The sequence below is a fragment of the Mustelus asterias genome, chromosome 1, assembly GCF_964213995.1.
Source record: "Mustelus asterias chromosome 1, sMusAst1.hap1.1, whole genome shotgun sequence".
Lineage (NCBI taxonomy): Eukaryota > Metazoa > Chordata > Chondrichthyes > Carcharhiniformes > Triakidae > Mustelus > Mustelus asterias.
This window is the reverse complement of record NC_135801.1, coordinates 164,884,405-165,025,080: the sequence shown is the minus strand read 5'-3', so window position 1 is coordinate 165,025,080 and position 140,676 is coordinate 164,884,405. Positions and strand designations below refer to the sequence as shown.

Here is a 140,676-nt window from a genome sequence, read left to right as displayed (position 1 = left end):
ACCGAATATAAGCTTGCACTGTTGGCGTCTTGGCATATCTAAAGCCTTTGTGCATTTTTTGGCTTGAATGCAGACCCTGTGTACACTTGAATCAGTTGACACGTTAATAGCCCTAATAGGTTTTTTTTTGACAATTTAAACCAATTTACCTTACAAGTTTTTTTTTCTTTATCCGCAAGGATTCTAGATCACCTTTGCTGGCTGCAGATCTTGCAGTCAAGTCTCTAACTACAACGTGACAAGCTTGCCTGCAACATCGGGAGCTGGGGCAGGTGATAGAGGAACTTCTGAGATCTCCTGCAACCCTATAAAGTGTATTGCATACCTGATGGATTCACAATCCATATTTGGAAAGTAGAAATTTCTGACCAAAGTTGTGCCTTACTGTTATAGTGTTAGGCCTCTTGACGAGTATCTTTTTCTCCTCTATGGTTTTAAAGGGGCATTGTTATTACGGGCAGAAGAACCTGAAAAGTTGTGCGGCATTTTATTTGTGGGAAGAAGATGACACAATAAATCTCAGCATAATTGGTATCACCATGTCATAATTTTGTTTTGCAAGCAAATGAAAAAGAAGTTTATCTCTTTTCATGAAGATGGTGGCCTTTTTAAAACTAAATTTGACCTACGTTAGAAAGTGGTTTCCAGCTCAGGAGATCTACCTAAAAGTGGCCTCAAGTTTTAGCTATATTTTATTACGAATGTAGGCCTGCAAAAAGGGTACAATTGCTTCGGAATTTAAAAAAATCTTGATAATGCACTGTATTAATAAAACTTATATTTGAAAATAGTGACAGAAATGAATGTCTTGCACAGTACTGTAACTCCTGCATAATACAGAATTTCAATGTACATTTTTATAAATAGAATATATCAATGTGATTCAAAATATGTGAAATGGAAGTAAAGCTTTGGTGTTTATTTTTTAAAAGTATACATGTTCCTAAGTTATCCCAGATTTATTGGGATATTACGGATTATGGTTGTAAATATCTCTAAAAATGAATAAAGATCATTTTTTCAATACTATTGTATTCTGTACTATTTTTAGGGAGAAACAGAATTACACAGAATCACAGAATACTACAGTGCAGAAGAAGCCCTTCGGCCCATCGAGTCTGCACCGATGCATGAAATGCCCTGGCCTGCCCACCTAATTCCACTTGCCAGCACTGGGCTCATAGTCTTGAATGTTATGGCGTGCCAAGTGTTCATCAGGTACTTTTTAAAGGATGTGAGGCATCCTGCCTCCACCACCCTCCCATTCCAGACCGTCACCACCCTCTGAGTAAAAAGGTTTTTTCTCAAATCCCCCCTAAACCTCCCACCCCTCACTTTTAACTTGTGTTTCCTCGTAACTGACCCTTCAACTAAGGAGAACAGCTGCTCCCTATCCATCCTGTCAATGCCCCTCAGAATCTTGAACACCTCAATCAGGTTGCCCCTCAGTTTTCTCTGCTCCAACGAAAACAACCCAAGCCTATCCGACCTCTCTTCATAACTTAAATGATCCATCCCAGGCAGCATCCTGGTGAATCTCCTCTGCACTCCCTCCAGTGCATTCATGTCCTCCCTATATTGTAACATGGTTACTGGAAGGCTTGTGGGCGGAACCAGTTTCCAGCACAATTTTTTCAAAACTAAAGCACAAGATTACAGAAACTTTATTTCTCTTGGATGTAAGTTTCACTTGCAATACCCTGATATTTTGCACAGGTTGGCCAATTTCAAGCTAATTGTGCTGAAAAATTAAAGCACAACTGAGCAGAAACACTATAATGAAAATTTGCTATTGCAAATTTTAAATAAATACATAATTCAGATGTTTTTATATTGCTACTGTTGCTCTGAAATTCATCTTGCCAAGTAAATATATTCAATTTTTTTTGCAATGAAAAAAGCCACATTTTTTTTAACTTGTGAGCCCAATCAACTTATGATTGAGATGCTCTGTGGCCATTGACATCATTGACCAAAATGATGACTGGAGGATGTATAATGAAGGTTGAGAAGTGGTTGTGAACTAAAATGGAATTTCAGAACAAAATGTTTTGGATCAAAAATTAACAATGCTTCCTATTAGTAAATAGAAAATAAATCTTAGAATTATATACAATGCTTTTTCAAGTATCTCATACATACGTCAAAATTATTTTGAAGTGCTGTGACAATTTTTATGCAGACAATTACATTCAAAAAAATAACGAACACTTTTACGACCAGGACATAATTAAAAATATTGTAATCATTCATTCTAACTATTTAGGTCTTTATTAAAAGTTGTAATGAGAAGTACATGGAATAAATGAACTAAGAACAGGAATGCAATCATAAGTGCTAATAGAACCATAGAACCGTAGACAATTACAGCTCAGAAACAGGCCTTTTGGCCCTTCTTGTCTGTGCCGAACCATTTTTTCCCGAGTCCCACTGACCTGCACTTGGACCATATCCCTCCACACCCCTCTCATCCATGAACCCGTCCAAGTTTTTCTTAAATGTTAAAAGTGACCCCGCATTTACCACTTTATCCGGCAGCTCATTCCACACTCCCACCACTCTCTGCGTGAAGAAGCTCCCCCTAATATTCCCTTTAAACTTTTCTCCTTTCACCCTTAACCCATGCCCTCTGGTTTTTTTCTCCCCTAGCCTCAGCGGAAAAAGCCTGCTCGTGTTCACTCTATCTATACCCATCAAAGTCTTATACGCCTCTATCAAATCTCCCCTCAATCTTCTACGCTCTAGGGAATAAAGTCCCAACGTATTCAATCTCTCTCTGTAACTCAGCTTCTCAAGTCCCGGCAACATCCTTGTGAACCTTCTCTGCACTCTTTCAACCTTATTTACATCCTTCCTGTAACTAGGTGACCAAAACTGTACACAATACTCCAAATTCAGCCTCACCAATGCCTTATATAACCTTACCATAACACTCCAACTTTTATACTCGATACTCTGATTTATAAAGGCCAATGTACCAAAGGCACTCTTTACGACCCTATCCACCTGTGACGTCACTTTTAGGGAATTCTGTACCTGTATTCCCAGATCCCTCTGTTCAACTGCACTCTTCAGAGTCCTACCATTTACCCTGTACGTTCTACTTTGGTTTGTCCTTCCAATGTGCAATATCTCACACTTGTCTGCGTTAAATTCCATTTGCCATTTTTCAGCCCATTTTTCTAGTTGGTCCAAATCCCTCTGCAAGCTTTGAAAAACTTCCTCACTGTCCACTACACCTCCAATCTTTGTATCATCAGCAAACTTGCTGATCCAATTTACCACATTATCAACCAGATCATTGATATAGATGACAAACAACAATGGACCCAACACCGATCCCTGCGGCACACCACTAGTCGCAGGCCTCCACTCAGAGAAGCAATCCTCCACAACCACTCTCTGGCTTCTTCCATTGATGTGGAGATGCCGGCGTTGGACTGGGGTGAACACAGTAAGAAGTCTCACAACACCAGGTTAAAGTCCAACAGGTTTATTTGGTAGCAAATACCATAAGCTTTCGGAGCACTGCTCCTTCGTCAGATGGAGTGGAAATGTGCTCTCAAACAGTGCAAACAGACAAAATCAAGTTGCAGAATACTGATTAGAATGCGAATCCTACAGCCAGCCAGGTCTTAAAGGTACAGACAATGTGGGTGGAGGGAACATTAAACACAAGTTAAAGAGATGTGTATTGTCTCCAGACAGAACAGCTAGTGAGATTCTGCAAGCCCAGGCGGCAAGCTGTGGGGGTTACTGATAATGTGACATAAATCCAACATCCCGGTTTAGGCCGTCCTCATGTGTGCGGAACTTGGCTGTCAGTTTCTGCTCAGCGACTCTGCGCTGTCGTGTGTCGTGAAGGCCGCCTTGGAGAACGCTTACCTGAAGATCCAAGGCTGAATGCCCGTGACTGCTGAAGTGCTCCCCCACAGGAAGAGAACAGTCTTGCCTGGTGATTATCGAGCGGTGTTCATTCATCCGTTGTCGTAGCGTCTGCATGGTTTCCCCAACGTACCATGCCTCGGGACATCCTTTCCTGCAGCGTATCAGGTAGACAATGTTGGCCGGGTTGCAAGAGTAGGTACCGTGTACCTGGTAGATGGTGTTCTCACGTGAGATGATGGCATCCGTGTCGATGATCTGGCACGTCTTGCAGAGGTTGCTGTGGCAGGTTTGTGTGGTGTCGTGGTCACTGTTCTCCTGAAGGCTGGGTAGTTTGCTGCGGACAATGATCTGTTTGAGGTTGCGTGGTTGTTTGAAGGCAAGAAGTGGGGGTGTGGGGATGGCCTTGGCGAGATGTTCGTCTTCATCAATGACATGTTGAAGGCTCCGGAGGAGATGCCGTAGCTTCTCCGCTCCGGGGAAGTACTGGACGACAAAGGGTACTCTGTCCACCGTGTCCCGTGTTTATCTTCTGAGGAGGTCGGTGCGGTTTTTCGCTGTGGCGCATCGGAACTGTTGATCGATGAGTCGAGCGCCATATCCTGTTCTTATGAGGGCATCTTTCAGCGTCTGGAGGTGTCTGTTGCGATCCTCCTCATCCGAGCAGATCCTGTGTATTCGGAGGGCTTGTCCATAGGGGATGGCTTCTTTAACATGTTTAGGGTGGAAGCTGGAGAAGTGGAGCATCATGAGGTTATCCGTGGGCTTGCGGTACAGTGAGGTGCTGAGGTGACCGTCCTTAATGGAGATGCGTGTGTCCAAGAATGCAACCGATTCCGGAGAGTAGTCCATGGTGAGTCTGATGGTGGGATGGAACTTGTTGATGTCATCACATAGTTGTTTCAGTGATTGCTCACCATGACTCCAAAGGAAGAAAATATCATCGATGTATCTAGTGTATATCATCGGTTGAAGGTCCTGTGCGGTGAAGAAGTCTTGTTCGAACCTGTGCATGAAGATGTTGGCATATTGAGGTGCGAATTTGGTCCCCATGGCTGTTCCGTGTGTCTGGATGAAGAACTGGTTATTGAAGGTGAAGATATTGTGGTCCAGGATGAAGCGGATGAGTTGTAAAATTGCATCTGGAAACTGGCAGTTGACAGCATTGAGTACTGAGGCCGTTGCAGCAATGCCATCATCGTGGGGGATGCTGGTGTAGAGTGCCAAGACATCCATTGTGACGAGGAGTGCTCCTGGTTCAACTGGACGGTCACCTCAGCACCTCACTGTACCGCAAGCCCACGGATAACCTCATGATGCTCCACTTCTCCAGCTTCCACCCTAAACACGTTAAAGAAGCCATCCCCTATGGACAAGCCCTCCGAATACACAGGATCTGCTCGGATGAGGAGGATCGCAACAGACACCTCCAGACGCTGAAAGATGCCCTCATAAGAACAGGATATGGCGCTCGACTCATCGATCAACAGTTCCGACGCGCCACAGCGAAAAACCGCACCGACCTCCTCAGAAGATAAACACGGGACACGGTGGACAGAGTACCCTTTGTCGTCCAGTACTTCCCCGGAGCGGAGAAGCTACGGCATCTCCTCCGGAGCCTTCAACATGTCATTGATGAATACGAACATCTCGCCAAGGCCATTCCCACACTCCCACTTCTTGCCTTCAAACAACCACGCAACCTCAAACAGATCATTGTCCGCAGCAAACTACCCAGCCTTCAGGAGAACAGTGACCACGACACCACACAACCCTGCCACAGCAACCTCTGCAAGACGTGCCAGATCATCGACACGGATGCCATCATCTCACGTGAGAACACCATCTACCAGGTACACGGTACCTACTCTTGCAACCCGGCCAACATTGTCTACCTGATACGCTGCAGGAAAGGATGTCCCGAGGCATGGTACGTTGGGGAAACCATGCAGACGCTACGACAACGGATGAATGAACACCGCTCGATAATCACCAGGCAAGACTGTTCTCTTCCTGTGGGGGAGCACTTCAGCAGTCACGGGCATTCAGCCTTGGATCTTCAGGTAAGCGTTCTCCAAGGCGGCCTTCACAACACACGACAGCGCAGAGTCGCTGAGCAGAAACTGATAGCCAAGTTCCGCACACATGAGGACGGCCTAAACCGGGATGTTGGATTTATGTTACATTATCAGTAACCCCCACAGCTTGCCGCCTGGGCTTGCAGAATCTCACTAGCTGTTCTGTCTGGAGACAATACACATCTCTTTAACCTGTGTTTAATGTTCCCTCCACCCACATTGTCTATACCTTTAAGACCTGGCTGGCTGTAGGATTCGCATTCTAATCAGTATCCTGCAACTTGATTTTGTCTGTTTGCACTGTTTGAGAGCACATTTCCACTCCATCTGACGAAGGAGCAGTGCTCCGAAAGCTTATGGTATTTGCTACCAAATAAACCTGTTGGACTTTAACCTGGTGTTGTGAGACTTCTTACTGTGTTCTTCCATTGAGCCATCTAATCCAATTTACTACCTCCCCATGTATACCTAGTGACTGAACCTTCCTAACTAACCTCCCATGAGGGACCTTGTCAAAGGCCTTGCTGAGATCCAGGTAGACAACATCCACCGCCTTCCCTTCATACACTTTCCTGGTAACCTCCTCGAAAAACTCTAATAGATTGGTCAAACATGACCTACCACGCACAAAGCCATGTTGACTCTCCCTAATAAGTCCCTGTCTATCCAAATATTTGTAGATCCTATCCCTTATCACACCTTCCAATAACTTGCCCACCACCGACGTCAAACTTACTGGCCTATAATTTCCTGGATTTCTTTTGGAACCTTTTTTTAAACAATGGAACAACATGAGCCACCCTCCAATCATCCGGCACCTCCCCCGTGAATACTGACATTTTAAATATGTCTGCCAGGGCCCCTGCAAGTTCAACACTAGCTTCCCTCAAGGTCCGTGGGAATACCCTGTCCGGTCCTGGGGATTTATCCACTCTGATTTGCCTCAAGACAGCAAGCACCTCCTCCCCTTTAATCTGTAAAGGTTCCATGACCTCCCTACCTGTTTGCCCTATTTCCGTAGACTCCATGCCCGTTTCCTCAGTAAATACAGATGCAAAAAAAAAATTTAGTATCTCCCCCATCTCTTTTGGTTCCATACACGGTCTACCACTCTGGTCTTCAAGAGGACCAATTTTATCCCTCACTATCCTTTTGCTCCTAACATACCTATAGAAGCTCTTTGGATTTTCCTTCACTCTGTCTGCCAAAGCAACCTTATGTCTTCTTTTAGCCCTCCTGATTTCCCTCTTAAGTAGCTTCTTGCACTTTTTATACTCCTCGAGCATCTGATCTGTTCCTTGCTGCCTGTACATTTCATACAACTCTCTCTTCCTCTTAATCAGTGTTACAATCTCCCTCGACAACCAAGGTTCCTTATTCCTATTTACTTTGCCTTTAATCCTGGCAGGAACATACAAACTCTGCACTCTCACAATTTCTCCTTTGAAGGCCTCCCACTTTCCATTTACATCCTTACCAGAGAACAGCCTGTGCCAATCCACACTTCCCAGATCCCTTCTCCTTTCATCAAATTTGGCCTTCTTCCAGTTCAGAACTTCAACCCGAGGACCAGATCTATCCTTATCCATGATCAGGTTGAAACTAATGGCATTATGATCACTGGATCCAAAGTGTTCCCTCACACTCACATCCATCACCTGCCCTAACTCATTTCCCAATAGGAGATCCAATATCGCATCCTCTCTAGTTGGCACCTCTATATACTGATGTAGAAAATTCTCCTGAACACATTTTACAAACTCTACCCCGTCTAAACCTTTAACAGTATGGGAGTCCCAATCTATATGTGGAAAATTAAAATCCCCTACTATCACAACTTTGTGTTTCTTGCAGTTGTCAGCTATCTCTCCGCTGATTTGCTCCTCCAATTCTCGCTGACTATTGGGTGGTCTATAATACAAGCCCATTAATGTGGTCATACCTTTCCTGTTTCTCAGCTCCACCCATAGGGCCTCTGTAGACAAGCTCCCTAATCTATCCTGCCTGAGTACCGCTGTAACATTTTCCCTGACCAACAATGCCACCCCCCCCACCTTTTATCCCTCTGCCTCTATCCCGCCTGAAACATTGGAACCCTGGAACATTGAGCTGCCAGTCCTGCCCCTCCTGTAGCCAAGTTTCACTAATGGCTATAATGTCATATTTCCATGTGTCTATTCACGCCTTCAGCTCATCTGCCTTCCCCACAATACTCCTGGCATTGAAATAGACACACCTCAAAAGATTATTTCCACCACACTCTACCCTTCCATTTGTGATTTTGCTTGAACTAACCTGTTTTTTTACCCCTGCTTCACTATCTGCTCTGGCATTCTGGTTCCCATCCCCCTGCAAATCTAGTTTAAACGCTCCCCAATAACACTAGCAAATCTCCCTGCAAGTATATTGGTCCCCTTGTAGTTTAGGTGTAACCCGTCTCTCTTGTACAGGTCCCACCTGCCCTAAAAGAGGTCCCAATGATCCAAGAATTGGAAACCCTGCCCCCTGCACCAGTTCCTCAGCCATGTGTTCATCCGCCCAAGCATCCTACTCCTGCCCTCACTGGCATGTGGCTCAGGTAGCAATCCTGAGATTACTACCCTCGGGGTCCTGCTTTTTAACTTCCTTCCAAGCGCTTTGTACTCACTCTTTAGGACCTCTTCACTCTTCCTTCCTACGTCATTTGTATCGATGTGTACCACGACATCTGGCTGATCACCTTCCCACTTTAGAATGCTGTGCACGCGATCAGAGACATCGCTGACCTTGGCACCTGGGAGACAACAAACCATGCGGGAGTCTCTGTCCCGACCACAGAACCTCCTGTCCGTACCTCTGACCATTGAGTCCCCTATCACTACTGCTCTCCTCTTCTTCATCCCACCCTTTTGCGCTGTAGAACCAGACTCAGTATCAGCGTTCCGGCTGTCGCAGCTTGTCCCAGGTAAAGCATCTCCCACAACAGTATCCAATTCAGTATACCTGTTGTGGAGGGGTATGGCCACAGGGGAATATTCTGGCCAGAACATGATTTCTGTTTTCTACTTTATGAAATGTTCAAAGCCAATCTAGAAATGTGCATCCCATTTTGAAATAACTTTGTCTATATCCAAGAAATAAATGGTGATGTTATTCACTTTTTACAAGTCATTCATCTGTTTACAATTGTATATTCACTGGAAGAGTGTTCTTTTCAGTCCATAAGACCATAAGACATAGGAGCAGGATTAGGCCACTCGGCCCATCGGGCCTGCTCCGCCATTCAATCATGGCTGATATTTTTCTCATCCCCATTCTCCTGTCTTTTCCCCATAACCTCTGATCTCCTTATTAATCAAGAACCTATCTATCTCTGTCTTAAAGACGCTCAATGACCTGGCCTCCGCAGCATTCTGTGGCAAAGAGTTCACCACTCTCTGGCTGAAGAAATTCCTCCTCATCTCTGTTTTAAAGGATCATCTCTTTAGTCTGAGTTGTGCCCTCTGGTTCTGGATTTTCCTACTAGTGGAAACATCCTCTCCACGTCCACCTATCCAGGCCACACAGTATCCTGTCAGTTTCAATAAGATCCCCCCTCATCCTTCTAAACTCCAATGAGTACAGACCCAGAGTCATCAACTGTTCCTCATACGACAAGTTCTTCATTCCAGGGATCATTCTTGTGAACCTCTTCTGGACCCTTTCCAAGGCCAGCACATCCTTCCTTAGATACGGGGCTCAAAGCTGCTCACAATACTCCAAATGTGGTCTGACCAGAGCCTTATACAGCCTCAGAAGTACATCCCTGCTCTTGTATTCTAGCCCTCTCGACATGAATGCTAACATTGCATTTGCCTTCCTAACTGCTGACTGAACCTGCATGTTAACCTTAAGAGAATCTTGAACAAGGACTCCCAAGTCCCTTTATGCTTCTGATTCCTAAGCATTTTCCCATTTAGAAAATAGTCTGTGCCTCCATTCCTCCTTCCAAAGTGCATAACCTCACACTTTTCCACATTGTATTCTTTGCCCACTCTCCTAGCCTGTCCAAGTCCTTCTGCAGCCACCCTGCTTCCTCAATACTACCTGTCCCTCGACCTGTCAGCTAATTTATAGTACATTTATATGACAATCCCACAGCAAAGCTGAATTGCATCATAAATTGTTTGCAGTTTACACATTTGTGACCATTGACAAGAACAGGTTTGATTAATCTGTATTCTATCAAGAAATGCAATAAACCAAAGGCAAGGGGCTCACTAGTTGTTGTCCAGGACTCTTGTGGTTGTTCCTTTAGTTTGTGTACGTTTTAGGAAAGGGTCTATCTTGAAGGGACAATCCTTGGAGTCTCTTCCCAACCCTAACATTCCCCGTTGTAGCTATTCCTATGGTTTTATTCCTCCATTTCTTACACCTTTAAGTCCAATAGTGATTTCCAAGAACTACACTTGTATCTAACAGCATACAGGGAAAAACAAATTTACTCCTTGAGAACCCAGCCGCGTTTAAAAAAGGAAGATCCATCAAAACGCAGAAGCCTAAATCACCTTGGAATTTGCATTTATAACACATTCAAGATTACCTACTCCTTTACCTTAAAATGATCATTCATAAATAATAGAATTTTTCATGCAAACTGAAACCTGTTTTTTTGGAAATGAAACAAGATTTTAATTAGTAGAAAATGTAATTTTAATAAAAGAACCATGATTAATCTCTAGTCCACCGTCTCAGGCTTAAATTTCAGATAGTAATTAGAGTGAATGTTTAGTACTTTAAAATAGTTCTATATCTTCCAAAAGTTAAATGTTTATGTTAGTGCTTTTTTTCCTGTTGCAAACAATATTGTTGCATTGATTTGCAGACTGTGACCTCCAGAAGTAATGAGCTGGAAGTGCCAGCTTACTCCAAAATAAACTGGACACATTATTTTCCTAAAATGTGGCACACAGAAGGAATTAGAGAGAATGCAGAAAAGATTCACGAGAATGGTTCTGGGGTGAGAAGTTTCAGTTAAGTAAATAGATTGGATAAGTTGGAACTCTTCCCTGGAAAAGAGAAGGTTGGGATGAGATTTGATGGAGATATTCATGAGGGGTCTAGAAGGAGTACATAGGGAAATACTGTTCCCACTGGTATAAGGATTGAGAAGGAGAGAGCACAGATTCAAGGTAATTGGCAAAATAAGAATGGAGACATGAGGAGAAACCTTTTCATACAGTGGTTAAAATCTGGAATGTGATGCCTGATGGAGACAGGTTCCATGGAGGCATTCACATTTCTGCCTCTCTTCAGTGTCGAAGAAGTCATATAGGACTCAAAATGTTAACTGTTTCTCTCTCCACAGACGCTGCCAGACCTGCTGAGATTTTCCAGCACTTGCTAATGTAATTTCAAATCTCCAGCATCTGCAGTATTTTGCTTTCATTCAAGATGATCTTGCTCCACATCCTATCGGTAACTGCAACACTTTATTCTGCATCCTCTGCTTTCCTTCTTCCCTATGGACTCTACAAACGGAATGTTTTGTCTGTACAGCACACAAAAGACAACACTTTACACTGTATCCCAATACATGTGACAATAATAAATCAAAAGAAAGAATTGGATTGTTAGCTGAAAAGGAAGTATGTGCAGAGTCTGGGGGGAGAAGGCAGACCAGAAAGGGGAAAAGAAATTAAAGTTGGAAAATGACAGATACTGTTCCAAAGTGGAATTCCGTTTTAAGGTTTCTAAGAGCAATCTGGACCAGTACCAATAATTTGCCAAGTTTTACTATGTTCTTTTTACCTTCTGAGGGCATTGGGGGGGCGGGGGGGTGGGGGGAGGTGGGGTGGTTAGCTGAGTTTCTGGATTAATAGTCTAGCGATAATACCACTAGGCCATTGCCTCCACAGTGGACACCATCTTCCTGGCTCTACACTCAACCCTGAAACACCTAGATAACAAAGGCACTTTGCACTATGTCAGACTCCTATTTATTGAACACAGCTCAGCCTTCACCACCGTTATTCCTACAAAACTCATCTCCAAACTCCATGGCCTGGGGCTTGGTTCCTCCCTCTGCGACTGGATCCTGAACATCCTAACCCACAGACTGCAATCAGTATGGATGGGCAAAAACACCTCCTCCATGACCATCCTCAACACTGGTGCCCCACAAGGCCGTGTCCTCAGCTCCTTACTATACTCCTTATACACCTATGATGTGCGGCCAAATTCCCCTCCAACTCGATTTTCAAGTTTGCTGATGACATCACCATAGTGGGTTGGATCTCAAACAATGTTTTGTCACTTTAACAATTAACACAATAGTGAGGAAGGATCATTGAATCCCTATAGTACAGAAGGAGGCCATTCATAAGGTTAAATCTCACGGGATCTAGGGTGAGGTATCTAAATGGATACAAAATTGGCTTCTTGACAGAATAAGGAGTCTAACAACACCAGGTTAAAGTCCAACAGGTTTATTTGGTAGCAAACACCACGAGTTATACTGTGTTTACCCCAGTCCAACATCGGCATCTCCACTTCTTGACAGAAGCCAGAGGGTGGTTGTAGAGGGTTGTTTTTCAAACTGGAGGCCTGTGACCAGCGGTGCACCTGAGGGATCAGTGCTGGGCCCATTGTTATTTGTCATTTATATTAATGATTTGGATGAGAATTTAGGAGGCATGGTTAGTAAGTTTGCAGATGACACCAAGATTGGTGGCGTAGTGGATAGTGAAGAAAGTTATCTCCGATTGCAACAGGATCTTGATCAATTAGGCCAGTGGGCTGACGAATGGCAGATGGAGTTTAATTTAGACAAATGCGAGGTGATGCATTTTGGTAGATCGAAGCAGGGCAGGACTTACTCAGTTAATGGAAGGGCGTTGGGGAGAGTTACAGAACAAAGAGATCTAGGGGTACATGTTCATAGCTCCTTGAAAGTGGAGTCATAGGTGGACAGAGTGGTGAAGAAGGCATTCAGCATGCTTGGTTTCATTGGTCAGAACATTGAATACAGGAGTTGGGACATCTTGCTGAAGTTGTACAAGACATTGGTAAGGCCACACTTGGAATACTGTGTACAGTTCTGGTCACCCTATTATAGAAAGGATATCATTAAACTAGAAAGAGTGCAGAAAAGATTTACTAGGATGCTACCGGGACTTGATGGTTTGAGTTAAAAGAGAGGCCGAATAGACTGGGACTTTCTTCTCTGAAGCTTAGAAGGCTGAGAGGTGATCTTATAAAGGTCTATAAAATAATGAGGGGCATAGATCAGCCAGATAGTCAATATCTTTTCCCAAAGGTAGGGGAGTCTAAAATTAGAGGGCATAGGTTTAAGGTGAGAGGGGAGAGGTACAAAAGTGTCCAGAGGGGCAATTTTTTCACACAGAGGGTGATGAGTGTCTAGAACAAGCTGCCAGAAGTAGTAGTAGAGGCGGGTACAATTTTGTCTTTTAAAAAGCATTTAGACAGTTACATGGGTATGATGGGTATAGAGGGAAATGGGGCAAATGTGGGCAATTGGGATGAGCTTAGGGGTTTTAAAAAAAAGGTGGTATGGACTAGTTGGGCCGAAGGGCCTGTTTCCATGCTGTAAACCTCTATGACTCTATGACTCTATGAGTCTGTACCAACCACAATCCCACCTAAGCCCCATTTCCGTAACCCACATTTACCCTGCTAATCCCCCTGATGTGGAGATGCCGGCGTTGGACTGGGGTGAACACAGTAAGAAGTCTCACAACACCAGGTTAAAGTCCAACAGGTTTATTTGGTAGCAAATACCATAAGCTTTCGGAGCACTGCTCCTTCGTCAGATGGAGTGGAAATGTGCTCTCAAACAGTGCAAACAGACAAAATCAAGTTGCAGGATACTGATTAGAATGCGAATCCTACAGCCAGCCAGGTCTTAAAGGTACAGACAATGTGGGTGGAGGGAACATTAAACACAGGTTAAAGAGATGTGTATTGTCTCCAGACAGAACAGCTAGTGAGATTCTGCAAGCCCAGGCGGCAAGCTGTGGGGGTTACTGATAATGTGACATAAATCCAACATCCCGGTTTAGGCTGTCCTCATGTGTGCGGAACTTGGCTATCAGTTTCTGCTCAGCAACTCTGCGCTGTCGTGTGCTTGTGAAGGCCGCCTTGGAGAACGCTTACCTGAAGATCCAAGGCTGAATGCCTGTGACTGAATCATAGAATCATAGAAACCCTACAGTGCAGGAGGAGGCCATTCGGCCCATCGAGTCTGCACCGACCACAATCCCACCCTACCCCCACATATTTACCCGCTAATCTACACATCTCAGGACTTTAAGAGGCAATTTTTAACCTGGCCAATCAACCTAACCCGCACATCTTTGGACTGTGGGAGGAAACCGGAGCACCCGGAGGAAACCCACGCAGACACGAGGAGAATGTGCAAACTCCACACAGACAGTGACCCGAGCCGGGAATCGAACCCGGGACCCTGGAGCTGTGAAGCAGCAGTGCTAACCACTGTGCTACCGTGCCGCCATATAAGACAGTCACTATCAAATCCAATAGGAATTCAGGAGAAACCTCTTTAGCCAGAGAATGGTTAGAATAGAGTAGACCATAGAATTCCTACAATGCAGAAGGAGGCCATTCGGCCCATCGAGTCTGCACCGACCACAATCCCACCCAGACCCTATTCCCATAACCCCACACATTTACCCTGCGAATTCTCCGACACTAGGGTCAATTTAGCAAGGCCAATCAACCTATCCCGCACATCTTTGGACTGTGGGAGGAAACCAGAGCACTCGGAGGAAACCCACGCAGACACAGGGAGAATGTACAAACGCCACACAGACAGTGACCCGAGGCTGGAATTGAACTCGGGTCCCTGGCACTGTGAGGCAGCAGTGCTAACCACTGTGCCACCGTGCTGCCCCACTGCTGAAGTGCTCCCCCACAGGAAGAGAACAGTCTTGCCTGGTGATTGTCGAGCGGTGTTCATTCATCCGTTGTCTTAGCGTCTGCATGGTTTCCCCAATGTACCATGCCTCGGGACATCCTTTCCTGCAGCGTATCAGGTAGACAACGTTGGCCAAGTTGCAAGAGTTGGTACCGTGTACCTGGTAGATGGTATTCTCACGTCAGATGATGGCATCCGTGTCGATGATCCGGCACATCTTGCAGAGGTTGCTGTGGCATGGTTGTGTGGTGTCGTGGTCACTGTTCTCCTGAAGGCTGGGTAGTTTGCTGCGGACAATGATCTGTTTGAGGTTGCGTGGTTGTTTGAAGGCAAGAAGTGGGGGTGTGGGGATGGCCTTGGCGAGATGTTCGTCTACATCAATGACATGTTGAAGGCTCCGGAGGAGATGCCGTAGCTTCTCCGCTCCGGGGAAGTACTGGATGACGAAGGGTACTCTGTCCACCGTGTCCCGCGTTTGTCTTCTGAGGAGGTCGGTGCGGTTTTTCGCTGTGGCGCGTCGGAACTGTTGATCGATGAGTCGAGCGCCATATCCTGACATATCCCTGCCATATCCCCTGACGCAAGGGTCAGCAAGGATATTAGCTCTAACAACATGGAGTCTGTATGGGTAGAGTTGAGAAATACCAAGGGGCAAACAACATTAGTGGGTGTCATATATAGACCCCCAAACTGCATTGGGGATGTTGGGAATGGCATTAAACACAAAATTAGAGATGCATGTGACAAGGGAATATCGGTGATCATGGGTGATTTTAATCTGCATATAGATTGGGCAAATCAAATTAGCCACAATGCCGAGGAGGAGGAATTTCTAGAGTGTATATGGGATGATTTTCTTGACCAATCTGTGGAGGAACCAACTAGAGAGCAGGCCATTTTAGACTGGGTACTGTGTAATGAGAAAGGAATCATTGCCAATCTAGTTGTACAAGACCCCTTGGGGATGAGGGGCCATAACATGGTAGAATTTTTATCAAGACGGAGAGTGAAGTAGTTGATTCGGAGACTAGGGTGCTGAATCTTAATAAAGGAAACTATGAGGATATGAGACGTTTATTGGCCTTGATGGATTGGGGAGAGTTACTTAAAGGGATGACAGTGAATAGACAATGGCAAACATTCAAGGAACGCACGGGGGAACTGCAGCAACTGTTTATTCCTGTCCGGCACAAAAGCAAAATGGTAAGAGGGCCAATCCAGGGCTTACAAAGGAAATTAGAGAGAATATCCGATCTAAGGAAGAAGCATACAGATTGGCATTACAGATCTCTTTATATATTAACGATCTAGATGACGGGACTGGGAGCATTCTGGCCAAGTTTGCCGATGATACAAAGATAGGTGGAGGGGCAGGTAGTATTGAGGAGGTGGGGAGGCTGCAGAAAGATTTAGACAGTTTAGGAGAGTGGTCCAAGAAGTGGCTGATGAAATTCAACGTGGGCAAGTGCGAGGTCGTACACTTTGGAAAAAAGAATAGAGGCATGGACTATTTTCTAAACGGTGACAAAATTCATAATGCTAAAGTGCAAAGGGACTTGGGAGTCCTAGTCCAGGATTCTCTAAAGGTAAACTTGCAGGTTGAGTCCGTAATTAAGAAAGCAAATGTAATGTTGTCATTTATCTCAAGAGGCTTGGAATACAAAAGCAGGGATGTACTTCTGAGGCTTTATAAAGCACTGGTTAGGCCCCATTTGGAGTACTGTGAGCAATTTTGGGCCCCACACCTCAGGAAGGACATACTGGCACTGGAGCGGGTCCAGCGGAGATTCACACGGATGATCCCAGGAATGGTAGGCCTGACATACGATGAACGTCTGAGGATCGTGGGATTATATTCATTGGAGTTTAGGAGGTTGAGGGGAGATCTGATAGAAACTTACAAGATAATGAACGGCTTAGATAGGATGGACGTAGGGAAGTTGTTTCCATTAACAGGGGAGACTAGGACGCGGGGGCACAGCCTTAGAATAAAAGGGAGTCACTTTAGAACAGAGATGAGGAGAAATTTCTTCAGCCAGAGAGTGGTGGGTCTGTGGAATTCATTGCCACAGAGGGCTGTGGAGGCCGAGACGTTGAGCGTCTTCAAGACAGAAATTGATAAATTCTTGATTTCTCGAGGAATTAAGGGCTATGGGGAGAGAGCGGGTAAATGGAGTTGAAATCAACCATGATTGAATGGTGGAGTGGACTCGATGGGCCGAATGGCCTTACTTCCGCTCCTATGTCTTATGGTCTTATGGTCTTATGGCCAAGAAAAATAATAGGTCTGAGGATTGGGAGCAGTTTAGAATTCAGCAAAGAAGGACCAAGGGATTGAGTAAGAAGGGAAAAATACAGTATGAAAGTAAGCTTGCAGGGAACATAAAGACTGACACTAAGAGTTTCTATAGATATGTGACGAGAAAGAGATTGGTGAAGACAAATGTAGGGCCCTACAGACAGAAATGGGGGAATGTATAATAGGGGAGAAAGAAATGGCCGAGCAACTGAATACATACTTTAGTTCTGTCTTCACAAAAGAGGACACAAATCAAATGCCAGAAATTGATTTGTCATTGATAGGAGCTTTAGAGACATGGTCACACCCAAGGCGCAGGCAGATAGATGGGTGACTGCTAGAAGGGGCAGGCAGTCAGTGCAGGAATCCCCTGTGGTTGTCCCCCTCTCTAACAAGTATACCATTTTGGGTGATGGCCTATCAGGGGATAACAACAGCAGCAGCCAGAGCAGTGGCACGATGGCTGGCTCTGTTATTAAGCAGGGAGGGACAAAGAGCACTAGAGCAATAGTTATAGGGGACTCTATAGTTAGGGGTGCAGATAGGCACTTCTGTGGATGTGAAAGAGACTCCAGGATGGTATGTTGCCTCCCTGGTGCCAGGGCCCAGGATGTCCCTGAATGGACAGAAAGCATTCTGAAGGGAGAGGGTGAACAGCCGGAGGCCGTGGTATATATCGGTACTAACGACATAGGTAGGAAGAGTGATGAGGTCCTGCAGCAGCAGTTTAGGGAGTTAGGTAGAAAGTTAAAAAGCAGGACCTCTAAGGTTGTAATCTCAGGATTACTCCCTGTGCCACGTGCCAGTGAGGTTAGAAATAGGAAGATAGTGCAGCTCAACACGTGGCTAAACAGCTGGTATAGGAGAGAGGGTTTCAGATATCTGGACCATTGAGATCTCTTCCGGGGCAGGTGAGACCTGTACAAGAAAGACGGGTTGCATCTAAACTGGAAGGGCATAAATATTCTGGCTGGGAGGTTTGCTAGTGTCACACGGGAGGATCTAAACTAGTTTGGCAGGGGGATGGGAACCAAAGCAAAGATGATTTAACTGAAGGGGAACCAGAGAGTAGGGCCCGTAAGACTCAGAGGAACAGCAGGCAGGGTGTGATTGCTAATCAAAGAGGGTCTGGTGGACTGAAGTGCATTTGTTTCAATGTGAGAAGTGTAACAGGTAAGGCAGATGAACTTAGAGCTTGGATTAGTTCTTGGAACTACGATGTTGTTGCTATTACAGAGACTTGTTTAAGGGAAGGACAGGATTGGCAGCTTACCGTCCCAGGATACAGATGTTTCAGGTGGGATAGAGGGGAATGTAAAAGGGGTGGGGGAGTTGCACTACTGGTTAAGGAGAATATCACAGCAGGAGGACATCTCGCAGGGCTCATACAGTGAGGCAACATTGGTAGAGCTCAGGAATAGGAAGGGCGTAATCACAATGTTGGGGGTTTACTATAGGCCGCCCAACTGCCAGCAGGAGATGAAGGAACAGATATGCAGGCAGATTTTGGCAAGGTGTAAAAGTAACAGGGTGATGGGAGATTTTAACATCCCCTATATTGACTGGGACTCACTTAGTGCTAAGGGCGTGGATAGGGCAGAGTTTGTAAGGAGCATCCAGGAGGGCTTCTTGAAACAGTATGTAGATAGTCCAACCAGGGAAGGAGACATATTGGACCTGGTATTGGGGAATGAGCGCGGCCAGGTGGTCAATGTTTCAGTAAGGGAGCAGTTCGGGAGCAGTGACCACAATTCAGTAAGCTTTATGGTACTGATGGATAAAGATAGGTGTAGTTCTCAAGTTAAGGTGCTAAATTGGGGGAAGGCTAATTACAACAGGAACTGAAGAATGTAAATTGGAGCAGATGTTTGAGGGCAAATCAACATCTGGCATGTGGGAGGCTTTCAAGTGTAAGTTGATAGGGATTCAGGACCGGCACATTCCTGTGAGGATGAAAGATAAGTGTGGGAAGCTTTGGGAACCTTGGTTAACGAGAGATATTGTGAGCCTAGTCATTTAAGAAGGGTAGGTGTAATTTAAGAAGGGTAGCAGGGATAACCCGGGTAATTAGAGGCCAGTGGTAGGGAAGTTGTTGGAGAGGATTCTTAGAGACAGGATGTATGCGCATTTAGAACAGAACAATCTCATTAGTGACAGACAGCATGGTTTTGTAAGAGGGGGGTCGTGCCTTACAAATTTGGTGGAGTTTTTTGAGGAAGTGACAAAAACGGTTGACGAAGGAAGGGCCGTGGATGTCATCTATGTGGATTTCAGTAAGGCATTTGACAAAGTCCCTCATGGCAGGTTGGTTAAGAAGGTTAAGGCTCGTGGGATACAAGGAGAGGTGGCTAGATGGGTAGAAAACTGGCTTGGCCACAGGAGACAGAGGGTAGCAGTCGAAGGGTCTTTTTCCGGCTGGAGGTCTGTGACCAGTGGTGTTCTGCAGGGCTCTGTACTGGGACCTCTGCTATTTGTGATATATATAAATGATTTGGAAGAAGGTGTAACTGGTGTTATCAGCAAGTTTGCGGATGACACGGAGATGGCTGGACTTGCGGATAGCGATGAACATTGTCCGATAATACAGCAGGATATAAATAGGCTGGAAAATTGGGCGGAGAAATGGCAGATGGAATTTAATCCAGATAAATGCGAAGTGATGCATTTTGGAAGAACTAATGTAGGGGGGAGTTATACAATAAATGGCAGAGCCATCAAGAGTATAGAAACACAGAGGGACCTGGGTGTGCAAGTCCACAAATCCTTGAAGGTGGCAGCACAGGTGGAGAAGGTGGTGAAGAAGGCATATGGTATGCTTGCCTTTATAGGACGGGGTATAGAGTATAAAAGCTGGAGTCTGATGTTGCAGCTGTATAGAACGCTGGTTAGGCCACATTTGGAGTACTGCATCCAGTTTTGGTCGCCGGACTACCAGAAGGACGTGGAGGCTTTAGAGAGAGTGCAGAGAAGGTTTACCAGGATGTTGCCTGGTATGGAGGGTCTTAGCTATGAGGAGAGATTGGGTAAACTGGGCTTGTTCTCCCTGGAAAGACGGAGAATGAGGGGAGACCTAATAGAGGTGTACAAAATTATGAAGGGTATAGATAGGGTGAACGGTGGAAAGCTTTTTCCCAGGTCGGAGGTGACGATCACGAGGGGTCATGGGCTCAAGGTGAGAGGGGCGAGGAATAACTCAGATATCAGAGGGACGTTTTTTACACAGAGAGTGGTGGGGGCCTGGAATGCACTGCCAAGTAGGGTGGTGGAGGCAGATACGCTGGCATCATTTAAGACTTACCTGGATAGTCACATGAGCAGTCTGGGAATGGAGGGATACAAACGAATGGTCTAGTTGGACCAATGAGCGGCACAGGCTTGGAGGGCCGAAGGGCCTGTTTCCTGTGCTGTACTGTTCTTTGTTCTTTGTTCAAAGAGAAAAACGAAGCATTTGTCAAGGCTAGGAGGCTGGGAACACACAAAGCAAGTGTGGAATACAAGGAAAGTAGAAAGAAAACTTAAGCAAGGAGTAAGAAGGGCTAAAAGGGTCATGAAAAATCATTGGCCAGCAGGATTAAGGAAAATCCCAAGGCTTTTTATACATACATAAAGAGCAAGAGGGTAGCCAGGGAGAGGGTTGGCCCACTCAAGGACAGAGGAGGGAATCAATGCGTGGAGCCAAAGGAAATGGACGAGGTATTAAATGAGTACTTTGCGTCAGTATTTACCAAAGTGAAGGACTTGATAGATGATGAATCGGGGGAAGGATGTGTAGATAGTTTGAGTCATGTTGAGATCAAAAAGGAGGAGGTATTGGGGTTCTTGAGAAACATTAAGGTAGACAAGTCCCCAGGGCCTGATGGGATATACCCTAGAATACGGAGAGAGGCAAGGGAGGAAATTGCTGGGGCCTTGAGAGAAACCTTTGTATCCTCACTGGCTACAGGGGAGGTCACAGTAAGAAGTTTAACAACACCAGGTTAAAGTCCAACAGGTTTATTTGGTAGCAAAAGCCACACAAGCTTTCGGAGCTGCAAGCCCCTTCTTCAGGTGAGTGGGAATTCTGTTCACAAACAGAGCATATAAAGACACAAACTCAATTTACATGAATAATGGTTGGAATGCGAATACTTACAACTAATCAAGTCTTTAAGAAACAAAACAACATGAGTGGAGAGAGCATCAAGACAGGCTAAAAAGATGTGTATTGTCTCCAGACAAGACAGCCAGTGAAACTCTGTGGGGGTTACAAATAGTGGGACATGAACCCAATATCCCGGTTGAGGCCGTCCTCGTGTGTGCGGAACTTGGCTATCAGTTTCTGCTCAGCGACTCTGCGCCGTCGTGTGTCACGAAGGCCGCCTTGGAGAACGCTTACCCGAATATCAGAGGCCGAATGCCCGTGACTGCTGAAGTGCTCCCCAACAGGAAGAGAACAGTCTTGCCTGGTGATTGTCGAGCGGTGTTCATTCATCCGTTGTTGCAGCGTCTGCATAGTTTCCCCAATGTACCATGCCTCGGGACATCCTTTCTTGCAGCGTATCAGGTAGACAACGTTGGCCGAGTTGCAAGAGTATGTACCGTGTACCTGGTGGATGGTGTTCTCACGTGAGATGATGGCATCTGTGTCGATGATCCGGCACGTCTTGCAGAGGTTGCTGTGGCAGGGTTGTGTGGTGTCATGGTCACTGTTCTCCTGAAGGCTGGGTAGTTTGCTGCGGACAATGGTCTGTTTGAGGTTGTGCGGTTGTTTGAAGGCAAGAAGTGGGGGTGTGGGGATGGCCTTGGCGAGATGTTCGTCTTCATCAATGACATGTTGAAGGCTCCGGAGGAGATGCCGTAGCTTCTCCGCTCCGGGGAAGTACTGGACAACGAAGGGTACTCTGTCCACTGTGTCCCGTGTTTGTCTTCTGAGGAGGTCGGTGCGGTTTTTCGCTGTGGCGCGTTGGAACTGTTGATCAATGAGTTGAGCGCCATATCCTGTTCTTATGAGGGCATCTTTCAGCGTCTGGAGGTGTCTGTTGCGATCCTCCTCATCCGAGCAGATCCTATGTATACGGAGGGCTTGTCCGTAGGGGATGGCTTCTTTAACGTGTTTAGGGTGGAAGCTGGAGAAGTGGAGCATCGTGAGCTTATCCGTGGGCTTGCGGTACAGTGAGGTGCTGAGGTGACCGTCCTTAATGGAGATGCGTGTGTCCAAGAATGCAACCGATTCCGGAGGGTAGTCTATGGTGAGTCTGATGGTGGGATGGAACTTGTTGATGTCATCATAGAGTTGTTTCAGTGATTGTTCACCATGAGTCCAAAGAAAGAAAATGTCATCGATGTATCTAGTGTATAGCATCGGTTGAAGGTCCCGTGCTGTGAAGAAGTCTTGTTCGAACCTGTGCATGAAGATGTTGGCATATTGATGTGCGAATTTGGTCCCCATGGCTGTTCCGTGTGTCTGGATGAAGAACTGGTTGTTGAAGGTGAAGATATTGTGGTCCAGGATGCAAAGAAGTGTACCGACAACTAAACAACGAGGAACACTACAGACAGTTACCTGCAGATCCGACCAAAGAACACACCCGTCAACTCAATACTCTGATCAAGACCTTTGATCCGGACCTTCAGAACACCCTCCGTGCTCTCATCCCACGTACTCCCCGCGTTGGAGATCTCTACTGCCTCCCGAAGATACACAAGGCAAACACACCCGGCCGTCCCATCGTATCGGGCAATGGGACCCTGTGCGAGAACCTCTCCGGCTATGTCGAGGGCATCCTGAAACCCATTGTACAAAGATCTCCCAGCTTTTGTCGCGACACGATGGACGTCCTACAGAAACTCGGCACACATGGAGCAGTTGAACCAGGAGCGCTCCTCGTCACAATGGATGTCTCGGCACTCTACACCAGCATCCCCCATGATGATGGCATTGCTGCAACGGCCTCAGTGCTCAGCGCCAACAACTGCCAGTTTCCAGATGCAATTTTACATCTCATCCGCTTCATCCTGGACCACAATATCTTCACCTTCAACAACCAGTTCTTCATCCAGACACACGGAACAGCCATGGGGACCAAATTCGCACCTCAATATGCCAACATCTTCATGCACAGGTTCGAACAAGACTTCTTCACAGCACGGGACCTTCAACTGATGCTATACACTAGATACATCGATGACATTTTCTTCCTTTGGACTCATGGTGAACAATCACTGAAACAACTCTATGATGACATCAACAAGTTCCATCCCACCATCAGACTCACCATAGACTACTCTCCGGAATCGGTTGCATTCTTGGACACACGCATCTCCATTAAGGACGGTCACCTCAGCACCTCACTGTACCGCAAGCCCACGGATAACCTCACGATGCTCCACTTCTCCAGCTTCCACCCTAAACACGTTAAAGAAGCCATCCCCTACGGACAAGCCCTCCGTATACACAGGATCTGTTCGGATGAGGAGGATCGCAACAGACACCTCCAGACGCTGAAAGATGCCCTCATAAGAACAGGATATGGCGCTCGACTCATTGATCAACAGTTCCAACGCGCCACAGCGAAAATCCGCACCAACCTCCTCAGAAGACAAACCCGGGACACAGTGGACAGAGTACCCTTCGTAGTCCAGTACTTCCCCGGAGTGGAGAAGCTACGGCATCTCCTCCGGAGCCTTCAACATGTCATTGATGAAGACGAACATCTCGCCAAGGCCATCCCCACACCCCCACTTCTTGCCTTCAAACAACCGCACAACCTCAAACAGACCATTGTCCACAGCAAACTACCCAGCCTTCAGGAGAACAGTGACCATGACACCACACAACCCTGCCACAGCAACCTCTGCAAGACGTGCCGGATCATCGACACAGATGCCATCATCTCACGTGAGAACACCATCCACCAGGTACACGGTACGTACTCTTGCAACTTGGCCAACGTTGTCTACCTGATACGCTGCAAGAAAGGATGTCCCGAGGCATGGTACATTGGGGAAACTATGCAGACGCTGCAACAACGGATGAATGAACACCGCTCGACAATCACCAGGCAAGACTGTTCTCTTCCTGTTGGGGAGCACTTCAGCGGTCACGGGCATTCGGCCTCTGATATTCGGGTAAGCGTTCTCCAAGGCGGCCTTCGTGACACACGACGGCGCAGAGTCGCTGAGCAGAAACTGATAGCCAAGTTCCGCACACACGAGGACGGCCTCAACCGGGATATTGGGTTCATGTCCCACTATTTGTAACCCCCACAGAGTTTCACTGGCTGTCTTGTCTGGAGATAATACACATCTTTTTAGCCTGTCTTGATGCTCTCTCCACTCATGTTGTTTTGTTTCTTAAAGACTTGATTAGTTGTAAGTATTCGCATTCCAACCATTATTCATGTAAATTGAGTTTGTGTCTTTATATGCTCTGTTTGTGAACAGAATTCCCACTCATCTGAAGAAGGGGCTTGCAGCTCTGAAAGCTTGTGTGGCTTTTGCTACCAGATAAACCTGTTGGACTTTAACCTGGTGTTGTTAAACTTCTTACTGTGTTTACCCCAGTCCAACGCTGGCATCTCCACATCATGACTACAGGGGAGGTCCCAGAGGGTTGGCGAATAGTCAATATTGTTCCTTTGTTTAAGAAGGGTAGCAAGAATAATCCAGGTAATTACAGGCTGGTCAGCCTTACATCAGTGGTAGGGAAATTATTGGGCAGGATTCTTCGAGACAGGATTTACTCCCACTTGGAAATAAGTGGACATTTTAACGAGAGGCAACATGGTTTTGTGAAGGGGAGGTCGTGTCTCACAAATTTGATCGCGTTTTTCGAGGAAGTGACGAAGATGATTGATGAGGATAGAGCAGTGGATGTTGTCTGCATGGACTTCAGTAAGGCCTTTGACAAGGTCCCTCATGGCAGACTGGTGCAGAAGGTGAAGTCGCATGGGATCAGAAATGAGCTGGCAAGGTGGACACAGAACTGGCTCGGTCATAGAAGACAGAGGGTAGCAGTGGAAGGGTGCGTTTCTGAATGGAGGGCTGTTACAAGTGGCGTTCCTCAGGGATCAGTGCTGGGACATTTGCTGTTTGTAATATATATAAATGATTTGGAGGAAAATGTAACTGGTTTGATCAGTAAGTTTGCGGATGTCACAAAGGTTGGTGGATTTGCGGGTAGCGATGAGGACCATCAGAGAATACAGCAGGATATAGATCGGTTCAGACTTGGGTGGAGATATGGCAGTTGGAGTTTAATCTGGACAAATGTGAGGTAATGCATTTTGGATGCATTATAGAGGAAATATGCAGTAAATGACCGAACCCTTAAGACTATCGATTGGCAGAGAGATCTGGGTGTACAGGTACACAGGTCACTGAAAGTGGCAACACAGGTAGAGAAGGTAGTCAAGAAGGCATACGGCATGCTTGCCTTAATCGGCTGGGGCATTGAGTTTAAAAATTGGCAAATCATGTTGCAGCTTTATAGAACCTTAGTTAGGCCGCAATTGGAATATAGTGTTCAATTCTGGTCACCACACTACCAGAAGGATGTGGAGGCTTTGGAGAAGGTACAGAAAAGATTTATCAGGATGTTGCCTAGCATTGAGGGCATTAGCTATGAGGAGAGGTTGGAGAAACTTGGTTTGTTCTCACTGGAACGACAGAGGTTGAGGGGCGATCTGATTATGCCCCTCATAATGTACAAGATTATGAGATGTATGGACAGAGTGGATAGTCAGAAGCTTTTTCCCTGGGTGGAAGAGTCAATTACTAGGGGGCATAGGTTTAAGTTGCGAGGGGCAAGGTTTAAAGGAGATGGACGAGGCAAGTTGTTTACACAGAGGGTGGTGGGCGCCTGGAGCTCACTGCCGGGGGAGGTAGTTGAAGCAGATACGATAGTGACTTTTAAAGGACATCTTGACAAATACATGAATAAGATGGGAATAGAGGGATATGGTCCCTGGAAGAGTAGGGGGCTTTAGTTCAGTCGGGCAGCATGGTCGGTGCAGGCTTGGAGGGCTGAACGGCCTGTTCCTGTGCTGTAATTTTGTTTGTTCTAAATGTTGGAGAATGCAAGATTTAGTGAAAGGGAAGAACTGAGGGAGCTCAATATTAGTAGAGAAATGGTGCTGGGAAAATTGATGGGATTGAAGGCGAATAAATCCCCAGGGCCTGATAATCTACACCCCAGAATACTTAAGGAAGTGGCTCTAGAAATAGTGGATGCATTGGTGGCTATCTTCCAGGATTCTATAGATTCTGGAACAGTCTCTGCAGATTGGAAGGTAGCGAATGTCACTCCAATATTCAAAAAGGGAGGTAGAGAGAAAACAGGGAATTATAGACCAGTAAGCTTAACATCGATAGTGGAGAAAATTCTCGAATCCATTATCCAGGACGTTATAGTGGAGCATTTAGAAAGCAGTGGCAGGATCAGACAGAATCAGCATGGATTTATGAAAGGGAAATCATGCTTGACAAATCTGTTGGGAATTCTTTGAAGATGTAACTAGTAGAGTTGATAAGGGAGAACCAGTCGATGGGATATATTTGGACTTTCAGAAAGTGTTTGACAAAGTCCCGCACAAGTGATTATCGAGCAAGATTAAAGCTCATGGGATTGGGGAAAGTGTATTGAGATGGATAGAAAACTGGTTGGCAGAGAGGAAACAAAGAGCAGGAATCAATGGGTGCTTTTCAAATTGGCAGGCAGTAACTAATGGGGTGCCACAGGGTTCGGTGCTGGGACCCCAGCTATTCACAATATATATTAATGATTTGGATGAGGGAACAAAATGTAACATCTCAAAGTTTGCAGATGATACCAAGTTGGGTAGGAGGATGTGTCATTGACTTCAGTAAGTGTAGTGGAGGACATGCCCCTGTCTACATCAATGGGGATGAAGTGGAAATGGTCGAGAGTTTCAAGTTTTTAGCTGTCCAGATCACAACAGCCTGCCCTGGTACCTCCATGCTGACACTGTCGTTAAAAATGCCCACCAATGCCTCTACCTTCTCAGGAGGGTGAGGAAATTTGGCATGTCCACTACGACTCTCACCAACTTTTACAGATGCACCATCGAAAGCAATCTTTCTGGTTGTATCACAGCTTGGTATGGCTCCTGCTCTGTCCAAGACTGCAAAGAACTACAAAAGGGCATGAACGAAGCCCAGTCCATCATGCAAACCAGCCTCCCATCCATTGATCTGTCTACACTTCCCTCTGCCCTCAGAAAAGCAGCCAGCATAATCAAGGATCCCATGCGCCCTGGACATACTCTCTTCCACCTTCTTCCGTCAGGAAAAAGATCCAAGGACACGTACCAACCGACTGAAGAACAGCTACTTTCCTGCTGCCATCAGACTTTTTTAAATGGACCAACCTAGTATTAAGTTGATCTTTCTTCAGTCTACACCCCAGCTATGACTATAAGACTACATTCTGCACTCCTTCCCTTCTCTCGGTACGGTATGTTTGAATGTATAGCGCAAGAAACAATACTTTTCACTAACATGTGTGACAATAATAGATAAAATCAAATTCCTTTGGAGAAGCAGCTCTGTTGTGAATGGGCTGAATGGCCTCCTCCTGCGCTGTAACTGCCCCTCCCCCCTGGTAGGGGCCCGATGCTCTCCCTCTGTGCCGTCATCGCCCTGTCGCGCGCTCTGCCTTTCTCCAATTCCCGTTGGACGCGGGCGGCTGTCAATCAGCAATAATTAGTGGGCGTTTAACGGACGTCAGCGACTCGCGCGAGCCGGAGCTGAGGCGGCGGTTGGGCAGCGAGCGGCATTCTGACTGGGGCAGGGAGGACAGGGTACCGGGCATCCTGGTAAGCTATCCCCGGGCGATATTCACATAAACTTCTGGTGTGGATCGCCAACTGGTGCTGGGGGGGTAAATCCCAATCTTAAGCGGATGGGGAGTGAGTGGAGAGGGGCTCCCGAGGATGGAGTCTGCCTGCTGGAAGGTGCTGTCCTCTCCTCTCTGCCGCTTCTGGTGCTGAAGGTGGCGACTGGGCCGGCGGGGGGCGGGGGGGGGAGAGAGCCAGATCATTTCTGGGTCTACCAGTGCTAGCAGTATTTTATCGTTGTAACGTTGGTGTTTAATTCACTCTCACTTCTCTTCCGGCATTGCCCAGCTCGAAAAAAGTTCTAGACCTTCCCTCTGACTGGATTTCCCCACTGCCTCTCTCTCTGTCCACCTATGTTCATCTTCACTGATTTCCACCCCCCCCCCCCCCCCTCCAATCTCCAGTTTGATTGAAACTTGTCCCCCTCAGCCATTGTCTCGGGCTCTCTGACCCTTTCCACGTAGATTTCAAATGAAATCCCACCCTTCATGCTTCGAATCATAGCAACATAGAAAGTAGAAGCAGGAGTAGGCAATGATTATCAACTTCTCAAGATAATTTGATGTTCTTGTTGCTTCCATTTCAAATGCAGTGTGCCGCTATATACAGCTCCAGCTCTCTTATTTCAGAGCTGTCCTGGGTCTGTAGTTCCAGTTCATCCTTGGCTCCACCTGCTGCTTTTCCTCATCAGGTGCTTTCGCACTTCAAGTGTCAAAGGTTGCTAGCTTCAACAAAAGTTGGATAGCAACCCTCCTCTGGATTCTTTACTTTGCTCTGACTCCTTCCCTTCTTAGAATTTCAGCTTGTGCTATTATTAGTTTCTGCTGTTGACTTGTTAACCCTGATTAATCCTTTGTGAAGGAAGGTTTGGCTTTGTCACCTTATACATCCACCTCCATGATTTCTCACGCTTGGCATGATGCTGAGCTTTCCTTTTTTTAGTTTTGTGCTCAGAAGTTTTCGTTTTCCCACCCTCTGCCCAGCAAACCCCTCTCAATTTGTGTGCCACCTGGGCTCCTCCATCTTGCCTTTTATCCCACCTCAATCTTTTCCCTGAGAACTGTTGGCATGGCAATGCCCATCTTCACTTCTCTACTCCCTACACTTGCTCTAACCAGTCTCCCTTTGAACTTGCTGCAATCAATTCTTTTCAGGTCCAGTCCCAACATATGATGAAAGGTCAGTGACCTGAAATGTTGGTTGTACTTCTTTCTGCACAGATCTGCCTGCCCTGGATTTTCCAGGTTTTTCTGTGTTTAATTCAAGAGTCCCAGCATCTGCAGTGTTTTGCTTTTGTGTTGTTAATAAACATGCTGACAAGGGTGATGCTGTTGTAGTTTGGTAAACTGACCTTGCAGAGGCTGGATGCCAATTTTCTAATATCTCCTGTCTCCACCATCACTGAACATCAAGACATTGTTTCCCAGACTGAGTGGGATTTGTTGGCTGCACTCACCCTGAAACCGGAAAATCCTGTCTGAGATCAACAGATCTTTCCATGGTCTGCCCTCCCCTCGCCCACGACAATTTCATAGTGGGCGGAATGGGAAAATTCTCCCCATTGTTTCCAAGACTGTCTCTGACCACACCTCATCTTTGGCGATCTTCCCCCTAAACCTCCAACCTCATAGTTGCCCGCACCTCGAACAACCTCCTCCTACCTTATTCCGAAGATGCAGGCACCAAACTGCCCTGGTAGACCTGATGTCTCAGCATGTTTTTGCCTCACAGAATTTTCTTTTGATCCCAGGTCTATTTTTATCCTCCCTTGGCTCATCTATATCTATGACTCAGCTGACATCCTTGGCCACTTCAACAATTTCCAACTTTCTGTTCCTAATTTTCTCCTTTTACATCATGGATATCAAATTGCTCAACATCTTCATTCACCCCACCAGGACAGCCTGAGGGTTCTCTGAATGGAGGATCAACTAGTGCCCATCCACTATCATCTCTTCTACCTGAGTGAACTGTTCTCCCATTGAATAACAGTAACTTCATTCCAATGTTAATCTAAGCCTACTTGTGACACCAATGAAATACATTTTAAACTTTAAGACTTTAACTTCACTCACTTTCTCCAAGTGAGGAAGTTGTTTTGATAAAATTGGGACTGCCTATTTTGTGAACTATGTGAAACATTATTGCAATATCCTCCTCACCTCATTGATGAATGTATCAGTGCTGCTGTCTGCTCTCATCCCAAAACAGAACATTTAACCAACTTTGTAACAATTTTCATTCTGTTCTGAAGATGCCACCTTCCCTACCTGTGTTTCTTAGATGTCTTTGTTCCTCAACTGAGGATTTTCCCTGTGGTTGAGAAGATCCCCCCCCCCCCCCAAAGGCCATTTCCTAAATTTTCCATTTTTTGCACTTGACTCTCACTCCTTCCCCTTCCCTACCAAGGACCATGATGGCTCCCCCTTGTCCTTGCTGTCCATACCACTAGCCTTCACATTCAACAGATTGTCCTCTGCCATTTCTACTACCTTCATTGTGATGCCATCACCAATATACCTCCCCCATGTCAAATGTCAGTGTTTTCCTTGGTCCACTGCTTAATCATTCCAATGCCCACTTCCTTCCCACTGCACCTTTCCATGCAATTGCAGGAGATGCATCATTTGCCTTTTTACCTTCTGTCTTCCTATCATTCAGGGCCCCCAACACCCCTTCCAGCTGAAACCGTTGTTTCAATTCAATGTACTGTACTTCGTAGTTAAGAGGCAATGTCGTCCACATTGTGGAGACCAAGTGCAAATTGGGCGACTGCATTGCAGAATGCGCCAGTTCAGTCTGCAAGCTTGACCTTGAGCTTCTAGTCACTTGTCATTTAATTCTTTGCCTAACTCCTACTCTGACCCCTCTGCTCTACACATTCCCACCTGAACATTGAGCTCAGCAATTTTAGCTCATAACCACTGTCCTGTTTTTTTCCACAGTAAGAAGTTTAACAACACCAGGTTTATTTGGTAGCAAAAGCCACAAGCTTTCGGAGCGCTGCTCCTTCGTCAGGTGAGTGTTTTTTCCAGACAGAGCCATGGCTGCTGTCCCCACTTGCAAATCTTCTGGATCCATCCATTTATTTCTTTACTTATCCCATAACCATCGTGCCTTTTGATCTTTAACCTGACCTGCCTTTTGCTTTCTCTCTCAGCCGTCCCTTTTGTTCTCTTTCCTCATCCCACCCAAACCTATTTCCTTTACCAATGTACTTGCTTAAAACCTGTTACATTTCTGGCTTGATCCGGTTCTGTTGAAACGTTGTTAACCTGACACACAAACTCTGTCTCTCGCTTGACAAATACTGCCTGACCTGAGTATTTCCAGCATTTTCTGTTTTTATTTTTGTTTTCAGTTATTTATTCCACATCAGTTTAATTTTCTGGAAGATGCTCCACTTTATATAAATGCTTGAGCCCTATGTGGAATCAGTAACCTTGATTCCCATGGCAGCTGTTTTTACCGTTTGCATTTTAATTCTGCTTAAGCTGAAGTAAGACAACTGATCTAGTGATTGCAGGGAGAGGATTTTCAGTGTCCATCCTGGCAATGATGGATCGCCAAGTAGGTCTGAGGAACTATTTTTCTGAAAGCATTGAATAGAAATGTAAGACTTCTAGCATTGGGTGGTAAGCAGAAAGACAGGTTAAAACATTTAAGTCCAAAAGAGAAAATGGTGGAAAATCTCAGGTCTGGCAGCGTCTGTCAGGAGAGAAAAGAGTTGACGTTTCAAGTCCAGATGACCCTTTGTCTTTTGGACTTGAAACATCAGCTCTTTTTTTCTCTCCTTTTATAGATACCGCCAGACCTGCTAAGATTCTCCAGCATTTTCGCTTTTGGTTTCAGATTCCAGCATCTGCAGTAATTTGCTTTTAAAACAATTTACATAGAATGTGAGAGAGAGAAGGATATTGAGAGACATGAATGAACGGAATCTCATAATTTTATAACTGGAGTTATACTACACTAAATATAAATGATAAGTCTGTGACATTCAGCTTGGCTTTCTTTCTCTGTGGAACCTCAGTTTGCTCTATCACCTTCAGGTACTGCTCTTTCTGTGCTGTGTTGATGCAAAGCCAAATCTGCTTTACAGTTGTCTCTGTAGTGAGATTGTTGCTCATGTGTGTGTCTTCTCCAGTAGCACATACATTAAACGGATCTACGCAAGTTTCTACAGGTAGTCCAATAACTATTGTAAAGCCTTCTAGCCTGTTAAATTACTGCAACATATATTAAATGGGGCTATGCTGCTGTTATCCAAATTCTGTATCAACTTCTTAAGTTCTTGTGCTCTCTCAAATGCTCACTGAATTGCGATTTTGGAGTCGCACTCATAGTTGGAAGGCTATCTGTTTGAAATATTGTGCATCACAAACCAACTCTATTTTTCTTTTGTAAAATAGCTACAAAAATTGATTCAATAGTATCGCCTCATTACTTGACAAATTCTGTTTCCCTCTTTTAACTGATTTTTCCCCACCTTATCAACATTGTTTTGCAACTTTCTTTGGTCTTAGTAATTTTGGTATCATTGCTAATTTCAACAGCACTTCCTCTAGACTTGTAGGTAGTGGGTGGGGGTAACTCCAGAACTGAACATTGGAGCACTAGTGCCATCTCCTGTATTCTCCCTTCTCACCAATTTTTAACCCAGTTTTCTAACCTTCCCCTAATTCCATAGCCATTAGCCTTCTCCAGTATTCTTTCCCCTCCAGTTCCTCACATACATGCTGTGCCTTGGTGACATTGTATGAATGATGTGGAGATGCCGGCGTTGGACTGGGGTAAACACAGTAAGAAGTCTCTCAACACCATGTTAAAGTCCAGCAGGTTTATTTGGTAGCAAAAGCCACTAGCTTTCGGAGCACTTGCTGCTCCTTTGTCAGGTGCGTCTTGTGAGACTTCTTACTGACATTGTATGAAAGCATGACATGTATGTTAATGGCACCCAGTTGTACCTTATCCACGACTCTTTTTTTGATCACTCCTCTGCTTCTGTGTTGTTGAGCTGTTGGTTCTATTCCAGACACACATCTGGATAACTTAGTCCTAGATTGTTTATAAAAATGTTAGAGAGACCCCAAAACAGAACTCTGGAATCTGACTGATCAGGCTACTGTATCATTATTCTCTGTGTTCACAAAGAGCAGTGAGATGAATGACTAGCTAATTCGCTTTATGGTGTTGGATGGAAGATATTTGCATGTCAGGACACTTGACAGCACTGAATCTTTTATGCTCACTTGAACAAGTTGACACAATCTGAATTTAGTTTCTCATCTGAAATCAACATTTCCAGTAATGCAATAACCTATCATCCCCTTGCTTTACCAAGAATCTATTCACCTTTGCCTTAAGAAATTCAAAGACTCAGTTTCCACCACCTTTCAGGAAGAGTTCCAAAGACTCAAGCCCCTCCGATAGAAAAAAAAGTTGCCTCTTTTCTATTTAAAATGGACGACCCTTTATTTTTAAACAGTGGTTCTGAGTTCTAGATTCTCCCACAAGAGGGAACATCCTTTCCAAATCCAGCCTGTCAAGACTACTCAGGATTTTGTATGTTTCAAACAAGTTGCCTCTTACCTTTTCTAAACTCCAGTGGATACAAGCTTAACCTGTCCAACCTTTCCTCATAAAACAACTCACCCATTCTAGGTATTAGTCTGGTAAACGTTCTCTGAATTGTTTCCAACAAATTTACATCCTTCTTTGTGGGGAGGCAGTAGCACAGTGCAATTATCACTGGACTAACAAACCAGAGACCCATGGTAATGCTCTGGGGACTTGAGTTCGAATCACACCATGGCAGGTGGTGAAATTTGAATTCAATAAAAATCTGGAATTAAAAATCTAATGATGACCATTAAACGATTGTCATAAAAGCCTATCTGGTTCACTAATGTCCTTCAGGGAAAGGAATCTGCCATCCTTGCCTGGTCTGGCCTACATGTGACTCCAGATCCACAGCAATATGGTTGACCTCCGAATGTCCTCTGTGGGCAATTGGGGATGGGCAATAAATCCTGGCCCAACCAGCAATACCCACATCCGTTAAAATAAGGTGACCCAAACCAGTGGTGGGCAACCTGCAGCCCCAGGGCCACCTACGGCCTATCTAAGTTCTGAGTGTGACCCACGAGATATTTTGTTGACCATTGCCTGTGAACATGCTGCTGATTTCCATCTGCGTAGTTTATTTTCTTACTGGTATGACTAAAACAATATGCATGTGAAGTGAGGCACGTGCTGACTGCACACAACACAGACTCTGAGAGCCGTGCACACCCTCTGCTTCCACTTATTTTGTTAATTTGTTTTTGCCATTTGAAGTTGATAGTTCTATTAATATATACATCATCATTTTCTAGAACTTATGAAATATTCGGCACATTTAATGTATTTAATCTTATTCATGGGGTCATGGTTTGTGAACATGCCCTGATTTCAATCTTGCGGCCCACTCACTACCCTAGGTTGCCCATCGCTGCTGTACACAGTATTCCAGATGTGGTCTCACTAGTGCTCTGTATAACTGAAGCATAACCTCTACTTTTTTTATTCAATTCCCATCACAATAAGTGATATTCTATCAACTTTTCTAATCACTTTTTGTACCTACATAGCCTTTTGTGATTCGTGCATGAGGGTACCCAGATCCCTCTACACCTCCATGCTCTGCAATCTCTCACCATTTAGATAATATGCAGAAAAGAATGTTATTACTGCACCAAATTGATACTGGTTTTTGAGGTGCAAACATTTGCAAAACATAGTGTTGTATTGAACCATTCACCACAATCAGAGTTGGCTAGTGGTGGACACTATTGCATACTGGTTAGTCTATTATACTAGGACAGATTGTGCAGAAGCTAAAAACAAGGAAGGTGAGTAAATGAGTGAAAAATGTTCTTCCTGATTTTTGAAAAGATAATTCATAAAGTATTACATTACAAGAATTCCTTTAAGCAAACAAGAGTTCAAATGCCAAGGAGAATATTTATTGCATCCAGTAATTTAATAATGTTTCAAATGTTGGTAGCCTTGAAATAATTTAATGATATTATGTATCTGCACTAGTGTTAACTAACACCATATTCTGTGTAAGCTAGTCCTCTGGCTCAATTATTTTTGATGTGGAGATGCCGGCGTTGGACTGGGGTAAGCACAGTAAGAAGTCTCACAACACCAGGTTAAAGTCCAACAGGTTTATTTGGTAGCAAATACCATAAGCTTTCGGAGCAGAGCTCCTTCGTCAGATGGAGTGGATATCTGTTCTCAAACAGGGCACAGACACAGAAATCAAATTACAGAATTCTGTAATTTGATTTCTGTGTCTGTGCCCTGTTTGAGAACAGATATCCACTCCATCTGACGAAGGAGCTCTGCTCCGAAAGCTTATGGTATTTGCTACCAAATAAACCTGTTGGACTTTAACCTGGTGTTGTGAGACTTCTTACTGTCAATTATTTTTAACAGAACTGATTTTAATATTGTAACTGATACTTTCTGAAAGGATTTAACTATTACAAGGATGTTGCCTGGATTGGGTGGCATGCCTTATGAGGATAGGTTGAGGGAGCTCGGTCTTTTCTCCTTGGAGAGACGAAGGATGAGAGGTGACCTGATAGAGGTGTACAAGATGTTGAGAGGTATAGATCGGGTGGATTCTCAGAGGTTTTTTTCCAGGGCTGAAATGGTTGTTACGAAAGGACACAGGTTTAAGGTGCTGGGAAGTAGGTACAGAGGAGATGTCAGGGGTAAGTTTTTCACTGAGGGTGGTGGGTGAGTGGAATCAGCTGCCGTCAGTGGTGGTGGAGGCAAACTCGATAGGGTCTTTTAAGAGACTTCTAGATGAGTACATGGGACTTAATAGGATTGAGGGTTATAGGTAAGCCTATATATAAGCCTAGGTGGGTAGGGACATGACTGGCGCAACTTGTGGGCCGAAGGGCTGTTTGTGCTGTAGTTTTTCTATGTTCTACTCTTGTTATAAACTTAAAGGCTATTTATTTTAATGTCTTCTCTACTACAATATCTGTTAGTTTGTTGGTTTCGTAATGTATGGGGAGGTGGTGGCACAGCGATATTTTCACTGGACGAGTAATCCAGAGACCCAGGATTCAAATCCCACCACTGAATTCAATAAAAATCTGGAATTAAAATTCTAATGAATACCATGAAATCATCGTTAATTGTTTTAAAAACCAATCTGCCATCCTACATATGACTCCAGATGCACAGCAATATGGCTGCCTGTTAAGTGCCCTCTGAAATGGCCTAGCAGGGAACTCAGTTCAAGGGCAGGGAGGGATGGGCAATAAATCTGGCCAAGCCAGAGATGCCCGTATCCCATGAGTGAATAAAAGAAATGCTTTTAGTCTCTATTGCCCCTCTTTATCCCTTCTGTGCAAACACTTATCTGTATTAAATTTCACCTGCCACTTGTCTGGTTTTTTTTTGTCAACTGTGCAACAGACATCTATTTACTCTATCATAGAAATCCTAGAACCCGTACAGTGCAGAAGGAGGCCATTCGACCCATCGAGTCTGCACCGACCACAATCCCACCCAGGCCCTACCCCCACATATTTACCCACTAACCTCTCTAACCTATGCATCTGAGGACTCTAAGGGGCAACTTTTTTTAACCTGGCCAATCAACCTAACCTGCACATCTTTGGACTGTGGGAGGAAACCGGAGCACCCGGAGGAAACCCACGCAGACACGAGGAGAATGTGCAAATTCCACACAGACAGTGACCCAAGCCGGGAATCAAACCCAGGTCCCTGGAGCTGTGAAGCAGCAGTGCTAACCACTGTGCTACCATGCCGCCTCTAGTGGAAGGAATTGCACTCATGCAAATTCAGTAATGCATATCAGGTTTATCTGTCACACACCATTTAATCTTGCCTCTCGTGGGGCTTTGGCAAAGGGCAAGCCAAGCCGTGAGGTATTTCTTCCAACCTCTCTTCAGGATGTTAGTTGGATCTTTCTCTGTTCTCTCCTTTCAACTATTCATTTTGTTCTGTTGCCAATCAAGTTAACACCTTGGCCAGTAAAATCCTTTTCAGTTGGGCATTCCAAAGTGGCTTCAGTGAAGTGTATAAATAATAATGAATCAGAGTTTGTAATGGTGGCACAGTAGTTAGCACGGCTGCCGCACAGTAGTTGGCACGGCTGCGTCACAGTGCCAGAGACCTGGGTTCGATTCCTGGCTTGGGTCACTGTCTGTGTGGAGTCTGCACGTTCTCCCCGTGTCTGCGTAGGTTTCCTCCAGGTGCTCTGGTTTCCTCCCACAGTCTGAAAGACATGCTGGTTAGGTGCATTGGCCATGCTAAATTCTTCCTCTGTGTACCAGAACAGGTGCTGGAGTGTGGCGACTAAGGGATTTTCACAGTAACTTCAGTGCAGTGTGTTAATGTAAGCCTGTTTGATTTATTGTCACATGTATTAGTATACAGTGAAAAGTATTGTTTCTTGCATGCTATACAGACAAAGCATACCGTTCAAAGAAAAGGAAAGGAGAGGGTGTAGAATGTCGTGTTACAGTCATAGCTAGGGTGCAGAGAAAGTTCAACTTAGTGCATGGTAGGTCCGTTCAAAAGTCTGATGGCAGCAGAGAAGAAACTGTTCTCGAGTCGGTTGGTATGTAACTTCAGACTTTTGTATCTTCTTCCCAATGGAAGAAGGTGGAAGAGAATATGTCCGGGGTGCATGGGGTCCTTAATTATGCTGGCTGCTTTGAAAAACAACTCTCTACAACCAGCCTCTGTCTTCTGTCATCCAGCCAATTTTGTATCTGAATGGCTACCTCACCCTGGATCCCATGAGATTTAACCTTGTGCAACAACCTACCATGCAGTACCTTGTCAAAGGCCTTGCTAAAGTTCATGTAGACAATGTCGACTGTACTGCTCTCATCTACCACCTTGGTTACCCCTTCGAAAAACTCAATCAAATTCATGAGACATGATTTTCCACTCACCAAGCCATGCTGACTGTCCCTAACCAGTGCTTGAAACTTCAGCCATTGAAACTTCCTGAAAGGTTTTGAATTGTAACATGCTTTATGAAAGCGTTTGTTTTAATTTTGTAAAACATAATGCTCAAGTGTTGAAAAACTGGTGTGGTGATTTCCCTGAAAAACTGCATCCTCTCATTTATTTGTTTGCATATTACCACAGCTGGCATAAGCACAATATTAAATCAGAGGTGCTTCATCAGTGTGACAGCTTAAATAAACTTTGTAAGAGTATCTTATTGCCCATCCAGAGTTGCTTGACTGGTTTGTATTTTTTTTGTTGAAAGAAGTACTATTGCTGACTTTACCAAAAGAAAGGGAAAAGGTAAGAGTGAGCAATTCAAACAAATGGGTGTCAGGGCATTTTATAGCCTTGTTGCTTTTACCCTTATCTGCAGTTAGTGCTACTCAAAGCAATTAAGAATGACCTTTCAGTATTTGTCAAACATTTCTATCTGTTCTGCTTTCAGTGCTGATTCCAGCTTTTGCTGCTCGTGATGCATGCAATTTTCTGACTGCTGCCAGTGACATTTGCACATAAGTCTATGGGTAATAGAAATCCTCTCAAAATGTGCAAAATGAGTCAAAGAATCAAAATGCAGTATTCTGTTCTCCTGATTTTCAGTTTTGATTCAAATTTGTGTGGTTTCATGCCATTAACGGAACAATTCAGACCTTCAGTTTCTGTCAAGGAAATTGGTTAATTGATTTGGACTTTGGTAGGAGTAATTGTGTCAGTGGACCTGAATTGGATCCTACTTAAAAGAAACATTGAAGTCTTGCATTTGAGAATATATATTTCATTTTTTTAAATCTTAAGTTCCTGCAAGATTGCAAATGAGTTGAAACCAAATGGGTGAGATCAGACTTGCAGGATGATGAGGTTGAGGGCAGCTGCTGCTTCATCCCGTTTTGCTTTTCTTTTAAAAGAAACTTCCCCTCATAGCGTGCATTCCTCTATTCTGTGTATCTTATTACTGGACTGAACATGAACAAAAACTGAGAAAACATGGAATTCCACATGCAGAAATCCCATAAAAACATAGAAAATAGTAGCAGGAGTAGGCCATTCGGCCCTTCGAGTTTTCTCCGCCATTCGTTTTGATCATAACTGATCATCAAATTCAATATCCTGATCATGCCCCCCCCCCCCCCCCCCCATTTTCCTTTGATCCCTTTAGCCCCAAGAGCTTGAGATGTTTAAAATTTATATAACATCCAGTCGAAAACAATCGCTGAGGAGCACTGAGCTCATGGGTTATATGTGGAGATGTGAAAATCAATTGTAACCAACTCACAACTCAATAATCAAAGGTGTAAGAAATTCTGCCTCTTCTAGAGACAGAGGAAAGGCTAGTGTAAACATTGGTGAATGTACTGGGAGATGAAATGAGTAAAACTTTGGTTATCTTTTCTATAAATTTTACTTTTGGGATGGATTGGGATTCAGTAATGGTGGCTCAAAGGAATTGGAACTGTTTTCAAGAATGTGATTTAACCTTTATTTTGAGATGGTGAACAAAGTGTTTAATTTAAATTTTACATTTTCTGAGAAGGATGGCATGTTTTTGCACCTTATCACTTGAATGTGAATCATCTAACTTACTGTTCTTGAGTCGGTCAATACGAGTCAGAGGTTTACAGCATGGAAACAGACCCTTCAGCCCAACTTGCCCATGCTACCCTTTTTTTTTTTTAAACCCCAAACTATTCCCAATTGCCTGCATTTGGCCCATATCCCTCTATACCCATCTTACCCATGTAACTGCCTAAATGCTTTTTAAAAGACAAAATTGTACCCGCCTCTGCTACTACCTCTGGCAGCTTGTTCCGGACGCTCACCACCCTCTGTCTGAGAAAATTGCCTCTCTGGACACTTTTGTATCTCTCCCCTCTCACCTTAAACCCATGCCCTCTAGTTTTAGACTCCCCTATCTTTGGGAAAAGATATTGACTATCTAGCTGATCTATGCCCCTCATTATTTTGTAGACCTCTACAAGATCACCCCAAAGCCTTCTACGCACCAGAGAAAAAAGTCCCAGCCTCTCCTTCTAACTCAAACCATCAAGTCCTGGTAGCATCCTAGTAAATCTCTTCTGCACTCTTTCTAGTTTAATATCCTTTCTATAATAGGATGACCAGAACTGTACACAGTATTCCAAGTGTGGCCTTACCAATGTCTTATGCAACTTCAACAAGACGTCCCAACTCCTATATTCAATATTCTGACCAATGAAACCAAGCATGCTGAATGCCCTTTTCACCACTCTGTCCACCTGTGACTCCACTTTCAATGAGCTATGAACATGTACCCCTAGATCTCTTTGTTCTGTAACTCTCCCCAATGCCCTACCATTAACTGAGCAAGTCCTGCCCTGGTTCAGTCTAACAAAATACATACCCTCGCATTTATCTAAATTAAACTCCATCTGCCATTTGTCAGCTGTAGTTGACAATGTTCATTTACTCTTTATCTCTGCCCCAACTTGAGCTCAAGTATTCTCTTTGTTCAATCTGACACTTGGAAACCAGCAGTCTCAAGAACAAAGAACAATACAGCACAGGAACAGGCCCTTCGGCCCTCCAAGCCCGCGCCGCTCCCTGGTCCAAACTAGACCATTCTTTTGTATCCCTCCATTCCCACTCCGTTCATATGGCTGTCTAGATAAGTCTTAAACGTTCCCAGTGTGTCAATGGTCATTGGTCAATTGATCAAGATCCCAATCTGAGATAACCTTCTTCACTGTCCACTATGCCACCAATCTTGATGTCATCTGCAAACTTACTAACCATGCCTCCTATGCTCATCCAAATCATTAATATAAATGACAAATAACAGTGTCCTCAGACTTTCGTATTTTTTCTCGACCGAAGATGGTGGAAGAGAATATGTCTGGGATGCGTGGGGTCTTTAATTATGCTGGCTACTTTTCCGAGGCAGTGGGGACTGTAGACAGAGTCAATGGATGGGAGGCTGGTTTGCATGATGGACTGGGCTTCGTTCATGACCCTTTGTAGTTTCCTGCCATCTTGGATAGAGTGGGAGCCATACCACGTGGTGATGCAACCAAAAAGAATGCTTTCTATGGATCATATGTAAAAGTTGGTGAGGGTCGTAGTGGACATACCAAATTTCCTTAGTCTTCAGAGAGTAGAGGCATTGGTGGGCTTTCTTAACTGTAGCATCCGCATGGAGGGATCAGGACAGGTTGGCGATCTGGACACCTAAAAACTTGAAGCTTTCGACCATTTCTATTTCGTCCTCATTGATGTAGACAGGGGCATGCCCTTCACTATGCTTCCTGAAGTCAATGACTGCCTCCTTCATTTTGTTGACATTGAGGGAGAGATTATTGTCGTTGCACCAGTTCACCAGATTCTCTATCCCTTTCCTGTTCTGAGTCTTGTCATTGTTTGAGATCCAACCCACAACGGTGGTGTCATCAGCAAACTTGAAAATCGTGCGCATGTGCGGGTGGGTGCGCGTGCTGTGGCAACTCGCCGATCATTGCCACTGCTTGAGGATGTGGCCCATTCTAACCTGTGTAGTGAATGCATAAGCATTAGACTTTGTCCTGCCCCTCCCTGATGAAGCTTTAATTGTGATGTGGAAATGACCCCAGTCCGAAGATTTAACTGCCAGCAGCTGCATCACCTTAGAGAACTTACTGCTCTGTCATTTTGCTGTTGGAAAAATCTCTTTTTTTAAAAAGATTTTCTTCAGTATTGAAGAGTTTGAACACTAAAATAAGAAGGTCATGCAATTTGGCATTGAAATTTGGGATATAAACACAAATAAATATTTAACTAGGCTTCAGTGAGCACTGCTGTTATACAATGACCAAGTATATTACAACATGAATGGGAGTGGTTTGTTCTGAGTGAATGGATGGTTATTGAACTATGATACATTAAACATTCAGGAAGTTGAACCTGTCTGGATCATTGACTTTTATTGTCTGCTATTAGTCCTGCAACCTTCATTTTAAGCTCTAGTGCAATCTGGATGACCAGTTATTAATTTTACTTTCTGCTAACCACGAGCAATTAGTTATATTGAATTTCCATAAATAATTCAGATTGTAATTTTGAGTTTCATTAAAAATATGAACTTGGTCCTATTCATTTTGCTATCCTGCTGCACCAAATGAAACTTCAATGTGTGATTTTAAAATATATTAGTGATTATATTAATCATGGTAAACTCCTGGCAAAATCAGTTGATTTCTGCAAGTACACATGAACAGTGTGAATGGGGGTACCTCTCCATGTTTGTTTGTGCTTTCAAACCTGGTACATCTTCATGGGAATGATTTGTCAAGTGATATTGATGGAGGAGAAAGGGACAACAACATTATCTTCACTTTCAATTATCTTTTGCATTGCTGTTCAGAGGCATTTGCCAAAGTCTGGAGGTGAATTATTCACTATTTGTTATTCAATTTCATTGAAATTGCAAGGCATGGAAAGTAGAACCGTTCTTACCCCTGAAAAAGCTTTGTCATTTTTAACAAAATGACAATGATAAATGTTAGATTGTTGGATTCAGAGAATACAAATCATGATGTAAATTCTATCAGACCTTCTTGAAACTTTTTCAAATCCTACTTACCATTTGACCAATGTGCAGGAACTTTGTTTTCTGAAATGATTTTTAAAAGAACCTTGCTCTTTTACTGCTCCATGCTGGAATGTGTTGTTTTGCTTGCATTGCCAAAAGGGGAAATTTGGAATCAAGTCTTTCTATTCAGCTTTTGAATCCAATTTCTTAGTTGGGCTTAAACCCACATACAAATGTTACTGACTTGTATTACTAAAATGGCTAACATGGTTCACTTTAACTCCTGCAGACGGGATATTAAAGATGTTATCACGATTTAATTTGGCGGTGAGACCATGTGTGCATATGTGCCGTTGTGTCCACACAAAGGAAAAGGGAAAACCACTGATGCTGAGTCCCAGAACAAATAAGGTATTTTTTTTTAAATGTGAACATATTGTTTTCCTTGTATTACAGGACACCACCAGAATTTCCTGTACCTAATGACCAGAAATATGCATTTTTTTTCTGTATTGTACATACTAGAATGAAAGGAACAGAAAATGCTACTAGTATTTAATCTACACAACAGATTAGGCAGTATCAATACTTCAAATCAATGGCCTTCCATCAGAATGTTTGCTTTTGTTCTCTCACCACACCCTTCCAGGTGTAAATTTGCATAGTGACAAGAAAATTCATTAGAGGTTGTAAAGGTTTCTCATTTTGCCATTGCCTGTACTACTACATGTACATCTAAGAAAAAAAGGTGCTGTTTTGCTGCATCAACTACTTGCATTTATTTAGCACCCAGTAATAAATTTGAAGATGCACCTCTGGAATGGAGGAATAAACTGATGCCTAAGGAAGACTGAACAAAAGCTTTGTCTAAGAAGTGGATTTTGAGGAAGGTTTTAAAGGGGCAGATGATGGTAGAGAGCTGGTAGGGTTTGGGGAAGGAATTTCAGTGACCAGATTTTGGATATCTGAATGTATGGTTGACAGTGGGAGGGACAATGCACAAGAGATTGCAGTCTGTTCTGGACATCCACTGACCCTGCAAAATCACAAATTTTGCAGCACATTAGGCCATGTATTCCATGGTGCCGATGCTAAATTTCCTGAAGGGTTTAATTCCATTCCTCTCCTGTTTACCTTTCATTTTAAGACATCATGCATTCTACTTTCATCAGTATCCGATGAAGAGTTTTGTGTCCTAATAGCCCTCAATATTTTTAATTTCCTTTTTTTTTTCATTCATGCTAATGTTGGATTATAACTTCTAGTTATTAACCATGTGCAGAAATAACTTGCATGTTATTTGAAGTAGGACTGTATCCTCTTTCTAGAAAATGTGTTCCATGAAATCTCCCAGCTTATTTTTATGGCTTCCTGGGCAAGAAGATAGGCAAAATGTTTCATCTGCTGTGAAATTACTGATAGACCTAATGTAGTGAAATATTCCTATGATCTGAACATAGCCCCTCTCATACTGTGGTGCAAATCTAAAAAGTAGAGATAATATTATGATGAGTTGTTGCAGCACAAAGCATATTTTTTCATTTTATTCAACTTTTTTAAGTCTAAAAGGAGGAAAGTCACATTTGATCCACTTTTTTTTAACCCCATATTGCACAATTAACTGAAGTAAGACTACTTATGCATTTTAGATAAATGTGGGAAAACAACAATCCTAATTAAAAATGCTTATCTCAAGCCTGAATTGTAACCAATGATATATATCTGATATGATTGTGGTGGAAAACTATTCAGTGTTTAATCTCTACTTTTAACCTTGTTGTGGCAAAGACATTTTTTTGGAGACTTTATGAATTAATCGGTGAAAGCGATAAGATAAGAGAAAGTTAAATATAATCTTCAATTTGTATTAAATATTAGGAACAAAGGAGTACTTTGAATAAATTAGTAGGAAAGGCTTTTGAGGTTCAATGTATTTCTTGAGAGAAAAGGGTTGAAATGATGGAAAATTTCAGTGTTGATTTTATTTTTTTTAAAACTGATTTTCTGCTCCTCCGAGTTCTTATTAAACCGCAATGAATTTGTGCCAGATGTTCAGGCAATGATTATTGTATCTACCATAGAATCTAAAGTCAAAGTGTGTATATAATGTAGCCTTGTATGCAATTTACAATATACTAATTGTCATGGTTGAGACATTTTTCATTATAATCTTTCCAGGGCATGGCATTCACATTGCAGGAACGACAGATTCTTGGCCTGCATGGTCTTCTACCTCCTAAAGTAGAAACTCAAGATATTCAAGCCTGGCGCTTTAAGAACCACATAGAAAAAGTGCATGATCCTCTAATGAAGTAAGAGCAGTTTCCTTTATTATGCATTGAATAGTAGAACTAAAAGAAGATAATTGGCTAGATCCTGTGGCTGTGAAAGCAGTCATGAACAACTGTGCATTTTTTAATAATGACTTGTTATATGTCAGATTAAGAACAATTGTGGTATTATCATAGTTGGATGAAAGTCAAGCCATTATATTTAGGATAGAAAGTCAAGCACCTGCCTTGCCTGTTTAAAAATATTTGCTTGAAATTAATTGATAGCTTGCTGAAGATTTGTGCATTGACTTAGATAGTTGAAAAGAGTTGGCAGCAGCTGCTCCAGCTGTGAGCAGATGGCATGCTGTTCTTCCGGATTTATCTAATGTTCTGGTGGCATAAATAACATCGGTACCGGCCAAACAGCAGCTATTTTTAGATGGTAACCTTTGCTGGAAATATTTCTACCTCCTATAATAGTACACTGAATACATTTGAGAATAAAATAAAGACAGTTGTGCAGAAATAAACTTGTTATCCATTGATATGTTTTCAGTGAAGTATAACTTTATACTAGTTACTTCTGTGGAAATGAACAAAGTATATATGGCTGGATGCAGTTCTGTGGCATAGATTTGCACTGTTTTATCGCTACAAAATAAGTTCATCTACCTGACTCTACTTGGTGCAGGCCATGGGACTTTAATACATTATCAGATCTCCCTTCTGGCAAAGCTTTGGGCTATGATGAAGGGTCATCCAGACTCCAAACATTGGGCAGAATTTTACCGGTATGTCCGCCCGAGGTTCGTATGATCCCGCCTGAGGCCAACGGAGAATGCAGTTCTCCGAGCCTCGCCCACCCCTGGAATCGGGGCAGGCGTGCTGGTAAAATTCCGGCCATTGTCTCTATTCTCCCTCCACAGATTCTGTTAGATCTGCTGGGATTTTTCAGCATTTTCTGTTTGTGTTTCAGATTCTAGCATCCCCAGTATTTTGCCTTCATATTGAAGTTCCTAATGGGTTAATATTAACCTCCATTCCGGTGGCCATGTGAAGCAATATTTAGAAAGTGTTTCATTTTAAAGTATTTTTCTTTTTCTATAAGCAGTGCAATCAATTCTGTTTTATTGGCCATTTTTAATGCTTCTCCATGGGGATCTTTTTAAGTTAGCTTTTTTTTAATATTAACTCTTCTGACCTGACCTGAGTCCCTTTTAGACTTTATTTCTCGTCTTACAGGTCAAATTTCTAAGCTGCATTTTGCCAGAAGTTTGACCTGGCAATGGGGCATCTGAGATCTTGATAAATCACAGAACCAACAGTTCTCCTTAATCAGTGAGATTTAAGGATTGGAAAAAGAACTAAGAATACCAGAGAAGCAAACTGGGTGAATTAGATTTAAATCAGGTACACAGTGAGAAATGGAGAAGAAAACAAAGATTGGATTGGGAGAGAAAAGTAAGGAATTTTTTAAAAAAACAACCACTTGTGGTTGAGATTCCACAATTTTAATTTTTCCCTTTATTTGGTGTGGTTGATGAGCGTTGCAAGAAAGAAAATATTATCACTAAAAAGGTGCATTTTGTTGTTAAGTACTGGCCTTAACATTCCAGGGCTTGCCTGTGGGCATGAGGGAGAAATAAAAAGAGTATGCTGGTGGGATGGGAGGAAGCTTGCGTGGCACATAAATGCCGACATAGAGCATTGGGCTGAATGAACTGTTTTTGAACTATATTTGTGGTGTATTGAGCTTGTTGGGCAATTTTCTGTTTGACCCTTCTCAATGGAGTTCTTTTGGAGTTCTCTAAAAGTGCCTTTATGAATTTATGTAATTTTTGCAATTTAATAAAAATTTGAAAATCACTTTTTGTCTTGAGTCTGTAAAATCTGAGCAGTGCAAAACATATCCAAATTCCAGTTTCATCACTCCAATGTCTTTTGTGCCTGCTTAGTTTAATTTGAACATTCAGCTTTTATTGTGGTACCAAAATCAACACCAAAGATTTTCTGAATGGACATCAACACACTATTAACAAGCTATTGGGCAATCTCTAGTTGCCCTTGTGGTAAACAACCTTCTTGAACTGCTGCACTCCTGGAGAAAGTACTTCTCCAGTGCTGTTAGGCAGGGAGTTACAGGATTTTGACCCAGTGACAGTAAATGAAAACAATGCTGTTTTATTATACTCCAGTCCCAGACTTATAAACCTAAACCTTTGCTCTACAGTTTAAAATGCATTGGAAATTATAGAAGGACAAAATTCCTTAATCTGCAACTTAAGACCATAAGATAAGAGAGAGGAGCAGAATTAGGTTATTCTGCTCCACCATTCAATCATTGCTGATATAATTCTCATCCCCATTCTCCTGCCTTCTGCCTGTAATACTTGATCCCCTTTATGGGTCAGCAACCTATTTATCTCTGCTTTAAAAATACTCAATGACCTGGCCTCCACAGCCCTCTATGGCAATAAGTTCCATAGCTTCATCACCCTCTGGCTGAAGAAATTCTTCCTCATCTCAGTTTTAAAAGAGCGTCCCTTCATTCTGAGGTTGTTCCCTCGAGTTCTAGTCTCTCCCACTAGTAGAAACATCCTCTCCACTTTCACTCTATCTAGTCCTCTCAGTATTCTGTAAGTTTCAATTAGATCCCCCCTCATCCTTCTAAACTCGAGTATAGGCCCAGACTCCTCAACCATTCCTCATATGACAAACCCTTCATTCCTGGGATCATTCATGTGAACCTCCTCTGGACCCCATCCAAGACCAGCACATCCTTCCTTGGGTATGGAGCCCAAAACTGCTCACAATATTCCAAATGAGGTCTGATCAGAGCCTTATACAGTTTCAACAGCATATCCCTGCTTTTGTATTCTAGCCCTCTAGAAATGAATGCTAACATTGAATTTGCCTTCCTAACTGCCAACTGAACTTGCATGTTAACCTGAAGAGAGTCCTGAACCAGGACTCCCAAGTTCCTTTGTGCTTCAGATTTTCAAAGCCTTTCCCCATTTTAGAAAATAGTCTATGCCTCCTCTTCCTTCCGAAGTGCCCAACCTCACACTTTCCTACATTGTATTCCATCTGCCAGTTCTTTGCCCACTCTCCTAGCCTGTCCAAGTCATTCTGCAGCCTCCCCACTTTCTCAACACTACCTGTCCCTCTACATATCTTTGTATCATCTGCAAACTTAGCAATCATGCTCTCAGTTCCATCTTCCAGATCATTAATGTATATAGTGAAAAGTTGTGGTCCCAACACTGACCCCTTGTGGAACACCACTAGTCACTGGATGCCATCCTGAAAAGGAACCCCTTATCCCCACTCTCTGCCTTCTGTCTGTCAGCCAATCTTCTATCCATGCCAGTACCTTGCCTCTAACACCATTGGCTCTCAGTTTATTTAGCAGCGTCCTGTAAGGCACCTTGTCAAAGGCTTTCTAGAAATCCAAATAAATCATGTCCACTGGTTCTCCTTTGTCTAATTTCTTCGTTGCCTCCTCAAAGAATTCTAGCAGATTTGTCGGACATGACCTCCCTTTGACAAAGCCGTGCTGACTCCGCCCTATTTTACCATGCATTTCCAAGTACTCTGCAATTTCATCCTTAATAATAGACTCCAAGGTCTTACCCATGACCGAGGTCAGGCTAACTGGCCTATAATTTCCCATCTTCCGCTTCCCTCCCTTCTTAAACAGGGGTGTTACATTAGCCCTTTTCCAGTCCTCTGGGACCTTTCCTGACTCCAGTGATTCCTGAAAGATCACCACCAATGCCTCCACAACCTCCTTGGCTAACTCTTTCAGAACCTTGGGATGTAGTCTATTCGGTCTGGGTGATTTAACCATCTTCAGACCTTGCAGCTTCCCTAGCACCTTCTCTGTGATGGCCACTGCATTTATCTCTGCTGCTTGACTCTCTTGAAGTTCTGGCATGTTACTGGTGTCTTCCACTGTGAAGACTGATAGTTTGTTATGGGAGTTTGTGTACTTCAGATTTGTAGGGTTGTCATTATTCACGTTTTGGTTTCGACCCTGATTGTCAGTTGAGTGGCAGATGTCTTTGATTAGTAAAAACCTCTTGAGTTATTCTGAACTCAAAGCTTACAAATAGTTGTTTTCTAGGGGAAATAGGGAGGAAATGGAGCAAGTTGAAATTGCCTACTTTTTATTCATTGCAATTATTCTAAGGCCCACAAAATGCTAAAGAAAAATATCTTCATGTCAATGATCTTGTAGAATTTTGCTGTCATTCATTCTGTTCTCTTACAGATATGTTTATGTGATGGGAATACAGGAAAGGAATGAAAAGTTATTCTACAGGATTCTGCTTGACAACATTGAAGAATTGTTGCCAATTGTTTACACCCCAACAGTAGGCTTGGCCTGCTTACGGTATGGACACATTTTTAGGAGGCCAAGGTAAGTCAAAAGCTCACCCTTCACCACTTCTACAGCATCATGTAGAGTATTGCATCCTAATTTTTGAATTTAATCTTGATGGCTATTGCTAATAGGAGAGGGATTTAGTGTATTCTTATTTTTACATTGTAACATGAATGCAGCTCTAGTCATAAGCATGATCAGTATCTCTATAATCTTGTGCTACAAAATACATTCTTTTCGAGGCCATGTTTCTGACTTGGAAAGTAGATGGAATTTATAGATCTTTGATTTGCAGAGAAAATTATTATTGGGGCAAAAGGAAAGTATATACAGAAATAGGAATTAAATTTACTGAAACATACAAAATAGAAGCAGAAGTGGGTCATTTGGTCCTTCAAACCTGCTTTGCCATTCATTATGATCATGGTTTGATCCTATTCATATCCTAATCCTGCCTTCCCCTATCTCCTTTGATCTCTTTAGTCTCAAGAACTATATCTAATTTCTTCTTGAAATCACACATGTTCAATTACTTTCTGTGGTAGTGTATTCCACAGATTCACCACTCTGGGTGAATAAATTTCTCCTCCCCTCAGTCCTAAAGAGTTTACCTGTTATCCTCAAACTATGACCCCTAGTTCTGGACTCCCCTGTTGGGGACATTCTTCCTGAATCTACCCTGTCTAATCCTGTTAGAATTTTATAAGTTTCTATGAGATCCCCTTTCATTGTTCTAAACTCCAATAAATATAATCCTAGTTGACTTAGTCACCCCTTATATGACAAACCCACCATCCTGCAATCAGCCTGGTAAACCTTCGCTGCACTCCCTCTATAGCAAGGACATCCTCCTTCAGATAAGGACACCATAACTGCCCACAATATTCCAGGTATGGCCTCATCAATACCCTTTGCAATTGCAGCAAAGCATCCCTATTCCTATACTCATCCTTTCGCTATGAAGGCCAACATACCATTTGTCTCCTTTACTGCCTGCTATACTTGCACACTTGCTTTCAGTGACTGATGTACAACACCAAGGTCTGAGTATCCATCTCTCTCAGTTTACACCCTTCAAATAATAATCTGCCTTCCTATTATTGCTACTGAAGTAGATAACCTCACATTTATCCACATTATACAAAAAATTCCTAAAATGCGTGCAGGATTTCTTCCTCAAGTAATGTTTCTATGTTCACAAGAGGAGAGACATTGCTAGATTAAAGTTTTAATAGTTTGTTTATTTTTAATTAGTGTCACAAGTAGGCTTATATTAACACTAATGAAGTTACTGTGAAAATCCTCTAGTTTCCACACTCCGGCGCCTGTTTGGGTGCGCTGAGGGCGAATTTAGTACGGCCAATGCACCTAACCAGCACGTCTTTCGGACTGTGGGAGGGAACCAGAGCACCTGGAGGAAATTCATGCAGGTATAGGGAGAACGTGCAGACTCCACACAGGCAGTGACCGAAGCTGGGAATCGAACCCGAGTCCCTGGCACTGAGGCAGCAGTGCTAGGCACTATGCCACCGTGCCATCCCATGATAATGAGTAACAGGGGCGGTACGGTAGCACAGTGGTTAGCACTGCTGCTTCACAGCTCTAGGGACCTGGGTTCGATTCCCGGCTTGGGTCACTGTCTGTGTGGAGTTTGCACATTCTCCTCGTGTCTGCATGGGTTTCCTCTGGGTGCTCCGGTTTCCTCCCACAGTCCAAAGATGTGCAGGTTAGGTTGATTAGCCAGGTTAAAAATTGCCCCTTAGAGTCCTGAGATGCGTAGGTTAGAGGGATTAGTGGGTAAATATGTGGGGGTAGGGCCTGGGTGGAATTGTGGTCGGTGCAGACTCGATGGGCCGAATGGCCTCCTTCTGCACTGTAGGGTTTCTATGATTCTATGAGAATAGATCTAGTAGTTGAATTATATGTAGGTGCGCACCTCAGGAGGGGTAATCCTTGTTAATAGCAACCTTGGTTGACTAACTTTTTCTTCATCTTTTTCCTGTCTTGAATCCTATTACAGCCCTTCCATTTGTTTGATATGTGCAGGTTAGGTGAATTGGCCATGCTACATTGCCTCTTAGTGTTCAAATATGTGTCAGTTAGGTGGATTGGCCATAGTAAGTTTGTGTGGGGTTACAGGGATAGGGTGGAAGGGAGAGCTTTGGGTGGATTGCACTTTTGGAGAGTAGGTGCAAACTTAATGGGCAAGGTGGCCTTTCTTTGCACTGTAGGGATTCTATGATACTTGTCCACCTACCTCTTGCTCAAAACCTCTAGCTTTTCTCAGTTCTGATGAAAGGACATGTGTCTGAATGTTAACTCTGTTTCTGATCTACACGGATACTGCCGAACCTGCTGAGTTTTTTTTCCAGCAAACCAGTGGTTTGATCAAAAATTAAAATAGCCGTGAGAATGTAACTAACTATTATAATACTGACTCCTGATACCACTCATAAGAGTAGGACTTTTGCAACTCGAGCCTGCTCCTCCGTTCAATAAAGTTGTGGCCTTAGCTCCCCTTTTCTGTCGGCTCCCCATTACCCTTGACTCCTTTTGATCTAGCCGTGTCGATCAAATTTCTGTCCTAGCTCAGTCAGGAATATGTTCAATGGCCTGGTCTCTATTGCTTTCTGGGGTAGGGAATTCCAATAATTAATGATCCTCTGCGGGAAGAAATTCCTCCTCATGCCTGCCTTAAATGGGAGACCCCTTATTCTGAAACTGCCTTCTAGTTCTCAATCTTCCCCATGAGGGAAATGCTCTTAACATCTATCCTGTCGAGCCCTCTCAGAATCCTGTATATTTCAATAAGATCACCTTTTTATTCTTTAATGAGAAAAGACCCAACTTACTTAACCTTTCCTCCCAAGACAGGCCCTGCATCCCAGCAATCAACTGAGTGAATCCTCTCTGAACTGCCTCCGATGTAAGAACAGCAAAACTGGGTGTGGTCTCACCTATGCCCCATACAGTTGTAGCAAAACTTTTGTACTCCCATGTCCCTTGCTGTGTAGGCCAATATTGTGTATGACTTCCTAATTACTTGCTATACAGGGTATCTGCATGCTAATGTTTTTGTGACTCATGTAGGTAAACTTCCATATCCCTCTAACCCAGCATTCTGCAGTTTGCCTCTATTTAAATAATATTCTGCTCTTCTGTTTTTTCCACCAAGTTGGATAACCTTCATTTCTCCATATTGCCCTGCTCACTCCAAAGGTGCACAGCTACATTTGAATATGAATAATAATGAATTAAATTTGTAGATGATGAAAGGTAAGAGGTTGTGGAACTGGAGGCATAAAATTACAGAGAGCTATTAAATTGAGCGGGCTAAGCTGAGGCAAATGCATTTCAATGTAGGTAAATATGAGGTCATCCACTTTAGACATAAAAAGGATAGGGCAGATACTTGTAAATGGTCAAAATCTAGAAATCATCTGGAGGATGAGAATGCAAGAGGGTAGATGTCATGCCTCAGCTATACAAAGACCTGGTTGGACCACAAGCAGAGTGCTGAGCTATTCTGGGCACTGCATTTTACTCCCTCCAAGACCCATTCTTTCAGTGTAAATTTATAAGAATTGCATCTTATTTTTTTATGGGATGTGGGTGTTTCTGGTTATGCCAACATTTATTGCAAGAGAAACCAAAACTGTTCCCTGTTAGTCTGCACTATGAATAATTTGAAGATATGGATATAAGAAGCACAGTGGTTAGCACTGCTGCCTCACAGCGTCAGGGACCCAGATTCGATTCCTGGCTTGGGTCACTGTCTGTGTGGAATTTGCACGTTCTCGCCGTGTCTGTGTGGTTTTCCTCTGGGTGCTCTGGTTTCCTCCCACAGTCTGAAAGATGTGCTGGTTAGGTGCATTGAACAGGCGAATGGGGGAATTTCACAGTAACTTCATTGCAGTGTGAATGTCAGTCTTACTTGTGGCTAATAAAATAAACTTTAACTTTAGATTTTTTGGTGCATTGAAATGCATACTTGTTGGCTAATAAAGCTGAGTCTATTCCAATGTTTAAACTATATTAAGTACTTGAGTGAGAAATAAAATGTGGCGACTTTTGATTAAATTCCAATAATGTGGAATTAGCACAATTGTAGATATTAAGTGACCAAAATATGTTCATTTTTCTTTTGCATTGCAACAGAGGTTTATTTATTTCCATCTTGGACAAAGGTCATATTAGATCGATTATTGACAACTGGCCAGATTCGGATGTAAAGGTAAAGTATAAATTGTGCATTTTAAGAATAGAGTTGGTATTGAGCCTGGTGCATTTTGATTTTACGCAATATGGTAACATTTCTACATGAGATCAGTTGAAGTTCATTATTGGGCAGTTAACCCAGTTGAGAGAATTGGATGTTTCCATAAATATTAGCCTGTGCTACCTAAACTCCAGAATTGCTTCCAGTCCCTTTTTCCTTCCTGGTTCCCCAGTACTTCAAACTCTTTTTCGGCAGCATTAATGGTGACCTTCTGAATAAATCTAAATTGTTATGGAGTTACATAAATGAGGACATTTAAATCCAGAAATGTTGGCCGCAGTTCATGTTCTAACAAGGATAAACTTTTCTCGTCTTGCCCAAGCTGATTTTGATACAATCAGCACAGAGTTTGCAAGTTGAGGGTTACCCATGAAAAATATCATAGTATGATAGGGGAAGGTAAAAAAGGATTAGGTTCTTCAATTTGGCAGAGAATGGAGTCAGTGGCAGGGCTCGAGGGCTTTTGTTCTTCCCAGTGTTAATCTGGAGGAATACAAGAGTTTAACCAGCAGGAGTAGATGAAATGGCTGTGCTACTTTCCCACCTAATCCCCATATCCGATGATTCCCTTGGAGTCCAAGCATCTATCAACTTCAGACTGAATATTTTATTTATTTGTGTCACAAGTATGCTTACATTAATGTAAGCAATGAAGTTACTGTGAAAATCCACTAGTCGCCACACTCCAGCACCTGTTCAAGTACACAGAGAATTTAGCATGGCCAATCCACCTAACCTGCACATCTTTGGACTATGGGAGGAAACCGGAGCGCCTGAAGGAAACCCATATAGATATGTGGAGAATGTGCAAACTCCACACAGTCACCCAAGCTGGGAATTGAACCTGGGTCCCTGGTACTGTTAAACATAGAAACATAGAAAACTAGAGCACAAAACAGGCCCTTCGGCCCCACAAGTTGTGCCGAACATATCCCGACCTTTTAGGCCTAAGCAGCAGTGCTAACCACTGTGCTGCCCCTTATACTTGGTGGCTGAACATTCATAGCCCCCGTGGTAGAGAATTGCAAATATTCACAAACCTCTGGGTGAATGAAGTAATTTCTCCTCATCTCCGCTGTTGTGACCACTCACTTAATCTATCAGTATCATTAGTGCACCTAGATATATATGGGTGGCACAGTGGTTCGCAATGCTGCCGCAGTGCCAGGGACCCGGGTTTGATTCCCGGATTGGGCTGTCTGAATGGAGTTTGCACATTCTCCCCGGGTCTGTGTGGGTTTCCTCCAGGTGCTCAGGTTTCCTCCCACAGTCCAAAGATGTGTGGGTTAGGTGGATTAGCCATGCTAAATTGCCCCTTTGTGTCAGGGGGGCTAGCTAGGGTAAATTCATGGGGTTATGGGGAAAGGGCTTTAGTGTGATTGTGGTCAGTGCAGACTTGCTGGGCCGAATGGTCTCCTTCTGCACTGTAAGGATTCTATGATTTGGTCCCCTCATGCTAGTCATTCCTATAGATTGTAAATAGATGTGCCCTTGCTCTGATCCTTGCAATATCCTTCAATCTGAAAATGACTTGTTTATTCCTAATTTCTATTTTCTGTCATTTCACCAACTCTGTCATTACTCATATGTAACTCTCCCTTCCAAACCCATCTTGTCCCATCACTTGCTATCTGGTACCTTATCAAATGTATTTTGAAAGTCCAAATAAGCTTCATCTACTCCTTCCTCATTCCTCTTTATCAGCCCAATTGGTTTTATTCTCAAAAATGTCTAATCAATTTGCCCTTTCAGAGGGCAAAGCCATATTGACTCTGCCTAATCATGATTGTTTTTAGTGCTGCGTTATCACATCCTCAGTAATGGGTTTCTGCATTTTCCTAACAACTGATTCAGGAACTTGAGGCTTTGTTAGAAGAGAGGCAGTGAAGTGCATGAGAGATGGACAGAGAAATAGTAATATGTGAAAGCTAGTCGTAAATGATGCTGAGGGAAAGGGGTGGGGATGGCAAGATTAGATCCTTGATGGAAGTAGGCCGAGATGGTGTCTTCCAAAATGGTGTAAGGAGTTGCAGGAGAGATTGGTATGTAAGATGACAATGCTTTCCAAGACGTGGGTGATGGGGAGCTTGGGTAGCTGGGCTGTCAGGAGATGACATAGTATTTTGAGGAATGGGATGCTTTGAAGGGGAGGGGAAACATGCCTTAAGACAGGGAAGTATTTAAATATCAGGATAAGGACTTGAAGAAAGTATATCACGTGGACAAGATTAACTTGGAGAGGAGATATGGAGATGCTCAAAAGAGGTGGCTCTGTAACAATGAGTCTGGGGATGGGGTAGGGGAGTGATTATGGGCTTAATGGCACAGAGAATAGTGAAAGGTCTCTCTTGGCAAGTCTAAGCCCCTAGCACTGGTTGAAGTACAGTAGTTAATGGACAGCTGAAAGCAAAATTGCTGAGTACTGAGGCTCTTGAGGTGCTGCTTCGTATAGGTTAAGTTTCTTTTCCAAGGGCAGATGGCTTGAAGGGAGCTTGGGGATATGGGTGACAATTCAGAAATGTCTATTAGTCTTAACAAGCAGAGGAATAGAGAGGCCATGGGAGCTGGCATGATCGAGGGATGGCTGTAAATCAGAGTAGAATAATTTGTATGGAGGAAGTTGGAGGGTTGTGGGTTTGGCAGAGAGAGGAGAGTGAGCCATGGTAAAGATGCAGAGGATGAGAAGTCATAGTGCAGTGACCAATTAAAGAAATGAGAGAAGGATACAGTATCTTGGGGACAAAGTTGAGGTGGTAGATGAGGATTTTAAGTCGAGAGGGGTAGAGCTGTTCAGATCCCATGGGGAATGTGATTGCCACTATATGCTATGTTATAAAGGATGTAATAACAGAACATTTAGAAATAACGTAAAATAATCGAGCCGAGTCAGTATGGCTTCATGAAGAGGAAATTGTGCCTGACAAATTTATTAGAATTCTTTGAGGTGGTAACAAGCACAATACATAAAGAACAACCATTTGATATAATATGCTTGAATTTTCAAGAAGCATTTGATAAGGTACCACTCGGGCTACTTAAGAGCCCATGGTGTTGTGGGTAGTATATTAGCATGGATAGAGGATTGGCTAACTAATAAACGATAGAGTTGGAATAAGAGGGGCATTTTCAGGATTCCAGCCTGGAACTAGTAGAATGCCACAGGGATCAGTGCTGGGGTCACAATTATTTATAATGTATGTTAATGTGTACCCGAGCAGGTGTTGGAGTGTGGGACTAGGGGATTTTCACAGTAAGTTCATTGCAGTGCTAATGTAAGCCTACCTCTGACACTAATAAATGAACTAATTATTTGAATGAGGGAAGTGAATATTGCCAAGTTTGCGGATGCCACAAAAATAGGTGTGAAGGCAAGTGGTGAGGATGACACAAAAGGGATATGGACAGATTAAGTGAGTGGACAAAAACTTGGCAGATGGAATATAACGTAGGAAAATGTGAAGTAATGCAGTTTGGTAGGAAGAATAAAGGAGCTGATTATTATTTAAATGGAGAAAGACTGCAGAAAGCTGCAGCACAGAGGGATTTGGGGCATACATCACAAAAAGCTAACATACAAATTCAATGGGTCATGGGGAAGGCAAATGGTATGTTGGCAAATCTTGCTAAAACTAAACGAGGCACGAGTTAGACCACATCTGGAATACTGCAAGTAGTTTTGGTCCCCTTATCCAAGGAATGGTATACTGGCATTGGAGGCAGTCCAGAGAAGGTTCACCTCGGTTGATCTTGGATATGGAGGGTTTTTTATTATGAAGAGAAGTTGAGTATGTTGGGCCTGTACTTATTGAAGTTTAGAAGAATGAGGCAACCTTATTGAGACATAGGATTCTGGGGGAGTTTGACAGGATAGATGCAGAGAGGTTGTTTCCCTTGTGGGATAGTCTAGGTCTAGATGGCATAATCTCAGAGTGAAGGGTCACCCATTTAAGATGAGGAGGAATTCCTTTTTGAGGGTGGTGAATCTGGAATTCTTTACCAGAGGTTGGGTCATTAAGTATGTTCAAGACAGATTTTTAATCCATAAGGGAATTGAGGGTCATGGGAATAAGACAGGAAAGTGGATTTGAGGATTATATCAGATCAGTCATAATATCATTGAATGGTGGAGCAGACCTAATGATCTGAATGGTTAAGTCTGCTCTGTCTTACTGCCTTATCTGATCTGGGAGTTGTTGATGTTTGAATCATTCCTCAATTTCAGAAAACTAAAATCTGAGTAAACTGGGGCTGTACTCATTGGAATTCAGAAGAATGAGGGGAGATCTTATAGAAACATATGAGATCATGAAGGGAATAGATAAGATAGAAGGAGGGAAGTTGTTTCCACTGGCGGGTGAAACTAGAACAGCCTCAAAATAAGGGAAAGCAGATTTAGGACTGAGTTGAGGGGAAACTTCTTCATACAAAGGGTTGTGAATCTGTGGAATTCCCTGCCCAGTGAAGCAGTTGAGGCTACCTCATTGAATGTTTTTAAGGCAAGGATAGATAAATTTTTGAGTAAAGGAATTAAAGGTTATGGTGAACGGGTGGGTAAGTGGAGCTGAGTCCACAAAAAGATCAGCCATGATCTTATTGAATGGCGGAGCAGGCTCGAGGGGCCAGATGGCCTACTCCTGCTCCTAGTTCTTGTGTTCTTATGTAAATGTATCTTAAATTTTCTAATCTGTGCAATGGGAAGAGAATTGGATAATTTGTTTAAATTCTTTCGTTACTGTTAATCCAAGTGCTACATTCTTGTAGAATAGCTAAGTACTTTTGCCTCAAGTGCACTTGGAATGTTTAACCTGATTTATTTTAGTAAATGCACTACAGGTACACAAAAATAGGGAAGATGAAATAGTTTCAGCTCACATAGTAATATAGTTTTTTAAATGTGAGAATACTTTGATTTTAAAGCATGTTGAATGGCTTGTTAGATTAGTAACTCATCATAATTTTATTTCTCATTTTAGGCTGTAGTTGTAACAGATGGAGAACGAATCTTGGGACTTGGAGATCTGGGGGTTTATGGGATGGGAATACCTGTGGGAAAGCTGTGCCTATATACAACATGTGCTGGAATTGATCCCCATACGTGCCTTCCTGTTTGTATCGATGTGGGTACTGACAATGAGGTAATTGCATGAACTAATCCAACTCTGCATTAATGGGATAATCAAATTTTAAGCATATCCACCCTATTTAAAAATACTTTGGATTTTTATTAAATACAGGTTTTCAACCCAAAATGATAGGTGTGTGTGTGTTGGGAGGGATTAAGCTTTCATGTTTTTAAGTCACTAGCTTGAGCCATCAGCCCAAGATCTGATGGGTGATATCTTCTTCAAACTAATTTTTTTTTGTTGTGTTTATATCATTTATTCTGAATATTGTGCAATATATTTTCAGTTATCTTTTCACTTTCTTGTAAATCAATGGGAGAGATGAGGCCACTGATTAGTATCCAGAGGGTCAGGCGAATGTTCTGTGGACATGGGTTCAAATCCCACAATGGCAGCTTGTGGAATTTAAATTCAATTAATAAAGCTAGTAATGGTGACTATGACAACTATCATCGATTGTTTTATTTGATTTATTATTGTCACATATTGGGATACAATGAGAAGTATTGTTCTTGCGCACTGTACAGACAAAACATACTCTTCATAGAGTACATAGGGGAGAAGGAAAAAAGAGGGTGCAGAATGTAGTGTTATAGTTGCAGATAGGGTGAAGAGAAAGATCAGCTAAATATATGATAGGACCATTCAAAAGTCTGTGGCAGCAGATACACTAGAGACAGATACACTAATGTTACAGTTGTAAAAATCCATCTGGTTCACTCATGTCCTTTGATTGAGGGAAATCTGCTATCCTATATTGGTTCGGCTTTGACTCCAGATCCACAGCAATGTAGTTGACTCTATCTGCCGTCTGTGCCCTAGGAAGCCACTGAGTTCAAGGGATCAGGAATGGGCAACAAATGGTGGTCTAGCTAATGACTCCCACATTCCATGAAAGAATGAAAAAAAATTGTTCCACTGATTTCTTTTTAATTCTTTCATGGGACATGGGCATCGCTGACTGGCCAGCATTTATTGCACATCTCCAGTTGCCCGAGTGCGGTTGAGAGTCAGCCATATTGTTGTGGCTCTGGAATCACATGTAGGCCAGACCAGGTAAGGACTGCCAATTTCCTTCCCTACAGGACATGAGTAAACCAGATGGGTTATTCTGACAATTGACAGTGGTTTCATGGTCCCCGTTAGGTTCTTAATTCCAGATTTTATTTTTAATTGAATTCAAATTTCACCATCTGCGATGGTGGGATTTGAACCCGTGTCCCCAGGGAATTGCTGAGTTTCTGCATTAATAGACTAGTAATAATATCATTAGGCCGTCTCCTCCCTTGGATAATCCTTAAAATGCATTTAAAATGTTTATTTGTCCATTAGATGGTTTACTTTATTCAACGTTTTTATAAGCAAATTGAAATAATAGCCTACTAGCCTACCGAAATCTTATCTGATTTCTTTCATTGTTTGAAATCATGTGATTGACTTCCATGCTGTTGTTGTTATAAGACTTCAAAGGGGATGGTTTCAGAACAAAGATGCATTAATATTCAAGTTTTCTATTTTTTAAATCTTTACAGTTCAGATTGTCTTTACAAGAGTACAAGAATTAGTAGCAAGAGCAGATTACATGGCTCATTGACCCAGCTCCGCCGTTCAATCCGAACATTGCTGATCTTGGATTCCTTTACATTGCATAATGATCCTTCAAGTCCTGTTAAACACTTTACTAGTCACAAAATCAAACAAGAAAAAGGAGGCAGTTCAGCTTGGTGTCTGTGTTGGTTCTTTGAAAGAGCTATCCAGTTAGTCTTGCACTTTGGGCCCTTTCCCATATGCATTTTCCTGTTAATTATATTTACTTATCTAAAGTACTTTGAGCGTAAGAACATAAGAAATAGGAGCAGGAGTAGGCCATCTAGCCCCTCGAGCCTGTCCCGCCATTCAATAAGATCATGGCTGATCTGAAGTGAATCAGTTCCATTTACCCGCCTGCTCCCCATAACCCTTAATTCACTTACCGATCAGAAATCCATCTATCCGTGACTTAAACATATTCAACGAGGTAGCCTCCACCACCTCAGTGGGCAGATAATTCCAGAGATTCACCACCCTCCGAGAAGAAGTTCCTGCTCAACTCTGTCCTAAACTGACCCCCCTTTTATTTTGAGGCTGTGTCCTCTAGTTCTGGTTTCCTTTCTAAGTGGAAAGAATCTCTCCACTTTTACCCTATCCAGCCCCTTCGTTATCTTATATGCCTCTATAAGATCACCCCTCAGCCTTCTAAACTCCGACGAGTACAAACCTAATCTACTTAATCTCTCCTCATAATCTACACCCCTCATCTCCAGTATCAACCTGGTGAACCTTCTCTGCACTCCCTCCAAGGCCAATATATCCTTTCACAAGTAAGGGGACCAAATCTGCACACAGTATTCCAGCTGCGGCCTCACCAATGCCTTGTACAGATGCAGCAAGACTTCTCTGCTTTTATATTCTATCCCCCTCGCGATAAATGCCAACATCCCATTTGCCTTCTTGATCACCTGTTGTACTTGCAGACTGAGTTTTTGCGACTCATGCACAAGGACCACCAGGTCCGTTTGCACAGTAGCATGTTGTAATTTTTTTCCATTTAAATAATCCAATTTGCTATTATTTCTTCCAAAGTGAATAACCTCGCATTTGCCAACGTTATACTCCATCTGCCAGATCCTCGTCCACTCACTCAGCCTATTCAAATCTCTCTGCAGACCTTCCGCTTCCTCCACGCAATTCACTTTCCCACTTATCTTTGTGTCGTCAGCAAACTTTGTTACCCTACGCTCAGTCCCCTCCTCCAGATCATCTATGTAAATAGTAAACAGTTGAGGCCCCAGCACCGATCCCTGCGGCACACCACTAGTCACCATCTGCCAACCAGAAAAGCACCATTTATTCCAACTCTCTGCTTCCTGTTGGATAGCCAATCCCCAATCCACGCTAACACCCTACCCCCAACTCCGTGTGCCCCAATCTTCTGCAGCAACCTTTTGTGAGGCACCTTATCGAATGCCTTTTGGAAATCCAAAAACACCACATCTACTGGTTCCCCTCCGTCGACCGCACTAGTCACATCTTCATAAAAATCCAGTAAGTTCGTCAAACACGACTTTCCTCTCATGAATCCATGCTGCATCTGCTTGATCGAACCATTCTTATCCAGATGGCCTGCTATTTCTTCTTTAATGATGGATTCCAGCATTTTCCCAACTACAGACGTTAAGCTAACTGGCCTGTAGTTACCCACCTTTTGTCTACTTTTTTAAACAGCAGCATAACAGTAGCCGTTTTCCAATCAGCTGGCACTACCCCAGAGTCCAGTGAATTTTGATAAATAACCACTAACGCATCCACTATTATCTCTGACATTTCTTTCAGTACCCTGCGATGCATTCCATCCGGGCCCATGAAACACCATCTTCCCCCCCGCCCCCCCAAAAAAACAGGGCTGGTAATGGAATGAGTTTATTGTCACATCTATTGTGATACAGTGAAAAGTATTGTTTCTTGCACGCTATACAGACAAAATGTATCCTTCATAGAATACATAGGGGAGAAGGAAAGGATGCAGGATATAGTGTTACAGACATAGCTAGGGTGTGGAGAAAAAGTACAGTTTTAAATGCATAGAATTAGAGGGTATGCTGGGGCAGCTCACAAGAAGTCTCCTCGCTCCGGCTTCTTTTTGTTGTTGGGTGTTAAAAGAGAAAAAAGGTAGGGAAAAAATGAAAGATGGTGGGTGTGATCTTACTGGTTCACCATGCTGGTCAACCGGCGTGACAAGCCGGAAAGATAGGGCAAGAGGTGAAAAATCAAGTTCACGCCCAGTTTCATGCCTCTCGCCATCTTGCTGGCACTGTTTTGTTAGAATGTAACCGGTGACAACTTTGTATTGGATGTAATGTAACCAGTGGTAACAAGATGAGGGTCAGCTGACCCAGTAAACCATGGAACCAATTACAGAATGATGTAATAGTCAGCTGACTAGCTGATTCACTATAAATAAGAACCTGTGTAGAATTGTGGGGAGCTTGGAGTGGCCCAGGGCGAGGCCCCAAGTTTGGAGTAATGGTGTTTCTTTATTAAACCCTTTCTTTGATAAGTTGGAGTAGGTTTTGTTATATTTTCATTATCTGCATTTGAAGAAACATGTTTTGCAGGTGAAATCAGCTTTGCACCCTTTGATTTCAATATTAATGACATGATTAACATGTCATTAATGAGCCCCAGATGCTATTGTCAGGGCTCAGTTACCTTAACCCCCTTCGCCGGTTGAGATCCCCACCAATGGGGACCAGACATGATGGCCTCGCCAGTGGGACCAGAGACCATTCAGGCCGTCGGATGTTTGGGAGCAGCAGCTGTTATGCTGCTGTTATGCTGCTGCCAATAAAAGATGAAAGTTGATCAGCATTTATAAGGACAAAATGGTGCGATGGCGAAATTGGGAGCTTATTGATTTTGATGTCCACTTGTGTCTGTATTAGTTCACTTGTTCACTTTGCAATTTAGCTTGCTTGTGTCTGCCATTTTTAATTTATTGATTCAATTGTAGCCAGTACTTTTAATTTACTACTGTGCTGCAGTATTTGAGTTCTTTTCAGCTTTGTTAGTGAGTCATGATGCATTTTATTGTTGCTTTGCTCCTGTGTTTCTGCTCGATTGGTTTGGTGTCAAAAATGCACATTCTTTTTCTAATTAAGTTGCTACTAATAAACTGGTGGAAATGTTTGAATATATGGTCATCACAAACAGTTTCAATATAACAGGCGTAACTCCTATGGTTGATACACACATGGGCTTCTTTTGACCACTAAGCCTGTTAACCTTGATGTCAACTGGGATCTGTTTCATTTCTTTCAAATATATAACCTCTCTGGAAAACAGTATGATAAAATTCTATGTGGGTATGTATTTATGTCTTCATGAGTATATCTCTTTCTTTGTTTCATATTGTGCATGTGCCTCTCTTGCTCTGTCTCATTGGCATTCTGTTTCATAATCTAAGCTGTGGGAAATGGGGACTGAATTCTGTTTGCAGAGGATGGCATTTCTCAGTTTGTTCTGAGTGGGAGTAATGTTTGTTAGGGTTTAAATACTTACATTTTTAAAGACCACGTGCCATTGGAGCTCCATAAAGTATAAAACTTGCTTAGGAGTGTTTCTTTTTAGTTTTTCAAAATGGTATTTTTTCTTTTTGTAGATGCTATTGAAAGACCCCTTTTATATGGGTCTTTACCAGAAGAGAGACCGTTCACACCAATACGACGAACTTCTTGATGAGTTTATGGAAGCAGTTGTATCCAAGTTAGTAAGCCTACTTTCTGACTGTCGAGACTTATAGAACATAGAACATTACAGCGCAGTACAGGTCCTTCGGCCCTCAATGTTGCGCCGACCAGTGGAACCAATCTAAAGCCCCTCTAATCTGCACTATTCCAATATTATCCATATGTTTATCCAATAACCATTTGAATGCTCTTAACGTTGACGAGTCCACTACTGCTGCAGGCAGGGCATTCCACGCCCTTATTACTCTCTGAGTAAAGAACCTACCTCTAACATCTGTCCTATATCTCTCACCCCTCAATTTAAAGCTATGTCCCCTTGTGCTAGCCATCACCATCCGAGGAAAAAGGCTCTCACTATCCACCCTATCTAATCCTCTGATCATCTTGTATGCCTCTATTAAGTCACCTCTTAACCTTCTTCTCTCTAACGAAAACAACCTCAAGCCCCTCAGCCTTTCCTCATACGATTTTCCCACCATACCAGGCAACATCCTGGTAAATCTCCTCTGCACCCTTTCCAACACTTCCACATCTTTCCTATAATACGGCGACCAGAACTGTACGCAAGTGCGGCCGCACCAGAGTTTTGTACAGTTGCAGCATGACCTCCTGGCTCCGAAACTCAATCCCTCTACCAATAAAAGCTAACACACCGTACGCCTTCTTAACAACCCTATCAACCTGGGTGCCAACTTTCAGGGATCTATGCACATGGACACCCAGATCCCTCTGTTCATCCACACTACCAAGTATCTTACCATTAGCCCAGTACTCTGTATTCCTGTTACTCCTTCCAAGGTGAATCACCTCACACTTTTCCGCATTAAACTCCATTTGCCACCCCTCAGCCCAGCTCTGCAGCTTATCTATGTCCCTCTGTAACCTGCCACTTCCCTCCGCACTGTCTACAACTCCACCGACTTTAGTGTCATCTGCAAATTTACTAATCCATCCTTCCACGCCCTCATCCAAGTCATTAATAAAAATGACAAACAGCAGTGGCCCCAAAACGGATCCTTGCGGTACACCACTAGTAACTGAACTCCAGGATGAATATTTCCCATCAACCACCACCCTCTGTTTTCTTACAGCTATCCAATTCCTGATCCAAACCACTAAATCATCCTCAATCCCATGTGTCCGTATTTTCTGCAAAAGCTTACCATGGGCAACCTTATCAAACGCTTTGCTGAAATCCATATACACCACATCAACCGCTTTACCCTCATCCACCTCTTTGGTCACCTTCTCAAAGAACTCCATAAGGTTTGTGAGGCACGACCTATCCTTCACAAAACCGTGCTGACTATCCCTAATCAAATTATTCCTTTCTAGGTGATTATAAATCCTATCTCTTATAATCCTTTCCAGAAGTAAGGCTCACTGGTCTATAATTACCAGGGTTGTCCCTACTCCCCTTCTTGAACAAGGGGACAACATTTGCTATCCTCCAGTCTTCTGGCACCGTTCCTGTAGACAATGACGACACAAAGATCAAAGCCAAAGGCTCTGCAATCTCCTCTCTAGCCTCCCAGAGAATCCTAGGATAAATCCCATCCAGCCCAGAGGACTTATCTATTTTTACCCTTTCCAGAATTGCTAACACCTCCTCCTTATGAACATCAATCCCATCCAGTCCAACAGCCTGCATCTCAGTACTCCCCTCGACAACACTGTCCCTCTCCAGTGTGAATACCGACAAAAAATATTCATTTAGTGCCTCTCCTATCTCTTCAGACTCCACGCACAACTTCCCACTACTGTCCTTGACTGGCCCTAATCTTACCCTAGTCATTCTTTTACTCCTGACATACCTATAGAAAGCTTTAGGGTTTTCCTTGATCCTACCTGCCAAAGACTTCTCATGTTCCCTCCTGGCTCTTAACTCTTTCTTTAGGTCCTTCCTGGCTAACTTGTAACTTTCAAGTGCCCGAACTGAGCCTTCACATCTCATCTTAACATAAGTCTCCTTCTTCCTCTTCACAAGAGACTCAACCTCCTTAGTAAACCACGGTTCCCTCACACGTCTGCTTCCTCCCTGCCTGACAGGTACATATTTATCAAGGACGCGTAGTAGCTGTTCCTTGAACAAGCTCCACATTACAATTGTGCCCATTCCCTGCAGTTTCCTTCCCCAACCTATGCCAGCTAAATCTCGCCTAATCGCATCATAATTTCCTTTCCCCCAGCTATAACTCTTGCCCTTTGGTATATACCTATCCTTTTCCATTGCTAAGGTAAATGTAATCGAATTGTGGTCACTGTCACCAAAGTGCTCACTTGCCTCCAAATCTAACACCCGGCCTGGTTCATTACCCAGTACCAAATCCAATGTGGCCTCGCTTCTTGTTGGTCTATCAACATACTGTGTCAGGAAGCCTTCCTGCACACATTGGACAAATACCGACCCATCTAAAGTACTCGAACTATCGCTTTTCCAGTCAATATTTGCAAAGTTAAAGTCCCCCAGTACAACTACCCTGTTACTTTCGCTCCTATCCAGAATCATCTTTGCAATCCTTTCCTTTACATCTCTGGAACTTTTCGGATGTCTATTAAAAAAAACTCCCAACAGGGTGACCTCTCCTTTCCTGTTTCTAACCTCAGCCCAAACTACCTCAGCCCAAACTACCTCAGTAGACGAGTCCTCATCAAATGTCCTTTCTGCCACCGTAATACTGTCCTTGACTAACAATGCCACACCTCCCCCTCTTTTACCACCTTCCCTGCACTTACTGAAACATCTAAACCCCGGAACCTGCAACAACCATTCCTGTCCCTGCTCTATCCATGTCTCCGAGATGGCCACAACATCGAAATCCCAGGTACCAACCCATGCTGCAAGCTCACCCACCTTATTCCGGATGCTCCTGGTGTTGAAGTATACACACTTCAAACCGCCTTCCTGCCTGCCAGTACACTCCTGCGACTCTGAAACCTCATCCATGACCTGACTACTCTCAACCTCCTGTACACCGGAGCTACAATTCAGGTACCCACCCCCCTGCTGAATTAGTTTAAACCCTCCCGAAGAGCATTAGCAAATCCTCCCCCCCTCCCCCCCCAAGATATTGGTACCCCTCTGGTTCAAGTGCAGACCATCCTGTTTGTAGAGGTCCCACCTACCCCAGAAAGAGCCCCAATTGTCCAGGTATCTGAATCCCTCCCTCCTGCACCATCCCTGTAACCACGTGTTCAACTGCTCTCTCTCCCTATTCCTCTCCTCACTATCATGTGGCACGGGTAACAAACCCGAGATAACAACTTTGTTTGTTCTAGCCCTAAGCTTCCACCCTAACTCCCTGAATTTCTGCCTTGCATCCCCATCCCTTTTCCTACCTATGTCTTGAGTGCCTATGTGAACCACAACTTGGGGCTGGTCCCCCTCCCCCTTAAGGATTTCGAAAACACGATCCGAGACATCATGGACTCTGGCTCCTGGGAGGCAACACACCAACCACGAGTCTCTCTCGTTCCCGCAGAATCTCCTCTCCGTCCCTTTAACTATGGAGTCCCCAATGACTAATCCTCTACTCCCCCCCCCCCCCCCCCCCCCCCTTCCCTTCTGAGCCACAAGGACAGACTCTGAGCCAGTGACCTGTACACCATGGCTTACCCCTGCTAAGTCGTCCCCCCCTAACAGCATCCAAAAGTGTACTATCCCCAATTTCTACTACATTTTTTGTTTCTCCCCCCACTTGGATGGCTCCCTGTACCTTGGTGCTGTGGTCAGTTTGCTCATCCTCCCTTTCCCTACCCTTCTGAGCTGCCGGGCCGGACTCTGTGCCAGAGGCACGGCCACTGTTGCTTCCCCCAGGTAGGCTGCTCCCCCAACAGTACTTAAACAGGAGTACTTATTTTTAAGGGGCACAGCCACTGTGGGAGGGTGAGCACCGCACTGTGGGAGTCGGTGCTGAGGGTACTCTCTAGACCTGACCTTTTCCCTTCCCCTTCCTAACCGTGACCCACTTGTCTGTCTCCCGTGGCCCCAGTGTGACCACCTGCCTGTAACTCCTATCTATCACCTCCTCATTCTCCCTAACCAGACGAAGGTAATTGAGCTGCAGTTCCAGTTCCCCAATGCGGTCCCTTAGGAGCTGCAGCTCGACGCACCTGGTGCAGATATGGACGTCCGGGCGGCTAGCTGACTCCAGGACCTCCCACATCCGACACTGAGAACAACAAACTGGCCTCACAATCATAATTCCCCCTTTCTTCCAATGAGACAGGAAAAGCTGTCTAAACCTACCCCACCTCTGCCTGTTTACGCCGAAGCCCGATGAGCCAAAGCCCGTTAGCTCTCACTCTGCTTCCCACTCACTCCACTGTCCGCTCCCGTGCTGCCCGCTCAAAAGTGCGGCCTGCTTTTTAACCCTCCAAAAAACCTTCCCAGGCTTCTCCTGGGCCTACTTCCTGTTTTGGAAAAATAAAACCTCCGATTTTTAACACAAATTTAACTGAAAAATAAATCAATCAAATGCAGAAACTTAGCTTCACAAAAAGTAAAACTGCATTTTCCTCTTGCGTGCTCTCATCAAGCTTTATCTGTAGGGGCAAAAAAGCCTTTGTTAGCAGTTATCTGTAGTCCATGGTAGCATCCATTGAATCCTTACAGTGCAGAGGAGGCCATTCAGCCCATCAAGTCTGCACTGACCACAATCCCACCTGGGCCCTATCCCTGTAATCCCGTGTATTTACCCTTCTAATCCCCTGACGCTAAGGGGCAATTTAGCATGGCCAATCCACCTAACCACATCTTTCAGACTGTGGGAGGAAACCCACGCAGATACAGGAAGAACATGCAAACTCCACACACAGTCACCTAAGGCCGGAATTGAACCCGGGCCCCTAGTGCTTTGAGGCAACAGTGCTAACCACTATGCCACCGTGCTGCCCCGTACAATGATAGGCATTTAGTGTTAAATGTAATGGTATTTCTTGGATGCCAAGCTAGGCATGTGCTTTGGTCCAGCTAGCAGTAACAATGTAAAGCCACAGGGGTTTCAGCACAAGTGTGAGTTGTGATCACAGGATATCAACATTGTCCCAAACATCGCTAATTTCATGCTATAAACAAAATTTGTCTTGTGATTTTCCTAAATTATAAAACAAACCCAAACACCTAATTATCAGCTTATTGAAAATTGCATGCTTGTTTCCATTGTATCTGTGTTCATTGCATATTGCTACTAAGCTGTATTGCATGCACAATGCTGAGTCAACTGCATATAAACCTACCAAGGGCCCACCAGTAGATTTGTTTTGAGGGTCTTCCCTCCTTTATCCCCATCAGTACCCACTTCCCCTGCAAAAAAACAGTTGGCTAGTGATCTGTTGGTTTTAATTTTCCAAAATTGCCTAGATTTGCAGAAGGTCCCATTACACTGGAAAATAGCTAATAAGAACTAGGAACAGGAGTTGGTCCCTCGAGCCTGCTCTGTCATTCATTAAGGCTGATCTTTTTGTGGACTCAGCTCCACTTACCCGCCTGCTCACCTGCCCGCTCACCACTCTTTCTTCACCCAAAGAGTGTTGAGCCTGTGGAATTCATTATCACAGGAAGTAGTTGATGTGAAAGCATTGAATGTATTCAAGAGGTGGCTAGATATAGCACTTGAGGTGAACGGGATCAAAAGTTATGGGGAGAAAGCAGGATTAGGTTATTGAATTGAATGGCGGAGCAGGCCTGAAGGGCCAAATGGCCCCTTCCTGCTCCCATCCTCCATGATGCTATGAGTAAACATAGTTTTGAGAAAGAAAAAGCATATTTTGCCAATTTATTAGAGTTCTTTGAGGTAATGTGCTGGATAAAGGGGAACTGGTGGATGTGCTGAACTTCGATTTTCAAGAAGATGTTTGATAGGGTGTTAAATCAAAGGTTCTTGTGGAAAATAAAAGCTCAAGCTGTAGGGGTACCACATTGGCATGAATAGAAGATTGGCTCACTAACAAGAGAGAATTGGCATAAACAGGTCATTTTCTGGTTGACAAGATGTAACGAGGGATGTGCCACAGGGATCAGTATTGGGGCTTCAACCTCTTCCAATTTTTATAAATTATTTTGAAGAGACCATAGAACCATAGAAAATTACAGCTCAGAAACAGGCCTTTTGGCCCTTCTTGTCTGTGCCGAACCATTTTTTGCCTAATCCCACTGACCTGCACTTGGACCATATCCCTCCACACCTCCCTCATCCATGAACCCGTCCAAGTTTTTCTTAAATGTTAAAAGTGACCCCGCATTTACCACTTTATCCGGCAGCTCATTCCACACTCCCACCACTCTCTGCGTGAAGAAGCCCCCCCCTAATATTCCCTTTAAACTTTTCTCCTTTCACCCTGAACCCATGCCCTCTGGTTTTTTTCTCCCCTAGCCTCAGCGGAAAAAGCCTGCTTGCATTCACTCTATCTATACCCATCAAAATCTTATACACCTCTATCAAATCTCCCCTAAATCTTCTACGCTCCAGGGAATAAAGTCCCAACCTATTCAATCTCTCTCTGTAACTCAGCTTCTCAAGTCCCGGCAACATCCTTGTGAACCTTCTCTGCACTCTTTCAACCTTATTTACATCCTTCCTGTAACTAGGTGACCAAAACTGTACACAATACTCCAAATTCGGCCTCACCAATGCCTTATATAACCTTACCATAACACTCCAACTTTTATACTCGATACTCCGATTTATAAAGGCCAATGTACCAAAGGCACTCTTTACGACCCTATCCACCTGTGACGTCACTTTTAGGGAATTCTGTACCTGTATTCCCAGATCCCTCTGTTCAACTGCACTCTTCAGAGTCCTACCATTTACCCTGTACGTTCTACTTTGGTTTGTCCTTCCAATGTGCAATATCTCTCACTTGCCTGCGTTAAATTCCATTGGCCATTTTTCAGCCCATTTTTCTAGTTGGTCCAAATCCCTCTGCAAGCTTTGAAAACCTTCCTCACTGTCCACTACATCTCCAATCTTTGTATCATCAGCAAACTTGCTGATCCAATTTACCACATTATCATCCAGATCATTGATATAGATGACAAACAACAATGGACCCAACACCGATCCCTGCGGCACACCACTAGTCACAGGCCTCCACTCAAAGAAACAATCCTCCACAACCACTCTCTGGCTTCTTCCATTGAGCCAGTGTCTAATCCAATTTACTACCTCCCCATGTATACCCAGCGACTGAACCTTCCTAACTAACCTCCCATGAGGAACCTTGTCAAAGGCCTTGCTGAAATCCAGGTAGACAACATCCACCGCCTTCCCTTCATCCACTTTCCTGGTAACCTCCTCGAAAAACTCTAATAGTTTGGTCAAACATGACCTACCACGCACAAAGCCATGTTGACTCTCCCTAATAAGTCCCTGTCTATCCAAATATTTGTAGATCCTATCCCTTATCACACCTTCCAATAACTTGCCCACCACCGACATCAAACTTACTGGCCTATAATTTCCCGGATTTCTTTTGGAACCTTTTTTTAAACAACGGAACAACATGAGCCACCCTCCAATCATCCGGCACCTCCCCCGTGAATACTGACATTTTAAATATGTCTGCCAGGGCCCCTGCAAGTTCAACACTAGCTTCCCTCAAGGTCCGTGGGAATACCCTGTCTGGTCCTGGGGATTTATCCACTCTGATTTGCCTCAAGACAGCGAGCTCCTCCTCCCCTTTAATCTGTAAAGGTTCCATGACCTCCCTACCTGTTTGCCCTATTTCCGTAGACTCCATGCCCGTTTCCTCAGTAAATACAGATGCAAAAAAACCATTTAGTATCTCCCCCATCTCTTTTGGTTCCATACACAGTCTCCCACTCTGGTCTTCAAGAGGACCAATTTTATCCCTCACTTATCCTTTTGCTCCTAACATACCTATAGAAGCTCTTTGGATTTTCCTTCACTCTGTCTGCCAAAGCAACCTCATGTCTTCTTTTAGCCCTCCTGATTTCCCTCTTAAGTAGCTTCTTGCACTTTTTATACTCCTCGAGCATCTGATCTGTTCCTTGCTGCCTGTACATTTCATACAACTCTCTCTTCCTCTTAATCAGTGTTACAATCTCCCTCGACAACCAAGGTTCCTTATTCCTATTTACTTTGCCTTTAATTCTGACAGGAACATACAAACTCTGCACTCTCAAAATTTCTCCTTTGAAGGCCTCCCACTTTCCATTTACATCCTTACCAGAGAACAGCCTGTGCCAATCCACACTTCCCAGATCCCTTCTCATTTCATCAAATTTGGCCTTTTTCCAGTTCAGAACTTCAACCCGAGGACCAGATCTATCCTTATCCATGATCAGGTTGAAACTAATGGCATTATGATCACTGGATCCAAAGTGTTCCCTCACACTCACATCCATCACCTGCCCTAACTCATTTCCCAATAGGAGATCCAATATCGCATCCTCTCTAGTTGGCACCTCTATATACTGATGTAGAAAATTCTCCTGAACACATTTTACAAACTCTACCCCGTCTAAACCTTTAACAGTATGGGAGTCCCAATCTATATGTGGAAAATTAAAATCCCCTACTATCACAACTTTGTGTTTCTTGCAGTTGTCAGCTATCTCTCCGCTGATTTGCTCCTCCAATTCTCGCTGACTATTGGGTGGTCTATAATACAACCCCATTAATGTAGTCATACCTTTCCTGTTTCTCAGCTCCACCCATAGGGCCTCTGTAGACAAGCTCCCTAATCTATCCTGCCTGAGTACCGCTGTAACATTTTCCCTGACCAACAATGCCACCCCCCACCTTTTATCCCTCTGCCTCTATCCCGCCTGAAACATTGGAACCCTGGAACATTGAGCTGCCAGTCCTGCCCCTCCTGTAGCCAAGTTTCACTAATGGCTATAATGTCATATTTCCATGTGTCTATCCACGCCTTCAGCTCATCTGCCTTCCCCACAATACTCCTGGCATTGAAATAGACACACCTTAAAAGATTATTTCCACCACACTCTACCCTTCCATTTGTGATTTTGCTTGAACTAACCTGTCTTTTTACCCCTGCTCCACTATCTGCTCTGGCATTCTGGTTCCCATCCCCCTGCAAATCTAGTTTAAACGCTCCCCAATAACACTAGCAAATCTCCCTGCGAGTATATTGGTCCCCTTGTAGTTTAGGTGTAACCCGAAGGTATGTTTGCTAAATTTGTTGATGGCGCACAGATGGATAGAAAATTAAGCTGTGAAGAGGGCATTCTGAGACTACAAAGGGATAGAGATAGGTTGTAAATGGGCATAGATACGGAAAATGGAGTATAATATGGGAAATTATCTATTTTAACAGGGAGGGAAAAAAAACGTAAAAGATTGCAGAGCACTGAGATGCAGAAGGATCTCGCTGTGCATTAATTGCAAAACGTTAGTATTCAGGTACAGCATATAATTAGGAAAGCTAATAGAATGTTATTTCTTATTGCAATGGGAATTGACTACACAAGTAGAGAGTTTATGCTTCATTTATGAAGGGCAATCTGTATTACTCTGTACAATATTGGCTGCCTTATTCAAGAAAGGATATAAATGCGTTGGAAGCAGTTCAGATAAGGATAACCAAACTAATACATGGAATAGGTGGGTTGTCTTACGAGGAAAGATTGGATGGGCTAGGCTTGTATCCACTGGAGCTTAGTAAGAAGCGACCTAATTGAAATGAATAAGATCCTGAGGGGACTTGACGGGGTGGATATGGAAAGGATGTTTCCTCTTGTGGGAGAATCTAGAACTGGGGCCCACTGTTTAACAATAAGGGGTCTCCCATTTAGGACAGAGATTAAGATTTTTTTTTTCTCAGAGGGTAGTGAGTCTTTGGAACTCTCTCTTCCTCAAAAGGGGGTGGAAGCAGAGCATTTGAGCATTTTTAAGGCGGAGATAGATATCAGCCATGAACTTGTTGAGTGGTTGAGCAAGCTCAAGGGACCAAGTGGCCCTATTCCTGTTCCTAATTCATTTGTTCGTACTTACTTGGAAAAATAAGTCGTGAGGATGCAGATTGACTGCAAAGAAATATAGATGTGTTAGCGAGGGTGAAAGAGCATGAGAAAGATAAATAGAAAAACTGATTTTTTTTAAAAATGGTGAGAAACTAGGAACTATTGATATTCAAAAGGATCTGGATGTCCTTGTGCATGAATTTCAAACTTGATGTGCAGGTAAGGGAAGTGGTACATTTTTATTACAAAGGGATTGGAGTATGAGTAAATAAATTTTATTGCAATTGTATTGGTAAGGCCACACATGGGCTATTATGAGCAGTTCTGGCCTCCTAGCCTTGGCTGGAAGGAGTATAACAAAATAAACTTAAAGTTTCACTCGGCTGGTTCCTGGTATGAGGAGTCCTTCTGTGAAGTGATTGAATAGGCTCGGCCTGCATTTCGAACAATGCAAGGTGATCTCATTAAAGAATATAAAATTTCCGAAGAAACTTGATGGGGCTAATGCTAAAAGGATGTTACTTCTGACTGATAAGTTATGAATTTGGATAAGGCCATCTAGAAACATAGAAACTAGAAACAGGAGGAGGCCATTCGGCCCTCTGAGCCTGCTCTGCCATTGGCTGATCATCGAATTCAATATCCTGATCTCGCCCCCCCCCCACCACCACCACCACCACCACATCCCTTGATCCCTTTAGCCCCAAGAGCTATATCTAATGTCTTCTCAAAATCAGACAGCGTTTTGACCTCAATTGCTTTCTGTGGTAGTGATTTTCACACATTCACCAATCTCTGGGTGAAGAAATTTCTTCTCACCTCAGTTCTAAAAGGTTTACTCCTTATCCTCAAACTATGACCCCTAGTCCTGGACTCCCCCACAATTGGGAACATTCTTTCTGAATCTACCCTGTCTAACCCTATTAGAATTTTAAAAGTTTCCGTGAGATTCCCTCTCGCTCGTCTAAACTCCAGTGAATATAATCCTAACTGACTTAGTCTCCCCTCATACGACAGACCTGTCATCCCAGGAATCAGCCTGGGTATACCTTCGCTGTATCCCCTCTATAGCAAGGACATCCTTCCTCAGCCAAGGACACCAAAACTGCACACAATACTCCAGGTGTGGCCTCACCAATGCCCTGTACAATTGCAGCAAAACATCCCGATACTCCAATCCTCCCGCTCTGAAGGCCAACATACCATTTGCTGCCTTTACTGCCTGCTGTACCTGCACACTTACTTTCAGTGATGCACAAGGACACCAAGGTCTCGCTGAGTATCCACCTCTCTCAATTCAAGTAGTAATCTGTTTTCCTGGTACTGCTACCAAGGTGGATAACCTCACATGTATCCACATTATACTGCACCTGCCATTCAGATGCCACACAACCAGCCTGTCCAAATCACGCTGAAACATTTCTGCATCCTCATAGCTCACCCTCCCACCCAATTTTGTATCATCTGCAAATTTGGAGATACATTCCAAATCAATATATAATGTGAACAATTGTGGTCCTAGCACCAATCCCTGTGGAACCCCACTGGTCACTGACTGCCAAACAGAAAATTACCCATTTATGCCAACTCTTTGCTTTCTATCCATCTCATTCCCATGTGCTTTAACTTTACATAGTCTGTTATGTGAGACCTTGTCGAAAGTCTAAATAAAACACATCCACTGGTTCTCCTCAGTCAACTCTACTAGTTACAGCCTCAGAGTTCCAATAGATTTGTCAAGCATGATTTCCCCTTTGTAAATCCATGCTGACTTTGTCTGATTATACCACTGCCTTCCAAATGCTGAGTTATGAAATCCTTGATAAAAGACTAGCAACTTCCCCAGTACTGACATTAGGCTCACTGGTCTATAGTTCCCTGTTTCCTCTTTACCTCCCTTTTTGAATAGCGGGCTTACATTAGCTACCTTCCAATCTGTAGGAACTATTCCAGAATCTCGGGGCCACCTCCTTAAGTACTCTGGGATGAAGATTATCAAGACCTGGAGATTTATCCACCTTCAATCCCATCAATTTCCCCAGAACCATTTCTCTACATACTGCTGATTTCCTTCAGCTCTTCACTAAAACTTGTTTCTCTCAGAACTTCTGGCACATTATTCATGTCTTCTTTTGTGAAGACAAGCAAAAGTACAAACTTAATTCCTCAGCCATTTCTTTATTCCTGTTATGAATTCTCCTGTTTCTGACTAAAGGTCATTATGACACAGAAGGAGGCCATTGGGCCCATATAGTCCATGCTGGCTCTTGTGTAGAGCAATCCACTCGGTTCCATTCCCCTGCTGTATCCCCATTAGCTTGCAAGTGTATTTCCCTCTACTCGCTATCCAGTTTCCTTTTGAAATCGTTCATTGTCGCCATACCAGCCTCGTAGCCAGTGAGTTCACAATCATTACCCTTTCCTGCATGAGAGTATTTCTTCACATCATCTAGCATCACTTGCCGAATGGGCGGCACAGTGGTTAACACTGCTGCCTCATGGCGCAAGGATCAGTTCCCGGCTTGGGTCACTATATCTGTGTGGAGTTTGCATGTTCTCCCTGTATCTGTGTGAATTTCCTCTGGATGTTGTGGTTTCCTCCCACAGTCCAAAGATTTACAGGTTAGGTGCATTGGCTTTTCTAAATTCTCCTTCAGTTGCACTGGAGTGTGGCGACTAGTGGATTTTCACAGTAACTTCATTGCAGTGTGAATATAAGCCTACTTGCGACTACTAAATAAACTTTATTTTAAATGATTCTGTATCCCTTTGACCTCGTGCAATCATCTAATAGGAACAACTTTCCTTTGTTTGCCTTATCTAAACCTGTCGATGAATGGATTCAAGAGGCAGCTAGATATAGCACTGGGGCAAGCGTGATCAAAGGTTATGGGGAGAAAGCAGGATTAGGCTATTGAGTTGGACAATCAGCCATGATCGTAATGAATGGTGGAGCAGGCTCAAAGGGCCAAATGACGACCTCCTATCTTCTATGTTTCTATAATCTTGTACACCTTTATCAAACTTCCCCATAATTTCCTTTGCTCCATGGGAAACAACCCCCGCTTCTCCAACCAAACTTGTTAGCTAAAATGCCTCATCCTGGAACCTGTCCGGTAAATCTCCTCTGCACCTTCCCGAGGACTTTCACATCTTTCTAGAAGTGTGGTGACCAGACCACAGTACTTTGGTCGTGGCCTAACCAGTGATTTATAAAGGTTTTGCATAAATTTCCTACATTTGCATTCAATACTCTGATTATCAAAAAACCCGATATGCTTTGCTAAATGCCCTACCAATGGGTGTGATCTGTCGGCCCTGTTCACCATGGGCGTGAATCCACTTATGGTTGCTAAATCTGACAAGTGGCCAAAAGTGGGACTTGCCCTTACGTGATCTCAGTTTGAGATCTTTCCTGTCACCTGCCAGTGATGTGATGAAGCTCATGTCCATCATGAATTTACATATTTTGATATAATTAAAGGGCTTTGATGCCATAGCTTCCATCCACGACATATCCTCTCCCCATGTGACATCACGCCAACATGAATCACTGCTGGTTTTCAAAGGCAAAAACCAGTTGTGATGACCATGCTGGGGGCATGCAGGTTCCTAGAGGCCCTGGAGGTTGAGAGGCAAGGCTGATGTTGCCCCCTGATAGTGCCATGGTATGGCCTTCTGGGGCAGTGCCAAGTGGGCACCTGAAGCGGGGAGGGGGTTCCCCCTTGTATGTGTTGGGGGTGAGTGCCAGCTGTACTGCTGTGGTGGTGGAGTGGTTGGGGGGGGGGGGCCTCCAATGCTGGTCTCTGGGGGGGGGGGCCTCCAATGCTGGTCTCTGGGGGGGGGGGCGCCTCCAATGCTGGTCTCTGGGTGGGGAGAGTACCCCTGATACTTCCAATGTGGTGGCGGACTGGGGGGCAGTTCCTCCATGACTGGAGGGTTAGAAGAACGCAGATCAGGGTGCCCTTTTTAAAGATGGCACCCCAATCTTGGCAGAGCCAACCTTGCCGGCACCATTACCCCCTCTCAACCCATGAGTGATGGCGTAAACCAGACCCCCTAATTTTTTGTGCACGACGTGCCAGAAAACTCGGCTGTGTTCCTGGAGAGAAACATACCAGATTTCATTTAGTTTGACACTCTGGTAAATCTTAGGAAAATTCTTCTCAATAGATCCTGCCACCTTCGGATATATATGCACAGGAATTCCAAGGTCTCTCTTTTCCTTCATTCTCTTTAAAATTGTGTCTTTAAGTCGATATTGCCTCTATCCCTTCTGCCAATGTGCTTCATCCTTGGTATTAAATTCATTTTGCCATTTGTCAGCCTAGTCATTCTGCCAGCTTGTCTTGTTGCAGCTGATTGGTATATTTCTTATTGTTTGCCACACCTTCAGGTTTGATATCATAGGCAAATTTGAAATTTTACTGTATTGCCACATTAGTGACCCCTGGGAAACACCACTGTGTACCTTTTTTCCAGTCTGAAAAGCAATCATTCACTATGATTTTCTGTTTTTTGTCATATGCTCATTTTTTATTCAAAGTTGACACTGGTCTTCCCTCAACCCTCCACTGATTCATAAGCTTCACTTTTTTTTTTAACCAGACTTTTTGTGGTATTTTGTAAAATGTTTTGTTCGAGTGAGATGACAAATTTCTCCACTCAATGGTTATGAATCTTTGGAATTCTCTACCTCCGAGAGCTGCGGTGTTCAGTCATTGAGTACATTCAAGATAAAGATCAATAGATATTTAGATACTAAAAGAATCGAGGGATATAGGAATTGTGTAGAAATGTGGATTTGAGGTAGAAAATCAGCCATGATCTTATTGAATGGTTGAAATTTGATAAATACAAGAACAAAGAACAGTACAGCACAGGAAACAGGCCCTTCGGCCCTCCAAGCCTGTGCCGCTCCTTGGTCCAACTAGACCAATCGTTTGTATCCCTCCATTCCCAGGCTGCTCACTTGACTATCCAGGTAAGTCTTAAACGATGTCAGCGTGTCTGCCTCCACCACCCTACTTGGCAGCGCATTCCAGGCCCCCACCACCCTCTGTGTAAAAAAACATCCCTCTAATATCTGAGTTATACTTCGCCCCTCTCACCTTGAGCCCGTGACCCCTCGTGATCGTCACCTCCAACCTGGGAAAAAGCTTCCCACTGTTCACCCTATCTATACCCTTCATAATCTTGTATACCTCTATTAGATCTCCCCTCATTCTCCGTCTTTCCAGGGAGAACAACCCCAGTCTACCCAATCTCTCCTCATAGCTAAGACCCTCCATACCAGGCAACATCCTGGTAAACCTTCTCTGCACTCTCTCCAATGCCTCCACGTCCTTCTGGTAGTGCGGCGACCAGAACTGGACGCAGTACTCCAAATGTGGCCTAACCAGCGTTCTATACAGCTGCATCATCAGACTCCAGCTTTTATACTCTATACCCCGTCCTATAAAGGCAAGCATACCATATGCCTTCTTCACCACCTTCTCCACCTGTGTTGCCACCTTCAAGGATTTGTGGACTTGCACACCTAGGTCCCTCTGTGTTTCTATACTCCTGATGACTCTGCCATTTATTGTATAACTCCTCCCTACATTATTTCTTCCAAAATGCATCACTTTGCATTTATCCGGATTAAACTCCATCTGCCACCTCTCTGCCCAATTTTCCAGCCTATCTATATTCTGCTGTATTGCCCGACAATGCTCTTCGCTATCCGCAATTCCAGCCTTCTTCGTGTCATTCGCAAACTTGCTGATAACACCAGTTACACCTTCTTCCAAATCATTTATATATATCACAAATAGCAGAGGTCCCAGTACAGAGCCCTGCGGAACACCACTGGTCACAGACCTCCAGCCGGAAAAAGACCCTTCGACCACTACCCTCTGTCTCCTATGGCCAAGCCAGTTCTCCACCCATCTAGCCACTTCTCCTTGTATCCCATGAGCCTTAACCTTCTTAACCAACCTGCCATGTGGGACTTTGTCAAATGCCTCACTGAAATCCATATAGACGACATCCACGGCCCTTCCTTCATCAACCGTTTTTGTCACTTCCTCAAAAAACTCCACCAAATTTGTAAGGCACGACCTCCCTCTTACAAAACCATGCTGTCTGTCACTAATGAGATTGTTTTGTTCTAAATGCACATACATCCTGTCTCTAAGAATCCTCTCCAACAACTTCCCTACCACGGACGTCAAGCTCACCGGCCTATAATTTCCTGGGTTATCCCTGCTACCCTTCTTAAACAACGGGACCACATTCGCTATCCTCCAATCCTCAGGGACCTCACCCGTGTCCAAAGAAGCGACAAAGATTTCCGTCAGAGGCCCAGCAATTTCATCTCTCGTCTCCCTGAGCAGAAGGGAGAACCTTTGCAGGACTCAGAAGGGCAGGGGCGAGGGATGAGTTAAATTGCACTTGTATAAAGCTGGCATGGACAACAAGTTGTGTATCTTGGTGTGTAATTTTACCTTCAAGAATCCTCAACCTACCCCCACCCTGATAAGGTAGCATTTATCACAGTGAAGTATAAACTGTTCTACTTCGTTTCCACTGGCCAATCTTTTATGACAGTGTGACAGTGTCCCACAGATGATTTCCAGGAACAGAGTCGAGCCATGTCCCCCTCTTCCCTGCCCAACATTGCCATAAACCTGTTGGACTTTAACCTGGTGTTGTTAAACTTCTTATGTGTTTACCCCAGTCCAACGCCGGCATCTCCACATCAACATTGCCATGCCCAATCCTCAAACTAATTCTCTTCTAAAGAAACTTCTTAACCAGTAAATATAAGTAAGTATCTAATCTAGTGCACAGATTTCTATCTTGTAAAGATCTCTTTCATTTGTACTTGATAGGAGAATTCTGAGGGATCTAGGGGTACTTTGTTAAGGAGGGATGTCTTTTCCGAGCAAAAAGTTGCATAGAACCACAAAGATAAGCAGTTTAGCCCAGCAAGCTTATTTCGTCCGTGAGTACAATCTATGCTAGAATCAATTCCTTTAATCTCCAAAAGGTGCACAAAACGAACCAAACCAAAGCAAAGCTTCCTTTGACACAAAATTTTAATGATCTGGCCAGATTTGGGAACTGCTTTGCACTTTTGATCCTTCTAATCCTTAATCTCTTGACTAAACAGATACTCACCAACTGTTTTTTCAATAGTTATTTTCCTTTTTTATGCTTGTTCAATGGCCATTCTTCATAGCTAAGGTAGTGAGTGTAGATACCATATTTTTGATATCTCGTCACCTAGTATCCACGGGGATACATTTTGCAGCACCTTGTTGGGGAACGCTAAAGCAATTTCACTGTCCTTGCTGAAGTATGCCAACTCCAGATCAACCAGGGGTTGAACTTGATGTCTTTGGATAATGGTTGACTGTGTTTTAAAGTTTATTTATCTATTAGCCACAAGTAAGGCTTACATTAACACTGCAATGAAGTTACTGTGAAATTCCCCTAGTCGCCACAGTCCGGCGCCTGTTTGGGTCAATGCACCTAACCAGCATGTCTTTCAGACTGTGGGAGGAAACCGGAGCACATGGAAGAAACCCACGCAGACACTCGGAGAATGTGCAAACTCCACACAGTGACCCAAGCCGGGAATCAAACCCAGGTCCCTGGTGCTGTGAAGCAGCAGTGCTAACCACTGTGCTACCATGCCACCCTGACTAAGTTTGTTTGCAACTGAAGAGATTGCGTTGTACTTTTAAGATGCTTTTAACAACTTTGTACATTTGTCTGACATAAGTTAGTTGCTTAAAAATTTATTGAACTCTTTTTTTTTAATAGGTATGGTCGTAATACCCTTATTCAGTTTGAAGATTTTGGGAATGGAAATGCCTTCAGGCTTTTGAAGAAATACCAAGATAGATACTGTACATTCAATGACGATATCCAAGGTATGTTTCTAACATAATCCAGCCAACTGAAAAAAATTATTGCTTAAAATGATTGAACTCCCAAACTGCAGGATACAAGTAACTCGTGAACCTGATACCATAGACACCTACACAAATGACAAATGCTAGACAAAAATGTATAGGTAAAAATATGGCTGGGGAATTTTTTATATTTGCGTGGGGTATGGATTTTGAGTTCAATGTCATCAGTTGGTGCAATAAAATTTATTAAAACAGTGGTTACACATTTGAAGGCCTCTTGTATCAAACTATTCAAGAACTGAAGAAACACTTTCGAACCTGCAGTTAACTCGTAGCGTCCAAGAAATGCTAACATCCTTGGAATCAAAGTGAAGATCAGGGTCTTAAGAGTGAATGGTCAAGGGTCATGTTTTTATAGGCGACCATGGTATCAAATGTAGAGATGAAATAGTTGAGCAGGTTGAGAGCAGTAAAAGTATCATGATAGAGGGAGAAGCAAAGGTTAGATTGATGTGGGTTTGAAAGTTCAAGTACAATTGACGAGAGTTTTCCAATAGTGAATTCAGAATGAAATGGGAGTTACTTGAGGTGGAGGATCCCAGTGTTGAGGGGTATAAGGAAGTGATTGAAGATTGCTTTGTCTGTGATCAGAACAGTAAGGATCAAGGCCACATGCATTTTTTAAATTATTTGTGTGTGGGTGTTGCTGGCTAAACCAGCATTTATTGCCCATCCTTAATTGCCAGTGAGAAGGTGGTGGTGAGCTGCCTCCTTGAACTGCTGCAGCCTATACAGTGTTAGGAAGGGAGTTCCAGGATTTTGACCCAGCAACAGTGAAGGAATGACAACATAGTTCAAAGTCAGGGTGGTGGGGCATTGATGCAGGATTTTCTGGTCAAACATGTCAAAGATGTCAGGAAGGTGGGAAAAGTTAGGCAGGTTGCAGTTGCACCAACTTTCAATCAACTAAGATATTTGTAACTTTGGGAATATAATGGGGCAAAACTGGTCTATAGTTCCCTGTTTTCTCTCTACCTCCCTTTTTTTGAAAAGCGGACTTACATTAGCTACCCTCCTAACTGTAGGAATTATTCCAGAGTCTCAGGGCCACCTCCTTAAATACTTTGGGTGAAGGTTATCAGGACCTGGAGATTTATCCACCTTCAATCCCATCAATTTCCCCAAAATCATTTCTCTACTAATGCTGATTTCCCTCAGCTCCTCACTAAAACATGTTTCTCTCAGAACTTCATGTCTTCCTTTGTGAAGACTGAAGCAAAGTACAAATTTAATTCCTCGGCCATTTCTTTATTCCCTGTTATGAATTCTCCCGTTTGACTGTAAGGAGCCTACATTTGTTTGTCAATCTTTTTCTCTTTAGAAACTTTTACAATCAGTATTATCCCAGCTAGCTTACTTTTGTACTCTCTTTTTTTTCCTTAATCAATCCCTTGGTCCTCCTTTTGAAATTTAAACTGCTCCCAATCCTCAGGCCTATTGCTTTTTCTTGCCAATTTGTATGCTTCTTCCTTGAATTTGATACTATCTCTAATTTCCCTTGTAAGCCATGGTTTGGCCACAATTCTCTTGCCACTCTTGTGCCAAATAGGAATAAACAACTTCTGGAGTACTATATTTTGGTCACTTGTCCCCAAGGGTTCTCTCAACTAGATTGCCAACTAATCCTTTCTCATTGCACAGCACCCAGTCCAAAATGGCCTGCTTCCTGGTCGGTTCCTCGATGTATTGCTCCAGAAAACCATCCTGTATACACTCCCAGAAATTCTTCCTCTTGTACTGTGACTAATTTGACACTCTCAATTTAAATGCAGATTAAAGTCACCCATAATCACAGATGTTTCTTTAACACATGCATCTCTGATTTCCTGTCTAATGCTTTTCCCAACATTACCACTACAGTTTAGTGATTTGTATAGCACCTCCGCTGTTTTTTGCCCTTTCGTTGTTTATGAACTCGATCCATACAGATTCCACATCATCTATGCTTGTATCTTTCCTCAATATCATGTACCACCTTTAATCAGCAATGTAACTCCACCACCTTTTCCTTTTCTGTCTGTCCTTCATAAACGCTGAATAGCCCTCAGTGTTAGTTCCCATCCTTGCTCACCTTGGAGCCACTTCGCCATAATGCCCACTATATCATATCCCTTTACATCTATCTGTGCAACTAATTCATCCATTTTGTTTTGAATGCTCTGTGCATTCAGCTACAAAACCTTAAGGTGGGCACTTTTTAATGTTTCTTTTCCCTTTCCTACTTTTTTTAAAACTCTGTCCTTATCTGATTCTGGCCCTTGATTTCTCTGCCTATCACTTTCCTTATTCTCCTGACTGTCTTTTCCTCTTGTTCTATCAAGGACTTTATAGCAGAGCATTTAGAATGCAGTGGCAGGATCAAACCGAGTCAGCATGGATTTATGAAAGAGAAATCATGCTTGACAAATCTGTTGGAATTCTTTGAAGATGTAACTAGTAGAGTTGACAAAGGGGAACCAGTCGAGGTGGTTTGACAAAGTCCCGCACAAGAGATTATCGTGCAAGATTAAAGTGCAAGGGATTGGGGGAAGTGTATTGAGATGGATAGAAAACTAGTTGGCAGAGAGGAAACAGAGTAGGAATGCCTTTCAAATTGGCAGGTAGTAATTAGTGGGGTGCCACAGGGATCGGTGCTGGGACCCCAGCTATTTACAATATATATTAATGATTTGGATGAGGGAACAAAATGTAACATGTCAAAGTTTGCAGATGATGCCAAGTTGGGTGCGAGGGTGAACTGTGACCAGGATGCAGAGATCCTTCAGAATGATCTGGACAGGTTGGGTGAGTGGGCTGATCAATGGCAGATGCAGTATAATTTGGATAAGTGTGAGGTTATTTACTTTGGAAGCAAAAACAAGAAGGCAGATTACTACCTGAATGGCTGTAAATTGGGAGAGGGGAGTGTGCAGTGGGACCTGGGTGTCCTTGTGCACCAGTCGCTGAAGGTAAGCATGCAGGTGCAGCAGGCAGTGAAGGCAAATGGCATGTTGGCCTTCATTGCGAGAGGTTTCGAGTACAGGAGCAGGGATGTGTTGTTGCAATTATACAGGGCCTTGGTGAAGCCACTGCTAGAGTATTGTGTGCAGTTTTGGTCTCCTTTTCTGAGGAAGGATGTTCTTGCTCTCGGGAGTGCAGCGAAGGGGTACCAATCTGATTCCGGGGATGGCGGGATTGATGTATGAGGAGAGATTGACCAGGTCAGGATTGTTTTTGCTGGGGTTCAGATGAACAAGGGGGGATCTCATAGAGACTTATAAAATTCTAACAGGTCTGGACAGGATAGATGCAGGGAGGATGTTCCCGATGGTGGGGGAGTCCAGAACCAGGGGTCACAGTCTGAGGATTCGGGATAGACCATTTAGGATGGAGGTGCGGAGACATTTCTTCACCCAAAGAGCGGTGAGCCTGTGGAATTCATTACCACAAAGTAGTTAATGCCAAAACATTGAATGTATTCAAGAGACGGCTGGATATAGCACTTGGGGTGAATGGGATCAAAGGTTATGGGGAAAAAGCAGGATTAGGCTATTGAGTTGGATGATCAGCCATGATAACGAATGGCGGAGCAGACGCGAAGGGCCATATGGCCTCCTCCTATCTTCTATGTTTCTATGGTCTTAATTCATCCTATTCTGAATCCTTGCAAAGGTTCCCATCCCCCTGGCACAGTAGCCCAGTGGTTAGCACTGCTGCCTCAGTGCCAGGTTCGATTCCTGGCATGGGTCACTCTGTGTGGAGTTTGCACATTCTCCCCGTGTCTGCGTGGGTTTCCTCCGGGTGCTCCGGAGATGAAAGATGTGCTGGTTAGGTGCATTAGCCATGCTAAATTCTCCCTCAGTGTACCCAAACAGGCGCCGGACTGTGGCGACTAGGGGAATTTCACAGTAACTTCATTGCAATGTTAATGTAAGCCTTACTTGTGACTAATAAATAAACTTTAGATTAAACCCTCCCCAACCACTGTAACAAGTATACTTTTAGGACCTCATCCCTTTTTTTACCTATGTTGTTTGTACCAAATGTATGCTATGACCACTGGCTGTTTGCCCTCCCCCTTCAGAATGTCCTGCAGCTGCTCTGAGACATTCTTGGTCCTTGCACCATGGAGGCAACATATCATCCTAGAGTCTCATTTGTGGCCATGGAAATGCCTATCTATTCCCTTTACAATTGAATCCCCTGTAACTATTGCATTCCCACACTTTTTACTCCTCCCACTGCAGTAGAACCAACCATTGTGCAATGGATTTGGCTGTTGCTGTTTTCCCCTGAAAGGCCATTCCCGTCAATGGTCTCAAATGGTATATCTGTTTTGCTGTGGAATAGCCACGGGTGATTCCTGCACTGCATGCTTAGCTCTCTTGCTGTGCCTGGTTGTCACCCATTCTCTTCCTGCCTGTGGTGTGACCACCTCTCTATGCGTGCTATCCACAATACTCTCCGCTTCGCAGATGCACCATAGTGTCCCCAGCCACCACCCTAGCTCTGAAGCGCAGGCTTCCAGGAGCTGCATCTGGAGACACTTCCTGCACACATGCTGGCTCCAGGCACTGAAAACGTTCCCGACCTCCCACATGAAGCACAAAGAGCAGATCGTAGCTTGGAGCTCTCCTGTCATGTCTTACCCCTTTAAATTTAACTTTTGAAAGATGTTTTGTTTCAGATTATATCCAATTATCTAGGGTCCTTCTATAACCTTTACAAACTATAAACCACAGAAATTACCTGTGAGATGACAAGTGATAAAATTATTAAATGCTTATCAATCAGGTCTTTCCCTTGTGTCCTCTACTTCTGCAGCAGGGCAAGACCACATCTTGCTGTTACCTTGCTTGTCCTCCTTACTGTGCCCCTTTTTTCTTTTTGGTTAGAGGAGGAAGGGAGACACAAATGTAGTGTTTCGGGTTGAACCACTCCTTGACATCAGTTCTTCCTCTACCCACTATACACTCAGGGTGACTGTGATGACTTCTCCCAGAATGCTCCTCGTTGAAGTCTCTCTGCCGCCTCTGCTGGATGTTCCTCTCCTGTTTGTCTCTGGAGGGGTTCTTCCTCTACCCACTATACAGTCAGGGTGACTGCGACAACAAGCAGAGACTTGTAAAGGAAGGAAAGACAGACAAGCAGTGTTGGTTAATCTGCTGACAGGATCCAAGGTTGCAGCAGTTACTTAAATGTGAAGCATGTTGGTGAAATTAGCCAAGAAAGTAATATTGCAGATAATAATCTACCCTGATCTCATCTTGGCCACTATTAGTTTAGTGTTTCAAGTATTACCCTTTGCATCAGACCTTTTAATCCTGGCATTAATGTCACTAGACTAAAATCATTTCAATTAATCACTATCATTTTTAATTTAAATTCTGTTTCTTGTGTTTTCATTATTATTGAACCAATATTTGGTTGTAGCTGCAGCAGTCACTTCCAGTCACCAAGAGTAAGATGTAAAGTAACTATCAATCTCGTACAATAAATTTACAGCAAAAGGAAAATATTAAAACCATGACCAGGAAAACTCGCCACAATCTGTTCCATAGAAAGTGAGAAACCAACAGTTTTATTAACTTGATTTCAATTGTTTCAGTATTTTAGCGGATAGGAATTATAAAATAAAGTTGGTGTTTCTCAGTGACAGAGCAGCACGGTGGCAGTGGTTAGCACTGCTGCCTCACCGTGCCAGGGACCCGGGTTTGATTCCCGGCTTGGGTCACTGTCTGTATGGAGTTTGCATGTTCTCCCCGTGCTTGCGTGGGCTTCCTCCGGGTGCTCCGGTTTCCTCCCAGTCTGAAAGATGTGCTGGTTAGGTGCATTGACCTGAACAGGTGTCGGACTGTGGCGACTAGGGGAATTTCGCAGTAACTTCATTGCAATGTTAATGTAAGCCTTACTTGTGATGCTAATAATTTAAATGATCAAATCTAAATTCTGTGCATTTTGTTGGTAATTGCACATTGATTTAAGCATCTTCACATGAAATAAATCTGTAATTTTTAAGTTATAGTAAGCAATAGATCCAGTGCTTTTTAACCTGATTTGAAAGTTGTGTTGCTTTGTTTTAAATGGTCAGTGTTTGCCACCTAGTGTTGGTTTTGTGTTATACAGGCACGGCAGCAGTAGCACTAGCAGGATTGTTGTCAGCCCAGAGAGTGATTAATAAACCAATCACAGAGCACCGATACCTGTTCCTTGGAGCAGGGGAGGTAAGACGACATTATTTCCTTGGCCTTTAACATCATCCACTACATGGAGACTATATAGGGCTAATTATGTGGATTGATTTGATGCTGAGCAGGTGAAACAGCATTTGGTGAACAAGTCTTGGGCGTGTTCCTTGACTCCTGCACAGAGCATCATTCTGTAACCAAGATTATGTTTAGAGTTGAAGTTGAATTGATGAGATACCTTTTATTAATTATTTGACATAATTCCTATATTCAGCAGTCAAATTGTGCAGCAGCTATTGGTGGCATACTCAACACTGCAGTACTATTGTTAACTATAAAATGTTGTCTTGCTGCAGTGTTTTTGCAGCATTTGCTGCTATTTCTTGTCTTGCATTCATTTTCCAACTCCGTTTCATTTGTGGCATATTGCCGGTTGCAACTTTTACATTTGTCCTCATGAACTTTCTGGGTATGCCTTCTTTTGATTGTTTGGGGAAGGATCTGAAGGTGCATAAGAGAGATGAGGGCACCCTGACTGCATCCTCCTTTACTCCTCTTGGTCTTTAGACAATGGAAGTTATGTCTACCTAAACATGAATTTCAACTGAGACACAAGTAGGGTAATGCCATTTTTTTGAGCCAGGCCTTCAAGCATACATTGAGTACTGTCAAACTACAGTGGAATTTCACAGTAACTTCATTGCATTGTTAATGTAAGCCCACTTGTGACTAATAAAGTTAAAGTTAATTTATGTCAAATTTCATAAGTGCCAGTACATGGAGGCATAAATCAGGTGACCAATGCCTGGTTTCCCAGAGCTACCTCCTTCATCCCTTCCTTCCTCGGAGGAACCAGCAACAGAGGAACCCCTCTACTTTCAATGCTGCAGGTTTCGTATAGCACAGGGCATGACAAGTGACGCACAAGTCCCGACCCCTAATTCCACAGTCTGCATAGACCGGAAGGATTTAATTTAATTCTCTGTAGCTCCTGTTTTGAATACTATGGAATTATGCCTATTTCCTATGTAATATGAATGCTTGTCAACCTGATGATTGTAAAAATGTCTTCATTTTATGGCTTTCTGTGGTGCCCTTATTTGAGAATTGGCTCCTCACAAACGAAGTATCTGTTCTTTAGCTCTGGCTGAGGTGCTCTTAAGATAACTGAGTGAAACAAGATGGCAATATACCAGTTGGCCAACATCCTTCCATCTTTGAAATATGATGCCATGCAGCAAACATCCATTTTAGATGAGGTGCCTTCATGTGGCACACCTTTGCTGATTGGTGAAGAGGCCAATCCTTGAAAGGCAGGTTTTGTCCCAAGTGCCACATATGAAGCTGCCAAGTTTGGTTACAGGTTGTTTTGGCATTGGCATCTGCTGTAGCCATTGGTTATCGTGGTGATGTCTGCTATCTCTCAGGAAGTGCAAAAATATATATTAGAATTATTATTTTAACCTTCTATTCAAGGGAGGAGGGAGACAAAAAGTAGGAAACTATAGGCCAGTTACTCCATCTGTCATTGGGATAATGCTAGAATCTGTTCATAGAAAGAAACCTACAGTGCAGAAGGAGGCCATTCGGCTCATCGAGTCTGCACTAATAACAATCCCACCTAGGCCCTATCCCCATGACTGCACATATTTACCCTGCTAATCCCTCTAACCTACTAAGGGGCAATTTAGCATGGCTAATGCACCTGACCTGCACAATTTTGAACTGTGGGAGGAAACTGGAGCACCTGGAAGAAACCCATGCAGAGACGGGGAGAATGTGTAAACTCCACACAGACAGTGACCCAAGCTGGGAATCGGACCTAGGTCCCTGGAGCTGAGAGGCAGCAGTGCTAACCACTGTGCCACCGTGTCGCTCTGTTTTTAAGGAGTTAGCAAGACATTTAGAAAGTTATAATACAATCAAGCAGAGTCAATTTACTTTTGTGAAAGGGAAATCATGTTTGATTTTGAGTTATTTAAGGATGTAACAAGCAGGATGGAAAAAGGGAACAAATAGATGTAGCTTATTTGGATTCCTAATAGGTATTTGAGAAGGTGCCAGATAAAAAGAATTTGCTGTATAAGAGCTTATGATGTTGATGGTGATGTATTAGTATGGATAGAGGATTAGCTAACAGGAAACTGAGTCCGGATAAATTTTCAAGTTGGCAAACTAACTAGTAGAGTGCTGCAGGGATCAGTGCTGGGGCCTTAACAATTTATGATCAACAGTAATGACTTGAATGAAAGAACCAACTGTATTGTAGACACATTTGCTGATGCAAAGATAGGTAGAAAAGCGAGGAAAGGAGGAAACAGCATCAAATAGATACAGTATGTTTAAATGAGTGGGTAAAAATGAGCAGATTGAGTATAATGTGGAGGAAAAAGGGAGGTTGTCCACTTGAACAGGAAGAATAGAAAAGCAGAATATTATAAATGGAGAGCGAATACAGAATACTGTGGACAGAGGATCTGGGTGTTTTTGTACATGAAACAAAAAGTTAGCACGCAGGTCAGCAAGTAATTAGAGACAAACAGAATATCAGCCTTATGGCAAGAGGGATAGACTATTAATGTATGATTATAAGAGCAAGAATATTATGTTGGAGCTGTACAAAACTTTAGGGCACAGCTGGAGTACAGTGTGCATTTCTGGTCCACTCACTATAGGAAGGATGTAATTGCACTTGAGAGGGTGCAGAGGCGATTCACCAGGATGTTGCCTGGGATGGAGCATTTGACCTAATGAAGAGAGTGGATAAGCTCGTGTTGGTTCAGAGAAGGCTGAGGAGAGACACTTATTGAGGTGTGTAAGGTTATGAGGGGTATGGACAGGGTGGATAGGAAGCAGCTATTCCTCTTGGATTCTCTTGGGATGAGTGATCATAATATGGTGGAATTTCTGATACAGATGGAGGGTGAGAAAGTAGGGTCCCAAACCAGTGCCCTCTGCTTGAACAGAGGGGAGTACGATAGGATGAGGGTGGAATTGGCTAATGTAGACTGGGCGAGCAGACTGGTAGGTAGGACAGCTGAGGAAGAGTGGAGGATTTTTAAGGAGATTTTTTTAAGTACTCAGCAAAAATATATTCCGGTGATAAAGAAGGACTGTAAGAAAAAGGATAACCGGACGTGGATAACGAAGGAAATAAAGGAGAGTATTAAAATAAAATCAGATGCGTACAGAGTGGCCAAAAATAGTGGAGAATTAGTGGATTGGGAAAGCTTTAAAGAAAAACAAAGAACGACTAAGAAAGCGATTAAGAAAGGAAAGATAGATTATGAAACTAAACTAGCTCAAAATATAAAAAATGATAGTAAAAGTTTTTACAAGTATATAAAAAGGAATAGAGTGGCTAGAGTGAATGTTGGACCCTTGGAAGATGAGAGGGGGGATTTAATAGTGGAAAACGAGGAAATGGCTGAGACTTTAAATAAGTTCTTTGTGTCGGTCTTCACGGTGGAAGACACAAATAGTTTGCCGAATATTAGAGATCGAGAGTTGGTGGGAGGGGAGGTCCTTAATACAATTACTGTTACTAAGGAGGTGGTGCTTGGTAGACTAATAGGACTGAAGGTAGACAAGTCCCCGGGCCCGGATGGAATGCATCCCAGGGTACTGAAAGAAATGGCTGAGGTAATAGCAGATGCGTTAGTAGTAATTTATCAAAATTCGCTGGACTCTGGGGTAGTGCCGGCTGACTGGAAAACAGCTACTGTTACGCCGCTGTTTAAAAAAGGAAGTAGACAAAAGGCGGGTAACTACAGGCCGGTTAGCTTAACGTCCGTAGTTGGGAAGATGCTAGAGTCCATTATTAAAGAGGAAATAACAGAGCACCTGAATAAGAATGGTTCGATCAAGCAGACGCAGCATGGATTCATGAAGGGAAAGTCGTGTTTGACGAATCTACTGGACTTTTATGAAGATGTCACTAGTGCAGTTGACAGAGGGGAACCGGTGGATGTGGTGTTTTTAGATTTCCAGAAGGCGTTCGATAAGGTGCCTCACAAAAGGTTGCTGCAGAAGATTGGGGTACACGGAGTTAGGGGTAAGGTGTTGGCGTGGATTGGGGATTGGCTATCTAACAGGAAGCAGAGAGTTGGGATAAATGGGTGCTTTTCTGGTTGGCAGTTTGGCGTGCCGCAGGGATCGGTGCTGGGGCCTCAATTGTTTACCATTTACATAGATGATCTGGAGGAGGGGACTGAATGTAGGGTATTCAAGTTTGCTGATGACACGAAGGTGAGTGGGAAAGCGAATTGCGTGGAGGACGCAGAAAGTCTGCAGAGAGATTTGGATAGGCTGAGCGAGTGGGCGAGGATCTGGCAGATGGAATATAACGTTAGCAAATGTGAGGTTATCCACTTTGGAAGAAATAATAGTAAATTGGAATATTATTTAAATGGAGAAAAATTACATCGTGCGACTGTGCAGAGGGACCTGGGGGTCCTTGTGCACGAATCGCAAAAACTCAGTCTGCAGGTGCAGCAGGTGATCAAGAAGGCGAATGGAATGTTGGCCTTTATCGCGAGGGGGATAGAATATAAAAGCAGGGAGGTCTTGCTGCAACTGTACAAGGCACTGGTGAGGCCGCAACTGGAGTACTGTGTGCAGTTTTGGTCCCCTTATTTGCAAAAGGATATATTGGCCTTGGAGGGAGTGCAGAGAAGGTTCACCAGGTTGATACCGGAGATGAGGGGTGTGGCTTACGAGGAGAGATTAAACAGATTGGGTCTGTACTCGTTGGAGTTTAGAAGGATGAGGGGTGATCTTATAGAGACATATAAGATAATGAAGTGGCTGGATAGGGTAGAGGTGGAGAGATTCTTTCCACTCAGAAGGGAAACCAGAACTAGAGGGCACAGCCTCAAAATAAGGGGGGGCCGGTTCAGAACAGAGTTGAGGGGGAACTTCTTCTCTCAGAGGGTAGTGAATCTCTGGAATTCTCTGCCCATTGAAGTGGTGGAGGCTTCTTCGTTGAATATGTTTAAATCACGGGTAGGTAGTTTTCTGATCGATAAGGGAATTAGGGTTATGGGGAGCAGGCGGGTAAGTGGAATTGATTCGCTTCAGATCAGCCATGATCTTGTTGAATGGCGGGGCAGGCTCGAAGGGCCAGATGGCCTACTCCTGCTCCTATTTCTTATGTTCTTATGTTCTTATTCCTCTTGGTTACGGGGCAGAATTTTAAGGTGAGAGCTGGAAGTTTGGAGGGTATTTGAGGAAAACTTTTTTTCACCCAGAGGATGGTGGGTGTCGGGACTGAACAGCCTGGGAAAGTAGTAGAAGTGGGAAGCTTTACAAACGTTAAAAAGTATGTTGATGAGCACTTGAAATGTCACAACATTCAAAGCTGTGGACAAGTGCTGGGAAGTGGAATTAGTGTAGATTTAGTGTACTTTTGTCAGTGCAGACTTGATGGGCCAAAGGGCCTCTTCTGTACTGTATGACTCTCTGAAAGCCTTGCTGCAACCATAGAAGGCATTGGTGAGACTGTACCTCGAATACAGTATACCGTTTTGATTCCTTATTGAAGAAGAGGATGTACTTGAATTGAAAGTAGTTTAGACAAGGTTTAATAGACTGATTTCTGGGATGAAGGGGTAGTCTTGAGAAACTGTTGAACAGGTTGGGCCTACACTCACTAGAGTTGAGAAGAATGAGAGGTGACCTTATTGAAACATGATTCTGAAGGGGTTTTTCGGAGCAGATGCTCGGATGATGTTTCCTCTTGGGGAATCTAAAACTAAGGAGCATGGTTTCAAAATAAGTGGCCTCCCACTTGAGACAGGTGAGGAGGAATTTCTTCTCCAAAATTCCTCTTCATCTGTCTTAAGTGGGTTGTTAGACTTTGGAATTCTATGGACACTGGAGATTTGAAATGTAAGTAGGATGTGCTCAGCCTTTTCTCGTTTCTCAACTTTTTCTCTTTTCGGGTGTGGAGGAATGCAGGCTCTAAACAATTTCTTATTACCAATGCCTCTCTGGATCTATCCTCTGACGTGGAGATGCCGGCGTTGGACTGGGGTAAACACAGTAACAGTTTTAACAACACCAGGTTAAAGTCCAACAGGTTTATTTGGTAGCAAATACCATTAGCTTTCGGAGCACTGCTCCTTCTGACCCCAGACTTTTTCTAATCCCAGCTCTTGCCGTGTATTCACTACACCCTCTGATCTTTCTATTGTGTATTTGAAGACATGATGCTTAGAAACACTTTTGGTTAAAAATGAGCGGAGCAATATTAAGTGTGTGATCTCTTCCATGGCTACTTTTCTCTGTTTCCTGTGCTAGATCTTATTACATCACTTCCTATGCATTACATCACTTCCTATGCGTGCATTAATACAGCAGAGCTTCAAAGAGCCAATAGAGATAAATACAAATACATAACATTTCCCCCCCCTTAAATTAAGTGACCCCAACAAGTTCAACATGATCAATAGTCAATGAGGTCAGTCACTATTTGTGGTGAACCATCGTTGGTTCACCACTGGGGTTTGTTACCATGTTACTGTTGGGCTAGGGTGTTATTACTGTGGGGGTTGTACTATGTTGTTGGGTTAGGGTGTTTACCTGTTATGAGAGTTATCGTGGCACATTCCAGTGGGGTCCCGCCTCCGGTGGCAGGGTATAAGACCCCCTGCTCCGGCAGGACCCCTTCAGTCTGAACTGGTGTATTCGTGTTAGTAGTTCCCTTGTTACTTTATTAAAGCCTTCAATACCAAAGCCTTGATTCCATGTGCTTATTGACGCGCATCAATTTAATAAAGTAAACAGAAAACTCACAACTGTGCAACAAGAAGAAAAAAAAACAGAGAGTATGGAACAGATCCTAAAACCGGATCGTCTGACACTGGACCCACGTGCGGTCGGTGCAGCTAACACATTCGACCATTGGTGGAAGTGCTTTGAGGACTACCTGGCAGCCTCGGTAGCTATCACTACGGACAGTGATAGACTCCAGGTCCTCCACGCGAGGGTAAGCGACACGATTTACCTAGCCATTCGTGCAGCTCCCACTTACCAGGGTGCCGTCGAGCTCCAAAAGAATAGGTACATTATGCCACCCAACGAGATACATGCTCGTTACCTCCTCGCTACACGACGTCGGCAGTCGGGCGAAACCATAGAGGATTATGCCAATGAGCTCCTGCAGCTTGCCAGGGGTTGCGACTGTAAGGACGTCTCCGCCGAGCAGTATATGTACGACCTCGCCCGAGACGCGTTCGTAGCAGGGGTAGGGTCCTCGTACATCAGGCTTAAATTGCTAGAAAAGGGGAAACTCAACTTGACCCAGGCAATGGGGATGGCCGTGAGGTTGGAGGCGGCGTCGAAGAGCTTGGCGCTGTACCCCGAGGACCACGTGCAGTCAACGTGGTTGGAGCAAGCTCTGCTCCCTCCTCGCCCCGCGAACCCGCGCTCCCAGATCGATTCGACGACGGCGGCAGCTCCAGGTGGCCAGCGATGCTATTTTTGCGGTGGGGCCAAGCATCCACGGCAACAGTGTCCGGCAAGAACGGCAATCTGCAGCCAGTGCGGTAAAAAAGGCCACTACGGCAAAGTCTGCAGGTCCAAACCTAAAAACGGCAGTGCAGCTTGTAACCCTCCAGAACGGAGACCATCTCTTTCGGCGTCGCAGTACCCACGAGGTCCGACCACGTGCGATCTCAGGACGGCGCCATCGTGGCAGACAGAGGAGGAGGAAGACCACCAGGAGTCGCTGCGCTTGGCGCCCTCGCCCACGTGCGATTCATGGGGGCGGCCATCATGGTCCATGACGACTAGGAGCGACCAGCAGGGGTCCTCAGCATCCACATCGGCAGCATGCAGTGACGCCCAGGGGCCAACGGTGGCGTCGATCTCTCTGGATCAGACCAGGCATTACAGACTGGAACATTCTATGATGGAGGTAAAGGTTAGTGGCAGAACTGTGAATTGTCTGTTTGACAGTGGGAGCACCGAAAGTTTCATACACCCTGAAACTGCTAAAAGGTGTGGACTCCGGGTTCTCCCTGCCAAACAGACAATTTCCATGGCATCACAGTCCCGGTCTGTACCGATCCAAGGACGATGTATGGTAACTCTTGAGGTACAGGGCACAGTTTACGAGCAATACAGGCTCCTTGTGCTACCTCACCTTTGCGCGCCAATTCTCCTCGGACTAAACTTTATGGTCCACATGAAGAGTGTGATCCTACAGTACGGTGGGCCACTCCCTTCACTGGCAGTAGGGAATCAGCCGCAGCCTCCAAATTGCCCAAAGCGCCCCGCGTGCAATTTATCCACCCTGAAGATCACGACACCATCCCTTTTTAAAAATCTGGTACCTGGCTGCAAGCCCATCGCTACTAAAAGTAGGCGTTACAGCGCTGAGGACCGGATCTTTATTAGATCTGAGGTTCAGCGGCTCCTCAAGGAAGGGATCATACAGGCCAGTGCTAGTCCGTGGAGAGCGCAGGTCGTGGTAGTCAAAAGCGGGAACAAACCTCGGATGGTCATCGACTATAGTCAGACCATTAATAGATACACGCAGCTGGATGCGTATCCTCTCCTGCGCATTTCTGATATGGTCAATCAGATTGCGCAGTACCGAGTGTTTTCTACCATAGACCTTAAGTCCGCCTACCATCAACTCCCCATCCGCCCAGAGGACCGACAATATACGGCTTTTGAGGCGGATGGTCGTCTATACCAATTCCTCAGGGTTCCATTTGGTGTCACCAATGGGGTCTCGGTCTTCCAGCGTGCTATGGACCGAACGGTGGACCAGAACGGGTTGCGGGCTACCTTCCCGTACCTGGATAACGTCACCATCTGCGGCCATGACCAGCAGGACCACGACACGAATCTCCAACACTTTCTGCGCACTGCATCTCGCCTGAATCTGACCTATAACAGGGAGAAGTGCGTATTCCGTACGCGTAGGTTAGCCATCCTCGGATACGTGGTGGAAAACGGGGTCATTGGCCCTGATCCAGACCGTATGCGCCCACTCACTGAACTTCCCTTGCCCGCTAGCACGAAGGCACTGAGGAGATGCCTCGGGTTCTTTTCATATTATGCACAGTGGGTCCCCAACTACGCGGACAAAGCTCGTCCGCTCATTAAGTCCACGACCTTCCCACTTACGCCGGAGGCCCAATTGGCCTTCAAGGTTTTGAAGAGCGACATCTCGAAAGCCACGATGCACGCGGTGGATGAATCCATCCCTTTCCAGGTGGAGAGTGATGCATCTGACTTCGCCCTAGCCGCCACACTAAACCAGGCAGGCAGGCCCGTCGCGTTTTTTTCCCGCACCCTTCAAGGCCCAGAAATTTGGCACTCAGCGGTGGAAAAGGAGGCTCAGGCCATTGTGGAGGTAGTCAGACACTGGCGCCATTACCTGGCAGGTAAGCGGTTTACCCTGATCACGGATCAACGATCCGTGGCGTTTATGTTCAGTAACACGCAGAGGGGCAAGATCAAGAACGATAAGATCTTGCGGTGGAGAATTGAGCTCTCCACCTATAATTACGATATTATGTATCGTCCAGGGAAGCTCAATGAGCCCTCGGATGCCCTCTCGCGCGGAACATGCGCCATCATGCAGGAGGACCGCTTGAAGGCTCTCCACAATGATCTGTGTCATCCTGGAGTCACCAGACTCTACCACTTCATCAAAGCCCGCAACCTGCCCTACTCGGTGGAGGATGTCAGGTCAGTAACTAGAAGCTGTCGGATTTGCGCAGAATGCAAACCGCACTTTTATCGACCAGACCGGGCACAATTGGTCAAGGCCACTCGCCCTTTTGAGAGGCTGAGTGTGGATTTTAAGGGCCCCCTTCCCTCAACGGACCGGAATGTCTATTTTCTCAATATAATAGACGAGTATTCCCGGTTTCCGTTTGTTTTCCCCTGTGCGGACACGTCAACTGCCACCGTCATCAAGGTTTTCAGTGAACTTTTTACCCTGTTCGGGTACCCCTGCTATATTCCTAGCGACAGGGGCTCGTCGTTCATGAGCAACGACTTGAGGCAATTCCTGCTCTCATTCGGGATTGCCTCTCGTAGAACCACGAGCTACAACCCTAGGGGTAACGGACAGGTGGAAAGGGAGAATGCTACAGTCTGGAAGGCTGTCCTACTGGCACTGAAATCCAGGGGCCTTCCAGTCTCCCGTTGGCAGGAGGTCCTTCCAAATGCGCTCCATGCTATCCGCTCCCTCCTGTGTACGGCAACCAATGCTACTCCCCACGAGAGGATGTTCTCATTCCCTCGGAAGTCGTCCTCGGGGACCTCATTGCCAGCCTGGTTGACGTACCCAGGACCCGTCCTTCTGCGGCGCCATGTGAGGGCTCGCAAGTCCGACCCCTTGGTCGAACCGGTCCAACTCCTCCACGCCAACCCTCAGTATGCCTATGTGGCATATCCTGACGGGCGAGAGGACACTGTCTCCATTAGAGACCTGGCGCCCGCAGGGGACGTAGCAACCCCTGTCGCTCCTATTCCCCCAGTCACAAATCCACTACTCCTCATTACTTCCCCAGACGTGGCACGGTCAGCACCGGGACCAGTGCATAACACTTTTACTCCCATGTACAGCTTGCCTGAGACTCGGAGATCGGCGCCACCATCATCATCACCACCACCACTACCACCAAACGTTCCAGGATCCCCTGCACCATCGCCTCACCAGGGCCGGCCGGCCCGGGAGTCCTTGAGGGGACAGCCAGACGTTACTTTAAGAGCGCCACCACAAGCCCCTGCTCCGTTTTCGCAACCGGTGTTGAAGAGATCGGCACCTGCTCCGGTTTCGCAACCGGTGTTGAGGAGATCGCAGCATCGGTGCGGTCCTCCAGACCGTCTGGACTTGTGAATCCTGTGACTTTTCTGTTATTGTCTGTTTTTCGTCCACCCCGCCACCTTTTGTTCTTAAAGGAGGGGTGAATGTGGTGAACCATCGTTGGTTCACCACTGGGGTTTGTTACCATGTTACTGTTGGGCTAGGGTGTTATTACTGTGGGGGTTGTACTATGTTGTTGGGTTAGGGTGTTTACCTGTTATGAGAGTTATCGTGGCACATTCCAGTGGGGTCCCGCCTCCGGTGGCAGGGTATAAGACCCCCTGCTCCGGCAGGACCCCTTCAGTCTGAACTGCTGTATTCGTGTTAGTAGTTCCCTTGTTACTTTATTAAAGCCTTCAATACCAAAGCCTTGATTCCATGTGCTTATTGACGCGCATCACTATTAATAAAGTCAGATGAACTAGAGGTTGTCTCTCTCAAAACGGCTGACGACAAGCCTCTGGCGTTGTCTTTTCACACTGGGAACATCTGGGATTTTCATCTTTCCACTGGTGTTATTGATGGTTTAACTGGCATTGATGTAAGAATTAGAAGTTGTCTCTGCGTCTGAACAGAAAGTGAGGAGGTGACTTCCTCAGTGGTGTCTGGTTGTGTCGGGGTTGAAGGAAGGTTCAAGTCAGGATCTTGTAAGTCTAAACCTGAATTTTGAACAGGTTCCGATTCCAACAGATCTGTTCTTTCAGCCAACAGCTGGTCTGCTTGTCGCCATAATCTACATTCACTCATTGCCATGTCTCTTCAGACCATTCCCATGGATGCAGCAGTACTAAGAATGGCAGGTTTCTTACCTTCACACAGGAAGAACATGTTCTAGCTTTCTCTTAGGTTTTTGTATCCAGTCCCAGCCACCAGAATAATTTATTGCTATTTCCTTCGTGCATACAACTCTACAATTACCCTAATGTAGCTGCTCTAATACCTGTTTGCTCAATGGTGGCAGAACAAATCAGCCTGAGCCCCCGTAGAAGGCATTCTGAATGTACTGACAGCTCCAATCTCCTGGAGTAGTAGGGTTTTGGGTCAGGTACTAGTTCTGATGTCTTTCCTTGTAAAACCATGTCCATCACTTCTGAGTGTACCGGATCATTCCGAGTGTTTTCTCACTTGCCCAGAAGTGACTGGTCTGTTGTCTCCTGCTTCAAAGAAGATGATATTCCCCTTTTGAGCAATCTGACGAACTGCCTGGTAGTGGCAATCTTGAAAGTCCGTCAGTGCTACAATGTAGACTTGACTGTCTACACACACTTAATGGTGTAAGTGTATGCAGACAAAAGCAATACTCATCTTTTGCTTTCTAATAAATTTTGAGCTCTGTGTGATATTGAACTCTCCTTTGGTTGCCTTCATTGTCTGCTCACTTATTTGAGCAGGAGCCCTCCCCACATTCAATGGACCCTTTCACCTGCCTCCAGTATTCTTCCTCCTCTGGCCTCTTACCTGCTCTTGATCTTTTCATTGAGAACTGTCAACGTGACATCGACCACCTTAATTTCTCTGCTTCCCTCACGCTCTCTAACCTGCCTTCCTCTGAACTTGCTGCACTCTGTCCTCTCTGATCTAACCCTGACTTTGTTATAAAACCTGCTGACAAAGGTGGTGCTGTTGGTGTCTGATGTGCTGACCTTTACGTTGCAGAGTCTTGAGTGCCAACTCTGTCACTTCTTCCTATCTCCCTCTGGACCATGACCCCACCATTGAACGTCATTGTTTTCAGACTGTCACTGACCTTGTCTCCTCCAGAGATCTTTACTCCACTGCTTCCAACTTCATAGCCCCCCAACCCTGCACATCCTGCTTCTAACGCCTTCTGAAAATCAACAAACAGGACTGTCCTGTAGACCCATGCTTTAACCTGCTACTGCCCCACTGAACTTCTTTCATCCTATCTTGATACTTTTTCTCCCCTTGTTCAGATTCTTCCCACCTATATTCTTGATTCTTCTGATACCATACGTCATTTCACCAATTTCCAGTTTCTTGGCTCTAAACGCCTCTACATTACCATGGGCATCCAATTCCTCTACACCTCCATCCCCCACTAGGACGATTGGAGGCCCTCCCCTCTTTCCTTGAATGGAGGATTGAACCATCGCCATCCTTCACTACCCTTCACCACTGGCTGAATTTGTTCTCTCATGGAACAGTTTCTCATTTAGCTTGTTTTACATCCTCCCAATGAATGGTGAGGATAAGGGCAGCTGCATTCTCGTTATGCAGGTCTTTTTGTCAAGTATCTGGAAGATTCCTTATTCCTACTCAGACTCCCTTCCACAACTCTTTTAGAAACAGAACCATGGAAAATAGGTGCAGAAGTAAACCATTCAGCCCTTCAAGTCTGCTTTGTCATTCAGTATGATCATGGCTGACCCTGTCTCAACATCATATCCCTTGATATCTTTAGTCTAGAAACCTAGTTTTTCCTCAAATATATTCAGTGACTTGGCCTCCATAGACTTTGTGGCAGAGATTTCTACAGGCTCATCACCCTTTGAGTGAAGAGGTTTCTCCCCTCCCTCTAAATGCCCTACCCATATCCTGACTCTGTGATAAAAGCAAATTACTGTGGATGCTGGAATCTGAAACCAAAGCTTTGACAGAGCCGTCTGGATGCAACATCAGCTCTTTTTTTCCTCTCCTTACAGATGCTGCCAGACCTGCTGAGATTTTCCAGTGGTTCCTGAAAATGTGACTCGGTTCTCGATCCCTCAGCCAGACAAAGCAATATCTCTGCATCCAGTCTGTCTGAATTTTATACATTTAGATCTCCTCTTGTTCTTCTAAATTACAGTGAATAGAGAGATCTAGTAGACTCAATCTCTCCACGTAAGATAATCCTGCCATCTCAGGATTCAGTCTGGTGAATCTTTGCTGCACTCCCTCTATGAAAAGTATTTGCCGCCTTAGATAAGGAAATCAAAACTGCATTCTATACTCCAAGTGTGGTCTCACCAAATCTCTATACAGCTGCAGTAAGACATCCTTGCTCCTGTACTCGGGTCCTCAGCCAAAATATCATATGCCTTTCTAACTGCCTTTCTAATGGGGTGGCACAGCAGTTAGCACTGCTGCCTCACAGCGCCAGGGACCCGGGTTTGATTCCCGACTTGGGTCATTGTCTGCGAGGAGTCTGCACGATCTCCCAGTGTCTGCGTGGGTGCTCCAGTTTCCTCTGTCTGAAAGATGTGCTGGTTAGGTGCATTGGCCATGCTTAATTCTCCAACACCTGTTAGGATACATTGAGGGAGTGTGGCGACTAGGGGATTTTCACAGCAAGTTCATTGCAGTAAGTCTACTTGTGACACAAATAAACTTTAAACTGCTTGCTGTACCTCCATGTGTGCTTCCAGTGACTGGTGTACTAGGACACCCAGGTCTCTTTTGTATGTCAGCATTTCTCCATCCAAAGTGAATAATTTCATGTTTATCCATTTTATACAACATCTGCCATGTACTTTTTCACTCATTCAACTTATCTAAATCAACTTGAAGCCTCTTAAAATCCTCCTCACCACACGCGTTCCCACCAAGTTTCATGTCATCAGCAAACTTGGAAATATTACAATTGGTTCCCATCCCACTGGTCACCGCCTGCCACTTCGAAAAAGACCCATTAATTCCTACTCTCTGGTTCCTGTCTCATAAGCAATCCATACCACTATGTTACTCCTAATGCCATGTGTTTTAATTTTGCCACGAACCTCTTACATAGGACTTTATCTAAAGCTTTCTGAAAATCTGAATATACCATATTCACAGGTTCATCCTTATCTATTTATTCTACTAATTATGACTTCAAAAACCTCCAGTAGGGTTTGTTGAACATGATTTCTCTTTCATAAATCCGATTGATATTTTCTAAGTATCCTGTAATCACATCCTTTATTATAAACTCCAGCATTTTTCCTATTAATATTGTTCAGTATATCGATTCATGTATCGGTGCTGCTTCCTGCTCTTGCCTGGAACTGGAAAAAAAATCATCAATTTTGCTTCCAATTTCTGCTCCCCTCTCTCTTTTGCTTGGTGTCTCATGCTATTTGGTAAGTTATTTATATAGCTGGCAGGGTGGAAGTTACCTGGTTCTTGCGGGGCATTCTATCTGCATGGCAATTCCTGCTGCTAGGTACTCTTTAAATTTGTCCAGTAATTTATGTGGGAGAAAATGTGGTTCCTGAAGGTGTTTGCAATCTACCATGCCGCATTTTAAAATCCAATCAATTTTTTGTAAATTGGAGCACAGACTGCCTACTGCCCTATATATGTGATCAAAAAAGTGTAAGTTGATAAATTTTATGGTGAAGGAAACTTGTGGCATATAAATACCGACAACACCTTTTGGACCAAATAACCTGTTTCTGTGCTATAAAATTCTATGTAATGTCAGGGGGACTAGCTAGGGTAAATACATGGGGCTATGGGGATAGGGCCTGGGTGGGATTGTGGTTGGTGCAGACCTGATGGGCCAAATGCTCTCCTTCTGCACTGTAGGGATTCTATGATTCTACCACCAGCTGTAAGATTCTCTTTAGACAGAACTTTCATTACCAGGTACTCTGTGCAATGCTGTGTCTGAATTAATGAGCTTGATGATCTGAAGTGTGAAAGTTTCCATTACTGAACTCAATGTACTGTACACAATAGAAGCTTGGATTTATCAATAGAAATAATGGTGAGGCTATCACCGCTCACCATTTGAAATGTATATTGACAGCAACTTCCAGTAGCTGCTCTGCACAATTTAACAATCTGGAAAGTTGCTGTTCAAGTTGTCCTGCTCCTCACAAATCTGCAGTAGATGAGTATCTCGCTGACTTGGCATTGAAGCTATATGGAAGGGAATGAAGTTGTACTTGCACAATAGATGCACGTTTCCGAGTGAAAATTGGGGCTTGCCTATCCAGTATAAGTACATTTTTGGAGGTGTGATATCTTAATTATTGCAAAAAAACTTACTCTAGCACTGAAAAATGACTTTTTACAGGCATGGTGTCATCTGCTTTCCGTTTTTAATTATTGTTGAAATTTTCAAAAATTAATTAACCTTTTTTCATATTTTTTGGGCAGAATTTTCTCATTTGTTTGACTGTGTGTCAACTCAGGTGGGAAAAGTGGGGTGTAGCCTATTGGCCACATTGCCAGATTTTCCGGCCATATTTTTTGACACCGTCAAACAAAACCAATTGTGGGTCTCAGTGTCACATTGGCAGGAAGGGCTCTGCATGAGCTTGTTCTGCCAGTAACCTCAGCTCTTGACAGATTGAGTGTCCTTTTGACAGGGCGTACCAACGTTAAAAAGATAATACAATAAAATAATCCCACCCAGCACATTCCCCTGCCTTTTCCATGTAGCCATGTAATTCTTTTCTCATTAGGTAATTATCCAATTCCCTTTTGAAAGCCACAATTGAGTCTGCCTCCTCCACACTTTCAGGCAGTGAATTCTAGGTCCTAACCACTTGCTGTGTAAAATAGGTTTTCCCCTCGTCGCATTAATTGGTGTCCTCTGGTTCTCGGCCTTCCTGCCGAAAGGAACAGTTTCTCCCTTTCTATTCTGTGCAGACCCTACATCATTGGAACACTCTCAATTTTCTCTTCAAGGACAACAGCCCAGTTTCTCCAATCTAAGTTATGGATAGCTTCTGTATTTGTTTCATGTTTTTACAAATAATTTCAAGTACTGATTTCTTTATGCAGGCAGCACTGGGCATTGCTGATCTGATTGTGCTGGCAATGAAAGAAGCTGGATTACTTGAAGAGGAAGCACAGAACAAGATATGGATGTTTGACAAGCATGGTTTGCTTTGTCAGGTGAGCAAGCGAGCTTACGTATTTACTTTTAACAACTTGTATGTAAATCAATAGGCTCTTGCTTACCTTCTAACATCTTTTGGGTACCTGGCTTCCGACCTGTTTTATGTACAGGTGTGGCGGTTCTCTTTATTCTCTGAAAACACCCAAGAGTTCTGAAGGAGATAGCTGAAGAGATAGTGGAGGCATTAGTGGTGATCTTTCAGGAGTCACTGGAGTCGGGGAGGGTCCCAGAGGACTGGAAAATCACAAATGCAACACCCCCTGTTTAAGAAGGGAGGGAGGCAAAAGTTGGGAAATTACAGGCCAGTTAGCCTGACCTTGGTCATTGCTAAGATTGTAGAGTCCATTATTAAGGTTGAGATTTCAGAATACTTGGAAGTGCATGGTAAAAGAGGGTGAAGTCAGCATGGTTTCATCAAGGAGAGGTCATGTCTGACAAATCTGTTAGAATTCTTTGCGGAGGTAACGAGCAGGTTAGACAAAGGAGTGGATGTTATCTACTTGGAATTTCAGAAGACCTTTGACAAGGTGCTGCAGAGGAGGCTGCTGAGTGAGATAAGAGCCTATGGTGTTACTGGCAGAAGGCAGAGAGTGGGGAATAAAAGGGTCCTTTTCAGGATGTCAGCTGGTGACTTGTGGAGTTCCACAGGGGTCAGTGTTGGGATCACAACTTTTCACTTTATATATCAGTTATCTCAACGAAGGAACTGAGGGCATTGTGGCTAAGTTTGCAGATGATATAAAGATAGGTAGGGGCGGGGAGGCTGAAGAAGGACTTGGACAGGTTAGAAGAGTGGGCAAAGAAGTGGGGGTTGGAATAAAAAGTAGGAAAGTGTGGGGTTATGCACTTTGGTAGGAAGAATAGAGGTGTAAACTATTTTCTAAATGGGGAGAGAATTCAGAAATCAGAAGCACAAAGGGACTTGGGAGTCCTAGTTCAGGATTCCCTGAAGGTTAACTTGCAGATTGACTTGGTAGTTAGAAAGGCAAGTGCATTATTAGCATTCATTTCAAGAGGACTAGAATACAAAAGCAGGATGGACTGCTGAGGCTTTGTAAGGCTCTGGTCAGACCACATCTGGAATATTGCGAACAATTTTGGGCCCCGTATCTTAGGAAGGATGTGCTGGCCTTGGAGAGGGTCCAGAGGAGTTTCATGAGGATGATCCTGGGAATGAAAAGTTTGACATAAGAGTGTTTGAGAACTCTGGGGTTTGTACTCGATGGAGTTTAGAAGGACGAGAGGGGTCGCATTGAAACTTAGAGAATGTTGAAAGGCCTGAATAGAGTAGACGTGGAGAAGATGTTTCCATTAGTAAGAGAGACTAGTATCAGAGGGCACAGCCGAACAGAGATGAGGAATTTCTTCAGCCAGAGGGTGGTGAATCTGTGGGATTCATTTCCACAAAAGACTGGAAGCCAGTTCATTGAGTGTATTTAGGACGGAGATAGATAGGTTCTTGATTGGTAAGGGGGATCAAAGGTTATGGGGAAAAGATGAGAGAATGAGTTTGAGAAATTTCTCAGCCATGATCGAACGGTGGAACAGACTCGATGGGTCGAATGGCCTAATTCTGCTCCTATATCTTATGGCCTTATGAAGGGAGTTTGAGTGCCCAGAAACAAGACCTGGGCAATTATTTCAGAATTTAAACAATGCAGTTGCAGCAATTTTAGTTGGTCTGTAATGACAATCACTGGAGCTGCACAGCTATGATACTCAAGCTGTGATGGTCAAAGAATAGAATGCATGTGTAGAACTGCATTTAATGCATCTGAATGCCTTACCCTATTGGCAAGTCTGAATTTCAAACTCTGAGACATTTTCACAAAGTCAAGAGCCACTACATTGGCATTCCAATTATATGTACCGCCATATTTCCCCAAAAGTAAGTTGATGTTTTATTAGGTGATGACCTAGTGGTATTATTGCTGGACTATTAATCCAGAAACTCAGCGAATGTTCTGGGGACCTGGTTTCAAATCCAGCCATGGCAGATGGTGGAATTTGAATTCAGTAAAAAGTATCCGGAGTTAATCGACTGATGGCCTAGAAGCCATTGTCAATTGTTGGAAAACCCATCTGGTTCAGTCATGTCCTTATCTGTCCTGGCCTACATGTGACTTCAGACTCACAGCAATTGGTTGGCTCTCAACTGCCCCAGGGGAATTAGGGATGGGCAATAAATGCTGGCCAGCCAGTGACACCCATGTCCCATGAATAAATTAAACAAAATGCGATGGTAACCTGTTTAGAAATTGTTTACAAGTCAAATCTGGTGATCCATGTCACTCTGGACACTTGATGTTTAACAAACTTTTCTGGAAATATAACTTGAGCGGCAGCCAAAAAGAAAGTGTAATGTCTCAAAACCATGCATTTCAATTCTGAGACTATCTGCAATCAGTGCTATATAATTTGAGAGTCAACATTAACTTCCTTGACTTGGAAAAGTTAATTGTAAAGTTAATAATAGGAGTTGAAAGTATTGAGAATAATTCCTTCCTAATGACTAGGTTGGGTTGGAATAAATTTCTAATCAGGAAAGATGGGAGTTGTATCTAAAAATTCCTCAGTTCTGAGAGAAAATGAAACTAATCAGAATGAATGTCACTTTCGTGGACTTGATGCGAATATAAAACTTTCACATAGTTGTAGTTTAGTTGTTTTAAGCCATTACTATTAAGGCTTTCAGTTTTTATTGTGTCTGGAATAGCACAAGTAACTTTCTTTTACAATTTCAGTGTGATCATGAGTTGCCTGAATTGCTGATACAACATAATAGATGCTTAGTGTAGAAATGTTGCTATAACCCATTGTCAAAAAGCTAAAGATCCGTTATCTTGTTTTTCTGGAATAGCTTAAAATATTTCATGTACTGCCAATATTACCAATGAACTTCAAAGTATAAATACTTATTAATTTGACATAATCTGGGTTGTTGATGGTGTACATTTTTGGCAAATCCAGTGGGGATAGAAGAGCATATAGCTTGTATTTATTTAGAAGAAGCTTAACCCTATCTCAGATGTTGGCCAACTTAGCTGAGCATGAACTGAGTTTGTATGTTACCAGTTAACTTCTAACAATGCTGCTTCGGAATACAGGATCGATCAGAGCCAGTTGATGATTACCAAAAAGCATATGCCCACCCAGCACCTGATCAGAAGGTCAAGACACTTCTGGATGCAGTTAATGTATTAAAGCCCACTGCTATTATTGGTAAGTGGTAAAAGCTACAGCAGGATGTTTATGGCTGCTGTGGCTTCTTTTGCTACTTCTGTTGGTTTAATTTGAAATGCTGCTTGGAGAAGAATCTTGCTGTACTTTACATATAGAAGTATATGTGTATTGGGGAATATTTTTGAGCACAGTAAGATGCCATTTGAATGTTGAACAGCAGTAAGTGCTTTCGGGCAATGTGAACTACAGCAGTCCCAAATTTTTGCTGCAGGTATAAATGAATATATTTTAAATTGGGACAAATCATTCAGTTATTAACTACCAATCTCTCTTCCCTTTCTTTCTTCTCCAAAGATCTTGAAAGCATTGTAACCTCCCAAGTCCATGTCTATATTTCCTGTAACTCCATTTGAATTCCAATCAGCTTTTCATTTTGTAGCTTTGCCTGCTTTCACAGTATCAACATTGATTTTTCTTGTTGCTAACAAGCCACATCCCTTTTTAACCATTTTTCTGAACATTCTATTCCTCAGTATTTTCTTGCACATTCTCAGTAATTCGCCTTGTGATGTATCCAGTAACTTGTAACTTACCATACATGTCTGAAGTATGTGTGATTATTAGTAGTAATAATTAACATTGCATGCATAATTCCTATGGAAACCAACAGTACCGTGGAACCCTATTATTTCGTTAAATAACTTATAAGTTAGAACATTCATTTTCTCCCAGTCTTGAAAACTCCACTCGTAGTGGAGTTACTGGTGTTGGAGATATTCTTTAACGAAGTTTCCTCTGAAAACCTGTAATTTGTTTTAAGAACATAAGAAATAGGAGCAAGAGTAGGCCATTCAGCCCTTTAAAGTTGACTGGGTAACGAATGTTGGCACTGGCTAGTGACGTCCACATCCCATGAAAGAATAAATAACATACTACTCTAGAAATCCATCTTGCATACATTCCAAGAATTAATTCTCCACAACGTTGATACTAATTAGATTTACCATTCTATATGTAGATTGAAATGCCCCATGATTACTCTATTTATAAACATCTCTAATTTCCTAATTTAAACTGTGATTTATATTGCTGGCCTATAAGCAATTCCCACCAGTGTTTTTTTTCCTATTATTTAATACTCATTTTTGTGATTTAATAAGGATGTTTCTCAGGGGTTCCATCAATAATCTTGGGAGGTCAAAAGGGTTCTGTGACTGGAAAGGTTGGGGAAACCCTATCCTATAGTAATTAACTTTGAGGGTAACTACTTTCAGCAAATTGTCAGTACCACTTCGGACAGCTCCCGGTTTAACTTGCCTATTCGGCTAATGATGTTTGAAATTAAAAATTTAATTCTGAATCTAAATTTAGAAGTTAAGAATAGTTTATCAGAAATTTGCACCTGAACCAAATTCCCAACTCCTTACTTAATCTACGTCTGACTCTGGTGTAGTCTGGTGTCCATGTGCTGTTTTCTGCCAGCTTTGAATAAGTATCAGAAAGTTGCATTTTAAATATTGCAGGTTTCCTCGATTATACTATTGGAAAGTGGACATAGTACAACACTGTGTAGGATCCAAATTAATCAATATTTTGTTTTTGTTAAAAGTATGAAAATAAAGTTTTAAATATTTATTGCAAACCCATTCTGTATTTTGCTTCTGGCTAGTTTTAAACATTCGTCTGAGAACAAACTCCAAATTCTGGCAAACATAACATTTAACCATTTTACTGTGGCTTTATCGTAATTTAAATTGTAACGAAGGTTGTGAAATGGAGGAAATGCTACTTTTTACATCAATCCGGATTATAAGAATTCCTGTGCAAAAAAACCCTGCAAATTTTGTAATGTAAACCAAAATGTATAGCAGTACAGTTGTTTTTTTTTATAAAGAGTTCAAGTTTGTAGCTGAAGAATTGGCCTAATGTTTTTAAGATTTCAGATTGACTTTGTTCAATTTGTTTTTGACAGGAGTAGCAGGTGCAGGCAGACTGTTCACCAAAGAAGTGATTAGTGCTATGGGAAGCATTAACGAACATCCTATAATTTTTGCACTAAGTAATCCGACAGACAAAGCTGAATGTACTGCAGAGGAAGCATATACTTTAACAGAGGTATCATGGTTAAATTGCGCTTTTTCATTTTTATGAGCAGGAAAAGAAAGACTTGCATTTATATAGTGCTTTTTATGATGATAAAGTAAAGTTTATTTATTAGTCACCAGTAAGGCTTACTGCAATGAAGTTACTGTGAAATTGCCCTTGTCATCACAGTCCGGCGCCTGTTCGGGTCAATGCACCTAACCAGCACGTCTCTCAGAACGTGGGAGGAAACCGGAGCACCCGGAGACCCATGCAGACATGGGGAGAACATGCAAACTCCACACAGACAGCGACCCAAGCTGGGAATCAAACCCACATCCCTGGCGCTGAGGCAGCAGTGCTAACCACTGCCACCGTGCCACCCATCAGACTCCTCGATGTACTTTCCAACCAATTAATTATTTTTGAAGTGTAGTCACTGTTGTAAGGTAGAAAATACAACAGGCTCCCACAAAAAGCAATGTGATAATGACTGGATAATCTGGTTTTGTGATCTTGACTGAGGGATGAATATTGGCCAGGACACCAGGCATAACTCCCTTTGTCTTCTTTGAAGTAATGCCATTTTACATCCATTTGAGAGGGAAGATGGAACTTGAGTTATCATCACGTCCAATAAATAGTGTGGCACTTCCTGAGTACTGTCGTGGTCATAGAGTGATAGAACTTTACAGCAGAAAAAAAGAGGCCCTTCAGCCCATGGTGTCTGTGCCAGCCATCAAGCAGCTATCCTAATCCCATTTTCCAACATTTGGGCTGGGATTCTCCAAAAAACATTCCCGCAAATTCAACACTTGCGAAAACTGGAGTAAATCATGCTGGTTTCTTCAGTAAGAAGTCTCACAACATCAGGTTAAAGTCCAACAGGTTTATTTGGTAGCAAATACCATAAGCTTTCGGAGCACTGCTCCTTCGTCAGATGGAGTGGAAATGTGCTCTCAAACAGTGCCAGACACCGAAATCAAGTTACAGAATACTAATTAGAATGCGTATCTCTACAGCCAGCCAGGTCTTAAAGGTACAGACAATGTGGGTGGAGGGAGCATTCAACACAGGTTAAAGAGATGTGTATTGTCTCCAGACAGAACAGCTAGTGAGATTCTGCAAGACCAGGGGGAAAGCTGTGGGGGTTACTGATGATGTGACATAAATCCAACATCCTGGTTTAGGCCGTCCTCATGTGTGTGGAACTTGGCTATCCGTTTCTGCTCGGTGACTCTGCGCTGTCGTGTGTTGTGAAGGCCGCCTTGGAGAACGCTTACCTGAAGATCCAAGGCTGAATGCCCGTGACTGCTGAAGTGCTCCCCCACAGGAAGAGAACAGTCTTGCCTGGTGATTGTCGAGCGGTGTTCATTCATCCGTTGTCGTAGTGTCTGCATGGTTTCCCCAATGTACCATGCCTCGGGACATCCTTCAGTGGCAGTCTCGAGAAGAATCTCCAATGCTCTGTGCACTGCAGAGTGCCCCAGCATGAATCATGTTGAAAATCAGGGGACGGGGCCTATTTCTGTTGGAGAGGCTGGCAAGATAGCGCTGAACAGGCTACTGCGCATGCACCGATCTGTCAGCGCCGAGATGTGTGGTACCAGCCTCCCGATCGCTGGCCCCCCATGCATGCTTGAGCCCAGCCTCGGCGCCCCCCCCCCCCCCAAACAATTGCTGGCTTCCCCCAAACAATTGCTGGCTTCCCTCCCTTCTGCTGGTTAGGTGCATTGACCATGATAAATTCTTCCTCAGTGTACCCAAACAGGCATTGGAGTGTGGCAACTAGGGTACTTTCACAGTAACTTCATTGCAGCGTTAATGGAAGCCTACGTGTGACACTAATTAATAATCTTTATTTTTAAAAAAAGGTCACTTTTCAAGATTGATGTCAGGCTTTTGAATTCCAGTGTCGATGAGTGTCTGGAGTGGTATATCAGTTGTGACTTTTATGCTGAAATCATGGAGTCAGACTGAACCCGGAACCTTGTGACACAGAGCACTGCCAACTGATCCATGACTGACACGGCACCAAACTTTCAAACTCCATATACCAAATATGTGCTATTAAGTGGAGGTTTGCAGAAGAGAATAAATCGATTCATATCATTTGTAATTTTCAATTGCTTATAATCAAATGATCTTTAACCCCTTCCTACTGTAATATATATAGAGATCGGTGAGCCTTACTTCTGTTGTGGGCAAAGTATTGGAAAGGATTATAAGAGATGGGATTTATAATCATCTGGAAAGGAATAATTTGATTAGGGAGAGTCAGCATGGTTTTGTGAAGGGTAGGTCGTGCCTCACAAACCTTATGGAGTTCTTTGAGAAGGTGACCAAAGAGGTGGATGAGGGTAAAGCGGTTGATGTGGTGTATATGGATTTCAGCAAAGCGTTTGATAAGGTTCCCCATGGTAAGCTTTTGCAGAAAATACGGACACATGGGATTGAGGGTGATATAGTGGTTTGGATCAGGAATTGGCTGGCTGGAAGAAAGCAGAGGGTGGTGGTTGATGGGAAGTATTCATCCTGGAGTTCAGTTACTAGTGGTGTACCGCAAGGATCTGTTTTAGGGCCACTGCTGTTTGTCATTTTTATTAATGACCTGGATGAGGGCATAGAAGGATGGGTTAGTAAATTTGCGGATGACACTAAAGTCGGTGGAGTTGTAGACAGTGTGGAGGGAAGTGGCAGGTTACAGAGGGACATAGATAAGCTGCAGAGCTGGGCTGGGAGGTGGCAAATGGAGTTTAATGCGGAAAAGTGCGAAGTGATTCACTTTGGAAGGAGTAACAGGAATACAGAGTACTGGGCTAATGGTAAGATACTTGGTAGTGTGGATGAACAGAGGGATCTGGGTGTCCATGTGCATAGATTCCTGAAAGTTGGCATCCAGGTTGATAGGGTTGTTAAGGCGTACGGTGTGTTCGCTTTTATTGGCAGAGGGATTGAGTTTCGGAGCCAGGAGGTCATGTTGCAACTGTACAAAACTCTGGTGCGGCCGCACTTGGAGTATTGCGTACAGTTCTGGTCGCCGCATTATAGGAAGGATGTGGAAGTGTTGGAAAGGGTGCAGAGGAGATTTACCAGGATGTTGCCTGGTATGGTGGGAAAATCGTATGAGGAAAGGCTGAGGGGCTTGAGGTTGTTTTTGTTAGAGAGAAGAAGGTTAAGAGGTGACTTAATAGAGGCATACAAGATGATTAGATAGGGTGGATAGTGAGAGCCTTTTTCCTCGGATGGTGATGGCTAACACGAGGGGACATAGCTTTAAATTGAGGGGTGATAGATATAGGACAGATGTCAGAGGTAGGTTCTTTACTCAGAGTAGTAAGGGCGTGAAATGCCCTGCCTGCAGCAGTAGTGGACTCGTCAACATTAAGAGCATTCAAATGGTTATTGGATAAACATATGGATGATATTGGAATAGTGTAGGTTAGATGGGCTTTAGATTGGTTTCACTGGTCGGCGCAACATCGAGGGCCGAAGGGCCTGTACTGCGCTGTAATGTTCTATGTTCTATATATAGGATTCAAGCCATACTCCAGAGATTTGTGCATATAATCTTATCTTGCATTTAATGATGCTGTAAATTATCTGGCTGATTTTTTTTTTTTGTGTTGCTTCATTTGTGACGAATGATTCAGTAGCATCTCCCTCAAATGTTGATGAGATTTGATTTAAAGTAGATCATTCTGTGTGCCAAGATCCCAATTACTAGATGCAAGATTTCTACAGGTTCAAGGGTGTAGTTTTTTTTTCTCCTTGAGCTGGTTCTGTTCCTCCTTGCTCTCAAATTATTCTCATTACTGGTAATTCTGTTATACTTCAACTTCCAAATCTCATCGCGACCTCCAGTTTCAACATTTCTAATTGGAACACCCTTTCCATTGGCTTATCTTTTCTTCCTTGTGCTGGCACCGTTTCCTCGACCCTGTTAGGTTAATTTCTGCTTTTTCTTTAAGATATTACTTTTCATTACTGAAAAAAAGACTTGTAGTCAAAGGTTTTTATCTTGCACTCATCAGGACAGCAATGCGACTTTCAAAGAGAGCAATAATTTATACTATATGTGTAAAGGACTTCTCATTGGTTGGCAAGTCAGCTTTGATAGCTCAAGATGTTGCCATGGCGAATGCACCAGGGAGTGATTGTCCCCATGCTTTTGATTATTCAAAATAGTGCAATGACTGGCCTTGTTCCTTTTGCTTGCACTTCAAGGCTAGCTCCAGGTATATGTATATATGTAGCTTCCAGCAAGTACAAGGGAGCTACATTTTGAGCCAGACTGATGGCTTTAAATTGGTTGTTAGTGTAATTCTTGGCACCCTTGCTCTGCAAATGCTGTCCAATTGTGGAATCGCATCTAATGTTAAACCTTAGGTTCTGAGTTTTGCAAGCACAGGTGGTTAAGTATGCTTTGTGCTCTGTATATTGCAAACAGACAAAGGGACATGCTGTTTGACGTAATCTGCCAGTCATTGCAATGTATAGCCAACATACCTGGCATTGCACCAGCACTAAAATTCATGTATCACTTTATCGTTTGTGTGGTAGACAGAACATCTTTTAGGCTTGAGGGCAGCATCCTGTTGGTTTAAACCACCACCTGTTTTACCACTGTATTGTAGCAGTGTTAAAAGGCAAGGTTTACCTGTTGCTCAGATTTTTGAGATACTTTACCCTTCCAGGGTAATAAACTGTGCATTCTTCACATCTAAATGTGTCAGCCTTAGGCTCATTTGTTTCCTGTGCATGATACTCGGCAAACAATGATCTGATTTGGGTAGCTTTTATCTAACGTGAAAGCTTTGATGTATCCTACTTCAATGTTAAGTTTACACAATTAGCAAATGGCTTAGGCCCTATTTGAGATTACTGATGAGGCCAATCTTGCAGCTTGTGGAGGAATCTCAAGGTGTATATTGAGCAGTGAAAGAAGGTTTGTGTTAGAAATTGATAGAGAACCTATTAATGGATTTCTCAACCAGTAGTCATTAGACTGCTCCATTTCAATTTTAGTGCAGGATGGAGTGTATTAATGTGTCTAATGAAATTCTTACATGCAGCTGCAGATTCCAATATATGTGTCACCAACATATCAATAAAGGATACTGTGCAGACATTGCACCTTTTTAAATAAACAAAAGCATGGGGGCCAAAGGTCCCCAATGCATTTGAAATGGCGGTGTCTACACAAATCAGAGCTGATTTGCCAACCAATCAACACTCCCTTACTTTTTCTGTCTGTCCTGATGAGTGCAAGATGAAAAGCTTTGACAGCATGTCTCTCTTCAATACTCAGTTCGCTACTACCAAAGGACTAAATGTTACATTTTGCTGATTTCACTTTTAAACATTTTGAATCAATTTTATCATGTTATATTTAACCCTGAGATGACTTTGCAACCACATGGTGAAGTTAGAGTGACTGTCCTAGACAACAGGGCAGCATTTGACCATGTGGCATTAAGGAGCCCTCGCAAAATCGGTCAGTGGGAATCAGGGTAAAACTCTCCACTGATTGGAGTCATAACCTGGCACAAAGGAAGATGGCTGTGGTTGAAGATCAATCATCTCAGTCCCAGGACATCACTGCTGGAGTCCTGCAGAATAGTGTCTTCAGCCTAACTATATTTTCAGTAGCTTCTTCAGTGACCATAAGATCAGAAGTGAGAGTGTTTGCTGATGATTGCACATCATTCATGACTCCTTGAATACTGATGCAGTCTGTGTCTTTATGTAGTATAAGACCTGGGCAACATTCAGACTTGGGCTGATGTGCGGGGTGAATGTAACTTGCTGCAGTAACCACCTTTTGTAAGAGAATCTAACCAAACCCCAGGACATTCAATGGCATCACATTGGCTGAATTTTCTTCCATCAACATATTGTGATCTATCGTTGACCAGAAACCCACTGGCACAGCTATTTGAGTGTACACTACAGGCACTTCAGTGGTTCAAGAAGGTAGCTCACCACATCTTAAGGGCAATTAGGAATTGGCAATAAATGCTTGCTTAGCCAGAGATGCCCACATCCTGTAAAATGTTTAAAGGAACATAAACATCGGCTACAAGAGCTGGTCAGATGCTGGGAATTCTGCTGTATCTAATTCTCCTCCTGACTCCCCAAGGCCTTGTCCACCATCTGCAAGGCACAACTTAGGAGTGTGATGGAATACTCTTCACTTGCCTGGATGAGTGCAGCTTCAACACCACTCAAGAAGTTCGACACCATCTGGGCCAAAGCAGTCGCGTGATTGGCACCCCATCCACCACATTTCAGCAACTGTTCCCTCCACCACTGACAGACACTGGCAGCAGTGAATGCCATCCGTAAGATGCACTGCAGCAACTCTGCATTACTCCTTGGACAGCAACTTTCAAACCCATGACCTCTAGATTGGTTTCACAGGTCGGCGCAACATCGAGGGCCGAAGGGCCTGTACTGCGCTGTAATGTTTTAACGCTAAGAAGGATAAGGGCAGCAGATGCATGGGAACACCACCACCTGCAAGTTCCCCTCCAAGCTACATACCTCTTGACTTGAAATTATATTGCCGTTACTTAAATGTTGCTGGGTCAAAATCAAACTCCCTTCCTAACAGCACAGTCACTATACCTATACCACATGGACTGCAGTGGCTCAAGAAGGCAGTTAATCACCTTTCTTCTTTGGCAGTCCCTCAGGGTCAAGGATGAGCTCACCACCATCCTCTCAAGGGCAGTAAATGCTGGCCAAACCAGCGATGCCCACATGCCGTGAAAGAATAAAGATAAACTCCTCAAGTTGTTGTTGGTTCCAGTGGAATAATAACTGAATGCTGACAGTTGCACCATCATTATGACTGAAAAATCTAGGCATTGTCTTTTTGATTTGATTTATTATTGTCATGTATTAACATTACAGTGAAAAGTATTGTTTCTTGTGCACTATACAGACAAACCGTTCATAGAGAAGGAAACGAGAGAGTGCAGAATGTAGTGTTACAGTCATAGCTAGGGTGTAGAGAAAGATCGACTTAATGCAAGGCACGTCCATTCAAAAGTCTGACAGCAGCAGGGAAGAAGCTGTTCTTGAGTCGGTTGGTACGTGATCTCAGACTTTTATATCTTTTCCCAACGGAAGGAAGTGGAAGAGAGAGTGTCCGGGGTGCATGGGGTCCTTAATTATGCTGGCTGCTTTGCCGAAGCAGCAAGAAGTGTAGACAGAGTGAATGGATGGGAGGCTGGTTTGTGTGATGGATTGAGCTACATTCACGACCTTTAGTAGTTCCTTGCAGTTTTGGGCAGAACAGGAGCCATACCTAGCTGTGATACAACCAGAAAGAATGTTTTCTCTGGTGCATCTGTAAAAGTTGGTGAGAGTCGTAGCTGACATGCTAAATTTCCTTAGTCTTCTGAGAAAGGAGGTGTTGGTGGGCTTTCTTAACTATAGTGTCAGCATGGGCAGACCAGGACAGGTTGTTGGTGATCTGGACACCTAAAAACTTGAAGTTCTCGACCCTTTCTACTTCATCCCCATTAAGCTTCCTGAAGTCGATGACAATTTCCTCATTATGTTGACATTGAGGGAGAGATTATTGTTGCCGCACCAGTTCACCAGATTCTCTATCTCATTCCTGTATTCTGTCTCATCATTGTTTGAGATCTGACCCACTACAGTGGTGTCATCAGCCAACTTGAAAATCGAATTGGAGGGGAATTTGGCCGCACAGTCATAGGTGTATCAGGAGTATAGTAGGGGGCTAAGAACATAGCCTTGTGGGGCACCGGTGTTGAGGATGATCGTGGAGGAGGTGTTGTTACCTATCCCTACTGATTGTGGTCTGAGTTAGGAAGTTCAGGATCCAGTCACAGAGGGAGGTGCCGAGGCCCAGGCCACGGAGTTTGGAGATGAGTTTCGTGGGAATAATGGTGTTGAAGGCTGATCTGTAGTCAATAAATAGAAGTCTGATGTAGGTGTCTGTCCTTACCTTTTACATTCCTTCATTAAAATGGTTATCAGGCAATTTATCTCATCTGTGGATTTTTTGGTGCGGTAAATTGGCTGTTATGGTGTCCAACTATGCTTCTATATTAGTTCAAGGAACGATTGGCATGGTGAAAGCATGGTAGATACTTTGTCTTTTATTTCCAGTCTAATCCTGCTAAAAGATTGCTTTCAGTTTTCTGTTGTAAAAACATTACTCAGCATATGTTTTTGTCTGTTCTTTCTCCCTCTGCTTACAAATGAGTTGGGGGAGTATTGTAACCACCTTTTCTCTTCTTGCTGCTTTTAATAAAATACTTATCTGAATACACTTTGCTTCAAAAACCCTCGCACTTAAATATAACTCTTTTTTTCTCAAATCTTAGTGATTTTAAAAGAAGATCACAAAACATAACTTGCGCTTCGAAAAGAAAACATTAAATGTCAGAATTTAGATATGTATGCTTTGTTGCTGATCATTTGTTTGCTTTTCACAGGGAAGGTGCCTTTTTGCCAGTGGCAGTCCATTTCACCCAGTGACTCTGCCAGATGGACGTGTGCTTCATCCAGGACAGGGAAATAATGCCTACATATTTCCTGGTTAGTGAGATGTGTTTGTTCCTATGCTTGCTTAAAGGTCTCTGCTCTGGATTTAAAATCTCTCCATCTTGTCTGAGTTGTTTAGATAGTTCAATTGTAATTTCCAGTTATACTTTGAGAATAAATCATTTGTTGCCCTGTATCTCCAATCATTCTGTGGACACACACTGCATTCTGTGATTACAAAAGTAGATGAGATGGTGGGAATTCTATAGCAAGTAACTTGCCTCCAGATTGCCCAGTTTCTCCACCATCTATGAGGCATAAGTCAGGAGTGTGATGGAATATTCTCCACTCAGAATCCTGGAAATCCCTTCCTAATAGAACTGAATGTATCTGTTATGAACCCCAGTGATGCTGCCTGGTGAGTGTTTTTCAAAGCCGTGAAGGATAACTTGAAATACTGGTTCTTAGTGTTGTATATTTGTTCCTCACATTATTCCAAACAATGTTCAACCCAGTGAGGAACCAGTCCAGTTGTTGTAAACGTAGATAATAAAGAGTATTTATTGAAGTAAAAGAAAAATACACAACAAGAAAGACTAAATTAGACTATTATACTTAAATATATAAAAACTAAACACACCATATTATATGAAATTACCTCTTGTTCCCAAAATATACCTACATTCCCCGAACACTCAAGGACACCCCTTTACCCAAACAACATTTGCTTCTGTAACTCTCTACGTCAAATCCAGCTCATAGCTGCCATACAATACAGCTTAGATGACCAAGTCTGGGAAAACAGTCCGAAAGACGTGCTGGTTAGGGTGCTTTGACCATGCTAATTCTCCCCCGGTGTACCCGAACAGGCGCTGGAGTGTGGTAACTAAGGGATTTTCACAGTAACTTCATTGCAGTGTTAATGTAAGCCTACTTGTGACACTAATAAATAAACTTTAAAACGTCTTTTGCTGGTTCAACAAAGGTACGAAACTGCGTCTTTTAGAGGAGAATCGGCTGTGACTCTAAATGTTAAATGGAACAGGTCTTCGTGGCTCTGATCATAGATGGACCTGGCCTCTCTGAAGATTTTGACCTGACTGGGGAAAACTAGCTTGCTTCCCCAATGAGGGAGCTAGCACTTGTACTGTTCAGCCGCTTTGGTATGCCACCCCGTAGATTCGGCTGTCTACATCTCTCAAATTCCTTGCCTTTAGAAGTTACCAATTTTGTATAGCCCCACTGATTTCTGGTACACAATGTTTCTGATATGGCAATTTGCAACTCAATTTGCCTGCTAATCTTGTTATTGGGCAAATCACATCTCAATATTCTTCTAGACACCTGTTAATCATGTTACTTGTCTGTTACTTTTGTTTTCATCTCAAGTTCACTGTTAACCTCGTTAATTTCCAAATTCCTAACAGTATTTGCCACACAGTTCAAGAAAATGGCTTACCACTGCCGTCTGAAAGGCGATTAAGGATGGACAATATATGCTGTGCCAGCCAGTGATGATCACACCCTGTGAAAGAATTTTTTCAAATTCTCTCAAAACTAGATCATGTCAGCCACAGCTCAGTTGGTAGCACTCTTGCTTCCCAGTCACTTGGTTCCAGGTTCAATACCTATTCCTGAGCTTGAGTACTAAAACCTAGACTGACACCCTAGTGCAAAGCTGAGGGAGTGCTCAACTGTTGGAGGTGCTATCATTCAGGTATTAAACTGAGGTTCCATTTGCCTACTTGGGTGGATGTAAAAGATGCCATGACACTATATTGAAAAAGAATAGGGGAGTTATCCCTGGTGTCATAGTGAATATTTATCTCTCAATCAACATCACAAAATAGATCAACTGAAATGAAAACACATTGCTATTTGTTTTGGCTAAATACTGATTGGTGGCATCCTACATTAAAACAGTGAATGCACTTGAAAAATTACTTTGGTTGTAAATTGCTTTGAGACATCAGCGTGGTTGTGAAATGCACTATATAAATGTAATCTTTTTGTACCATCAAACTTTCCTTCACTCCCACCAAATAACTTTTCCTCCTTTTAGTGTCTTTTTTTATACCATCCAAATGCTTTTGGTGTTAATTTTGCATGTAGACAGTTGCACGTTTTATTTATTTGACCTCCATAGAATCCCAGCTGTGCAGAAGGCAGCCATTCTGCCCATCTAGTCTGCACCAACAGTACATCTTACCCTGGCCCACCCCCTGCCCTGAACCCATACCCCCATACATTTATCCTGCTAATCCCCCAACCTACACTTTGGGCACTAAGGGGCAATTTAGCATGGCCAGTCCACCTAACCTGCACAACTTTGGACTGTGGGACAAAACCCACACAGACATGGGGAGAATGTGCAAACTCCATATAGTCATCTAAGGCTGGAATCGAACCCAGGTCCCTGGCCATGTGAGGCATCGGTGCTAACCATTGTGCCACTGCACTGCCCACGTTTAGTCTATTTTTCAATCATCATTTTGGGTTCCTTCTCCGTTATCGTAAATGGGGATCTGTTCTGGTTTTGACATTTAGAGGTGCACTGGGCAGTGGATCTCAACAAGAAGAATTAGCTTTCAAACTTTGTCAGGATATTTTTGTAGTTTTTAAACCAGGAATTGCAGCATTCTAACATAGAACTAAAGCCGACACTAAATATTTTAGGAAATTCTTGTCTGCAATGAAAATCCTTTTTAATTAAAACCTAGGCACTAAGAATATTGACTATTTTAATTTGTTCATGGGATGTGGGCATTGTGGCTAAGGCAGCATTTATTGCCCATCCTAGTTGCCCCTGAGAAAGTGGTGGTAAGTTGCTGGAAGCCCATTTGCTGCAGGAACACCCACAATACCGTTTAGAAGCAAGTTCAGGATTTTAACCCAGTGACAGTGAAAGAACCAAATTTTCCGTTCTTGCTGGCAGTGGTGGCTGGGCGTGTGAGGCTGGAGAATTCTGGCCATAATTCCAAGTCAGGACGGTGAGTGGCTTCCAGTTGGTGGGGTCCCCATGCATTTGCTGCCCTTGTCCTTCTGACATAGAGATTGCAGGATTGAAAGGTGCTGTTGAAGAAGCATTGGCAAGTTGCTGCAGTGCATTCTGTGGCTGGTACACACTGCTGTTACTATGAATTGGTGGTGAGGAGTGAATGTTGAAAGTGGTGGATGGGGTGTCAATCAAGTGTGCTGCTTTTTCCTGAATGGTGTCATGAGTGTTGTTGGAACTGTACTTATTCAGGCATGTGGAAAATGTTACTATGTAACCAATGGCAACATGCTGTGGTGGTCAGCTGACCTGGTAGAAATAAGAAGCTGATGTGGAACGTTTGTGGCCCAAGTGGTTGTGTAATGAAGTTTCTTTATTAAACATTTATTTTGGATTTACTTTGTGAAGTTGTTCTTCTTCTTATTATTGCCTGTTAGTGGAGGATTCTTACTGCCGGATGAACAGATACTAATCCATCACACTCCATGTTTTAGCAAGTCGGGAGGTGAATTAATCTCCAGAATTCCCAGCCTCTGACCTGCTCTTGAAGTCACGATATTAATTATAAAATTAGAGTAAAGTTTGTTTATTAGTCACGAGGCTTATGTTGACGCTGCAATTAAGTTACTATGAAATTCCCCTAGTTACCACACGCTGGCGCCTGTTTGGGTCAATGCACCTAACCACCACGTCTTTCAGACTGGGAGGAAACCGGAGCACTCCAGGGAAACCCACACAGACATGGGGAGAATGTGCAAACTCCACACAGACAGTGACTGAAGCCAGGAATTGAGCCTGGGTGGCTGGCGCTGTGAGGCAGCAGTGCTAACCACTGTCACCGTGCTGCCAATGCTGGTCCAATTCCGTCTTTGATCAATGCTAACTCCCAGAATGTTGTTAGTGGCAGTGATGGCAATGTCGTTGAATGTCATGGGGAGATGGTTGGATTCTGTCTTTTATTGGAGATGTTCGTTGCCTGGAACTTGTGTGGCATGAATGTTATTTGTTACCTATTAGCCCAGGTCTGAATGTTGTCCAGGTTTTGCTGTATATGGACAGACTACTTTCAGTACCTGAAGATTTGTGAAATGGTCGTGAACATTGGGCAATCATCTATGAACATCCCGGTAGGAGTTTTTCAGAGACCTATGTATCTTGCTGGCTTCATGCAGGAGATTTCTCTTTATTAATACAGCTCAGCAAATACAAAGAACGTATGGAGACGGTAATTTTGGTCTGAAGACTTACTTTATTGCCCAGGCTTGGTCTCCACCATGGAGGGGGAGCATTCCGAGACAGCTCGAATTACTCTAAATTATCAAAATGTTCTGTAATTATACTTTGTCAGAAATCATCTGCCCGCCTACTCTGTCCATCTTAATAGGATGGACCAATCATGTTAATATGGATTATTTACCTTGGCCAATTACATCCTACTCTGGCAGCATGAAAATTCATTGGTCCGTAGAATCCAGAAGCTCGCACCCACTTGTCTCTTAGCAACTTCAATTACATAGGTAAGAGTTCAAAGGTACCTTTCCCACTGTCTCTCAATTACGTAGATCGTAAAATTCAAAAGTTCCCATTCTCACTGTCTGCTAAGCATTTCTTATCAGCAGAAATTGAATTGTCCCATTCATTTAGTGTCTGGGAACCTATACAGATAAAAACTGCTCTATGGCCATATTGTTCTTTAAAGAATGTGGTTCATCTCATTAAGCTTTCATCCCATTATGCCTTGGAGCAGTCTGTATTTGGCCAAGATGTACAGAATATTTTTCAAAAATACATATTTTAAAATCTCTAACAGTGGCTATGTGTTTCTATCCAATTCCACCTTTGTAATCCCAGGTACTTTATACTTTTCTGTACTATATTCATTCCTAAATGAGTTTACCCTAATTTAGTATCAGGTTATCGTAATTTCCTCTAACAATCCCCAATTCTGACCTTGTGGAAGGAAGGTTAGTGATGAAGCACCTGAAGATGGTTGGGCCCAGGAGATTACCCTGAGGAACTCCTGCAGTAATGTCCTCTGACTGAAATGATTGACTTCTAACAACCATAACCATCTTCCTTTGGGCTAGGTATGACTCCAACCAGTAGACTTTCCCCTCCGATTCCCATTGTCTTAGCTTTGCCAGAGCTCCTTGATGCCATTCTCGGTCAAATGTTGCCTTAGTGGCGAGGGCAGTCACTCACCTGACCTCTCTCGAGTTGAGCTCTTTTATCTATGTTTGGACCAAGACAGTAATTAAGACAGGAGCTGAGTGGCCCTGGTGGAACGAAAACTAGGCGACAGTCATGGCTGAGCAAGTGCCGCTGGATAGCATTGTTGAAAACAATCTGTCACTTAAATGTTTGCAAAATGTAAATTGTGCAGGATTCCTAACCCTTGGCATATAGCTTTTGTGCAATAAGAATGTTGTCATTGAAGATATCTTTGTTGATTGCAGGTGTGGCGCTGGCTGTGATGCTTATTGGGGTTCGTACTATCAGCAATCAAATTTTCTTGGAAGCTGCAAAGGTTTGTGGTGGAAATAAAATCTAATACGTGGACTTAGAGAAGCAATGGTTGGTTCTGCAGAACATTTGTGATTTAACTGTAGCTGATTGAAATCCTGGTTGAGATAAAGGTTTATTACAGGCATCCTAACTGTGGTTAGCACTGCTGTCTCGCAGCGTCAGGGACCCGGGTTTGATTCCCATCTTGGATCACTGTCTGTGTGGAGTCTGCACATTCTCCCCGCATCTGCATGGGTTTCCTCCGGGTGCTTTGGTTTCCTCCAACAGTCTGAAAAATGTGCTGGTTAGGTGCAAAGGCCATGCTAAATTCTCCCTCCGTGTACCTGAACAAGCGCCAGAGTGTGGAGACTAGGGGATTTTCACAGTAACTTCATTGCAATATTAATGTAAGCCTACTTGTGACACTAATAAATAAACTTTTAATCAGAGGCTCGTTTCCAGCTGTCACTGGGATTTGTTTTGTTGTCTTCAAGCATGCTAGTACTGAGGAATGGAATAATTCCAGGTGTCCAGTTCCAGCAGCTAGCACTCCCTGGTCTGGCAAAACAATGTGTTAAGCTCCCATTCTACCCACATGGTGAACCTTAACCCTAACCTAGGGTGAATATCTATGTGTGGAAGACTTTTCAATTTGAACCGTCTTATGATCTTGTTTTTTAAAAAACTTTTACCTCTTCCTGAAGGACCACTAATATCAATTTCCTACATCAGCAACTCTTGTGGTACATCTATCTAAAATCCATACCACTTGGAAATTGCAAGATTGTAACTCTTGGGAGGAAGGAGAATAGTATCCTAACATCCCAAAAATGTATTTTCAATCTGGTTGCCTGCCCACTGCCTCCTTTCTCTCTCTCTTCTCCTTCCCCCCACCCCGCCGCGTCTCTATGATGGATTTCACTGCATAATTTGAAACACAAACATGTCTTGAAAATTAGTTTAAACCAAAGATTAACTTTAAAATTGAAGCGATGATTTCAACCTTAGTTAGTAAGCAGAAAATGGGCTCGTGGAAAGTTATAATCACCCATTTTGCTTCCCAAATTGAAAGATACTAAGGTCACAAGCTTCACAACACACTCCCGCTGCAGCAAAGTCAAAGAATTTGGCAGTCAGCCAAATTTCCGTTCACTGCAGCAGGATGGGAAACTTCCACTGGCATGAACGATGGTAAGGTTCTGGCCAAACAGTTGGGAGATTTTAACCTGTATAGTTAAAGGTATTAAGTGACTGATCAGCCCAAAGCTTGGTGTGTGCTGCTTCTCATGTACATTTCAAATGCAATTATCTAATAATCTCCTCTTGTGGGACATTCCAGGATGAGAGTCTTTGGATAAGGGGTAGCAAATTTAAAACAGAGTTGAAGAGAAAATACTCCTCCCAAAGGGTTGTGAATCTGTGGAATTCGCTACCCCAAAGTGCGGTGGATACTGGGACAGTGAGTAAATTTAAGGCTGCGTTAGACAGATTTTTAATTTGTTATGGGGAGAAGGCAAGAAAATGGGGATGAGGAACATATCAGCCATGATCGAATGGTGGAGCAGACTCGATGGGCCAAATGGCCTAATTCTGCTCCTATATCTTATGAACTTAGGAAGCTTATTTCAATTTTAATAGCTCCAAGCAGAGAAACTGCTGTGGTATTTCTCCTGATAAAAATAATTGAGTTGAGTACCTACTGTGCGTAGGGGAGGAAACTAAGTGTATAAAATGTAGGGTCTGGGCAGGAGAAGAACATATATCCCTCACCCTCCCCATCTCAAACACCACCAAGCAAAACCCTTAAGAAACATCTCTGGAGACCAATCCTGTTGGTTCTGCTACTCACTGCTCATCTGTAGTTAAAGTTGAGGCTGAATAGATTTAAGATATAATTAACAAGTTTGCTAATAACTCCAGTAATCAGATGTAATTGGTGTATAGATGAAACAATTTGGTCAATGGCAAAATATCAACAGTGCCTTCTTGAAATTCACCAGGACTTGCAGTATAATAAGATGATTAGTTTGTGTGTTATATTTGTCCTACAATTCCTCATTTATCTTTTCTGTAGGCACTGGCTACGCAGGTGACCGATGATGAATTAGCCCGCGGAAGCCTTTATCCACCCCTTGCTAAGATCCGTGATGTCTCCGTAAAAACTGCAGTTAAGGTGAGAATCCATATTACCTGGAGGTGCATGTACAAACCTATTCCTTTTTTACTACATCAAAAGTGATGGGAAGGATGAAGTCATTAGGATCCTTGAATTGGCAAGTATGCCTCCATTGCGTGCTTGATGCAGGTCCACACCTGTGAAGTTTCTGATGTTTATGTAGTTTGTGTGGGGGTAATAAAATTATGGGGTTCGATACTCTTAGAGTAATGGGAACCCATCACCAACTTTTTTTTGGAGCCAACCTGTACATTAGACTGGTTAATTTATTCTTGTGAATAGAAAGGAAGGCACAGACTTTTATCACCACACTTCCATTTTTTAAGATGCCTATTCATTTTTTTTACAAAATTTGATAGTGATTTCCTTATCTGTAGTTTTACAAAACTCTGTGGAGGAGTGCACTTATTTTGTAATGTGAGACAAAGAGCTGTGGAGGAGTTTAAGGAATTTAAACAAATACTGCGCAGGTACAAAAGGTAACCAAATGATTGATGGGTTGTTGGCCTTTTATCTTGCCTAGTTTTCGAAATTAAAAATGAGCAAGTTGCACTTTAGTTGGACGGAGCCTTTGTTCATTTGGTTGAAAAGTGTGTTTTGCACGTTGCAAATTCACCTGAATGATGTGAGGGCTTTAAAAATGGTTAAATTTAGGACAGATTGCATAAACTTGGCTTAATTGTGTTTGCTTGTGTTTAGAAGTTTGAGGGATTTTCCAGTGAAGATATTTAAAATGATTGTGGCATTTATTAGTTTCCCTGTGCATCCCATTTTCTAGTTTAAATAGAATTTAAATATTGCAAACAGCCTCGTGCCCTTTGAGAGGGAGTTTGACCTCGCCAGATATGCGATGCTGGTAAGATCGCAAGAGGCGAGAAATCGGGCACAAACCCGTTATATATTTTTTTGGCTCACCCCGCCCATCGACAGGCGGGTCAAGAAGGCAAAACGCCACACCGCCCCCCCCCCCCCCCCCTCCCTCCCGCCGCTGCCCCAATAACCTTCACAACAAAAGTCATCCTCATCAGTGTAAGACAGAAGTAAGTTAGGATAGGATATTTCCTTCACAACAGGATACATGAACCAATTTTGTTTATATGATGACTCAATTACTTCATGGTTTGTTTTCACTACCACCTAACCTGAAAAGTTCTTTACTCACAATTACAGTATTTTGTATGGTCATCAGTATAAGCTACTGGTATTCACAATTTTTCAAACCCGGATTCCCAGAACATTAGCTGAGTCTCTGGATTAATAGTCTAGCAATAATACCACTGGGCCATTGCCTCCCCTAAATACTATATAGAAATCACACTCTGTTTCTAACAAGTCTTCTAAAAGTCACCATATTTTCAGCATTCACAACAAAATCAAGCAAAGCATTCCAAGTATCAACAACACTGAAAAAAGTTGGCAGATGGTGGAATTTAAATTCAATCAAAAAACTTGGAATTAAGAATCTACTGATGACCATGAAACCATTGTTGATTGTCAGAAAAACCCATCTGGTTCACTAATGTCCTTTAGGGAAGGAAATCGGCCAAGCTTACCTGGTCTGGCCTACACGTGACTCCAGAACCATAACAATGTGGTTGACTCTCCATTCCCCTCGAGCAACTAGGGATGGGCAATAAATGCTGGTCAGCCAGTGACACCCATGTCCCACAAAAATTCTGATGTTGATCTTGTTTTCAATACTGTGCCTATGTGCTTTGCATGGCAATAAAGATACATATTTCTGGAATGGTTGTGTTTCTACCATGGTTTAATATCTACACCGTTTCTTCTTCATTATAACATCACCTGTCGTCTCTAATGGCCCACGTTTATTTTCACTAATCTCTTCGTATTTACATATTTACCTGTTTTTATTGTTGGTCTGCTGTCATTTTTCTCTTTCCTTATCCATATTTTGGCCCTCTTTACTGAACAATCCTCAGACTTTTTGGCACCAGTACAAGTCTCTTTGATCTAATACTATCTTTAACTCCTCTTATTTGCCATGGTTCGAGAACTTTTGCTGTGTCGTTTTTGTGCCTTAAAGGAAAGTATGTTTGTTGTAGTTATTACCTGTCTATTTTCATATCTCTTAATGTAGTTTTCTGGTATATATTAGCCAACTTGTCCCACGTACCCTAGTAGTTTTTATTTAGATATTAGACCCTAGTTTTGAACTTTATATTGTTTAATGGAGTGTGGGCATTTTGTGTATATCCCTAATTGCCCTTGAACTGAGTGGCTTACTGGGCCACTTCAGAGGGAAGCTGAGAGTCACCCACACATGACTGTCATTCTGAAGCTACAGGGAGCCAAACCAATAAGGATGGCAGATTTACTTAGCTAATGTAAATTGGATCAAAACTAAATCACTTTCAAACTCGGGCCTTTTGGCCATTCTTCACTGGAGGTCCATTTACTAGTTATTTAATTAATTCTCAGTTGTTTAATCATTCGTACATTAGATCCCAATTAGAATGTTCCCTACTTGGTTCCTTGGCATATTGATCTAGAAAACCATTTTAGATACATTCTATAAACTCGTCCTCCACATTTGTTGAATGAGATGTAACTGAGTTCATAATTAACAACCTCTTTGCGTGATAAACTAATTTCATATTTGTGGAATGTCAAATTCCTCCTTTATGATGATGAAGACTTCCAGAGAATTTTAAAATTTTTTCAAGTTTACTATTTCAATTTCTACTTTAAAACCTAAGTCTGTATCTCAATCTTTACCTCACCTATCTGTAAAATGACTAAGAAGTGAAGGATACTCTGGTTTGCTGTCTGAGTATTCTTGCATGTGTTTTGCTTGTTTGACATCACTGCTATCCCCCAGGAGAGATCATTGTTTCCTTGTTAATGTTTTTGTCGCTGTAATTTTCTTTTGTTTCTCCTTTCCGTTGATTTTCTCCAGTAAGTGTAAATCTCCAATCTTACAATCATGTAATTACAGGTATATTGTATTCTTGGCATATCCCGCTGTTACATGTAAGTTTTGATTTGTTTTGGTTTATTGTAGGTTGCAGAATACTTTTATGCACATGGCATGGCATTTGAGTTCCCAGAGCCTAAAGACAAAGAGGAGTTTTTTCGGTCCAGGGTGTGGAAGACAGATTATGAGTCGTTCCTTCCAGATATTTATGATTGGCCAGAGTCTGCAACAAAGCTTCCTAATTTGTAATCATATGCCACGTTTAATGCATTTAAAGTGATTATCTGATGGTTTTTCATCTGGCAGCAGATCATCTCATAACTTGTCAGACTCTCATCATTTTACTAATTTACCCCCTTTTCAACTTCCATAATCAGTATTCATTGGAAATTAGCAACTTCCTAAGAAATAAATAATTTGTGTTTATATGGTGTTTTTCACTGCCTGATAGTGTCCCAAAATACATTCCTTCCGAGGTGTGCTATAGGAAAATGCAGTTGCCAATTTGAAAAATGACTTTCATCTGAAAGTTGGCTCCCTCCAACAAAGTACCTGAATGTATCCAGTTTATGTATTTACATCCTGAAATGGAACTTGTATTAAGAGGTTTCTGACTTGGTTGCAAGAATCCAGATCCTGAGTCAAACTGAGTCAAAATGTTACATAACCCTGGCCTCCATTTGTTTTTAAAAGAAAGCCTGCTGTCTACTTTCCTTCTGATAAGGTATCAGGAAAGCATTAGTTACGCCGCTATTTTCTTCTCCCCTAAATTCTGAAATGTTTACTTCATATGTTGGGTCTGTAAGGGTGGCAAATATACAGAAAATGATCACATTTTCAAAGCAAACTTAGTTATTGGAAGCTATACCTGGAAATTATTTTTTAACATGTTAAATCATATTTTGAATATTATATGATGAACCTGAAGGACCGTATACATCAGGAATGCAAGATGAAAAACAAAATGCTTGGAATACTTGACAGGTCAAACAGCATCTATGGAAGCAGTTACGGTTTCTCTGTTCAAGTTTCTGCCAGTAACGCTTGACTAAGAATTTCTAGCATTTGTTTCGTTTCCAGATTTTCAGCATCTTTACTATTTTGTTTCTATATCATGAATGTAACAGCTGATTGATACATGAAAGGGATAGCTTTGCTTGTCCTGGCGTTTTTGCATTTTCTTTTAGTGCTAAAACGTTGGTGATGCGATTGCAATATTAATGATTTTTCCAACATATGTGCAATTTCTATTGGGCTATTTCACTGTGAAATTACTGGCTGACCCCCTTTTACAGATTTCCTACAGGATGGTATCCATTGCCTGAACTGATGTGGAGGGAGGTGGGGCTACTTGGGTGAGAAGTGTGCTTTGTCTAGCTCCAGTGAGATCGTTCTACATTTTAGTCTGTTTAATGGCAATTGAGTGGTCCAATGAATGTCTCTGTACTTGCCATGAAATGGAGATGTACAATTTTAAGATCCATACCTTTTGAAGTGGAAAGTGGCTGTAATAAGAATACTATTCACACTAATTTGTGATGTGTGGGAGGGATAAAATTCAGGGGTTATACTCTCTCTTTATTGGAGTAATGGGAACCCATCACCAAAATTTGTTTTTTAAGATGCAACATTCAGCCAACCTGTACGTTAGACTGGTTAATGTATTGTTTTGAATATAAAGGAAAGCACAGACTTTTACCACCACACTTCTATGTTGTTCTCATAAGAAATAATGAAATGAGAAATAGATGTCCCCAACAAAGACCAGAAAAGGCCCAAAGCACTTTCTAATTCAAATCCTGCATTTGAATTGTACTTTTTTCACAAATAGGACTTTGTGATCTTGGGAATAGTTATCTAAAACTTTGTCAGTGATTTAAAGAAAATGCTGTTGTCAGAATCAAGTGAACTAAAGGAAATAATAGTGTGGTAAAGATTTTATTTATTGATCAGTGTTAACTGTTCAAAACAAAAAATTTTTTTTCAGTTCTTGACTCATTTTATCAATTTTTCTTCATGCAATCTTTACATTGAGTATTGTCAGATTTACTGATCGTCCATGTGTTATATATTGGTTTTGTCTGTATTTGTTTATCACTGAAATAATAAAAGTTTTCAATATTTTTGGATTAGTATGCAATAAAATTCAAAGCTAATGGTTGCAGTTAAGTAGAGTATTGTTGTTTACAAGATGCTGTATAAAGTTATAGAGTCATAGAGGTTTACAGCGTGGAAACAGGCCCTTCGGCCCAACTTGTCCATGCCGCCCTTTATTTTTAAAACCCCTAAGCTAGTCCCAATTACCCGCGTTTGGCCCATATGCCTCTATACCCATCATACCCAGTTCTAACAATGTCCCATCTGAACTGAAATCGGTCATACTTTCTCAACCCAATTACTTCAAGGTAGATTAACAATGACAGAACAGTGGGGGGGGGAATCATAATTGCTAATGAATATGCATTTCTTTTGAAGAATTAACTCCACAGGAATTTATCCACTTCATTAGGAAAAATAGAAAAGCAGAAAATTTTTAGATGGTGGGAAACTGGGAAATGTTAACGTTCAGAGGGATGTGGATGTTCTTGTAGATTAACCAAAGTTACCATGCAGGTGCAATAACAATTAGGAAAAAATGTGTTAGCCTTTATATTAAAGGGATTGGAGTATGAGTGTGATGTCTTCCTGCAGACCACACCCATCTCTGTCCAAGGAAGGATGTACTTGTGGTAGAGTAGATCAGAGCCATGTTTCCTACAGTTAAGAACAATCCGAAGTAATCTCATTGAAACATGCAACATTCTTAATGGACTTGTTAGGTAGATGCTGGGAGGATGTATTATCTGGCTAGGAAGTTGAGAACTAGGGTTGAGTTTCAGAAGAAATGGTCAGCCAGATGAGAAATCCCTTCAGTTGAAGGGTTTTGAATCTTTGGTATTCTTTACCCCAGACACTTGTATGCTCAGTCATTGAGTAATTACAAGACAGATCAACAGATTTTGAATTGGAATTGATGGATATGATAGTGAGTGAGGAAGGTGAAGTTTCATAGGATATATGACACACAAACAGACGAATTGGGCCAACTAGTCCAATCTGATATTTCTGCTCCACTCAACGCCTCCAATCTTTTCTCATCTAAGTCGACTGTAGTCACCATCCGTTCTCCTTTTAAATGTTTGTCTAGCTTCCCCTTTAAATGCATCCATGTTATTCATCTCAACTGTACTGTGGTGGTAAGTTCCCACATTCTTAGAAAAAAAAATTATCCTATGTTTTTGAGTTTCCTATTGGATTTCTTGGTTATGGTTATCATCTTACATTGATGGCCTTGAGTTTTGCTCTCTCCACAAGAAGAAACATTCTTTCTGCATCTGCTATCAAAACCATTCATAATTTTAAAGACTTATTAGGTTGCCCTCAGCTACCATTTCTCCATGAGAAATGAAACCCATCTGTCAATCCTATCCTGATGTGCTCATGCATTTCTGGTATCACCTTTGTAAATCTTCTTTGCACCCTCTTGTGGTGAAAGAGCAGATCAGAGGCTAGGAATCGTGTGGTAACTGATCTCCTGAGCTTTCAAAGTCTGTCCACCACCTACAAGGCACAAGTCAGAAATTTGATGGAATACTCTCTACTTGTCTGTGTGAGGGCAGCTCCAACAACACTCAGAAAACTTGACATCATCCAGGACAAAGCAGCTCATCCACACGCAATCACTCCCTTCACTACTGCCTCACAGAAGCAACAGATGCGCTGTGGGAACTCATCATGCCTTCTTAGACAGTACCTTCCAAACCCACAACCACTCCATTTAGGAGGACAAGGGCAACAGACACATGGGAACACTACTACCTGAAAGTTCAATTTCAAGTCACCTGCTATTCTGACTTGGTAATATATCACCTTTTTTTAATTGTCACTGGATCAAAATCTTGGAACTACACTCTGCGGGTGTACCTGCACTACATAGACTATGGCTGTTTAAGAAGGCATCCTTCTCGAGGACAATTAGGAATGGGCAATAAATGTTGGCCCTAGCCAGCCATGCTTATATCCCATGAATGAATTTTTTAAAAAAATTATGGCAACCAGAAATGGACATACTACTTGTGAGGTTGGGCATGGAATTAATGTAACTCTCCTACCTTTCAATTATATCCTTCCAGAAACAAAACCTCGGGTGAGATTTTCTGGTTGCGCTCACCCCAAAACTGGAAAATCCCACCCGAGGTCAACGGACCTTTGCATAGTCTGCTCCCCGCCTGCAATGATTCCCGTGGCAGGCAAGATGGGAAAATTCTCCCCTCTAGTGTTTGTTTTTATTGCTTTATTATAATTTTCCCATTATTTGCCAAAATAGTTGCCCATTTTAAGTTCCTAACTTCTAGGAAGTTAGTAACAGGAGTATGCCATTCAGCCCATTGATCTTGCCCTGCCATTGACCATGATCATGGCTGATTATCTACTTCAATGCCTTTTTCCCACACTATCTCCATATCTCTTTATGGCATTGGTATTTGGAAATCTATCCATTTCTGCTTTAAATTTACTGAATGACTGTGTCCACAGCCCTTTGGGGTAAAGAATTCCAAAGATTCACAACCCTCATTTAAGTAAAAAGATTTCTCCTAATCTCGGTCCTAATTGGTTTCCCCTTGTTTTGAAATTGTGTCTCCTGGTTCTGTACTTCATGACTAGCAGAAACATCTCGCTGCATCTACTCTGTCTATCCCTTTAAGTATTTTGTAGGTTTCAATTAGATCACCTCTCATTGAGAATACAGGCCCAGTTTCCTCAATTTTTCTTAATAGGACAGTCCTGCCATCCCAGGAACAAGTCTGGTGAACCTTCATTACAGTCCCTCTATGATAATATCCTTCCTAAGGAAAGGAAGGAAAACTGCACTCATTACTGCAGGTGTGGCTTTAACCAAATTTCTATACAATTGAAGCAAGACATTGCTCCTGAATTCATAAAATCCCTACAGTGCAGAAGGAGACCATTCAGCCCATCGGGGTGGCACCGACAACAATCCCACTCAGGCCCTATCCCCGTAAACCCATGTATTTACCCTGCAAATCCCCCTGACACTAAGGGGCAATTTAGCACAGCCAATCAACCTAATCTGCACATCTATGGACTGTGGAAGGAAACTGGAGCACCTGGAGGAAACTCATACAGACATGGGGCGAACGTGCAAACTCCACGCAGACAGTCACCCAATGCCAGAATTGAACCTGGGTCCGTGGCGCCGAGAGGCAGCAGTGCCAACCACTGTGCTGCCCTCTTGCAATAAAGGCTAACATGCCATTAGCCTTCTTAATTGCTTATTGCACCTACATGTTAGCTTTTAGTGACCTACTGACAAGGGCATCCAGGTCCTTTTGTACATCTACACTTTCTAATCTCTCACCATTTAAGAAATACTCTGCACAGCTTTTCCTCCTACCGAAGTGGATAATCTCACTTTCTTCACATTTTATTCCATCTGCCATATTCTTGTCCATTCATTATGTCTCTTGAAATCCCCTTGAGGCAGCTTCCTCACAACACTCATTCCCACCCAGCTTTATGTAATCTGCGAATTTTGAAATATTACATTTGGTCCCGACATCCAATTCATTGATATATATTGTGAACAGCTGGGGCCCAAATACAGTACCCTAGTCACAGCCTGCCAACACGAGAATAACCTATTTAATCCTACTCTATTTTCTGCCTGTTAACCAATCCTTAATCCATGCCAGTGTATGATCTTCTGTTCCATGTACTTTTAATTTTGCTAACCAACCTATTCCTAGCCCCACAAAATCAACTTTTCTCCAATCTTTAAACTTGTCTTTTGCCATACTTAATTTAAATTGTTGTTAGAGAAAGACCTATGTTATGGTGACTATTGCCTAAATGTTCCCTTGCATTTAATTTTTTTATTTGTTGAAATACTAGCCAACCATAATCTTTGTGCAAGCTCGAATAGCCTACTCAACTGGAGAAGTTAAGGATAATATTAGATTAAAAGAATAATAATTACAATGTTGCTGAAAAAGAGCAGCAAGGTTGAGGATGGGGAAGATTCCAGAAATTAGCCAATGATGGCTAAGAAATCGATGGAGGGGGAAACAATAGTATGAACAAACTATCACGAGACATAAAAAACAAATTTTAAGAGTTTCTAAAAGGGAGAGATTACCAAATGTAATGGTGGAAGGAGTGGTGAGGAGGAATTACTGAAAATAAACATTGGTCACTTAGAAGCAAAAATGAGAGAAATGGGGAATATTGAAAAGGCAGAGAAGTTAAACACATATTTTGTATCTAACTTCACAGAAGAAGACACAAGAAACACTGGGAATAGTAGGAAATCAAGAGTCCGGTTTGCGAAGACCCTGGAAGCATTGATATTAGCAAAGAAACGTACTGGAGAAATTAATAGAGCTAAAAGCCAACAAATTCCCTGGACCTGTCAACTTCAAAAATAGTGTTGCAGAAATGATGAGCTGTACTTTAAATTACCTAACCTGGGGGCAGGTGATGTTAGTAAGACAAGAAAGCAAAATTGTGGTTCCCTCACAAATGCTGTGGCATTTAATTCTCTGCCTGGAAGTCAACTTCCAGTCGAACAGAGAGGAAGTTGAACCCACAGAGCCAGGTAAATCGGCACCCAACGATGGAGGTACACCTCTCATTACAACTGGAAGTAGGTGTTGGAATTCTGATTCTCAGATTCTCTCTCCTGCCTGCCCACCCACCCATTCTCTGTTAAAATTTCCCCCATGGATTCTTGAATAGTTTCTGCAGATTGGAAAGTAGCATTTATAATCCTACTATTTGAAAAAGTAGGTACAAAGAAACCAGGTAAACTATAAGCTGACTAACCTGACATCAGTAGTAGGGAAAGTGTAGAGTGTGTCATTAAGAATGTGAGAGGGAGGCACAAAAATATGATTAGACAGGCTCAATGCTGTTGTAGACAGGGGTTTTCCTCTCATGGCCATGTATTGCTACTTAAGCTAATACAGAGACTCATGGGATGCAGTGTACTGATTTTTAAGACGTGACTTTACTTAACCAAACAAATTAATGGGAGAATGATATGAGGAAGCCCTGCACTCAAGATAAAGAATGCAGATAGCCCAATTTCACTCTGAAGAACAATGCCCCTGTCAAGGCAATTATATATTCCCAAAATCATATTGCCTACCTTTCCAGTGGGCATTATCCAGTAAACATTAATACAAATGAGTCAATAATCATCCTGTCATTAACTCCAGCCAATAACAATACACATCCTGACATCATGGGATTTTATTTATCATTAATTACGGACATTACCTCACTTATGTTGCCCAGCAACATGGGACGCTGGACAGTGAAATGGGGGAATGATTCCCACCAAATTGAACCCACGTGACTCTCGTCTGGCCCTGAGCATTAATTATGTCTACTCACCACCTGCGTTATCAACTTGGAAGTTGTATGACTCTATTCATAAAGTGGTTAGTACTGCTGCCCCACAGCGCCAGGGACCCGGGTTCAATTCCCGGTTTGGGTCACTGTCTGTGTGGAGTTTGCACATTCTCCCCGTGTCTGCGTGGGTTTCCTCCGGGTGCTCCGGTTTCCTCCCACAGTCCAAAGATGTGTGGGTTAAGTGAACTGGCCATGCTAAATTGTCCCTTAGTGTCAGGGGGACTAGCTAGGTAAGTGCATGCAGTTATGGAGATGGGGCCTGGCTGGGATTGTGCAGACCTGATGGGCCGAATGGCCTCCTTCTGCACTGTAGGATTCTATGATGTATTGCAGGAACTCACTAAGTTTCCTGTCTAAGGAAGGCACCTTCCATGACCGCTACCATTTGAAGGACATGGGAAGCAGACACTTGGAAACACCACCACCTGGCAGTTCTCCTCCAAGCCACTTGCCATTGAGCCTTGGAAATAAATTGCTGCTCCTTCACTGTCGCTTGGTCAAAATCCTGGAATTCCTATTGCAGCTCAGTGCTGCCACCTCGAGGGCAATTAGGCATGGACAATAAATGCTAGTCTAGCCAACAACACCCATATCACAAGAATGAATTTTTAAAAATTGGATTTTCAGAAGACATTGGATAAAAGCCAATGGGTAGTTGCATACGATTAGGGCTCATGGGATTGATTAAAAGAGTTGGATTAGCAGGCTTTAGCTCATAGCACACAGAGATCTGTTGCTTCGAATCAACTATTTATAATTTATATCAATGACTTAGATGTATGTCAAATACATGCAGGTTTGCTGACTTTATTATATGGGAAGGTAGTGGGTCGAATCTCAAACAATGACGAGACAGAGTACAGGAATGAGATAGAGAATCTGGTGAACTGGTGCGGCAACAATAATCTCTCCCTCAATGTCAACAAAACAAAGGCGATTGTCATCGACTTCAGGAAGCATAAAGGAGAACATGTCCCTGTCTACATCAACGGGGACGAAGTAGAAAGGGTCGAGAGATTCAAGTTTTTAGGTGTCCAGATCACCAACAACCTGTCCTGGTCCCTCCATGCTGACATTATAGTTAAGAAAGCCCACCAACGCCTCTACTTTCTCAAAAGACTAAGGAAATTTGGCATGTCAGCTACGACTCTCACCAACTTTTACAGATGCACCATAGAAAGCATTCTTTCTGGTTGTATCACAGCTTGGTATGGCTCCTGCTCTGCCCAAGACCGCAAGGAACTACAAGAGGTCGTGAATGTACCCCTATCCATCACCCAAACCAGCCTCCCATCCATTGACTCTGTCAACACTTCCCGCTGCCTCAGCAAAGCAGCCAGCATAATTAAGGACCCCATGCATCCTGCACATTCTCTCTTCCACGTTCTTCTGTTGGGAAAAAGATTCAAAAGTCTGAGGTCATGTACCAACCGACTCAAGAACAGCTTCTTCCCTGCTGCTGTCAGACTTTTGAATGGACTTACCTTGCATTAAGTTGGTCTTTCTCTACACCCTAGCTATGACTGTAACATTACATTCTGCACTCTCTTGTTTGCTTCTCAATGAATGGTATGCTTTGTCTGTATAGCGCGCAAGAAACAATACTTTTCACTATATGTTAATGCGTGTGACAATAATAAATCAAATCAAGCCAAAGTAAGCTGTGAGGAGGCTGCAAGGAGATATAGTTCAGTGATTGGACAAAAAGATGATACTGCAAAATCATCCTTTTTGGTCGGAAGAATGAGGATTGATTGACTAGATATGGGGGCCTATGAGATATGGGTCTATGCTCTCTGGCATTTAGAAGAATCACCTCTCAGTGATTGCAATGAAATTTTTCCAGGGCTTGACAGAATGGATGCTTTCCTCTTGCTGGATCTCTACAAGTATATAACTTATATATTTGAAAGGGTTGCAGGTTTCTTTAAGAGCTGATCACAGGATTTGATGGTGATGTCATTAGGGTGTTGCAGAGGCTTCAGTTTTACTTTCAGTTTTGTATTCTGATGTGATGCAGACAACAGCTTTCAATAAAACCTGTTGTGTGTTAGTTTAGATCTACGTGCACAAACCAAATCTTTTCCTTTTCTGTTAAAAGCCACAATCACTAACATAGTTAGGACCTTACAGAAAGAAAATTGGCAGCAGGTCAGGATTTTGTTTCACTGAGAATATGAAGAAGGCCAAAGAAGGAGGCTGCAAGGAGATATAGTTCAGTGATTGGACAAAAAGATGATAGGTCCTCACACTTTGAATATTAGAAGGTTGGGTAAAAGCAACAACAGATTTATTAGGATGGAGGTTAATACTGATGCTGCTCTATCTTTAATTCTTGAGACTACATATAACAAAAACTGAAGCATCTTCCTTTCAAATGTGATTTTAAATACATACACAAAAGAGATTGTGTCGTTAAAAGGTTACATCATGTTCAGCGTAGAGTTGAGTGGAGTTGCCACTCCATGTGGTCGGTGGTAATTTTTCGGCTCCATTTGGGAGATCATGGTTGGAGAAGATAAAGCTTAACTGGAGTGCTGTCACAACAGACTGGTTGATGTCAAAACAGACCTATGGCATCTTCTGGGTAAATACAATTGGCTCAGTGAAGGGAGTTCAAGTGAAACTCAAGATAAAGCTCAACAGTCAACCAAAAAGGTTCAAAACAAGAGCAGTGCCATATGCAATTCATCCTAAGGTTAAAGAAGAGTTAGTACACCTTGTTAACACTGGTGTGTTAGAGCTGGTTACAATGAGTGACTGGGCTATACCCATCATACCTGAAATGAAACCAGATGGTTCCGTTCATATTTGTGGTGATTTTAAAATAGCCATAAATCCAGTGTTGTGTGCTGAACAATATCTGTTTACTTCAATTGAAAATTTGCTTGCTGGGTTATCAGGTGGACAGAAATTAAGCAAGATTGATCTTTCACAAGCACACTTACAGATAAATGTAGCTGCTGAATCATAACCGTAATTAAGGGCCCCACGCACCCTGGACATTCTCCCACCTTCTTCTGCCGGGAAAAAGATACAAAAGTCTGAGGTCACGTACCAACCGACTCAAGAAAGCTTCTTCCCTGCTGCCATCAGACTTTTGAATGGACCTACCTTGCTTAAAGTTGATCTTTCTCTACACCCTAGCTATGACTGTAACACTACATTCTGTACTTTCTCATTTCCTTTGTCTGTATAGCACACAAGAAACAATACTTTTCACTGTATGTTAATACATGTGACAATAATAAATCAAATCAAATCAATTGTTTACCATCATTATTCATAAGGTCTTTTTCATTATAAAAGGATTGCCTTTTGGAATATAATCCGTACCAGCTCTGTTCCAAAGATCAATGGATCAGATTTTAAGTGGTCTCTCTGGTGTACAATGTTACTTGGATGATATTCTAATTACAGAATCCAGTGAACAAGATCACATGAATAATTTAGAAGTGACATTGGAACATCTTCAAGCACATGGTCTGCATATCAAAAAAGAAAAGTGTGACTTTTTCCAGACATCATGGGTCATGTCATTACGAGTAAAGGCCCACATAAAGCACCTAAAAAGATGGACGCTATTTTAGAAGCACCACATCTGACAAATGTGACTCAATCGAGGTCCTTTCTAGGATTAGTAAATTATCATGGCAGATTTGTTCTCAACTTCGTTACATTATTGAAGCCATTGCATAATTTACTATGTGTGCAACACTCATGAGACTGGACAACAGAATGTGAATAAGCATACAAGGATGTCAAAGATGCTTTGCAGAAGTCTGAAGTATTGGTTAATTTTAATCCAAAGCTACCATTACTGCTTACTTGCAATGGTTCACCTTATGGAGTAGGGACAGTTGTTTCACATATTATGCCTTTGGGAGAAGAACGACCAATAGCTTTTGCTTCATGTACTCTGACTCGGCTAAATCTAACTATACTCAGCTAGAAAAAGAAGCATTTAGTATAATTTTTGGCATATAAAAGTTTCATCATTATTTATACGATCGTCATTTCACATTATTGACTGATCATCAACCCTTAACTACTATTTTTGGATTGTATGAATGCATACCATCATTAGCTGCTATCGATTG

General features: G+C 43.1%; 1 protein-coding gene across 1 annotated transcript; it reads left to right on the top strand.

Moving 5' to 3' along the window:
• The first annotated feature begins 27,903 nt into the window (after positions 1–27,903).
• On the top strand, positions 27,904–131,257 carry me2 (malic enzyme 2, NAD(+)-dependent, mitochondrial). The gene is made up of 17 exons (XM_078222343.1): positions 27,904–27,990; positions 30,957–31,029; positions 42,894–43,015; positions 44,783–44,916; positions 49,151–49,300; positions 53,423–53,498; positions 58,517–58,678; positions 63,864–63,967; positions 81,716–81,825; positions 87,973–88,070; positions 104,581–104,694; positions 107,806–107,920; positions 109,854–109,996; positions 118,441–118,543; positions 123,941–124,011; positions 126,064–126,162; positions 129,191–131,257. The coding sequence occupies exons 3-17, from the start codon at positions 42,908–42,910 to the stop codon at positions 129,350–129,352; spliced, it is 1,749 nt and encodes a 582-aa protein (XP_078078469.1). The 5' UTR covers positions 27,904–27,990; positions 30,957–31,029; positions 42,894–42,907; the 3' UTR covers positions 129,353–131,257.
• The last annotated feature ends 9,419 nt before the right edge of the window (positions 131,258–140,676 follow it).

Bases quoted from the DNA above. Each gene is read 5' to 3' on its own strand.
- me2 (XM_078222343.1), top strand. From the start codon at position 42,908: ATGTTATCACGATTTAATTTGGCGGTGAGACCATGTGTGCATATGTGC. The intron at 49,301-53,422 runs GTAAGTCAAAAG...GCATTGCAACAG, and splicing joins CACATTTTTAGGAGGCCAAG to AGGTTTATTTATTTCCATCT. The intron at 104,695-107,805 runs GTGAGCAAGCGA...TTCGGAATACAG, and splicing joins AGCATGGTTTGCTTTGTCAG to GATCGATCAGAGCCAGTTGA.